Source organism: Xiphias gladius, chromosome 18, assembly GCF_016859285.1.
Source record: "Xiphias gladius isolate SHS-SW01 ecotype Sanya breed wild chromosome 18, ASM1685928v1, whole genome shotgun sequence".
Lineage (NCBI taxonomy): Eukaryota > Metazoa > Chordata > Actinopteri > Istiophoriformes > Xiphiidae > Xiphias > Xiphias gladius.
In genome coordinates this window covers 30074418-30218596 of record NC_053417.1, presented here as the reverse complement: position 1 = coordinate 30218596, position 144179 = coordinate 30074418, and the positions used below count along the sequence as shown (strand labels likewise).

Sequence of the window (144179 nt, the reverse complement as noted above, 5' to 3'; positions counted from 1 at the left end):
CCAGCCTCATTTCCTCGGCAGCGTGTCCACACATATTGAAGCTGAAGCAAATGCAACCACAGGGGCGATCTCCTCCTCTCTCCCTCAGTCCCTCTCTCTCTCTCTCTCTGTGTCTCATCAAAAGCTGGTGCCAGTGGTGGTGCACTCTCTCTTAAAGGACATGATCACCATTGTTCTACCTGGTTTAGACATTAAAACGTTATTACCATAAAACCTGTAAGTGGTCTCGCTGTCCACCCTTGTTTACCAGCACACCTCTAGTTTTTATATTTAAAATGTTGTGACTGAGCTTGTTCTGACTGGATCACAGTTTACCTTCACATCAACTTCTGAATCACCTCCATCCTGTTTAACTACTTAATCCTAAAGACAGACCTGATACTGTTAACACACACACACATACACACAGACTGACCTCCCTCTCGGTCCAGGATGTAGACCAGGTGGACGGTCCGAAGGATCTCCTCCAGATCCGAATCAGTGATCCCCCTCTGAACCATCTCCTCCACTGAGTCCGGATAAATCACCTGGTCCCTGAGGGTCCCCTCTGACATGTAGGGCCTATACAGTGGACAGTGCTATATCACTACTGGAACATGTGCTGTGATTCTGTTCAGTACACTAGCAGTGGTAGTAGTGGTAGCAGTAGTAATAGTAATAGTATTACCTCTGTGGGATGTAGAACATGTGCTGTGGTTCTGGGCGGTACAGGACTCCTCCATAAACTGGCCACAGTCCACTGAGGATCCTGAACAGAGAACTCTTCCCACAGCCGTTTGGACCTGTGATCAACACATGCATCCCCTCATCCATCTGAGACACAGGGAGAAAGGATAATACCCTTTTTTAAACATGAATTGATAAATATTGTATGTAGATAAACATGAAAGCAAATCTGTTTATTCTGTGGATTTTAATTCTCTGCGGCACAAAGGACAAGAAGGTGTGCGGTTGCCAACTGCTTAAATGTGTTGCTTGAACAGCTGGGCACAGGGTGGTTGCTATGGTGTTCTTCTGGGCAGTTGCTAGGTTGGAAACAGGTCATTTCTAGGGCGTTTCAGGTGGTCGCTATGGGGTGCCTTAGTGGTTTCTACTTAGTTGCTAAGGTTCTCTGGGTGGTTGCTAAGGCGGTACAAGGGCTGTCAATCACTGTCAGTGGTTAACATCGGGGCCTATGGGAGGTTTGACGGGAACTCATCTTGATCTGGCACTCTCAAGTCTGTTTGCTTTGATTTTACAAAGGCATACATTTTCTATGAAGTGTGGAAACTTTTGAAGTAAAAAGAGTGGGTGTAATGTCATGAACTGTAAAGGTAAAAACTTTGAAAGATGGACGTTCTTTTGAATGGAAAAAGAGCTGGAAAAACAGAATGCTTCACAAACTACAAACGATATTAAAAGCTAAATACATTTGATAGTGTCCTACTGTGTGTCGAACTAAGTGCTAATATTTGCGACCGAACAGTATCAAAGAGCAAGAAGAACCAAACATACTGAAAAGCAGTGCAATAGGAAAAGTATACAGTCTGACCGAGTTAATGTACGTAGACAGGTGGCATGCAGTCAAAGCTCAACTAAACAGAACTGACTTCTTCCCACAGTCCTGAGATGTTAGACAACCTGACTCTGTACTGACAAAAAACTGCAGTATTCTTCAACTCCGGGTCTGTTTTTGTGTGGTATTTAAATCCAGTTCTCACTGATTTAGTGCCATTTCTCTAGTGAAAGTATTTCATATAAAACCTTGTCTGTGTTTTGAGGCTGAAAGTTCATACTTTACCTCAGAACACATTATGTTTGAAAAAAAAATCTCAATTCAAATGCCCACCTACTAGCTTTGATCACATCTCACTGTCCCTATTCAATGAATGGAGCTGCCTGTTAATCCTCTAGCCATCCACCGACTCCTGTACGTACTTCCATCATGTGATGAGTTCTATTCGCTAAAGAAGGCTGTTAAGTATATTTGAAGACTCTGAGAAGAGGTAAATAAGTAGACCTTGAGTTTAGACCATTTTTTAGCGTTGTGTCCCTCAAAGTCAACGATGAATCTCCTGACTCAACTTTTTTATACCTGGACTGATCCATGACTGGTTGTCATTTCTCTGCAGCTCTTACAGTGAAGGCTTGTGTTTCTGCATGTTACCGAGACTCTGTACGTGGTGCTTCAGACTGTTTATATTTATCACAGCAGATTATTATCAGTTTAGAGGGTGTGCTGACAGGGATAAACACTATCGCAAACATTGTGAAGAAGGGATGTCCCGATAAAGCTTTTCTGGCACTGATCCAATCCAAGTCCTGTTGATACCCAGTCCAAACTGATTCTTATATTATTTAACATTAATTAAATAGAAAATTTTAAAGTTTTCTACACTCAGCTTTGGTAATAAGAGAGGGGAGAGAAGAGATTAGTTGCTGTCAGAGCTTAGTGAATCCGTGTGTTTTGGCAACTCTAGTCTCAAAACAGAGTTAACTACCAGTGTGCCCAAATAATTTTTCATATTCATTCTAGTTTTCAAACTCATATGCAGTGAAATACTGCAGTGGGGAGAAGCACTGCGACATCAGGAGCCTGAGATGGACAAAACAAAGTAGAGTACAGTAAAGAGAGGATTAGATTTTGATCAGCTTTATTTTATACCATTCCATTGGCCCTGATACTGATCATCGGGACATCTCTCCCATGAACTGTCCTCATAGATGTGACGACACTCTGAGAGAACCAACCAATCACAGAGCTGCTGTCAGAGCCAAGAGGTCAAAGATCGAGGAACGACGACAGAGAGGAGGTTATGTTTCCATCAATGTTCCTCTTCTTCTTCTGTAATGTTTCCATCTGTTTGCTCTTTTCTTCATCTCTGAGTCTTTATCATAAGAATTTCTCTCTATTTAATCCTTCTATTGTGTGTCTGTGTATGAACACACACACACACACACACACACACACACACACACACACACACACACACACACACACACACACACACACACACAGTGTTTGAGTAAATGCTAGAGAGCTGCAGGCTCTGCTGTGATCTCTGACCTCAGTCAGATGGAAACAGTGGTCAAAGAATGAGAGATTAGATTACCAATCAGACAGCCATTTGTTAACAGATTTCAGAGAGAAGTTTATCTGTGTTGCAACAGTGACACCATAGGGTCACCAACACACTGCACACTACAGACAGACAACACACACAGACAAAACACACTGCACACTACAGTCAGTCAATAAACACTGCACATTACAGACAAAACACACTACAGACAGACAACACACAATGCACACTACAGACAGATAACACACACTAGACATTACAGACAGACCAGGGAGATCAGGTAAGGAAGTGCACCGAAAGTGCACAGTAAGTGCTAGTTAGGCTTGTTGGGGTGTTAGTTGTTAGGAGAGGAGGTGTCCTTGGAGGAGATGTCATCAAGTGGTTCTGGAAGATAAAGAAGGATGCCCCAGCTCTGATAAATTTTCGTAGCTCGTTCCACCATCAGGGAACCACAAATGAGAACAGTCTTGACTGTGACTGCCTTGTGTGAAGGGATGGCAATGTCAGACGATGTTCCTTGGAGCAACACAGTGGCTGAGCATAAGCCTGTTTGATTAAGTTCAGGTAGATGGGTCCAGACCCAGAAGTCACTCTGTAGGTGAGCATTAGTGACTTGAATGTGATTCAGGCACCCTGGGTAGCCATCGGAGGTCGAGGAGCAGCGGAGTGACATGTGTCCTTTTAGGCTGATCAAAAACCTGACAGCTAGAGGGCAATGAAATAGTCAAGAAGAGAGCTAAACATGTCCGGTACCAAGAGTTGGGTGGCGTAATGAGTCAGGTAAGGCCTGGTTTTTCTTTTGTTGTATATGTATGTATGTAGATGAAAAGGCAATTTTGATGTTGATATTGTGATTGAAAGATTGATTGGCTCAGATGACAAAGAGTTCAGTCTTAGAGAGGTTTAGTTGAAGGTTGGGTTCCCTAATTCACCTGGATATTTCTGAGACAGGCTGAGATCCATGCTGAGACCATGGAGTCACCTGGCGGGAATGACAGGTATAGTTCGGTGTCGTCTGCGTAGCAGTGATATGAGAAGCCATGCGAGCGGATTATTGTACCCAAGGATGTGGTTCATATTGCAAAGAGAGGAAGGCACAGCTCTGAGCCTTGGGTCACCCCTGTGGGTTGAGGTAAGGATTTATGACCTTACCATGAGACATTGAAGGAAAACCCAGTGAGATAGCATTCAGACCAAGAAAGCGCTTTGCCTGAGATGCCCATATCGGAGAGTACAGATAGCAAGATACGGTGGTTCACCATGTCGAAGGCCGTCAGGATAAGGACCGAGAACTAAACTGCAGCTCTGGCTTCTGTCACAGACAACAGAGCTGTGTCAGTGGAGTGGCTGTTCTTAAAGCCTGACTGATTTGGGTCAAGGAGGGTGTTCTGTGAGAGGAATTCTGGGACCTGTTTGAAAACTGCCCATTCGATAGCCTTAGATAAGAATGGAAGTAACGAATCCGGTCAATAGCTCTCAACCTGAGCAGGATTGAGTGAAGGCTTTTTGAGCAGAGGTGTTACCTGAGCCTATCTGAATGCCGATGGAAATGTTCCCGAAGTCAGTGAAGCATTCACCATGTGTGATAGCGGGTACAATGGTGTGAGATATGGCTTGGAGGAGGTTGGTGGGACTGGGGTCCATCGCACATGTAGTAGGATGGCTACCAGTAAGGAGTTTTGATACCTCCCTCTAAGTGAGAGGGGTGAAGGAGGGAGTTATTGCGCCATTGACCTGGGGAGACAGAGAGGGACATGTAGTAGGACTGCTACATGTCAAGGTTTTTGGTCCCTTGCATTCAGCCAGAGGGCTGAGTGAGGGAGGTGGTGAGTCATTGACTGGAGGAGGCAGAGAAGCAGAGGGGGACTGCTACATGTTTGGCTTGCTGGTGCACAGTCCTCGGTGAAAGGGCTGACCATGGAGACTGGTTGTCTCTGAGTGGTTCAGAGAATTTACTACCGATGACCACCACCTTTTCAGTGAAGAAGGAGGCAAAGATATCTGCTGAGAGGTTTGTGTCTGGTAGAGGAACCGGAGGACTGAGTAATGTTTTGAAGGCGGAAAATAATTTCTGAGTGTCTACGGTACTGCTGATTTTATCTTTGTAAAAAGCATTTTGGGCAGCACTGATGCTGGATGGGAAGGAAGAGCAACTGATAACCCTTGAGATCAGACGGGTCACTGGATTTACGCATTTTTTTTCTCAGCAGCTTTGAGATCAGTACGCAGATTTCAGATGGTGTCAGTCAGCCACGGTTGAGACGGTTAGAGCGTGCAGGTTTGGTGGATAAAGGACACAGGCTATCCAGACACGAGGTCAGTGTGGAACAGAGCGAGACTCTGTGGCATCCTTGACCTCTACTGAGGAAAATGTGCAGCAGAGGAGACAGTATGGATGCAACCACTGAGGAAAAGTGGGTGGGAGAGAGGTCGCAAAGGTTGCAGAAGAACAAAACCAGAGCTGGAGAAACAGAGGGCAATTCCAGGAGGCGAAACAGTGAAGCTAATGAAATAGTGGTCAGAGAGGTGCAGAGGTGTGATGCAGATGCATTCTGTGGCATCTGTGATTTTGGATGAGGTCAAGTTCTTTGCCAACTTTGTGAATCGGAGGGCTGCAAACCCGTTTGAGGTCAAATGAGTATATAAGGGACAGGAAGTCCGCAGAGCTCGTATTATCTAAATGGATGCTCCAGTCACCTAGGATGAGTAGGGGACAGCCACTGTTGTCTTCCATTCAGGAATAGAAGACAACAGTGTGCCTCACTCATCCACAAAATCACCCATTTGTCCTGATGGATGGTAAATGACAATCACAGACCCTTTTTCTGGAGCAGTCAACACAACATGGTACTCAAAAATTGTGTATTTGCTAGTGGAGAGTGCGGTCAGGATAGCAGTGTTTTCTGGTTTGATCCAAGTCTCAATGAGAAGCTCATGGGATAGCTGGTTCGCAGATGCAGGAATGAAATCAGCTTTGTTAAATGCCGACTGGCAGTTCAACAACCCAACAAACCCAAGAATGAGGCACGTGTGGATGAGGATTGTTGCAATGATCGGATGTTAGCCAGAATTTTTTGCCTTTTGGCATTGTCACATTTTGCATTTACTGGAGACAACAGGAATAGAGTGGAAGCCATACAGATGATTTAATGACCACTCCTGCCAGAGACGTGTTACCAACAGTTTTGCAGAAATGTACATTCAAGTAAAGCATTTAAACTGTGTGTGTGTGTGTGTGTGTTTGTGTGTGTGTGTGTGTGTGTGTGTGTGTGTGTGTGTGTGTGTGTGTGCGCACACGGGCTACCTGGATGTTGAGGCTGGACACCACCACGTCTCCGGTCGGTGTGATGATTGGCAGGTTCTCACAGCGAATCCCGTGCTCTACACTGATCACCTGACCTGCACACGGACAACAAGACGTCAACAACATCAAAAATTGAATCCAAAGCTCTGAAAGGATTCAGAGCTGAATAATTCTCAGGAGTTTGAGCAAACTCTGATTTCAAACACACAATTAAACACTGTGACCGTTATTTTCTAATGAAGAGACCAGGTGTTTTCCCCTGTGCAGGTGTGAGTCGTTTCCGAGAACACTCCTGCTTTTCAGCCCGTTTCTCTGATAAGTATTCAACTAAAATGATACTTACCTCTACCATACCCATCCAATGGCACTCTTTGTCCTAACCAGCTAACTAATATCAATGAGAAAAGACTTTAACAGCTCGATGAAGCCAGCATGTTATGTATTCCATTCTATTTTCCATTCTGTTAATTCTGCTTCCTCAATTCTCTGTTATCCGACATATGATGTAGAAACTGTTGGTGTTCTGTCACCGCTGTTTTTCTGATCACTTTAATGTGTCAGAGGAGGCGAGGAACCACAGGTGTCCTAAGAGGAGGCTACACCCCTTCAATCTGAATCTTTTTATTGACTGGTCAGCTGATCAGATGTAAAAGTAACAGGCTGTCGTGAAAACAGCTTTTCTATAACATTAATAGCGTTACATGATTTGTGATACTGTAGTTCAGACAAACTACTGGAGGAAACAGGAACAGCAGCAGCAACTGATGCTCAACATTTTAAAAATATTACATGTGTGTAGAATCAATCATGCAAACACTCTGTAACTGTTTATTTTTACTACAAAGCTAAAAGGCTTTCCTCATTTTCCTCTTATTTTCCCTTCCAAAATATAAAGTGACAGTAACCATTATTACTCCATCAGCACCAATAATTATTATTTATTTGTTTAGTTTAATTAGTTAATTAGGAGCTGAGTGCGTCCTGAGAAGTTGCCGTCTCCTCAAAGTGACACTGCAGTTAGGGAGGATGTCCCGTTTGGTGAATAGATCACCTCCGTCCTTAGATCGCCTGTCATCCCAGCTGGGGGGAGATAAGATGTGAGCAAGAGACAGGAGTGAAGGGGTTGTGGAGCCACATTAGCCAAATAGAAAGCACCCCATGTCTGAAAAGGGCTGAAGGGAATTTAAGACAGACGAGTGGTGCTGCACACTTTTCCAAACATGCTGTGGACTTTATAAAGACAAGTCAACTGAATGCTTACACTCTCCCAAGTTTCGGATGCTACAGTGCTAACGCCACGCAGTGCACCCACCTCTGATCTCCAGTCGACCACAGACTCTCTGACCATGTTGAACCACAGCTGCACCTCCTGCTGCTCCTGTTGTTAACGCCTCCTCTCTGTCTGCAGAGCGACGGTAGATTCCCTGATTCACATCTTCAAACACATCCAACATCTCAGACACCCGAGCTGTGTAACCGGCTAACTCTGTCACCTGGAAACAAAAATACACAATGTAAAGCTTTATTTATTCACAGGCCCACTGAGGTCAATGACCCTGTTCACACCTGGCCTTAACATGCATCTTCAGTGATCAGAACGCGAGTGGGCAGGCGAGACACATCGCCGTTTACACCTGTGTCTATCATGCGTCTCTGGTGTGTCCAACTGACCACTTGCGTTCGGATTTCGCTGCTGCCTCACTTCCTTGTTAACGGTCCGGCTAGAATGGGAGTCGTCTAGTTTTCTTTGGACTGAATCTTCTGAGCAAATGGAGATTAGGGCATCTAGTCTCACTTGCAGTCCAACCACGTACATCAGGGCTCCTCTCCATTTTTTTGAGTGTTGGCACGCGTTCACCAAAATAACCACATCTTCCCTTGATTCTCCTGTTACATCCTTTTTCAAATCCTCTTACACATTAGCATTTACACTACAAAAGATATATGGTCAAATGCGTCCCAGACCACCTCGGTGATTGGTCTGAGTGATCAGACCACAATGCGTCTCGGTGGTCGTTTACACTTGTACGTAGCGCTGTCCACTTGTGATCCGATCACCCAAGACACATGTTAATGCCAGGTGTAAACGGGGCCACCACCTCTGCAGTAAAATATAGCATCTAACCAGATTTCTAAATATCTTTAACGTATACATGCCAACAGAGACAACGTTAAAGAGGAAAGAGAGAGGTGGTGGAGGTAAAGGAGTAGAGCAGGAGGAGTGGTGGAGCAGAAAGAGGAGACAGAGGGACACAGAAGTGGAGAGGGAAGGAAGAGGAGGAGGAGGAGGACATGTACCTCCTTGTATGAGCTCATGATCCTCTCCACAGCGTCGGCTCCAGCATTGAGGAGGTTTCTGGCCGTGGTGAAGGCCTGCGTCCTCTCACTCACCAATTCCTCTTCCTTCATCACCATGGCTGCCTGCTTCACCTCGTCAGAGTCTGAAGATCACCAGTCAAAAGTCACACATCAGTATATTTCATTATTTATTATTACATATATATCATATTTGGAATATTCCTGTTTTTGTATATTTTTATTTAATTTTATTTTCTCATATAAAATTGCAGCACAAAAACAGAGATCAGAATAAAATAGATTCGACAGGGGAGACGTCAAGAAGCCATAGACTTATACCACGGACCTCCCACCAGCTGGTGCGTATTTAGCATATGTAGCATGTTCTTGGTACATATTTAACATATTTGGGATACTCTGGGTATGTGGCTTCTGTATTTAGTTTATTATGTATATAATGACTGTGCATTTAGTGTATTTAATATATTATAGGTGTATTCCTGGTGTGCATTTCCATATTTGGCATATTCTGCGTGTGTCTTTACACTATTTGGTGTGTTCTCAGTGTGTGTTTACCGTATTTGGAGTAACCTGTAGCGGTGATGATGGGCACAGCGACCATCACCAGGCCGGAGGCGCTCCAAACGTACTTCATGAGGAACTGTTCCAACATGACGTACCAGAGTCGCTTCAGCAGGATCTGATGGATCTGAGACGACAGAGACATGTAGCTCCTTTGCAGCTGGGCCAACTCCACCTACGAATCAAATGCACCCAAACTCAACATTAACGTCACAGAAAGGGCCATCCCCTTTACGAATCAAACATACCCAGCCTCGACATCATTATCAAAGACTGGGCCATCCGCATCCGCACACACCCAAACTCACAACATGCGCAGTGATAGTGATGACTTTATATTGTCTATTGAAACTGTAATTATTATTCATAGCTGCATTAATCGATTTTGTGTCCACCAGAGGGCAGTTCTGTACCCAGTCAGTGTTGCTTACCTTGTGTCCTCCATAGAATGCGATCTCCTCAGAGTTAGCAATGATGCGTGAGTGCATGTGTCTCAGGTCTCCTTTCCTCTTCGCCTCCTCGGCCACCAGTTTCCCAAATCTAGGCGAGCAGGAGCGTAGGACTTTGGCGGTGAGTGCCACCACCAGACCGGCGATGACCGACGGCCATGTTGTGTTTGCACCTACAGGAGGAAGATCCCACCGATCTTATCTTTAATCATTAAACAGTAACACAGACACACTCTGCCCTTTGTTTTGTTATGTTTTGAATGTCAACACAGTAACACAAATCCACCTTTAGACTGGGCGGTGCGCAGCAGGGTGTAGCAGGTGACGACCACGTCCAGGATGGGTTTGGTCAGGTTGGAGTAGAGATGGGCGATGGAGGCTGAAAACATGACGATGTCCTCAGTGAGAGACTGATCAGGATTGGACAGACGACCGTCCATGTTACTGACACGGTAATAAGTCTGCAGAGACCGAGAGAAAGAGGACATAACTCAGTCAAACATAAAACTTTATTTCTACAAAACTTTTCCGAATATAAGTTACAAAGTGCTTTATGCCGAATCCAGACCCCAATGATATCAACCTGATCGTGTCCCCACCAAACAGTCCCAAGGGGCATTCAGGAACAAAAATTAACGCAGAGCGACAGTTGCTGGCTTATCCCATGTAGTGTGTACAACAAGACAACTGATGCAGCATCTCCGAGGGATTAATCAACTAATCCTTTCATGTTAGCAATGTACCACCAGAAGGTTTTAGCCAGACCCGGTTTAAAAAATTCAGCAGCTACTGGAAGTGTAGGACAGATGAAGATACATGCACAAAGTAACTGATTTACTGTTATACTGTTAACGTTCAAGTTGTACAGGGTGTTTTCTGTCCAACACGTTATATTTTAGAGGTCACTACAACCAGTGAAGGACTGGACTCCTACAGCAATGATCAGTAATGATTAATGATCAGACAGAAAGTTCTGAGCCTCTCCCTGCAGGAGCCTGGTGGGTGGAGTCTGGTGATCAGGGAAATTCAGCTCACCTATTCTGGCTGCACTATATAAACTGGTGGCAGTCAGCCAGTCCTGCTCTCTACCCTGGTTTCCAACCCACTTGGTTTTGTTGCATTTGGTTTGTCTATACATTAATTTCCTTTTCAGTTCTGTAAAATAAACTTATTTATAGTTACAACTCGTGTGGTGTCCCCTCCTTTGTCATGCCTTGAGCAGGGTTTTGATAGTATGTGTTTTCTCTGTTTTTATGTTTTTGATACACTTTGTGAACTTGTTTTTGAAAAGTGCTACGTAAAGGACATCATCATCATCATCATTATCATTATTATTATTATGTGGGTACGTTACCTGGTTGGTGAAGTACAGCTGGTAGGCGTGGTTGACCAATCGGCTCCGGAACCTGAGGGTCAGCTGACCCTCCAGGAATCTGATGGCGCTGTTGATGAAGGTGGCGGGAACTGCAACGAGGAGCCACTTAGAGAGCTGCAGCACAAAGGCCTGAGGATCCTTCTGAACAATACACTTCACTATCGCACCTGCAAACAATCAATAATATTGATTATTAATGCTGTTCTTCTGCACATTGGACACTGTAAAACATATAACATGCAAATATACAACAACTAAAACACTATGAACAAAAAAGGGACATTCATAGTGACACGGACAGAAAGAGACATACAGATAGATAAAGACAAACGGACAGATAAGTTACAGTCGGATACGGACAGTGACTGACCGTCCAGAGCAGCGACGTAAATGGACAGGAAGGTCCTGGACATCAGAGTGACAGAGTGCAGAGCCAATAGACCAAACTCTGGACACAGTAACCGTGGAAACAAGAGCTTCAACATACGAGACAGCCTAAGGACGAAATCCCTGTTCACTGATGGAGACCTGAAGACAACAATAGACACAGAGACATCTGTCTGACTGGGTTCATCCTATAGTGTGAAGCTGTTTAAAATTCATCTGGACCTGTTGTCATAGCAACAAGACCTTAAACCCAAACCTGTAAAGGTAAAGGCTTACATAAACCTGGATCAGGACCAAGAGGTTATAGACTGAACCCCAAACATGAACTCATGTTCAGGTACAGATGTTTCTTAGGTCTATATTGAAGAGTATCGATATAATTCTGATTTCAGATGAGAACATGCAGGTCATTGAGGAATCACTACAACCTCTCGATGTAATTTTCATGACGAATATTTACTTATACAAGATAATACATAAAATAATAAGTTTACAAACAAAACAAAAAATCAGGTGTAATGAATTAAAAAAAACATCAATCATCAAATTATGCTCAAAGAGCTAAATTGTCTGAGATCAACAGGGTTATTTTAGTCTGGATTAGTTAAACCACATCTGAAAAACAGGGTCCTGGGGCCTGTACTACGAAGCACGTTCAACAAACCCAGGATATCTTTTCGTTATCTGGCCTCACTGAGCCTGACAACCGTAACCACGCTACGAGGTCACATGATGGTGGATATCAACAAGGACTAGTCCTCTGGCAGCAGAGCGACATATTTTAGTGACCAAGAGCAAACTAGAATATTAGACATACATGAAGAAGTTAAAGACACGATCCAGGCCAAAATAGCAGCCCTGGCGGTGTCAAATGGACTTGGGAACAAATAAAAATAAATATAAAAACATAATTCAAAGCAGTAAGTAGGCCTAGTTATATATATATTCCCCCGCAATCTGTTATCTTGAACATAACCTGCTCAGGAACAGCTTAAGTGTGCATCATAAGTTACCATTGTGATGAAACCCAGTAAGAAGAGAACCACTGTCATAACCCTGAAAACCCAGGGTTAAACCTGAGGTTACCTCGATAACCACAAATCCCGCTTCATAGTACAGGTCTCTGGTCACTAGAGTAGTGATCATGAAGCCAGATCAATGTGTTATCAGCTTTCTTTGGGGTTAACTCGGGTTTTCAAGTACCACAAAGCTATCAACAAGGATCTAGATGTTCTTCATGGGTCCATGCTTTAGGATCTTGTTTTTGGAGACCAGGATCAAGGGCAAACAGCCCATTTGGAGTTTCTGGACTCTGGTGTTTGTGTCTATAGTGGTTTTGTTTCGGACACTGCATCAGAGAAACACTTTAATACTTATGTTTTATTATGCTCTGTTTAGACACAGACACAGACACAGACACACACACACACACACACACACACACACACACACACACACACACACACACACACACACACACACACACACACACACACACACACCTGCTGTCACTGTTCTTCTTCCCTCCGCTGTTTTCCACAGAGCTGGAGGACGAGGGGACCACACCCACAGGGAGGTTAACTCCACCCAGCTGTTTACCTGCTGTACTCCTCTGAAAATAAAACAAACAAACCCAGATTTATCCGCAGTGTGTGCGTGCGTTTGTGTTTGTGTGTGATTGTGCGTGATTGTGCGTGTTTCTCACCTGTATCCTCCTCCAGACATACGGGGACAGTTTTTTGACGGCGTAGGCTGCGAGCAGCACTGCCGTAAGCTTCCTGAGTCTGGAGCTCCGCCTCAGGTCAGCCGGCAGCTTCTGATAGGTCAGCTGCATGCTGACAGACTGGTAACAGGTGACCAGTCAGAGGACAGAAACAGCAGCGTGTCACAGGAGGAGTCCAAACTGAACCTGGTCCCAGAGCGGTCCACTGAGAACAACAGGCTCGTAATCATGGAAACAACATGCTGACCTCTGAGTCTGAGCCTCCACCTGCACAGGTATGAGAAGTTCAGTGAACTGTCGAAGTTTCTTCTTGTATATATATATGAGTATTTTATTAACAGACATGCTGATGTGTTTTACGTTTTTACTAACCCGTAACTGCATCTTCTAACATTTTATCAAGTTTAACATTACAACTGTTGTGGGGCCGCAACTACCCAATATTTTCATTATCAATCTGCCGATTGTTTCATTAATTAATCGATTTGTCGTTTAAAAAAAATAAGGGAGACAATAGATTATCAAAATAGTTGCTGATTAATTTTCTGTTGATTAATCAGCTGGAATTATGAGCATGTTTGATTTTTAAATGATTTACTATCAGTGTGATGAAATACTTTTATTTATTAGATATTTAATTCAGTGGATCAAGGAAGAAGAGTCATTACCATCTGATTATTTTATCCATAATCAGTTTCTCCATTGATTTCGAAGACAATGTTACCATATCGCCATATATAATGCATATACTGCAATTCAAAAACAATTGACTCCTTGCTCACTTTATGTGCTATACTGTAGCAACCCTTTTTTTATATTACTTGAATATTATTTCATCACCTTCCACTTCATCTTTCTTTCATTGTTTACTGTCACTGTCTAGTGAAAAACATGTATTTGTTGGGCGTGTTTACGTGGGTAGCAGTTATGTTGTGTTATGATCAGGTTTTTGGAGGATCCTGTTTTCAGAAACCTGACAGGAACCAGGACATTGTGGCCTATAAACACCTAATCCAGGTTTGTGATCTCTGACATGCTGGTTCATAACGTCCTCGATACATGTTACACAGTAGTTAGTTAGTTAGTAAAACAAGAGTATGATGAGAAATGATGAAACGATGATACAAAAACTTAAACAAAAGTGAAACCCCGGATTCTTGTAATGCAGAGGTTCCTTTTTACCGTCGCTCTCATCTTTCTTACGAGTGTGGATGTAAATATACTCACTGAGCAGAAAAAAAAAAACAGCCCTGCAGTGTACCTGAAATATACCAAATCACCAAATCTGAAGATCCATGGTTTTCAGTGGATACCAACAATATCAGTGGTATGTGTACAGTATATTAGAGCCAGGCTGCTAACGCTGTATCAGACAGTATCGGCTCACTGCAAAAACATCAGTATCTGTGTCTGTCAGCTGATAAATGACAGTAACAGAAATGTTTAGAGAACTGCTGGACAACAGAACTCTGTTCCCATTGTCCAGCAGAGAGTAGAAACGGCTTTATTTCTACACTGAAAAATGTCCTGTTCAGCACATGCATTGGTCACAGCTGTTCAAAAAACACATTTAAGGAAACTTATCTAATGTGTTTATTTGTGCTATAGGTTGTGTAAAGAAAATTGATATCAGCCAATATATTATCATCGCATTTTTTAAGCTCTCAAATATTAATATTGGTATCGGTCTCAGTATGGTAGCTCACCACAGTAAATTCTTAACAATTAATAAAATATAAAATGCCGATAAAGAATGTAGTTTACTCACCAAACTAATGTCACTACTTCTTGCTGTTGTATATTTCTCTGATGCTTTAAACATCTTTTGAGGGATCAATCAGACCTGATCATAACTCATTATCTTTTACAGATGTACAGTGAGTTTAGTCTAACACACGGTTAATATCATGTGGTCACAGGGGGAAAGTAACTGACTGCATTTACTCAAGTACTGATCTGAAGTACAATTTTGAGGTACTTGTACTTTACTTGGGTATTTCATTTTCATGATACATTTCTACAGTCCTGTTTGAATTTATGGGCATCCCTGAATTTTAAGTACAGTATTCAGAGTATCTTCAGAAATAAACACAAATTAACCAATTTTGTACAATCAAAATATTTAACAAAATGCCCAAAGTTACTGAACAACAGCAACAACGACAATGCTTTCATATAGTTAAAATAAAAAATACAGATATAAAATTTAAGCTTTATATAATTATTGGCACCCTTTTGATGAATTTAAATTAGTTCCTCAGACAAAATAAAAATCAACTGAAACTCAACTGTGCTTAATTTTCAGTGTTCATGGGACCTGAATTAACCAATGTATGATGGTTTTCCTGCATAAAAAGGGGCTGGATTGTTTCCAGTTTCTTTTTCACAGTGGTGAAGACAAGAGAGCATCAGAAATGCTATCATCAAAAAACAGTTTCAAGGGCTACAAAGGAATCGCCAAAGATCTTGAAAATCTGTTTCAGCTGTTTGTTTCACAGTCGCTTCCACGATGTGGTGCTAAGAAGAAACTCAATGAGAGAAGTCTGCGAAGGCTTATGCAGATTGTGGAAAAAACACCACGCAAGACATCTAAAGAGCTTCAGGCTGACCTGGAGCAATCTGGAGTGGTGGTTTCAGCCCGTACCAGACACCCCACACTAAACAAAGTAAGGCTCCATGGGTGAAGGCCAAGGAAGAAACCACTACTGAAAGAAAGCACAAAAAGGCAAAACTAATGTTTGCAAAAACTTTTATAGATTAGCCAGAGTCTTTCTGGGATAATGTTCTATGGACAGATGAAACAACAGTAGAGCTCTGTCGGAATGAAGTGCATCAGTTTGTTTATAGGTGACGAAATGAAGCCCATGGGGAAAAGAAGACCCTACCTACAGTAAATCATTGTGGAGGTTCTATCAGGCTGTGGGGCTGATTTGCTGCCTCTGGCACTGGAGGCATGAAATGTATCAAAGGAGTGATGAAATCAGAAGATTAACAGGACATTTTAGAGAGAAATGTGTTACCCAGTGTCAGAAAACTAGGTTTGAGATGAAGATCTTGGGTCTTTCAGCAGGACAATGACCCAAAGGACACGTCCAGCAGCACAAAACAAAGGTTGAAAAGGAAAAGATGGACTGTTTTAAACTGGCCAGCAATGAGTCCTGACCTAAATCCCATTGAAAACCTTTGGAGAGAGCTGAAATCTGCCATTGCAGAAAGGACTACTGCCAACTTAAAAGAGCTTGAACACATAGCAATGGGAGAGTGGTAGAAACTACCAGCAGACGGGTGCAAGAAGCTTCTAAACGGCTACAAGAAACGTTTAGAGGCTGTCACTGTTGCCAACGGTTCACAACCAAATACTATGCAAGTTTTTTTTATCATGTTCAGTAACTGTAGACATTTTATTAAAATACACTTATTATTAAAATTACTAAAACTGGTTGATTTGCATTTATTTTCTGAAGATTTTTTGAAGTCTGTACTTAAAAGTTCAGGGTTTCCAATAATTTCAACCAGGACTGTAATCCCCCACATTTCAGAGTAAATATCATACTTTTTACTGCACTACATTTATCTGACAGCTGCAGTTACTTGACAAATCAAAACTAATAAAATATGATTCTTTGGTATAAATTAAAATACCCAACAGTACATTCAAGTAAAGCCGAAACTATTGGCCGATTAATCAATCAGTCGATTGACAGAAAATGAACCGGCAGCTACTTTGGTAGTTGTCAAGCGATTCTTCATGTAAACTTACAGGTTCTGAAATGATGAGAAAATCTGCGGGTTTTTACTTTACATTATTTCATTTATGTTTAATAACTTTGAGGTTTGACTGTTGGTTGGAAACGAGCACTGATGGTTTCACTTTGGGCTCTGGGCGACTGGGGCAACATTTCTCACCTGAGTCTGTTTTTTTAAGAGTCAATCAATCGATTAATTGATAAAATAATCGTCGGATTAATCCATAGTAACAGTAATCATTATCTGAAGTCCTGCACTGAATGTTATGTAAGTAATTAGCTCCATTTATCCAGTTCCAGCAGTTAAAGGCTGTTAACACATGAATGCATCAGTAATAATGATCTGATGATGAATTTATTTTACTGCATTCACTACTTTTTTCCTGATAGTCACATACTTTTATTAATGTACCATGTTTACCTGTACTGTAGTATTACTCCAGTGCGGTATCAGTACTTTTACCTCTTTACGGTGAGTACTTGCTCCAACGCTGTGTTGACGGTAATAAACAGAGTGACGGTAATGTCCCGTATGTCACCGCTTCGTCCTTTAAGGACACTTTTATTGAATCAGACTGTTTTAGGATCAGGCAGTGACCTGCTGAATATCCACACTCCTTCTGTTCACACCGATAAAACCCGGTAAAACCTGCCTAAACCACGGGGCGGTGCCGTGAGTGCATCTCTGGTTAGGTAGCTCCGGTTACCCCTAGCTTCCAACTGTTCCGTAGACCCTGAGTGTAGCAGCCGGCTAACGGCACACATCTGCTGTTATTCACCGTGTCAGAGATTAAAACCCATCTTTTAAATATCTGACGACTGGAAACTCCGTTGCCGTGCCGCGGAGCTGACACCGAACCGAACTAAAAGTTTGACCCGGGTTTAACGACCGGCGGCTAACTGAGTGATGCTAACAAAGCTAACCGCTAACAGCAGGAACTTCGTTGTTTCTCTGATGTGAACATGAAAAGATTCAGAGTTTAACGCTTTAATCCGGTTCTTCTACTTCGGGTCTGACCAGGACACAGATATATTAACTCTTCCTGCTCCTCCTCTAACAAGCTGTCGTTTTATTCCATTGTTAACCCGTTTACAGGAGTTTATTTTCGCCGAGCGAGGGGATAAAGTTCAGCCTGTTTACCTGCGAGGACGGGCCGCGTCCGCATACTCACCCCTCCTGACCTTCGCTCCTCTTTTCCTACCTCCTACTCCCTACCTTCCTACAGAGAGACCTTTCCTTCTCCGGCTCAGGTTAAACCCAGCCTACATCATGATACATCAGTTAACAGAAACAAGTGAATGACATACAAACATTGTGAAATCTTAAAAATTATTCGGTACAGGTGAACTTCTACAGTTCCAGGAGGTAACAGCTGATTAAAAAAAAAAAACAAGCTTATTTGATTAAAAAATAAATCCACACATCTGTATTTGAGAGAAAAACTAAATAAACAGAATTAGAAACTGGTGATGCATCAGTAAGCGAGCAGCTGCAGCAGGACACACCTCCACCTACCTGAGTCAGCTGGTCCATTATCTACCTTTATAACAGTTTGGACTAAGATCCGGCTTCAAATCCGTTCAGAAGAAACCGGTCTGGGTTATGATAGTGGTGCTGATGAAGGCGTAGTCTGCGGGAGTTTGTGTGTGTTAGTTTTCTCATTTGCATATTCGGACATTTATTTATTTCCGTATAAATTATTATTATTGCTCAGAGTTTGATTTCAGTTACAGGTCAGCAGGTGTCGCTGTCCATGTTTCTCTTTATTTTCTTACAAGTGGACCTGTGTTTGTTTACCTGCTCCAGGTGTGACTGTGGACTAAAGAAACGATGAAAAAGACAAAACTCAGAAGTTTGAACTGAACCTGTCTACAGCGCCCTTTGTAAGTCCTGGTCTGTGATGATACCTGACAATGCTTCACGTTTTATGCATTTTATAACTAAATCACGTGACTGTGTGACTGGTAAAAGTATCCACCAAATCCAGAAGAATCACTATTAAAACACATATAACACTGTAAATGTGGATTAAATTACAGGCTCATAAGAGACCGTGAAGAGAAATCTTTATTTAAAAACAGCATCTTTACAGACTGTCAGTCATTTATTTACATGAAGCTTTTTCATTTCCCAACGTAAAACAGCTGAAAGAGTTCAGAGTGAAAAAGTACAAATGACAAAAGAGTCCAAAAAGATAGAAAATGATTTTTACAGAAAGTTTAGAAAGAAACACCAACCATACAGAGTGTCACCTGAATGCATCACAGCGGATACAACTGTGATGTCACACTGACAGACTGTCCAAACAGCTGGTCCTGGACCTGAAGGGGGACACAGAACACCATCACTAGGTCCTAGGATGTAATACTGGTACAGCAGAGTACTGTAACTAATACTAGTACTGCACGCTACTGGTACTACTACACGAGTACAGTACTGAACAGATACCTTCAGGGCTGAAGCACTGAGAACACAGAGGTCCAGTTTGCCTTCTGTCCTTAAATACATATTATACATGATACATGATGATTGACTTTGATATTTTTTAGACTAAATCTGTATATTTTAGACAAATAAATAACTATATTCAATCCTTATAGAATTAATTTATTATCCTTCAGTCGAATGAAACAAACAGCACCTGACAAAATTTACACAAAGTAAACTCAACAGTTACATGAATGAGCAGGTTCTTTAAATACTCAGATAATTGCACAGAGTTTGGTTGGTGGTGTTCTGCTGGAGAATCAGGACCTATGGCCTCTATAATCCTGGCTACAGCCCTGAATACTTGTTCTGTGCGGTACTGTGCTCAGAGTATCAGAGTATTACACACTGGTACTGCAGTATTCAGACTGTGTTTCTGTCCGTCAGAGATCTGATAGTTTTCTGTATATTTACATTTCTATTTGTGTGTGTTTCTGTTTTGTGCTGACGTCTGCTCTGCTTTGGTGTGAGACCGGAGTTAGAAGAGGTGCATGCTGGGACTGAAGCCATGGTCACATGACAGCCGTTGTCAGACTTCCAAACAAACCCTCAGCAAGCAGATGTTGATGAGACACGTTATTCAGTATAAACCGCTGTGGGGCAGACCGGTCAATCAATCCGAGAGTGACAGCTGCAGCATCCAATCCAGTGTTTGGGTTTTTGGAGGTGGGCGGGCTTTATATTTGGCTCACAGTTGAATCTGCAGCATGTTTTCTATCATCCTTTGTACAGTGGCCTGTGTGTTCTGTGTAGCATCTGTATGAATAATTCAGCCTCTCTTTGTCTCCAAGATGAAAAAAGTTGAGATGCAACTTAAAAAGTTGCATGAGAAACCACATCTGCCTGAATGTGACTTCATGTGACCTTACAATGTGAAATATCTGCAGATCACATGCTTTTGTTTAAAATGCGATACATGACCTGTGTGAAAATCTGTTCATGTCCACATCATATGATTTGAGTCGCGTTGTGCTCACTGTGACCATGAGACGATCTGATGGTGAAATAGATTCACGTTGTTTGGTTCAGGGCTGATTTTGGTCCATAGTGAGGATAAAGAGCTAGTGGCTACAGCCCCCAACTCAGCTTAATGAGTTCGTTAAGGGACAGCCAATCAGGTGAGGAGACCAGTTACCTGCAGGGACATCAGTTTTCTGCTCTACCTGTGCAGTGTAATGAGGCTTTTTCTTTGACAACTTGTGGGTGTTTGAGGGTTCAGTGGGAACCGATCTTGTTCCGAAGGTCCAGTTTTATTACAGTTTCAAGTGAGGTGTTGTTTTTAGTATTTACTGAGTTTCCTTGTTAACTGAGTGTGTGAGAGACGCAGATGTTGAACAATCAAGTACTCTGGCAACATTATACAATATCTTCATTTGGTTTAAGGCAGAGTGCTTTGTGTTTACCTGCTGGATACGCCTGTTTATCCTTATTTAAATTGGATTATTTATTCAGTGTAGAAATACGACAGGATTTATCGAATGGCTTTACTGTTGATGCTGCTGTAGTTTTTGGATTCATAAAGTGCAGAGGGGAGAACCGTCTGTGATAAAGACCGATCGGGTCCGTGTGCGTTCTTACTGATGCCACACAGCGATCAAAGCCATTAACCAGGTGTTTAAACGTTTTAAATAACAGTCAACTGAACTCAGACCTGTCATGTGACCGCGGCTTTGTTTGGAGGGAACTGGAGGTCAGACTGGTTTTTTGAAGCTGAACGACCTGATTTTTTTTTGGTCCAGAGAACAAACTGATCAGACACCGCAGGAACAAAAATACAAAACTCATAAAGCACTTTCTCATTTTCACCACTGGAACAACACAGAATCAGCAGGTGTCAGCAGAGAAAAATCTATAACAATCATAAATATTCTGAAATAAACATGAAATAGTTGCAGTGATGACATTTTTCTCCACCGACACCATCAGACCTCCATAAAACACTGACTTCTCATGGTTTAAAAAGTTGCATTTCATTCATGTCGAGTTCGCAGATATTTCTATAAAAGTTCACATCATTTCACTGGAGCTCAGTACAAAATAGGATCAATTCAGTCGATCAATAAACCAATCGATCACAAAAGAACCAATCAACACTGTGACATCATCGTCTGATTGTCGCTGCAAACCATTTTTATCCTGAAACAGCTGAAACACAGAGATCCCCTTATTGCTCTCAGACTGGATTTGTATCTGGAATCTGAGTCAAAGTCCTGCAGGGACTAAAGACCTGAACCTGACTGCCGTTCCTGTCTCAATGGAAATGTTGTCAGCCAGGAGGACGCAGGAAGATTTGTTTTAATGTCTGACCGAGAGATATTAAATACAATGGACAGGAGGCGTCTAGCGTGAGACAAACAAGAATCTGTGACCATCAAAAATAAAATATTCTGACTCATTTGATTACAACTGACCTGTGACCAGTAGAACTGTCTGTGGTTAGTAAAGCAGCTACTGATCAACAGCTCGCAGCTTGTCAGCATCAGGGGCCTCTGTAATGACAGGTATGACATGAGGCTCATAAACCCACATTACTATTGTTGTTATCCGCAGCAGTGGTAGTGGTGGTGGTGGCACTATTAGTCCTGAATCTTTACTTTCCTTCCCTTTTTCTGCCTGGCCTGTTTTAGCTGCTATTAGCTGTTATTGATTGTTTCGTCAATTTACACCAATTAAAAAAATAAAAACTGTTGTGAACACCAAAGACGTGTACGAGTTTGGATTTATAAAAAGATAAACCTGACGGGAGAATGTTCACCTGTACGGAGACACAGGTGTATGAAGTTGTACTGACACTTTGGAGACACAGAAGGTGAAACTTAATGATCTTCTATGTTGATCTAGAGCTGCACTGATTAGTTGATTAGTCAGCAGAAAGAAAATTAACTGTTTTGATAATCCATGAATTGTTTCAGTAATTTTTGAAGACCAACTGCCAGAAAACTCATGGTTCCACCTCTCAAACGTGAGAATTTGAGCTTTTTCTGACCACATTTAATAAATGAGATCTTTGGGATTTGGTTAGACAAACCACGACATCTGAAGACGTCTCTTTAGGCTCTGGGGAACTGTGACATGTAACATTTGATAGACTAAAGTCGGTTAATCAAGTAAGTGATGTGCAGATCAATCAGTATTGAAATAATCATTAATGCAGCCTTATAATGTCACACATTTCATTTCACTTCACATCAGAACATTAATTTATATGTACATTGTCATAAAACTTCAGGCCAGTGGTGTTACATGTTTGTGCTTGTTGTAAATTCAAATTATTCGCAGAGCATCTCTGTTCTGAAGATTGTAGCAGTTTACACCTGCGATGTATCAGTGAACGGGCAGGTGTAAGTCAGGTGTAATGACCCTGCAGCAGTCGTCACCATAGCTCCTGCTCTGACCTCTGCAACCCCCCCAATCCCACTCTCCCTTATGGGGGAACACATAGCTTATATTTTACCTGTTGTCCTGCAGCACTTTACATCTTAAAAGGTGTTTTCCTGCTCTCATACGTGTCCACAGTGAAACCAACCTGTAAATTCAGTATTTTCACAAACAGCTTTTTGGAAACAGATCTACAAACGTGGGCGCTCTGTTCTCTTGCTTGCCCCCTTTGGCCGTTTGAGAAATTACACTTTCCCCCAGATTCTTTTTGTTCAAAGTTTTGTCTTTAAGAGAGAAAATGGAGGATAATAAAGAGAAACTTTACGCAGTTTGTGAACGTAGAGTAAAGCTAATAGAACAGAGTGGCCATGTTTGTAGTTCTCTTTATAAAAAGACCAAGGTTTAAATGTTGGTTTCAGAGTAGACAAAAATTTTCAAATCCAGTGGAAACAGCAAACACTAATGAGAGCAGGAAAAGACCCTGCAAGACACAAACTGCAGCAAGACAACGGGAAAAAAAGATCTGTTTCCCAATAAGGTTTGAGCTGAGGAGTCTGTGAAACACAGGTCACATCTGGAGCTCAGAGGAGAATAACAGGCTGACAGGCTAGCAGGCTGGCAGGCTAACTGACTACTGGATCAATCACAACAACTCAGTTTCTGTTGCGTTTGTGTTTTTTTGTCCCCAGATTAGAAGCTGCTGTTCTACACAGGAACATATATGTTAATATGCGTGAACGGTTTTACATTGACCATCAAATGCAGGGGGTGGGATACGAGATTCATCCACCTGCACGCATGTTGGAGGTCACTTACAAAGCGAAAACTTTGCACAGTCGTACATAAACTTAATCATTACAGTGTACAATGCTGCTGTGTTTTGAATACACGTTACCTTAGGTTTGGATCCTTCACAGTTTCTAAGTGAGGCTCCTGATGCTGTTAGGGCTGCTGGGACTGGTTCTGTCTCAGCAGAGGTGGATGTGGACACTGTGACCGACCTGCTGCTGTTCAGTCTTTAATATACTCCAAAACACAACAGGAAGCTCAGCTGAGAATGAGCTGATCAACCTGCAGCAGCTGCTTTATGTCTATTGCAGAGACACTGAGTCCAAAACTGTCAAAACACCTGGAGAATTTCACCTGCTGGTTTCTGAAGGACTCACCTGAGGGATCAAACATGTCACCTGATCTGATCAGTTTAAACTTTAACAAAAGTTAATCTGTCAGACTTAATAAACTGCCGATTGGCTAGACTGAGCTGGTGATATCAGCGAACTAAACGCTTCTGTCCTCAGAGAGAGTGCATCATCATCATCTTCTTCCTCACTGTTATCAAAAGTTCTTATAAAAACTGTGATGTGTCCTGATTGTCTGAGCAGAGTCTGAAGACGAGGACGCCGTCATTGAAAAGTTAAAACAACCCGTCAGAAGTAAACCTGCACTTCAGTTCAAGTTTTAATTGTTTGACACAACATCCGTGTTTTTGAACCATTTGGGGGCAAAAAACAAGTTCAAACTTCAGGAGGTGGTCGTATGATTGAGTTCTTTTCCATCCCTGATAAAAACAACAGTTCATTAAAGCTGAGCAGCACCTGAACTTGGCTGAGAGGAGCTGATGTGAGTCTAGGTAGACCTCCGACACAGGTCCAATCCACCGGGGGGGGGGGGGGGTTATCCAGATGTTCCATTGAGTCTCCTCCTGTGCTGTGTTTTAACCACAGGCTCCACCTAGGCAGTGACATCATCATCCTCTGTGACATCATGGTGGGCGGGCAGAGTTTCAGGTGAAGTCAGAGAGAAGAAGGTTGTGATGAGCTGCTGGTGTGACCTGAAGAGAACCACCGGCTCAACATCAGCAGCATCTCACATTAACACTGATCTGCAGTAGTGAACAGGAGGAGATTCTCCAGCTGACTGAGAACGTCCACCAGGACCAGAACCTCCAACCACCCACAGGTGTGTTTGATTCTGTCCCCTAAACACACAGTCCTGGAGGTTGTTGATCCCAGGAAGCCAGCCTGGGATTGGTCTGTTTATCTGTCTGTCAGCGTCCTGATTGGCCGGTTAATCAGACGAGGGTGCCAGGAGATGGTTGGTCCACAGACGGGTCTCTGACAGGAACTTCCTGTTTCTGATGAGGGAAGGAGCCGTGGTAGAGAGAGCTGTCCACACACCTGGGGGAGAGAAGGAGAGAGAGGTGGTCAGGTACAGGACTCAGGTGTTCTTACAGCAGTTGATCTACACCTGGATAGGTGAGCTGACTCATACCTGCCGTGCAGCGGGTGTCCATGGAACGTGGCTGAATGCAACAGCGTCTGTTTGTGATGCGACAGGCCGTGATGATGACCCGTCTCTGTCTGATAGGTCGACTGCTGGATGACACCGTGAGTCGTCCGTCTGCGCTGCAGAGCTCCGCCCCCACCTGCCTGACCTTTGACCCCTCCGTTCACATTAGTGGAGACCCCTGTGGTGACCCCTGTGCTCACCTTCCCATTGGCCTGGTTTGGGTGGGTGGAGCCTATCGTGTTCCTCAGGTACCAGTCCCTCAGACCTGTCAATCACACATTGGACAGAAGTTACAGCAGATTCAGTTTGACCCTCAGCGCTGCCGTCAGTTCTGTCTGCTCCAAAGGTGAGTTTACCTGCTGAGTTACTGTCACACCTGAGGATGATCCAGATCTGATTTTAGATCATATATGTATGAATTTAAGAATGTAAACTGGACCTGGCCGGACTAAGGACCAAGGTGGGGTCACAAGGAATCAAGTGGACCCATGAAGGCCTGTACTGGCCAATCCTGGTTCTGAAGGACCCAACTTTTCATATGTTCCAGCCCTACCCACAGCAGATTACCATGATCAGGTGTTTTCAGCCAGTCAGGAGTAGTCAAAGGTGGAGTCAGGAGTAAATACAACTGAATGCTGTTTGACAAAGCCAGAGAAAATTTAGGACACTGTGAAATCTAAAGTCCTAAACAAACTAATGAACTGACTAAATATCTAATTAGTCCTGGAGAACCTTTAAATAGTGATTCAGATCCGACAAGGTGTCATCACACCTGTCTGTAGTTGACCAGTAGAAATCCTGCAGACAGACTGTAATCCAGTTTCATCTCCACATTTTTAAAGAGTCCACTGACAGAGCATCAGGGCCAATGAAGACTGAGGTCAAACCTGGGCCCAAAACCCAGGGAACTGGGGGCCCATGAACACTTTGATAACACCGTTTTACATATAAATTTGATGATACTGGATAAAATCACATAATCCACGAGGAGCTGACTACTGCTCCAAGACCTGACTTGATGCTTCTCCCTGTTGCTCTTGTGATTGAATCTTTATATTAAACATCATGTAATCTGACTTAATGACCTGCAGAACTCAGGTGTTTTATGGAGGACTTGGGTGTTTAAGGCAGACTCAGGTGTTTTATGGAGGACTCTGTGTTTCAGGTGTTTTTCTGCTTTGTTATCTAACCAGCGCGTACCTTCCAGAGCGAGGGCCTTGTGGAGACTCCTGGTGGCCTCCTCCAGCTGCGCATCCTGGTTGGGGGGCAACTGTGGGGGTCGAGGAGGCAGCAGGTGGGGGTGGGGGTCAGGCTGGATGGTGGACAGAGCAGGATTATGGGTATCGGACTGACTCTGTTGCAGCGGGAGGAAGGGGCCGCAGGATTTGGTGCGGGTCACTTTGACTCGCCGCTGGTCGCTGTGGTGACTATGGTAGGTGGGCGGGGCTCCAGGGGGCTGCTGGGAGGAGTAGCTGTTGTAGAGCAGCTGGTGCTGCCTATTATTGGTCTGGGACTGCTGTCGCTGCAGCTGCTGCTGTTTCCCCCAGACATAGTCCAGCAGGACCTCACTGTATCCCCCTCCTCTTCCTCCTCTTCCTCGCCCTGCCCCTACACCCCTTCCTCCCCCCTCGGTGGGTTTGTTATTCATCCTCATCCGTCCGTCAGTCAGCGTCTCGGAGCTCCTGAACGCTCCAGCAGCATGCGTTCCTCTGGACCCAGGGAGACCATTTACCCACAGTCCTCCCTGCTGCGGCCCACCCTCTTCCTCCAGGGGCGTGACGTGGTCCAGGAGACCGTCGGAGCTGTTACTGCGACGAGCTGCATTAACTCTGACCCCTCCCTCACACACTGCTCCTGGATCAGAGGGGCCGGAGGAGGAGGAGGAGTCCTGAGAGCGAGCGGGGTGATGAAGGGGGATGGGGGGGGGATGGGGGAGCGGTTTGTGGGTCTGAAGAGTCTCTGGATGGTCAGTCCTGAAAGGGAGGAGGGACAGACTGATCGTTGTTTCTAAGACACAGCTACAAGCAAATTTCAAAGAATTAAATCAAATAATCAGCTGATTAGATGCAAAATAATCGGTAACAATTTTGATCATTGTTTAAGTCATTAAAAAATTAAACAAAAACATTTCATAGATCCAGCTTCTGATATGTGATGAGTTGCTGCTTTTCCTTTTAATTATTTTATGTATTTTTAATAATTCTGAGGTTTGGTTTTACATGTGGCTTCATTTTTACTTTTAATACTTCAATTACATTTTCCTGATTATACTTGAATATTTTTACTTAACTGACATTTTGAATGTGGGACTGTTACTTACAACAGAGTACTTGTAAAGTGTGGTTTTAGTACTTTTACTTGAGTTAAGGAGCTGAGTACCTCGTGGAAGAGCAGATCAAGTATTTTTCCTGTGTCTAAGACATAGCCTCATACAAGTTACGGTGTTTCAGAGATGACGCTGGTCCAGAGAAAAGTTTAACAAATTGTTCTCAGATACTGATCCAGCCCTGTGAGTTGTCCTAATCTGTTGAATTATTGGAGGATCACGTTTCTGGTATCAGAGATCCTGACTGAGCCAGACCCCGATCAGAGTATAACTGGATCGTGTTTTCTTTTGTCGGTTGATTCTGTTTAACTGAAAAACCATTTCCACCATTTCCACGGATGAGAAAATATTCTATGGTATGATATGGTTACTTATCATACTGTAGATCATAAAGCATGAATAGAGATATCATCATTATACTTCTAGTATTATTGTTTATTTATCCGCCGACACTCTGCAGTCAAACCAATTGTCTTATCAGTGGCTATTTAGGTTTTGGATATTCACTTTTTCCTTCTCTTCAAATTGAGGATGTTTACTTATTTTTGTGTTTGTGTGGGTTAAAATCTTTTCCAAAGCCAGGTCCAGTCTAAACACTGGAGCTAAGCGAACACGCTAAATGTCTAGGATAACATGCTAAATTTCAAAGCTAACTTTCTAAATGTGGAGATAAATGTACCTGTTGAGCAGTGAGTTCCTTCTGGTTTTGTTCTGGTAGAAAACCTCCACTGGAGAACCAGCAGAGACCAGCGGGTGGTGACACTGAGACACGCCGTCATCTGACAGATAGATATGAAAACATACTGCAATTATGCTGAATTTCAGAATTCAGAATTTCAGAATTTTCAGTGTTTTCAGTATTTTCAATGTTTTCAGTGTTTTCGGCGGAGCTGCCAATTAAACATGCACATGCTGACTTGTTTTGAAGTAAAATAAACACAGAAATGTGTTCTCCACCGAACCATCCAAAGTGTACTCTCAGTGGCAAGGTAATAACACGAGAACAGATCCTCCCAGGGCTGAGACTGAACAATACAGGAAGAGCATCACATAACACCAATGCTCAGTGGCTAGTGGTTCTAAGAGCGGACCACAGCAATCTCCCAGAACAAGATCCAGTAACCATTACAATGGCAGACGTCCAAGAATGAGTGTCAGGTATGAGGAGCTGGACAGCACTGGGCCTGGACATGATCCAAACCTACTGGCTAAAGAAACTGACTGCACTCCATGAACACCTGGTAGCACAAATGAACCAGCTGCTGATGGATGGGACACACCAAGAGTGGTTAACCCAAGGGCGGACAGTCCTGATCAGGAAGGAACCCCAGAAGGGCACGATCCCATCCAACTACCGGCCAATAACCTGCCTCTGTAGAACATGGAAGCTCCTGTAAGGCATCATAGCGGCTAAGATGAATAGGCACATAGCCCAATACATGAGCATTGGCATGAGCAGGGCTGAGAAAGGAATTGGTAGTAATACCAGGGGTGCTAAGCACCAGCTACTGGTTGATAGACAGTAGCTGTAGCTTGTGCAGGCAGACCAACCTGTGCACCGCCTGGATTGACCACAAGAAGGCCTATGACTCAATGCCACACATGTACAACATCAACAGGACTAAGAGCCTTCATCAAGAACTCAATGGGGCTGTGGAAAACAACTTTGGAGGCCAACTCAAAGCCAATTGTACAAGTTACCATCAAGTGCGGAATACCAAGGGGATATACTATCCCCGCTGCCGTTCTTCATAGGCCTGAACCCCCTCAGCCAGGTCATCTCAAAGAGTGGCTACGGGTACCAGTCATCAGATACCCTGCTGGTATAATAAGCTGGCCAAAGAAGGAGATAGAGGCCACTGATATCAAGACAAAAAACCTCCTCACAATGGATGGAGGGTTTCACCCCAAATCCAGCACCCTGAGACTGTACACTAAGCGGAATGAGGGAGGCCGAGGACTGGTGAACATCAGAGCCACTGTCCAGGACGAAACAACCAACATCCAGGAATAAATCAGGAAATGGCCCCCAAAGATGAACTGCTAAGTGAATACCTCAGGCAGCAGAAACCCAATGATGCAGAGGAGGAGGAGGATCTATCATGGAGGGACAAGCCCCTACACGGCATGTACCACCGACAGATAGAAGAAGTGGCTGATATCAAGAAATCCTACCAGTGGCTGGAAAAGGCTGGACTGAAGGACAGCACAGAAGCACTAATCCTGGCAGCACAAGAAAAGGCACTCAGTACAAGATCAATAGAGGCGGGGATCTACCACACCAGACAGGACCCCAGGTGCAGGCTGTGCAAAGATGCTCCTGAGACAATTCAGCACATAGTAGCAGGGTGTAAGATGCAGACAGGAACAGCGTACATGGAACGTCATAACCAAGTGGCTGGCATAGTGTACAGGAACATCTGCACTGAGTATGGGTTGGAGGTCCCAAGGTCACAATGGAAGACACCTCCTAAGGTGGTTGAGAATGACCAAGCCGAGATCCTGTGGGACTTCCAGATCCAGACTGACAAACTGGTGATGGCTAACCAACCGGACATCGTGTTGATCGACAAACAACAGAAGAAGGCAGTAGTGATGGACGTAGCGATCCCAAGTGACAGCAACATCAAGAAGAAGGAACACGAGAAGATCGAAAAATACCAAGGGCTCAAAGAGGAGCTAGAAAAGATGTGGGGAGTAAAGGCAACAGTGGTGCCAGTGGTAATTGGAGCACTGGGGGCTGTGAACCACAAACTGGGACAATGGCTCCAGCAGATTCCGGGTACAATATCTGAGGTCTCTGTCCAGAAGAGCGCAGTCCTAGGAACAGCTAAGATACTGCGCAGAACCCTCAAACTCTTGATAAAAACTGAGTGGCTTGTAGAATAGTAACAGCAGCTTGTAATTTCCACTGTGAACGTCCAATCAACGTGAAAATCGGTACTTAGGTTTATTACGTCATGAATAAGGAGTGTACAAAACTTCTGAGCAAACAGCCTGAAGGTGGCGCTACAACAAAGACATTTATTTTTAAACCTGCATTTCAGAAATGACTTGAGTATCTTTTGTGTTTCCAACATGCTGTCGAACCTGCCTTCACAAACAGCTCAATGATAAGCTGTTTGTCCCTCAGTCCTTTGGTTGACGTCACAGTTTATGTGACATCATTATTTATAGCGTTCATCTGTTTTTATTTTTTCTTCATATCAAGTAACATGTAGAAAAGTGATGTTTGAAGCTTTCTCAAAAATCACTCATCCAAAAAACTTCATAGTCAAAACTGCATTCCCTCCTCTGCAACACACCTGCCAAGTCTGAAGTCAATTGGATGAGCGGTTGTTGAGAAAATTGAAATACAGATGTTTCACTGTTGGTTTGTTTCCAACTCACCTGTTCCTAGGCGTTATATTTTTTCCCACCAGAGGTAGGCAAAGACCCGCCCCCATCCTGCCTGTGGTTGGGTCTGACCCCGGCATTTCCTCATAACCCCAACCATCTCAACACTCCTCATGCCTAAACCTGGCCAACCAAGCCAACCAGAGGCAGAGTAGGCCGGGTCTTCACCCACCTCCAGTGGGGAAAAGAAAAATTTGCCGTTTCTCGACCTGTCAGACTTCTGTTAAACGATGTGACTGTGATGTCAGATCTTAGACATTAACTTGGTGAATGCAGTGTTATTATAACTGATAGAAATTATGGATGAAACTACAAAAATAAGGGCAGAATAGGAATAAACTGTATTTTTTCTTTAAGGAATAAATATTGAAATGTTATTTCTGCTCTCAGCCAGCAGGGGCTGCTGCAGCTACAGCACCACCTTTACTGAGCCTCGAATGTGTGTGTGTGTGTGTGTGTGTGTGTGTGTGTGTGTGTGTGTGTGTGTGTGTGTGTGTCTGTGTATGTGTTACCGTTGTCGTGTCCTGTTGAGTCTGATGTCGAGCTGCTCTCTGACCTCACTGTGTCATCTGGAAATACACAACACACACACACACACACACACAGAAATGCACACACACGTACAGAAACACGCAGAAACACACACACACAGTACCACAAACAGTTTCAGAATAAAGGCAGGAAGAGGCAGGTTTCCTCGTCTTCCTGAAACAATGGCTTCTCATCTACTGCCAACTGAGTGTGTGTGTGTGTGTGTGTGTAAGTGTGTGTTATTGAATGGAAAGTTTTCAGGCTTTTTCTGTTTCACACACTCTGAGACCATGTCCCCACTCAGTCAGATAAACTTAAAGAAGAACTTCTTTTATCAGTGTCTGTAAGAGCCAGTCAGATGTTCTCTAGAGGGTCTCCACAGGGGACCTCCACAGAGGGTCTCCACAGAGGACCTCCACAGAGGGTCTCCACAGGGGACCTCCACAGGGGACCTCCACAGAGGACCTCCCTGCCACATCAGCTCAGCTGTCAGTCAACCCCCAAGAGACTCGAGGTGTAGTCGCTGTTTCCAGCAGTATGTCCAAAAGCTGTTTCATCCTGTTCAACACGAGTGTCTCATGCCAGCAGCTCATTGTGAAGAAAACCAAAATGTTACATAAGCAAAATGAAAAATTAAAGTGTGGACCCAATGATGTCACTAGATGAAAGGCAGAGGATCAGTAAAGTTATTGTTACTCATCCTGCGGGCAGCAGTGGAGGAAGTAGTCAGATCCTAAAGTAGCAATACCACCATGTGAAAATACTCCGTTATAAACAGAAGTCTTGAATTCAACATCCTACTTCAGCATAAGTACAGAAGTATTGTCAGCAAAGTGTACTTCAAGCAGAATTGTGTTAAATTATGAGCTCCGACATCCTGAAAGATGTTTTCTTTAAATCTTATGCGCACACGATAATATTTTGTGCTCACAGTTTATTATGTTCTCACCACATAAACATCCATAACCACATTTTATCACAATCCATCCTACAGTTGATGAGATGTTTCAGTCTGGACCATAGGGGTGGACAGACTACTGGAGAGACGTTACCATCCACAGGAACAAACTGTAACCTGGTTCTTCTTCAGAACCTGAAATTCGAGAACCTCGTGAGTCTGAGGTTCTTCCTGTGTTTCACAAAGTGAGGCATCTCAGATACACAGTACGTCATTAAAAAGGCGACCGCAGGACAGATGTCCTCGTGATTGTAGGGGATGAAGTTCAGTTGTGGGACAGACAACAATGAAAAAGTTTTATCTTTCTCGTCTCCATGTGATGACATTCAAACATCAGCATGAGTAAATTAATCAGAGGATGGAGATGTGACGCCGAGTCTGCAGATGAACAGCTGTCATCTCTTCAAGAGAAAATGAAACGCAGCCACGTGGTGTTTGGTTGTTCGCCTGACCACTTAAGCCACATTCAGATCGAGATTAGTCCTGAATGAAGAACGCAACCTTCTCGACCCTCCGGGGATCAACACACACATCCGGCAAAAAATGCAGAGTCAGGCTCAACTTTTGCTGCAACACAACACGACCTCATCAAACCGGCAACGTGCCGAGATGGCCAATCACACGCGTGCGCACTGCTGCATGACTTTGTGACGTGAATGTTGTTTTTCTACTGTTTACTGTAAACTCCTGTCTGTCAGATTACACACCTGTGCAGTGTTTTGGTGTCTGATAGACCTTCAGACTCATCAATCTGGTGCTCCAGTTGAACAAACTGGATCAGGTTTCATGTCCCAGCTGAACCTCTGCACAGCTTTAACACAGTGCTCTTTTCAGTCTGAAAACATAAGTCACTCCTGGAAATGTTACATAATTTAGATTCATTTAGAAAATTGCTTTGTTCCTTCATTAAGGCAGTGATGCCTCCAGCAGCTCTTCACCTACTACATTTAAAAACCTAATTAAAGGTATAAATTGAGACATCTGCTCGGCCAATCGGGATCTAAGAGTACCTGAAAAAAAACTGTTATCACCTGACTGTCCGGTGTGTGTTTGTGTGTGTGTGTACTTGTACTTGTACCAGTTTGACCAGTTTGAGTTTTACACCTTACAGAGTGAGGACGTTTCGTCTGGTCCTCACTCCTTCAAAGGGCTGTTGGAGGGTTCTGACCTGGTTTTAGGGTCCAGGTCAGGTTCACGTTTATGGTAGCGATAGGCTGAGGGGCTAGGGAATGCATTATTTCAATGACTCCTCACAACTGATGTAAGACAAGTATATGTGTGTGTGTGTGTGTGTGTGTGTGTGTGTTACCTGTGTGGCAGCCTCTGTGTACAGTCCTCTTGCCGTGATGTGTGTGTGTTTGAGTGTGTGCGTTGTGGTCAGAGTCGCTGTGTTTCCTCAGAGCTCCGCTGAATAAAGTTTTCCTCGGCTTCGAACGCTGAGAATCTTCCTCCTACAAACGCACACACACACACACACACACACACACACACACACACACACACACACAGGCGAACAGTGGATTTGACTCGACATATTTGACTTTCCGGATTTTCTCTCTCTTTATTTGATTCCGTTTAGGTTTGACCAGAATCATCATCACTGGGCTGAAATTCATTCAAATGGACTTTTAATGGACCTGCGTTTCACTCTGCCACCCTATCGGGTTTTGGGTCTGGGCCGTTCCAGGACGGGTACAGGTTCGTTTATTTACTATCTCTGACACAGAGCCAGTCATCTGTGTCCATGAGTGTGACAAGAGGATCCAAAGTGCTCAGTGTCCAGAGGAGACAAGGAGTCAACAGCTGCATTAGTGTGATGAGCTGATTCAGTAATTCATGAAATGAAGAAAAATACAGTGTCAGGTCTTGGGTCTGAAAGTTGGCATTTCCATTACGGTACTGGTTTGGTCCTGAAGTCTGATCAGTAACAGAGACAGTAAGGTGAGAAACATGAAGAAGAAATAAAGCCTTTACTCCAACTGATTTAAACTTTAAACCTTTGGACACTCTCAGGTAATAATTTTTAACTTTATCTGTTTTAAAATCGACCAAACATCGGCAATTTAGACTCTTTTAATGGAATAAACGCGAGTTTGTTTGATCATTGTCAGTAGCTGTGTTTCTCTTTTGAATTATTTGATGTGTCTTTCCCCAAACCTTCACACAGGAATTGAATTATACTGAGTTACAATGGAGCAGAACCAGGTTTAAATGAAGCTTGATTTCATTTATAAGTGGTTTCATGCATCATTTATTATTTATCATCACTGCCAGAAATGTAATTTCAGACAGGAGCTTGCTTTATGGTGAATGTTGTCCGACTTAAATTCGCCGATAGTTTATTCAAAAACCAACCAGCAGAGACGTCGAGTCTTTTCCACCGTGTCCAGAACTTGTTTCAAACGACCACAACAACATAAGTTAGAGACGTTCTGAGTCCGATCTCTCCTTCAGACCCGAGCAGAAGTCAAGACTTGATTCGTTTGAATGTGAACTGGTTCGGTTCAGTCTGAAGTTGAATTAAATTTAACTTGACTCAACGGTTTGACCACAGACCACAACCCACAGACCGAAACCCACACAAGACAGACCACAACGCACAGCCCACAGACTACAGACCACACATGACAGACCATAGACCACAGACCAAACCCACACACCACAGACCAAAGATTACAGATCACAGACCACAGACTACACGTCACAGAGCACAAGCCACAGTCCATAGGCCACAACCCACAGATCACAGACCACAGATCCCAGATTACAGACCATAAACCACAGGCCACAGACAAGCACCAGCGACATGCAGATTTATTGGTATCAGGTAGACAAACACATGAGCTGCTCACCTCTGCTTTGCACTTCCTGTTTCCTTGGGATGCCCCCCCTCTCCGTCGGACACAGGGGGGTTTCTCTCCCGGCTCCAAGGGGAAGTCACTGGGCACTGCACCTGTCAGCTCCTGACCAATGAAAACACAGGAAAACTCACGGTCAAACACGACGCTTTGGTCTGAAGCAAGACCACAAGACCACGACAAGATGGGTCCAGGACTATGATTAGCTATGATTGGATAAGACCTCTTTGGGAAAGGGGTCTAACTATGACATCACTCACCGCCTCCTGCAGACAGATGCGTCGGAGCTCAGCCAATCGCGTGCTCAGCAGCGTCTGCAGGCTCCGCCTCCTCTCCTGTAGCTCCGCCATTCGCTCCCTCTGCTTCTTGTCCAAACAGGTGAGAGGGTCTGCACGAAGACACACAAACACACACACGCGCAGGTAACACACTTATATCATACTGTAACTGTTTACTACAGACCTCAGGTCAAGGTGATGTCTCTGATATAAAATCCTGCCGTTTGTTCTCACCAGGTGCTGAGATGAGTTGACCTTTGACCTCCATGGCAGTTGTTTCCCATGTGACCCCTCCTCCTCCCTCCTCGCTGCTGGACTCTTGTTCTCCGCCCCACACACACTCACTCACCTGTACAACAGGAAGTCACCATGACGTCTTGTAATGAGGCAGTAAACACAGAGACACACCTGGACAGACAGACTCAGAGATCTGCTTAAAGGAAAAATGTCAGCTGCTCTGCTGCAGACGGACTTGATGACACCTGGTCTGATCAGGCAGAGATCCATAATGGATCGTATATCACGCTGATCATGTTTCATATTGAACATGATCCGACAATGATCATTCTTCTCCAAGATCTGAGAGCATCATTTCAGTTTTAATAATTCAGTTCAGGAAAAAAACTTTTACAGAATAAAAACAGAAAAATATGAAGCATAACACAATCAAAACACAAACGGCAGCGCAAAGAATGAAGAAAATAAATTTTTTTAAAAATCTGAGCTGAGTGAGGAACCAAGAGCCAGTTGGTAATGTTGGAATTCAGAAACCTTAGTCTGCATGAAACCTTTGCCTGATGCTGATCATCTCAGAAACCTGCAACTGAGCAGAGGGGAGGTGGTCATGGTTTCATCTGATGGATTTAGATTTTTGTGACTGATTGTTCTGCTATAAATGTCAGACAGGTGATTCCTGTTTCCTACATTTAGATGATCTAACCAGCAAATGGGTGGGAAGGTGACGACTGACTCATGGATCTGTAAAATAAAACCATCACGTCCGTTGACTTTAAAACACTGAAGCTTTGTTGATTCTCTGTTTCTTCTCAGTAGAAGTAGCGAGGTTCCTGCAGCTCTCTGCAGATTCTCTGAGAAGGTGACCTGATGGTTCACTGACATCTATGAGAAGATCTCATCTTTGGTTCTGGGTCGGAAAGTGATCTTCACATCACTGAGTGAGATCCCTGACAACTGTGTCGTCTGTAAATGTAAGAACGTACCTGACCTGGTACAGTACATCCTTACTCATTTACTACCTCAGCCACTGCCCCCCCACAGCAACCTGAGCAGCAGCTCTGAGCCTGGTTAAGGTACCGGTCGGGTCTCAGATCTTAGAACTGATTTAGAACTGTGGCTAACAGTTTGGTTCTGGTTCTGAGATTCATGGGTGCGAAGTACAGGAAGTAGACCTTTGCATAAATAAATGTGAGTAAATGTGATTGATTCTCCACCTCGGGTACAAGCTGTGAATGGATCTTGTTCCAGTGTTTTCAGGAGAATGAGGTTCAGAGCTGAGATCTTTAAGGTTAATGTTGCCCCAGTTCTCCAGGGGGTTTTCACCCTCCACTCCCCACCCCCTATACACTGTTCTTATCTCTGCTGCATTTCCATTGAATAAAGTGTGCTGGTGTTGTGTGGTGCCTCCTTAGTTCTGTATCACACGTGACTCCAGGTCAATGGGTGTCTGGCAGCAGTCAGGAGGAAACTTCTCCGACTCTGTGCTTCACCCAGACTGTTGTCTCCACCGGTTCTCCGTCAGTGTTCCTTCTTCTCTGGTTTATACAAAGATCGTCAGCCATGAACTGACCGATCAGTGTCGCAGCAACTGATCCTCACCTTGTAAGTGGGTTCATAAGAGCTCCAGTAGTTCACTCCTGTGGCCATTCAACAGTCTCGACACCAACCATAGGACTGGTTACTGACTGGTTACTGACTGCTTCACTGGTTCACTGGTTAGCTACTGACCTGTGAGAACAAAAACAGAAGCAGAGGACAGAGAATGGACCAGTCAGATAATGATCATCTCAGTCTTTTATCAGTAAAACCTGCTCTCATCCTCTGCTGCCGGTTTCTCTAATGTCCCAGCTTTTCTGTTTTCCTCAGTCTCTTTGGACTTTTAGTCGGACAGAACAGGACATCTGAAGACATCACATATTATGAGAAAAACACCAGACTTACAACATACCAGAGAGAGATTTTAAATAATCTGTTTTTTTTATTGACTTGTGAATTAAAATGTTTTTCCTGCAGAGAGAGACGGGTTCAGATTTTCTGTTTTAGAGGAAAAATGTTGAAAGAACAGCGAGTACTGACATGCCTGAAAACATAAAACGCACACACACACACACACACACTAACTTGTACTTCTATCTTTGTGAGGACACACATTGACATAATGCATTCCCCAGCCTCCAACCCTGACCTAAACCGGATTCTAACCTGAACCCTAAAACCGAGTCTGAACCCCTCAGTCAGCCCTTTTATACACTCTGTAAGGTGTATAACTCCAACTGGTCCTCACGAAGATAGAAGTACAAGTACATACACACACATACAGCAGGTTTATCAGTCTGTAGACTAAACAGCTCTGAGATCTGATGGAGGAACATTTGTCTGCAAACACACAAAGACAGATGAACTTTATTCTCCTAATGCTATATATCAAGTGATCTCTGTCTGGATGGGAGAAAGATTCGCACTCAGGGGTCTGGCCCTGTGAAAATAACACGAAATAAAATGGAAGATAAATCTGTTACACCTCCTCCTGCAGGATAAAACAAGCACTACGTCTCAACAACCCTTAGTGTCTCATTTCTTAAAAATGTCTCGAATACTTGCCCTGTTGCACTGAACTTGCTTTAAATTATTTGTTTAAAAGGGAAACATGCCCAGTTTTGGATGAACGTCATGTAACAAACACAGAGACAACACACAGTTTATATTCTCATCCTGGGGGGTTCTGAGTGGGCATTCAGACTGGAATCAGCCCTGTGCTAAAACAAAGCCAGGGGCTGAGTTTTGTTTTCAGTGTTGTTTTTTTATGGCCTGCCATGTACTAAAACTAAAAGTCTTAAAATGGTTCAGAACACTGTGGTGAGACTTTAAAAATCCAGAAAATGTGACCACATTACACCAGTTTTAGCTTCCCTTCACTGGCTCCTTGTCCATGCCAGGTCATACTTGAAGGTGCTTCTAATGACAGACAAATCCTAAATGGGCAGCCCCCTTCATACCTGTCTGATCTCCTTAAACCTTATATTCCATCCTGTGCTCTACGTTCTCAGAATACTGGGATCCTGTCTGTCCCTAGGGTTAAAAAGAGGTCAGCAGGCTGCAGGGCCTTTTCCTATCGGGCCCCCTCCCTCTGGAACAACCTCGCTGCTGACATCAGTCTGCCTGCCTCTGTTGAGGCCTTTAAATCCAAACTTTATTCAATTCAGTTCAATTCAGCTTTATTTATACAGCACCAAATGGTAACAGAGGTTATGTCAGGGCACTTTTCATGTAGAGCAGGTCTAGACCAGACTCTTTATAGTTACATTTACAGGGACCCAACATTCCCCCATGAGCAAGCACTTGGCGACAGCGGTGAGGAAAAACTCCCTTTTTACTGACAGTCCAGTCTGAACGCCGATGAATGAACAGTAGCCTGAAGTTGTTTCATATTCACTGTGTAAACGTTTCAAACATTGCAGAATTAAAAATGTCTTTGCTTGATATAAGTAACATCAGTCAGCCAACACTGGATTTATATGTTAGGCATTAGCTAAATTGTGATTACTGCTCAAACATGTCATTTTATTAAATTACTTTATTACTGTTGGCAAAATCATTGCCCAGCAAATTATAATATCAAGTCCTTTTAAGAAGAACCACAGTATTAGTAACAGGTTTTCTGTGATCAGTCCAAACATTTACCATCTCTGACATTAGTACGATGTAGAACTAATTTCTATTAAACTAACCCCATCCCCACTCCTCCCTGAGTGGATATGGACATTTTATTATGGACATTATATACAGAGTAAATTAGTTGCAGCTTGTCCAACTGATTCCTGAAAAATCTTTTAGTAAACTGGTGGTTGGTTAGGACTCAGTGTTTTGTGGGAGACGTCAGATTAACGGGGCTCGTCAGTTCACTGCATCACTGCCTCATTTTTCACCATTTCCATTTACTCATTTAGCAGACGCTTTAGCGACTTACAAGCGAGGCAACGTTGGGATTCAGTGTCTTGCCAAAGGACACTTCGGTACGCAGACAGGATGAGCTGGGGGTCAAACTGCCAACCCTTAGATCAGTGGACAGCCCGCTCTACCACCAACAGTGGTATTTCACATTTCACGTTTTCAGTGAAGTGTCCACAAACATAAACTCACATGGTCTGTATTAAACTGTGTCCGTGTCTCTGACATAAACACTAACTTTGAAAAAAATGCCCTAACTTCTGATGTTTTCAGTCCAACAGCAGCACAAATACAACCTGCAGAGAAACTACATCGGTGAACAACATAAAGTGCACCACGTCAGCCTCCTCAGAAACCTCCTGACCTCTCTAAACTCTGAAACCTTTGGGCCCAGAGTCCAGCATAACGAGATGTCCTCTGACTGCAGGACAACAGACTGGACGTCCCTGAGAACAGGACGTGGAGCCCAACAGGAAACAGGAAGAAGGAAATGAGCGATGAAAAAAAAGGAAACGAGTGTGAGAGAGTAAAATCAGGAGGAGTCCAAGTCCAAAGTTTTGTTTCACACAGTGTGCCAGTTACAGTTACTCATTACCTATTACTCACCGAAAAACTAATCCCGTTACTTTACCGACTTCTAATCTGCAGAAGTGATGAGTTCCAGTCCTCTGGAGCTGAAGCGATGAGTCGATCGACAAAACGTTATTCTGCACTATTTTTAAAGTATTTTTCAAGCAAAGACATCAACCATTTCCTGGTTTCAGCTTTTCAAATGTACATGATCGTACATGATCATAAAGTGAATCTTTTTGGTTCTTTGACTGTTGGTCAGAAAAACAAGACGTCACCTCGGACATTTTTCACTGTTTTCTGACATTTATCATCTAGATCCAAGTTGTTTAAAAAAATACACATTTAAGGAAACTTATCTAAAGTGTTTATTCATGCTGCGGGTTGTGTAAAGAAAATTAATATCAGCTTATATATTGTTATCTGATTATTTAAGCTCAAACATCAGTATCAGGCTCAAAGATTCTGTCTCAGTCAAACTATAGCACAGACTAAAAGATTAAGGAAATAATCAAAAGATTACTCAGTAATGAAACTAAATGTTAGTTGCGAGTTTACATTAGTCATAGAGGTTTGTTACTCAGCAGCTCCATCAGCATCCGACAACTTGAAATCCTTAACATTCTCTCTTGAACTGAATAGCGGACAGTTAACTGACCAGGAGTCACATCTCTCCTCTTTAGGTGGAGGCTACCGGCCCCCTCACACCCCCATCACCTGAACGAGACTCAGACCACATCCACATGAAGCCATTTATATCTAAAAATCATCTTTTTCTCTCAGTTCAACCTCAGTCCGGACTGAAACTGATCTTTATTAAAACTGTGTCCGGGGGGTTTAAACGTTAAAGTGCAGCTCAGTGTTTCTGGTGTTCGGGGTAAACTGAGACTTTACTAAACGAACCTGTAGCTGCTCAGTGAGGGTCGGAGCTGTGTGACAGTGAAGTGAAGAAGACGAGCTTTGGTCTCCTCTAACTTTCTCTGTTTTTCCATCAGTTTAAACGTGGATAGATCTCATCACAGCAGAAAATACAGATGTTACCAGCCGCCTGTCTGTCTCGCTCCCCAGCTGTTTTGTTGTTTTAACTGAAAAGAGTTGGAAGCAGAAGAGATTTACCTGTTTTCATGTCGTTCAGGGGTTTGACTGGGGACAGAGCTCCCTGCTAAGACCACCTGGACACTCTCTCAGTGTGGACACAGATGGGTTTCACATGAAAGCAGAGTTTTAGCATTCAGACGCTTCATGTGGAAGAGGTCTAGCAGGTCCTGGACCAGGCTGTCCAATAGACACACAAACTGGAATCAAATCTCCATCGAACTCACAGAGTTGCAGGATCAGGAAGTGTTATATAATGACTCTGTGTGACACCGTGAACCCTAACAGCACTGTTTCTGAAAAAACTACGATGTAACTGAAACTTGTCACTACACACCGGCTCCCTGTTGTCTGGGATTTATCACAGACCCCGGCAGAACGACCTGCAGACTGTAAACAACACAACAAACAACACAACAACAGAAAACTGCGACTGTTGGTGAGGAAAGAGTTAAAGCTCGATGCCGAGGCTGCAAGACAACAACCCACACAATGGACTGCTAATTATACACAGAGAGAGGAGGCAGGACGTAACACACACACACACACACACACACACACACTGACACACACACACACACACACACAGACACACAGACACACACACACACACACACAGACAGACAGACACACACACACAGACACACAGACAGACAGACACACACACACACACACACACACACACAGACACACACACAGACACACACACACACACACGCACACACACACACAGTCACACACACACACAGACAGACACACACAAACACACACACACAGACAGACACACATATACACACACACACACACACACACACACAGACAGACACACACACACACACACACACACACACACACACACACACACACACACACAGACACACACACAGACACACACACGCACACACACAGACAGTCAGGTGGTAACAGTCCTTTTCATCATCACATCATCCTGCTATAACAGCTGCACACTGTTGTGATGATGTCACTACCTTGTCCACTAGCTGGGTGTGTGTGTATGTCTTTTGTCTTTCCGTCTTGTTTTTAATGTGTGTGCACGTGGCGCCTGGACACCTCCGTCAGTTCCCTGTGAACCAATACGTTTGAATTCCCGTTGCACCCTCTGCCAATAACAAATATACACCTGTCCCAGGTGGACTCTATATGTGGTTGCACAATTAAAGGCTAAAAAGCAGTCGGTGTGAGAGGCACCTGATCTACCTGCAGACACTCCTTTGGGTTGAGAAAACGTGTTAAGCGGCCTGGTGAAAACACAACAATAATAACTGTTCCCGGCGAACATTCTCCTAAACAGACACTAGAGCTGAACATCAGTCCAGGATGAAACAGCAGAGCACAGAGCCGCTTGAAGTAACAACATCGTCTGTCGGGAAGGTCTCAAGTCAGGCCGCAGTACAGACGTTTACATCACATTTGTATGTTTTCTTCTGCTTGAAGAATAATATCCAGCCATCTCATTACACTCTCCTTGCTAGACTGATTTAAATGTATATAGAAGCAGGAACCAGCATGTATATGCAGTGTGTGTGTATCTACTGCATATGAATGAGACAGACACTGTAAAGCGCTGTGGGTAAACACACCGGTGTTTAACAGGCAAACACAAAAATCAAACCAAACCGAACAACGACAGTGACCGTCTGTCAGACCATCACCAGCCCGATTTAAGTCTGGATCTGGTTCTGAACGGAGAGAAACAGGTTTATACTTCACATTTAACCTGTTCACCACTTCACCTGCTCTTTGTACGCCCATAACTGAGTTATCCAGATCAGACAGAGGTCCAGAAGAGTCTGGACCTTTTGGTTCTTTGAAGCTGTTTGAAATTCATCTGGACCTGTTGTCATAGCAACAAGTCCTTAAACCCAAACCCGTAAAGGTACGGGCTTACCGACCGCTGGATCAGGACCGAGAGGTTTTAGACTGAACCCCAAACATGAACTCATGTTCAGGTACAGATGTTTCTTAGGTCTATATTGAAGAGTATCGATATAATTCTGATTTCAGATGAGAACATGCAGGTCATTGAGGAATCACTACAACCTCTCGATGTAATTTTCACAGTTTAATTACTTTTACTATGTGTAATAAAAACTACTCTCTAGTCAACATGTTGACGTTCAGACCCATGAGTACTCGGTAGCCAGTACTACATTATTACAGGAGTACTCAGTAATTACTACATTATTACAGTAGTACTCAGTAGTCATTACTGCATTATCACATGAGTACTCAGTGATCGTTACTACATTATTACAGGAGTACTCAGTGGTCGTTACTACATTATCACACGAGTACTCGGTAGTCACTACTACATTATTACAGGAGTACTCAGTCCTTACTACATTATTACACAAGTACTCGCTAGTCGTTACTACATTATTAATGAGTACTCAGTCCTTACTACATTATTACACAAGTACTCGCTAGTCGTTACTACATTATTAATGAGTACTCAGTCCTTACTACATTATTACACAAGTACTCGGTAGTCATTACTACATTATTACACGAGTACTCGGTAGTTGATACTACATTATTACAGGAGTACTCGGTCGTTACTACATTATTACACAAGTACTCGGTAGTCGTTACTACATTATTACAGGAGTACTCAGTCCTTACTACATTATCACATGAGTACTTGGTAGTCGTTACTACATTATTACAGTAGTACTCAGTCCTTACTACATTATTACAGTAGTACTCAGTAGTCATTACTACATTATCACATGAGTACTCGGTAGTCGTTACTACATTATTACACAAGTACTCGGTAGTCGTTACTACATTATCACATGAGAACTCGGTAGTCCTTACTACATTATTTCAGTAGTCATTACTGCATTATCACATGAGTACTCGGTAGTCGTTACTACATTATTACAGTAGTACTCAGTCCTTACTACAATATTACAGTAGTACTCAGTCCTTACTACATTATTACAGTAGTACTCAGTAGTCATTACTACATTATCACATGAGTACTCGGTAGTCGTTACTACATTATTACAGTAGTACTCAGTCCTTACTACAATATTACAGTAGTACTCAGTCCTTACTACATTATTACAGTAGTACTCAGTAGTCATTACTGCATTATCACATGAGTACTCGGTAGTCGTTACTACATTTCGACAGGCATTGCGGCTGCTGTGATCCCATCACAAGATGGTCTGTAGTTTTACTGAATGTCAGAGTGGACGGAAATGATTGAAACTGGGCAACAGTGATCTCTGACTAAACAACAATGTGGACCCGGGTTGTAAAGTGGGGGGACCCACAACACCTTCCGTACTTCCAAACCCCCTACTTCTGGTGCCCTTTCTTGGACCACACCCATCTTATAGCTCGACCTTCATCTTGATCTCGACTACACACCCGTAAAGTTTCATGACTGTATCAGGAATGGTTGTGACGCTATCGTGGGGACAACATCTGTCCACAGACAGAGACAGACACAGACAGTGAGACACAAACCTGCCAGAGTCCTCGAAAACGCCTCTGTGGTAGTTCCTGCTACAGTAGGAGTCTCCAGGACCACATTTTGCAATGAGGACACACGCACAAACAGACTCACACAACGACACACACAAACATAAATGTTTGTGCACCAAAAACGTGCACAAACCTTTGTGTTAGACAGCGCTCTCCACCATCGTCATCGAAACACCAAATGAGGGAATATCTTTAGGAAGACTGGAGTTCATCCTTCCAGTAGAGTCCAGAGACTGTTCTGGAGGCTCGGTGTGGCCCAACACCTGACTGAGACACTTTACGCTGGTTTTTCCTTTCAATTACATGAGATTTTGTCATTTGATCATCAAAACTGATGAAGTACTTAACTGTAGAGCTCACTCTTCTGTAGTTACAGCTGCTAACAAGAGATTTTATTGAGGTTTCATTTTCAAAGCAGGTTTCTGACTCAGTGTAAAGTGTCTGTACGTCCATCAGAGGGAAGCTCATTAAAACCCCTGTGGTCTGAACACACTCACTGCTGGTACCTGATGTTTAGCACTGATCAAAGTGTCAAACACGGTGGAGCTCAGGGAGGAACTAACGACACCAGTAACAACATGTACCTGCAGTCACATGATCAGCACTCAGCCAATCATGTGACTGGCGATCATGGTTTCAACTCTCCACTCTCTACCTTTATTTCAAAATGAGAGCACATGACAACTTGATCCAGGATTAAGAAATGTATCTTCAGACTGAGTTAAAAGAACCAAAGGATCTGAGAATTAACAGGATTATTTGAGCTTGATAACAGTGGGCTAGTCTGGATTAGTTAAACCATATCTGAAGAACAGGACCTGTATGGAGACTGCGGTGTTCATGTTACCGTCTGTTCGTTCCTGTTAGTTCACACTACACTGACATCAGTGTGTGAAAGTGACGGACGGTTGTTTTCTGATGGTAATGACTGATGTGTTACCGCTTCCTGTTGTTACACACACACACACACACACGGACACACACACAGTAAGACCAAATGTTCTCCTCCTCCCCTCTGTTATTTCTGCTCCTCACCACTTTCATCCTGCTCCTCCCCCTCCCTCTCTAACATTCCTGTGTCCTGAGTCGAGTTCAGACCTGCAGCTTCTGTCCTGTTTCTGTCTTCAGACCTTCACTGAGCAGCTCAGATATCATTCACTGATCAATAGATTGACACTATCAGTATCAGATCTGCTGGTCTGTCTGCATGCACATCTTAGACTTACACAGCCCTGTTTCATCTCATCTTTCTCTGTCTGCTGTCATCTGACATATTTGACACAGGAAGTTTGTCCCATTCGTTCACAGTCTGATCACGATAAACATAAATGCACATGTTCTGATTTCAGAGCCTCTCTGTTGTTTTTACGGCGACATTTGTTCATTGTATTGTAATCACATGTAGTGTCATTAATTCTGATTTTGTAACATGTCCCGGTCGTATCTGTTTTTGTTGTTTTGGTCAGAACACCATTATCTTGGACTTCCTGGTTAAAAAGGCTTCAGAACAGTTTCTCCTCTTTATATTTTTTACTTTTTTTGCGTGTCAACCTTTATTTTACACTGTTGTCTTTTATTGTTTCCTGAGTCGTGTTATTCCTCTGGAAGAAATGTGTTGTGGTGTGTTTTTTTTCTTCTCACTGGGATTTCTTTCAGAGTCGGAAGTGTAATGTATGTTTTTACAAATGTCCTATATACTGCATCTAATTTCCGTCTTAATTCTTTCCTCAGGTTAATACTTCTTTCTATTTTGCCTCTGGTTTGGATTCGATGATGTTCAGAGGCACCGGTGAGGTGGTGTAGTCATATGCTGATCCTTTTCTTTGTTTTTATTTATTGATGTGACCTTTGGTACTGGGAACGTTCTGTCTCCTGTACTACACTTGGATTATTTGTTGTCGATGATTTGTTGTTCTAAATGCTTTTTTCCATGTCACCAGGTGTGAAAGTTAAAAAACAGCCAAAAAAGAGCTGCACAAATAAAACGATGAACAGCAGCGATCGATGACAGGATTTTAGAAATACTGAGGTCATGAGGTCATGTTTACTGCCCAGGTGCTGCAGATGGTCAATAGCTGGCAATTATCTGCTACAAATCATCTCTTCTCTTACTTGAGATCAATATTTACTTCACAGCCTCCTGGATAAAGAAATAGAATAAAATTGACATTTAATGAGGGTTTGTCCAAAATTTACCAGCTGCCAACTGAACCCTGAACAGTTTTCATAATATTCAGTTACGACTATATTAATTTATCCCCCTACAGGATTGTCTAAATGATAAAAACCCTGAACATGTGTAATAAATGAATGTAAAAATATAAACTCTGCTTTATGTCATTAAAGCAAATGTCCAGGTAAATCACGACTTCTCTGCCTCCCACTGATTCAAACTTTACCTGCTTCCACAAGATTCAATGCTTTTCTCGTAATCACTTCACTGTAAAAATGATGTAATAACACAGCTGCACAATATGTTTGTCATTTTCCATTCAGACCAGAAACTGAATATGTTACACACACACACACACACACACAGGTATTTGACCTTGTGGACTACAGCCTGGACAAGGCAGGAAAGTTGCGCCTTTATTCCGTCTCGCTGCCCTGTATAAGAGGTACGAACACGGAATGGGGGGACGCATTGTCGCTCTGCCTTTAAGCCGGCAGTGGAGTTGGGTCACACAGCCGGATCGATCTGGCATGATGGGACAGACGCCGACACGGTTGTGATACACGTCACGCGTCTGACTGCAGAACGCCAGCGTACTGTCTGAAATCACGCACGGCGGCGGCATTATTCCAACTTTGCTTGGTTCAGTGTCAACGAGCAAAGCCGCAACAGTGAGGGGTCTTCTTAACAGCAATGTAGTGGGATCTCTGTGTAAAAGGGGCTTGTGTGTTCGGGGACGGTGTTATTCTCACCTCTCCTACCCCTAACATGACATAAACGTGATGTAAACGTGATGTAAACATGATGTAAACATGACGTAAACATGACGTGAACATGACAGACACATGCACAGACGAGTGCACGAGCCTCGTCAGATATAAACTTATCATTAAAACATGAGAGAGATGTTTAACACATCAAACATACTGAAGATTTTCATCATTAGTGTGTCATTTATATTACAGAGCAGTAGCGCACACACACACACACACACACACACACGCGCGGTGAAAGGCTGCAGTTGCAGACAAAGAGATGCAAATGCAGGATTTAAATATTCAACACACCGAAAGTTACTGAGTGTGTGAGTCCTTCCTCTGGGCAGAGAGAGGACACACACTCAGGCCAACACATGGATGCAGGAGCTAATCAGAGTCTACATACAGTAACACAAAGTAACACACCGTAACATACAGTAACACAAAGTAACACACACAGTAACACAAAGTAACACACCGTAACATACAGTAACACAAAGTAACACACACAGTAACACAAAGTAACACACTGTAACATACAGTAACACAAAGTAACACACACAGTAACACAAAGTAACACACCGTAACATACAGTAACACAAAGTAACACACACAGTAACACAAAGTAACACACCGTAACATACAGTAACACAAAGTAACACACACAGTAACACAAAGTAACACACCGTAACATACAGTAACACACACAGTAACACAAAGTAACACACACAGTAACACAAAGTAACACACCGTAACATACAGTAACACACCGTAACACACAGTAACACAAAGTAACACAAAGTAACACACACAGTAACACAAAGTAACACACCGTAACATACAGTAACACAAAGTAACACACACAGTAACACAAAGTAACACATCGTAACATACAGTAACACAAAGTAACACACACAGTAACACAAAGTAACACACCATAACATACAGTAACACAAAGTAACACACACAGTAACACAAAGTAACACACCATAACATACAGTAACACAAAGTAACCCACACAGTAACACAAAGTAACACACCATAACATACAGTAACACAAAGTATCAAAGTAATTAAAAGTGTGAAACCTCCACCTCTGCTGTAAAGATTTAACAAAATGAGGACACACGCAAAACGACTTACGTCAGCGAGAAGCTGAAAAAAGACATGAGTCCTTGCTTGTGACAGAAAGATCGAACTTTGAGTGTCTCCGCCACAGTTTGTCCCCACAGAGCACTGACAAGTTGACTTCTACACTGTCACATGTCCCAAACACCACAGATCTGTCGCCGGTCGCTAAAAAACTAATCATGATGTTTACGTAAAATAATTACCACGGGTCAATATACAGTCATCAGACTCCACATCTGAGCACCAGCCCGATTCGTATCCGTTGGCCGGTGGTCTGAGGTTGTCTGATGACGTGAACACTCAGAAGAACATCCGTGACAAGAAAGACGAGAACCTGTCATCTCTATCGTCCATCATATGATGGGAACACAGCGTTAATGGTTCTCTCCACCTCTGGATCCTCACATCATGTGTAGGAACCAGAGGAAGAACAAAAGTGACTGTGTCTAAGACAACCAGTGACCCCCTGAACACCTCAACCATCCCCCTCGGGAGTGCAGCAAAGACGTCAACACACACACACACACACACACACACACACACACTGTAAGACACACTGTAACACACTAACACTGTAACAAACTAACACTGTAAAACACTAACACTAGCACACAGTAAAAACCTAAAAAACGCATTATAGCAATCACAGTAACACAGTTACACACTAACACTGTAACACACAGTAACACACTAACAAACACACTAACATTGTAACACATTAATACTAACACACACTGTAACACACTAACACAGTAACACACTAACACTGTAACACACTAACACTGTAACACACAGTAACACACTAACACTGTAACACACAGTAACACACTAACACTGTAACACACTAACACTGTAACACACAGTAACACACTAACACTGTAACACACAGTAACACACTAACACTGTAACACACAGTAACACACTAACAAACGCACTGTAGCAGACGCGCCAACACTGTAACACAGTAATACACGCACACACACTGGAACACACAAATGTTTGTGGGGAAACTAAACGACCACTGCGGAGACGTCTCAGAAACACTGCAGGATACTTCGCAGATATTATGGGAATATTAAGGAAATATTTTTGAAATATTACAGGAACAATGTGGACACATTACAGGAATATCTGAAACATATCCTGAGAACAGAGCAGCTACCTAAGGAAACAGTTCTTCAACCAGAACCAGATCCGTGACCCGTTCTCACTGAGGAAACTTCGATGCGTATCTCTGACCATTTGTTGCAGCTGCTCATTATCCATCAGTTTGTCACTGTGACCTGCGAGTTTCAGGTCTGAAAACCACATTTCACAAAATCGGCCACAGACGTAAAACGACAAAGAACCAGACTGATGAGAAAATACATGGAATAAAAGAGCTTTCTGGTCCCGGGATTGGAGTCTGTGCCTGTAGCAGTTCGCTCCGTTTAGATACCTGGAGAGTCCGAACCATCCTGTCTGCGGCAGATCAGCAGCTGGTCCGAGCTTCGGGCTCCATTCGAACATCAGCGGTCCTCAGCCGGCTTAAATCCGGAATAAAAGCGGGTTCGCTCAGTAAAGTCGAGTTACACCAGCTGAAGCTCCTTCTTCGGCTCAGCTGGACGCGGGTTTAATCTTCTCTGAGTCTCGGTCTGCAGACGCAGAGTCACTGCTGAAGCTGCAGAGTCACACCAACTACTTCCGCCCCGCTGTTTCGAAATAAAATTGCACTAACAAAATAAAAGTCCCGCAGGAAGTTCGTTGATCTCTGTTTTGCTTAATCGGATTTAAAAAATCTTATTTTATACAGGAATCCGACCTGACGGGTGTGGCGGCGTTTTCATGGTCAGGCGAAAAATGATGCAAAGTGAAATTTGAAGTCGAGTTACTAGAATAAGGCCTTTTGATAAAGTCTGACAGGAAAAGGGAAAAGTGTGGGTTTTTGTGGGTAGCGCTGGAGTTAAGAGTTTCAAGAAAGAAGTGAATTTGTCGGTGACTAAGAGCTGCTGGCTGCAGACCCTGTCCACTAACAGCTACATTATCCGGTTTGTAACTGATGACTTTTCTCAGGGTAAAATGGCTTTAAAGACGAACTGAACTGTCAGCAGGATTACGCAAGAAAGTACTGAACCGATTTGCACCAAACCTGGTGGAGGGACGGGCAGTGGGCCGGTGAAGAAGCCGTTAAACTGTAGGGCAGATCCGGTCGAAGGGGTGGATCCAGGAATTTTTGATCACTTTCATTAACATTTTCCTCCAGATTTGGGCCTGGCGGAGGTATATGCTCTACTGAGAGCCATTGTGGTCCATTCATTCAATCATCTTTTGATACTGTATCATATAATTCCCACATTTTACTACTGCATTTTATATATTTACTTTTTCCAAATACATACAACAAAAACTAAAAGATCTCAGGTGGAGTCAGACTTTCTGACACCATGGACTCTGATTTCACACCAGACAGGATGTGGGATTTTACTTTGAAAAACTTCAGATCCTGTTACACTGATGCAACTTGATGAAGAATATCTCTCTTTTTCTCTTTCTGTCGGTCTCTCTGTCTCTGTCTGTCTCTCTCTCTCTCTCTGTCTGATTCGGTCTCTCTCTCTCTCTGTCTGTATCTCTCTCTCTCTGTCTCTGTCTGTCTGTCTCTCTCTCTCTCTCTCTGTCTCTGTGTGTCTCTCTCTCTGTGCAGCTGATGTTTTTGATGTGAACTGATTCAGGATTCTACTGATTCTAATGTGGATCTATTTAGACCTATTTACTGCTTTTATTCTCTTGACACTGTACATGGTTAAGACCAACTTTTATTTTGGTAACATCAGTTTAGTTGAGCTGCTTTCTGGATTCTCTTCACACTGACTGATGACCGGCTGACACCGGCGGAACAATAGCCCCCCCCCCCATTCACATTCAGACTCCTCCTGTATTTGTCTGTTTTCACATTCAGCAGCTCTGAGCGCCACACATCAGCAGGACACCAGCGGCAGGGAAGTTTGGGAGATAATCCCGTAGGGATCCGTTAAAACACAGATCTCGGTCTGCGGCGGTCCGACGCGTCCCTCAGGTCCCTGACACGCGTGTTAAATCCGTGGAGGAGAGTCCGACTCAACTGTTATTATTATATGCGACTCCAGGTCCAGAGGACATATGTAGAGGACGATCACGCACGGACAGACAGCTGGACGAAGAAGCACTGCAGGTTATTTTGGAACCATCGCTGTGCAGGTAATAAGTGACTCTCTGCACAGACGAGGCCGTAGGTCTGGTTCCAGACGTGGAGGGAAATGACAGTATTTTGTGTCCACGTTGTGGTGTAATGTTTAGCTGCGTTACTGAAGCTGCAGGACTCTGGAGGACGGCTGACGAATGTATGAGTCATGTGACTGGTACAAGAGGTTCACGCTCAGAGTTAGTCTGCGTGGTTAAACGGCTCCATGGGAACATTAACGCAGCGGTGGTCAGCACCGACCAATCAGAGCAGCTGCTGAGAGCTGGCTTTTAATTCAGGACGTGAGGGTAGTCATTAAACAGAGAAAGAGAGAGAGGTAAAGACAAGTTCCACTGCTGAGACTCTGACGGTTTGAACATGCGGAGAGAAAACTGAGCCGTGACCACGGTGAACTCTGTAATCACTCCTTGTTCCTCAAGATAAAAATAACAAAAACCACGAAGTTCTGGTCTGTTGTCAGTCTGAGGTCTGGACTCGGAGGACAGTGCCTTGCTCAAAGGCAGTGGTGGATGGAACAAATGGATCAAAAGACATAGACAAGTTCTGCATTTCATTAAATCCTCCCAGGGTTCCTCTGTGGCCGGCCCCAGCGTCAACGACATGGCAGTGCGGGGGTCTTCAGTTTTGTATCCAGGTCCCGTTATCTTTAACTTCTAAAACAGTTTAGAGAGGTTCAGACCAGAGCTCGCTTAGTTCCTCAGTTTTCTGCTCCACGAAACTATTAAAATGTGACCGAGACATTCTGGCGTAAAAATCCAAAGGTTTATTATAAGACTGAGGCCTGTTGAGGACCTGAACTTGATGAGTCAGAACCAGAACCTGTGTAACCAGGACTCTGTCGGACCAGGACTCTATTGCCCTGTTCTTACCTGGCATTAGCATGTGTCTCAGGTGATCACGAGTGGAAGGCTCTAAATCCAGGTGTGAATACACCCAAGGCATTTTGAGATCCTGTCACTCAGACCACATTCGGAGGGCGTCTGGCTCACATATGGCCACATTCGTTTAGCGGTGTGTGCAGTTGGCAGCTGTTTGACTTCATGTGTATCTGTCCAATTACTTTTGAACCCCTAAAATTTGGGCACTGTGTGTTTACATGGCTCTGTCTCCCACACACTTCTCTCTATATTGATGTAAACCTGGTCATTGAAGCTGACACTTGTCACTTTAATGTCGTGTCCATTATTTTATTTCAGAGTGATCGAGACTCTGACCCGGAAGAACAGAACCTGTGTAACCGTCCAAATGCTTCCGGTCTTCGCTGAGTGAACGGGCCCTGTCTGAACCGGAAACTGTGCGACCAAGACTCTGTCTGACCAGGGCTCTGATCTTGATCTCTTTCCCATGATGCTCTGTGTTCTGTTGTGTCTGCTGCTGAAGGGAGAGAATGGGAGTGGGTGAGAGACCCAGACACAGACAGAGACAGAGACAGAGAGAGAGAAAGAGGATGAGTCTTTTGTTTGTTTGACTTTTTCAGGATATTATAAAACTGAGTGCCTATGATTCTGTTTTTGAAACAGGATGTGTTTGCATAACGCTGGAATAATTCATTGTTTAATTAACTGATTAACGGAGAATGAACTGAGAAATATTTTAATAACTGATTCCTTGTTTCAGTCATCTTAAGTAAAAGAGTCAAATGTTATTATAGTATTTGACAAACTGTAGATACGAGATGTGATCGATCAGCTTCCTCTTTTCTGTTTCTTCATCTTAAACAAACTACACACTTGTTTATTTATAACATTTTAATTAATCCTTGCTGCCACTGAAGCCTTTTCCATCATGTTTGCCAAACTCATTCAGTCATTCACTTGTCTGAACATCTTAATCCTCCTCATTGCTCCAGTGATTTGGTTACATTTTCATCTGGACACACATGTTCACATGTTTGCCATCATCTGTTTACGTCTAACAAACATCTGAAACCGACTCTGCTCAGTTACAGTTATATATATATATATATATATATATACACACATACATATACATATACATATACATATTTACATATACATAAATACCAAAAATTTCTTTTAACCCCCCTCCCCATGGGGGGGTGGTGGTGTATCTTCCTCAAGCTCGGGTCCTCTACCGGACGCCTGGGAGTTTGAGGCTTCTGCGCAGTATCTTAGCTGTTCCTAGGACTGTGCTCTTCTGGACAGAGACCTCAGATGTTGTACCCGGAATCTGCTGGAGCCATTCTCCCAGTTTATGGGTCACAGCCCCCAGTGCTCCAATTACCACTGGCACCACTGTTGCCTTTACTCCCCACATCTTTTCTAGCTCTACATATATATACACATATATATATGTATATATGTGTATGTATATGTGTACATGTATTTGTGAATACATATATATGTGTGTGTGTGTATATATATACACGCATATATATATATATATGCTGTTCTGCATTGGCCTGAACCCCCTTTGCCAGATCATCTCAAAGAGTGGCTACAGGTACCAGTTCCTAAGTGGAACAACCATCAGTCACCTCCTGTCCATGAATGACATCAAGCTGTATGCCAGGAATGAGTGAGACATCGACTCACTGATCCACCTCACCAGGATTTACAGCAAAGACATTGGAATGTCATACGGACTAGATAAATGTGGTCGGATGGTATCAAAGAGACGGAAGATGAGCAGAACGGACATGAACCAGAAATCAGCATTGTTGAGGACAGCTACAAATGGGATCCAGCAGGCAAATGGGAACCTTGAAGAGGCCGCAAGGACGTCAGCCACAGCCAAATACCTACACAGAGTAAGGCAGGTCCTGAAAGGTCGGCTGAATGGGAAGAACAAGATAAGGGTCATCGACACGTAAGCCCTGCCAGTCATCAGATACCCCGCTGGTATAATAAGCTGGCCAAAGAAGGAGATAGAGGCCACTGATATCAAGACAAAAAAGCTCCTCACAATGGATGGAGGGTTTCACCCCAAGTCCAGCACCCTGAGACTGTAGACTAAGCAGAACGAGGGAGGCCGAGGACTGGTGAACATCAGAGCCACTGTCCAGGACGAAACATCCTCCAACATCCAGGCTGTTGGAGGAGGAACAATCATGGAGGGACAAGCCCCTACACGGCATGTACCACCGACAGATAGAAGAATTGGCTGATATCAAGAAATCCTACCAGTGGCTGGAACAGGCTGGACTGAAGGACAGCACAGAAGCACTAATCCTGGCAGCACAAGAAAAGGCACTCAGTACAAGATCAATAGAGGCGGGGATCTACCACACCAGACAGGACCCCAGGTGCAGGCTGTGCAAAGATGCTCCTGAGACAGTTCAGCACATAGTAGCAGGGTGTAAGATGCAGACAGGAACAGCGTACATGGAACGCCATAACCAAGTGGCTGGAATAATGTACAGGAACATCTGCACTGAGTATGGGTTGGAGGTCCCAAGGTCACAATGGAAGACACCTCCTAAGGTGGTTGAGAATGACCAAGCCGAGATCCTGTGGGACTTCCAGATCCAGACTGACAAACTGGTGATGGCTAACCAACCGGACATCGTGTTGATCGACAAACAACAGAAGAAGGCAGTAGTGATGGACGTAGCGATCCCAAGCGACAGCAACATCAAGAAGGAGGAACACGAGAAGATCGAAGAATACCAAGGGCTGAAAGAGGAGCTAGGAAAGATGTGGGGAGTAAAGGCAACAGTGGTGCCAGTGGTAATTGGAGCACTGGGGGCTGTGACCCATAAACTGGGAGAATGGCTCCAGCAGATTCCGGGTACAACATCTGAGGTCTCTGTCCAGAAGAGCGCAGTCCTAGGAACAGCTAAGATACTGCGCAGAACCCTCAAACTCCCAGGCCTCTGGTAGACGACCTGAGCTTGAGGAAGACACACCGCCATGGGAGGGGGGTGAGAGGGGGATTTTTTTTTTAATGTATATACACACACATATATCTATATATATATATATATACACACATATACACACACACATATATACATACACACACACACACACACACACACACACACACACACACACACACATACATACATACAACAAAACCAATTAACAAACAAAAAAACTACAGAAAACAAGACAGCAACCAAAAAGAAACAACCACAAAAACAAAAGAAAAAAGAAAATTGACATATTGACATCCCTAGACATGTTGACCAACTCTTACAGACTGTTCAATGAGTAGTTCATATTGTCTGCCAGGCAGGATACAGAGATCAATACTTCCAGATTATCAGTTGCGTCCATGCCGATATTGTATTCAAATACCGATGTCCGGATACCACAGATGTTCAGTCAATTAGCTCCAAAGTCCAACTGTAGATACCATCAAATTAGACATAGTCGAGGATTTCCAACGGCGTAAATCATTCTATAGCCAGTAACCATGGCCAGACAAAACCACAAACTCCCGTTTTTTGATGATTTGATATAATGTGGTAATATTCTTAATAGACAGAAAGTGGGGGATTTGCTCAAATGTGTTCCTAAAACTTTATTCAAAAAAAGATAGTCTCTTCCCACATAGGTTCTGCTTTTTCACAAACCTATCTCCAGCACGTTGCATTGTCCCTTGGTTTTAGTTTCGCCAGTTTCCAATAGTCCAGTGGGTTCTATTGATTATTTTCTAAAGTATTAGCGCTTCATGTGAGCAAGTATGCCAAGAGGCTATAAGGTCATCTGGGATGCCTTGGCCAGTATCCTTTTCCCAACAGCTTTTTAACCTCTACATAGGAGGGGTATGGTAAGTCCTGCTCGATCTTAATCCAAGAAGCAACCTTATCTTGAGGAAGATTCGTTTTGGTACGTTGGGATAGTGAAAATGCTCAATGATACCAGTCAATGCAGAATAGGGAGAGACCACCTTTCTCGCTTGCTGCATATAATTAAAGGTCTTTTCCCTGACCACAGGACGTTTTCCACCGTTGCATTGAATCTTGTCAGTAATAATTGTGGAAGGACAAGGGAAAGCATGTATAAAATATAATTTAGTTTTGGGGCTATCACCATTTTTACTAGATTCAGTCTTCCTAACAGAGATATGTTCATCTTGCCCCAATTTTGGAGCAAGGTCTGAATAATTTGAAGGATGGGTAAGATATTAGTTTCCATAACTGTCTTTAGGCCACGTGTTAATCTAATCCACCTAAACTGCCAGCCTGAACCTTAGATAGTGGCATAGCCTCTGATTTTCCCAGTTGATTGTATAACCTGACACTTTGGAAGAAGAGTTGATGACAGAGTGGATTTCTGGTACTGCAATGTCAGGGTTTCTAGCCACCAGTAATAAATCATCAGTATATAGGAGGAGTTTGTGCTCTACCTGACCAGTATTAACTTCAGTTATATATACATTATTCCACAAGGTCATAACTAGAGGTTCCAGGAAAAGTGCAAAGAGGTGACAGAGATGAGCCCTGGCGGGTTCTGCCGCTTCATTTAAGGGAGAGGAAATTATCCCGTTTGTGAAAACAGTGGCTTGTAGTTCTGCGTATATTAATTTAACCCATTTTTAACCTTTATTTGTACAAGGTAGTTTCACAGAGAGGCAACCTCTGTTTTACAGAAACGTCCTGATCACATTCACCCAGTTCCACTCATTCACACCTGGAAGCTGCCCAGCACCAAACCCAGATCTCCCTAATGTAAAGAATAGAAATGATAGCTCTACTTTGTCAACCGCCTTCTCTGCATCTAAAGAGATGGTGACCACAGGACCAGGAGAAGACATGTGGGAGTCTAAGAATGTTAGCAGATGAGTTTCTTCACTTCATAAACCCAACCTGATGAAATCAGCTTTTTCATCAGCATAAATCAGAGATATTGGTTGGTAATTACCATACGGTTGGGGATCTTTTATCCTGTCTTATGGAGAAGGGTGACAACAGCTGATCTCATACTTTCAGGGAGTCTACTCCGCTGCGAGGCATCTTGGTAGAAAACTAGGAGTCTTGGAGAAAGCTCTTCTTGGAATTTCCTATAAAAATCGACCATAAACCCGTGATTCCCTGGCGTCGTACCTATTGTAAGACTACAATTTGCTTGTCTCACTTTATCAAGAGAAATATTCCCTTCCCACTAATCCCCTCTGGGCTTCTGGTAAAAATGGTCGTAATTCCTAAACGATTAATGTGATATTTTTGTTAATCCCCTTGAATTAAAGCTGGAAATCAACACTTCATTTACATCTTGATTCGTTCGTTTCAAATCCATTGCGGTGGTGAACAGAGGTAAAATTATGAAAAATGTGTCACTGTCCAAATCCTTATGTATCTAACTGTATGTGACCACACACACACGCGCGTCACAATCAGCTGTTTGCACCTCCACCTGCTCCACCTGCTCCACCTGTAGAGCAGCTGTTATCATACACACATCATCAGTCCATCACACGTTTGGTGAAATATCAGTGGTGACTTCTCAGTCACTGATCAGTGAATCTACTGATCATGTTTTAATTATAGTAACACAACTTTATTCGCATCTCACGTAGAGACAAACTGAGAAAACCAGTTCAATGTGGAGCTTTCACACGACATCTCATTTGTGTCTCCTGACCAGGAAAATATATGTATTTTTAAATGTTTCAAACTGAATTATTCAGATTTTCAGGGATTTACAGACAGACATAGACTTTCAGTTTAGTAAACAGACTGTATTACAGTTTTAATTCTTACATTTGTCTGCTGTATTTGTGTCTGTAAACATTGAACTATATTTCTACAACCGTGAACTGTTCTCTAATATTTTCCTGATGATCACTAAAGTAGATGTCTATTATGTGTCTGTGTCATTTTTTCTTGTATTTTAGGTTCCTGGATCCTTTTTACTTTGTTAAAATGACAAATGAGAATTCAGAGCTGCTGAACAAAGACAAACGTGAATGTAGAGAATCTGATTCTGAACCCGGACTCCAGGGGGCTTCAGAAAGATTTTTTTTTAAAAAGAAACACAAAACAAAACCAGTGGTTTACTTTCTGGCATCAATGCGGAAACTTTATCAGGGGCTTTACAACAGAGGATCCAACGAATAGATGAGACAGAGAAATTAAACGATGCCTCCTGTGAAAAAGGAAGAATCATAAAATAGATCAAACAAAAGTAATTAATCCAAATAAAGTGTGTAAATGCACCTTATTTATCAGAGAGATGAGCAGCCACTTAGAGAGGGAACAGAGCAGATCACGGTCTTCGCTGTTCGTTCCGTTCTAATGAGTGAGAACATCAACGATGATCGTGTCTGACTGTGGAGGCTGAATTCAAATCTTCTCGGGATAAATGTCATTTGCTTTATATGAAACGTGAAGTGAGCTCTGTCATCTGGTGGTTTCACAAACAAGCTAAGATGAGAACTGTTCTTTGTGGAACTTCTTCTGTCTGGAACATCAGACACAAAGTCGACTATTTATTTTACTGTATTTTATTTTTTATTTATTTTATTCACGGTGCTTTCATTGGCTGGATCCGTATTAATGATGGTATTAATCACTCTGTAACATTGTTTTGAAAGGTGCTACATAAGTTGATTATTATTTTTAAAATATTATCTTTAACAAACAAAAATGAAAATCGCATCAATGTAATTTTCAGTTTTTTGCTGTTCTGGAACTTTTATTGTTTTTTCTTTTTGTTTCTATTTATTTCCACTGTTTAGTTTTGTGTTTTCATTCTAAGTTTCTACTGCTCATCTTTCCATTTGCCAAGTTATTCAGTCTCTTCTTGCGTTACTGATCCTGTGTGTCGGTTTTGTTCCTGCGAGGAGCCCAGAGAGGCCGGTTGGGGTCCAAATTAAGAATAAAGGAGAACCTGAACAAAGATTTTATCGGTTTGATCTCATCTCTCAGGTTACGTTTCATCACGTCACCCTCTGCTGTGGAAAACATGAAGGCTGGTCTGGAGTGTGTGAGAGGACACACAGGAGCCAAAAGCCAAAAAGTCCGAAAATCTCCTTTCCCAAGCACTTTTCCTCGACCTGGATGGAAAACATCATGAGGTCAAGGAGAGATGTGAAGGAGAATCCATGAGGACTTAGGAAAAGACGACCGCGACCGCACTTACACTGGACTTCTTCTTTTAAACCAACTTTATTTCTAACAGATGGAAGATAAATAAAGTGACACACAATTCAAGTAAGGTTTCCCGTCCAAAACAGAACCACACCTCCCAAGAAAGATGTTTTCAATGTAGTGAAACAACATTCACTTTAACAGTGAATTTTCTTATGATGAGGATATTGTTAACTAGAAATTCAACAACACAAATATGTTTACACCACGGGTCAATAAAGCAAATTGAAATGAAAGAAATAAAAGGGAGAGAGGGAGCGGGATGAGAGGATGAAGGAATGAAACCAGATTCAAAGAGTGTGTGTGTTTGTGAGGGGGAATATTAGATCGGATACATTCAGATTTTCATCTTTTAAACTGTCTGCACACACGGTACTTGTGTACTCGTGAGGACCCTGTTGATACACTCTCTGTCCCCCGAACAAGTTCCTGACTAACTTTAAAACCAGGTCTGACCCTTCAAACAGAATTAGACAACACGATAAAACGCGTCCTGATAAACTTGAAGTCGCCCCGTCCTCACTGCAAACTTCTGTTATTTACACTTCCATTACAACCACAGGTTAAAGTGGGATTTGGTAGGTAGGGGAACCTTAAGAACCCTAGCGGAGCAGCTGGGGGAGGGGGGCCTTGATTTCATGGGCCTACGTCGGCCAGCGCAGAACATGCGTGCAACACGCTTTCATGCACACACACGCACACAATGACACGCACATACAAAACTACTGACCAGATTTATTAACTTATCAAACGACGGTGCCGTAATGCCACCTGGGATCGGTCCGGTCCGCTTTAAGCCCTGATTACATCCCTTCCTTCCTCTGAAGTCTTTACCGCACTTGATTCCTGTAGGGATGCATCATTTGGCAGAGTTGATCTTGCTGCTGCCGAGATGCGGAGGGGTTGGCCAGGATGAGTGTTACGTGTATGAAATTCACCTTGTTAAGCCAGAACAGCCCAAAATATGACGTGGGTAACATCGTTTCATCCATACAATGGCTTGTTGTGGTGTGATGAGGTTGATCCAACCTTGCAAAGTGAAGTGACGTGGTTCCTTAAAGAAAACCAACACTGTTTTGATGATTTTTTTTCTGGTGAATTTGTGACTTTAATCTCGACATTCTGAGTTTTTCTGTTGAATATTGCCGCCCTCCCCAGGCTCCATTTCAAACATTGTTTTACCTACACTGGCTCCAACCTGTCGTCCTCCATCCACCAAAATGATGCAGCATTGTTTGGAAAAACAACTCAACGTGTTGCATTGACCAGTCACATAAGTGGACGATGAGACCGAAGACGTCCACAGGAAGAAGAATCTTGTTCAGCGTGAACCTGCCGTTTACCTACAAACTGTGAACACGAAGGAGAAACTCATCGACGCCGTGATGACCTTTCCCCATCGTCGTGCAGTCACGCGGCGGAAGTTCTGGTTTGTATTTTCTGCTCGTGTTTGTGCTAGCACCACCGCTAACCAAAACCTCATGGAGACTGAAAACTGGCCCTGCACAGTCGCCCCGAACACACGGACCTCCGCTAGAGTAAACGTCCTTTGTGATTTACTGCACCGGGTTTCCGCGGTGTGAACGTGGCCTGAGGGTTCAGGTGCTGTTACGCAAACAGTCTGCACTTGTCTACTTCTCCTGCTGAAATGTGCGACTGAGCTGCTGTTTGATCTAGTGACAACAATGTCCTACAGCTGGAGCAGGTCCTCACAAGGACACTAGAACAACACACACACACACACACGCGCACGCACACACGCATCCAAGAGCAGTTGTGTGTATCAGTATGTGTTTGGCTCAAAGGCACAGAGGCAGAAGCTTCATCAATAGTTGATGTGTTTTGTCTCTGAAGAATCTCTGTGTGTGTGTGTGTGTGTGTGTGTGTGTGTGTGTGTGGAGGATGAATGTAGGTCAGGCAGCAGATTCTCCGCATGGCAACAATGTAGAAAATCCCAACTCGGAATACTGGCATCAGATTGGCTGAGAGCTCCAGCCAGACAGCCAATAACCTTTCAACCCCCAGGGCGCCCTGTGTCTGTGTGCGTGTGCGTTACAGTAGAGTCTCTCACACACTGAAACGCGGTGTGGCGTTCAGGTGACGTCGCAGTGACATCACAGTTTTAGCAGGTGAGCGGGCAGAGTCGCGGACGGATCCCGACTGGCTCTAGAAGTTCACTGCAACTCGTCCAATCAGAGAGCTTCAGGGCCTGTTGCCGTGCAGCTGACGGAAGAGTCAGAGGGGGATTTCTGTCAAAGAAACCGACACGTTTGGATCCAATCCGGATCAGATCGCCGGCTGTTCATCTGATCGTCACGTACCTGTGATGTCACGGCTCTGGACTGAGGCGTCTCCATAGCAACGGCTGCCGAGGCTCATGGGTGCCGTAGTGTTTAGAGCCACTCCGCGGAGCAGACAGAACTGAGACCGAAACATCTGCTTTATCGGGAGGGAGGGCGAAACACCTCTGACGGATAACAGAACGTGAACCTATGAAATAATCCAGCCTGGGATTTACTGTTTCATTTGATTTTACCAGTGAAACGCTAACTGGTTCCTGTTGGTTCTTACATGTAGGCTCAGTGGAAGAGAACAAGACTGTGGAACAACAGGGAGGAGAAATAAAGGACACTGAGTAGTTTTGTAAATACTGGGCACCTACAGTTAAAAGCACCGGTGTCCAACACCGTGGTTCATCCACTGACAGTTTACATGTCAGTGATGTTACATTAAGGCTCATTCATGAATATTTTATTTTTTCTCTCACGTTTTTTGTAAGAACTGATCTATGATTGAAACATAAGACATCTCTACACCTGATTCAGGAAGTGTTCACAAACCTATGACTTGTTCTTACCTTTTGTCATTGCTTGGTATTTCAGTTTGTCAGAAATGCTTGTTTTACTCCATGAAAACTAACCCGACATTGAGAAAATCACTGGGGTGTTTTTGTACCGGACGAGCAAGATGAAAAAAGCCGTTTTCCAACATCAGCTGTGTTTTATTTCTTGTTTCCCGACCCTGAACTCACCACAGAGCAGAAGTCTCAGCATCCAATGGGATCGCAGCAGCCGCGGCGCCCGTCAAGGTGTTGACGTTCCAACCCATGAGTACTCGGTAGTCGTTACTACATTATCACACGAGTACTCGGTAGTCGTTACTACATTATCACACGAGTCGTTACTACATTATCACACGAGTACTCGGTAGTCGTTACTACATTGTCACACGAGTCTTTACTACATTATCACACGAGTACTCGGTAGTCAGTACTACAGTATTACCTGAGTACTCAGTAGTTATTACTGAATTATTACCTTAGTACTCGGTAGTCGTTACTACATTATTACACAAGTACTCAGTCGTTACTACATTATCACACGAGTACTCAGTCCTTACTACATTATCACACGAGTACTCGGTAGTCAGTACTACATTATTACCTGAATACTCAGTCGTTACTACATTATCACACGAGTACTCAGTAGTACTCGGTAGTCCTTACTACATTATCACACGAGTACTTGGTAGTCCTTACTACATTATTACACGAGTACTTGGTAGTCCTTACTACATTATTACACGAGTACTCGGTAGTCCTTACTACATTATTACACGAGTACTCGGTAGGTGTTACTGCATTATTACACGAGTACTTGGTAGTCCTTACTACATTATTACAGGAGTACTCAGTCCTTACTACATTATTACACGAGTACTCGGTAGTCGTTACTACATTATCACACGAGTACTCGGTAGTCGTTACTACATTATTACAGAAGTACTCAGTCCTTACTACATTATCACACGAGTACTCGGTAGTCCTTACTACATTATCACATGAGTACTCGGTAGTCGTTACTACATTATCACACGAGTACTTGGTAGTCCTTACTACATTATTACAGGAGTACTCAGTAGTCATTACTACATTATCACAGGAGTACTCGGTAGTCATTACTACATTATTACAGTAGTACTCGGTAGTCCTTACTACATTATTACAGTAGTACTCAGTAGTCATTACTACATTATCACATGAGTACTCGGTAGTCGTTACTACATTATTACACGAGTACTCGGTAGTCGTTACTGCATTATCACACGAGTACTCGGTAGTCGTTACTACATTATTACAGAAGTACTCAGTCCTTACTACATTATCACATGAGTACTCGGTAGTCGTTACTACATTTCGACAGGCATTGCGGCTGCTGTGATCCCATCACAAGATGGTCTGTAGTTTTACTGAATGTCAGAGTGGACGGAAATGATTGAAACTGGGCAACAGTGATCTCTGACTAAACAACAATGTGGACCCGGGTTGTAAAGTGGGGGGACCCACAACACCTTCCGTACTTCCAAACCCCCTACTTCTGGTGCCCTTTCTTGGACCACACCCATCTTATAGCTCGACCTTCATCTTGATCTCGACTACACACCCGTAAAGTTTCATGACTGTATCAGGAATGGTTGTGACGCTATCGTGGGGACAACATCTGTCCACAGACAGAGACAGACACAGACAGTGAGACACAAACCTGCCAGAGTCCTCGAAAACGCCTCTGTGGTAGTTCCTGCTACAGTAGGAGTCTCCAGGACCACATTTTGCCACAATGATATATGGATTTCACAAGGTGAAAACGATACCAGCCTGGCTATTGCAGCTGATAACAAGAACCCGGGGTTTTTGTAGTTTCAGGTCTAGGATCATTCTGGCAACAAGAAAACATCCAACGACAGTTCTTATTTTGCTCATACATACAAGTTAAGATGAAATCTGATGAATGAGGCATGTTGTCTATGAAAACATGAACCAGACTGTCACTGCAGGAACCCTGACCCTGATTTTTATACTGACAATATTGTCACTGAGCAGTTGAGCAGGGGGTCGGGGGCTGGAACAACTGGAATAAAGCTTAGGGGTCTACTGTTTTATCTTCCCTCTTGCCTCTAACTGCATTTAGTTTTGTTCATTTCAGTAATTTGCTGCTTTTTTAATCACGTGCTTTCCTAACAGCCTGGTAGCAAACATCCATGTCCTGCTCCTGGTGCACGGCCCAGAGGCCGGATAGCACTGGATTACACCAACAATAGTAAACAAAATAATTAAAATCAACGTCACCTCAGCAGGCTGCTTACATGATAACACATGAGAAGAATAAACCAATTATATAATAATTTACTATCACTTCATATCTTATCTGGGGTTGTTCTGCATCACAAGGACTTTTACTTGGATACTCTCATTTTGCACATAAAACTGCACTTTTACTCCTGTAAAACGCAAGATGAAGCACTGGGGTATTACTACTTTTACTGAAGTAAATAGTCTGAGTATTACTCAAAGTACTTAGATCAACAGGTTTGGGAAGAAGCTTGGCATGAGGAGGGTGAGGAGGGGATCAGACTCAGACTGACCCTTATCAGCTCTTAAGACGACGACAGCTTCAGTTAATGTGAGAAAATCCTCACAGATTAAATTCATCTTCTTAAACGCGTTCAGTGAGTTTCGACACCCGGCGGACGAATGAAGACATCCACAGTCACAGAGAACCTGAACGCATCACACTGGGCCTCGGCCAGAAACTCATACAGTTACCCAAGTACTCGTACTTCACTAGAGTGTGTCGTTTTCATTGCTCTGCGTGTATCTAGCAGCTGCAGATATTTAGATATTAAGACTTAACAGTAGAGTCCAAAATCAGGAAAACACAGTGGCCCAAAAACGTCTGCCCCCCCCCCCGGTCAAAGTTTATGGTACCGTGAATAGAAGATGAACTGATTTCCAAAAAGGCACAAAGTTAAAGATGGAACATTTCTTTAATATGTGAAGCAAAATTGTTTTATTTCCACCTTTTAGTTTTTCAAAATAACAAAAAAACAAAAGTTTGGGCCCCCTGCACGGTCAGTTCTTAGTAACACCCCCTTTGACAAGTACCACAGCTTGTAAACGCTTCCTGTAGCAGCTGAGAGTCTTTCGGTTCTTCTTTGGGGGATTTTCACCCATTCTTCCTGCAAAAGGCTTCTAGTTCTGAGATTCTTGGGCTGTCTTGCCTGCACTGCTCTTTTGAGGTCTATCTTTAGGTGTTTGATGAGGTTTAGGTCGAGGGACTGCGAGGACCATGGAAAAACCTTCAGCTTGCACCTCTTGAGGTAGTCCATTGTGGAATTTGAGGTGTGTTTTGGATCATTATCCTGTTGTAGAAGCCATCCTCTTCATTTTCAGCTTTTTTACAGATGTTGTGATGTGTGCTCCCAGAATTTGCTGGTATTTAATTGAATTCATTCTTCCCTCAACCAGTGAAATGTGCCACTGGCTGCAACACAAGCCCAAAGCATGATAATTCCACATCCGTGATTAACAGTTGGAGAGTTATTCTTGTAATGAAATTCTGCCCCCTTTTTTTCTCCAAACATACCTTTGCTCATTGGGACCAAAAAGTTCTATTTTAACTTCATCAGCCCACAGACTTGTTTCCAAATGCATCAGGCTTGTTGAGATGTTCCTTTGAAAACTCTTGATGCTGAATTTTGTGCTGAGGATGCAGGAAAGGTTTTTTTTCTTCTGATGACTCTTCCATGAAGGTCATATTTGTGCAGGTGTCGCTGCATAATAGAACAGCGCACCACCGCTCCAGAGTCTCCTAAATCTTCCTGAAGCTCTTTTGCAGTCAAACGGGGGTTGTGATTTGCCTTTCTAGCAATCCTACAAGCAGTTCTCTCTCCACCATTCCTGTTCACTGCCATCTTTCAATTACATTACAAACTGAAGAACCAGCTATCTGAAAAAAGCTTTGCCATCTTCTTATGGCCTTTTCTTGCTTTGTGGGCATCATTTTTTTTAATTTTCAGAGTGCTAGGCAGCTGCTAAGAGAAGCCCCTGGCTGCTGATGGATGGGACAGGGTTTGAGGAGTGAGAGTATTTATACATTTTTATCATCTGGCCTTTCCTAACAATGACTGTGAATAAGCCACAGCCCTAACAAGCTAATTAAGGTCTGAGACCCTGATAAAAGTTATCTGAGAGCTCAAATCAATTGGGGTGCCCAAACTTTTGTACGGTGCTCATTTCCTTTTTTCACTCTAACCTTGTACGAAACAAAAATAATACATTAATCGTGCTTAAAATGTTGAAAAGAATGTTTCACCTTTAACATTATGCCTTTTGGAGATCAGTTAATCTTCTGCTTAACTATTCACAGTAACATAAACTTTGATTAGGGGGCCCAAAGTTTTTCATGCCGCTGTGTATTTATTTACAGTATTCTGATATTCTACATGTGTTTAAATATTTATACACAGAGGTCCTGTCTTTACTTGACATTTTACACTGAGCTCTTTGTGTTGAAACATCTGTGTCTCACACACTGTGAATGTCCGTCAGGTGGAGCTTACCTGGGTCACCTTAGATCCCAAACTAGCATCAGAGTCTGAGTGTTGTTTGGTTTTGTTTAACAGTTCGGGATCACTGACGTATTTCTTGTTCGTGTTCAGGAAACGGAAAGCGCGAGTGTTTTTGTTTTCCTTCTTCTGCAGGATGAAGTGAAGCAGAAATTCAGCGGAGACAAAAAACTGCTGCAGCCGAAATATTAATTATGAAGCAGCAGAGTCATCTGACGTCTGCCTGCTCTCCGATTGGTCGATTCCTCTCCTTCTCGACAGACAGACAGAAACCGATTCTGTTGTTTTTCACACTGCAAATCACGAATCGGGATACTGAATCTGTGCCCGCGCCGCCATCTGAGAGTTCGTCCTTCTCTTTGGGAACAGCAGCTGACAAAACGTCCATTTGATGAACAGTCAAATCACATGATCTTCCTCTGCTGAGGTCAAGAAATGCAACTGGAAACGACTTTGGTTGTTGATGAGAAAAAAAATCTGACAAAAGAAGCATCTTTTAAGGAAGAGCAGAGAAGAGAGCTGAGAGCGTTAGCCACGGTTTAGCAGATAGTTTGATTAATTGTTTATTTCTTAAGCAAAAATGACCAAATTTTGATGTTTCATCATTTCTAATGTCCCCGATTCTCCGTTCTGTTCAACCTGAGCATCCCTGGCATTTGGACAAATTAAGACACCTGAAGACGAAAGCTTGGAGAAAAGGTCACAGGCAATTTTAACTACTTTCTGATGTTTCATTGATCAAACAATCAGTTAATCCAGAAAAATAACTGAAGCTTTGATAATGAAAACAACATCCGCTGCATAGCTTTTTGTAATTGGAGAGTAAACTAATTTACAAACTTAGTATCAGAAGTCGCTCTGTGGATTCCCTCAATCTAAGAGCTGTAACTTGATCAAGCCTGGATTTATAAATGGAACAGAGAGAACTTTGCTTGAGTTCAACCATTTCTGAGGGATCTGCTCTGCCTTTTGTGTCCTTATTGTAAATCCGGCCTTTTCGGGACAAGTCACACCCTGAACACGGTCCCACAAAGTGCTGCAGCCGAACCAGACTCACACTGGTTCCCTGTGCTGAAACATGTCGATCACTTGAGCGATACCTGGGAAACTGTTGGAGCAGCGGTGGCACAGCTCAGCTCCACAGAAACATTCAAACAAGCCTGGAGCTGGTTTTGTCCGGTACGTGGAGTCTGACTGCGTCTACGGGGCAACGTCTTCTCTGCTCACTGGAAACACTCCGTGGCTCGACGTGCGCGTCCGGTCCTTCGCCTTCACCGCTGACCCCCGATCTGCTTGAGTCCCCAATGACCTGGTCTCATGTCTGAAATTTGTCCCCGAACGAGCCGTTGAGGCGCGCGCGCACGCACACGCACACACACACACACACCGCAGGCACGTGGCGCTGGGTGGAGACACAGCCACAATAACAACAAAGCTGATCAACAGAAACGGCCTCACGTCCTCATTAAACTTCCGTCACGTCGGGAAAGACATTTTCTGGAACTGTTGGATCCCGATCAACGGGGACCAAACCCGCCAAACTGCAGTCAAGCCTCACCTGCTGCCTGCCGCCCTACAACCCGCATTTCAGGGCAGAGGAACCGCCAGAGGAACAACACAGCAGCTTTATTCAAAATTGAATTCATCCGTGTGTTGGTTGTGAGCCGAATTGAACAGAAGCTTATTTCAGGTGAACGCAACTGCTCACTCGTCTTGTTTTCTCTGTGCCCCGCTGCCGACGAGCCAAGCAACCTTAAAACGACCAACTTTTAAATGGAGTCTGGTCCTGCGGTTCCCTCCACGCCGGAGGCACCAGTGTGACCTGTTAGCTGGTGATGGAGGGTGCACATGTCCTACCTGGATCACCTGCGGGCCCCTCTCCGCCGACTCTTCACCTGCGGCTCCCCCGTAACCTCGTGTAGAGTCCAGTCCAGAGGCCAGATCCCGCAGAGGCAGACCCGCAGACCCGCCGCAGCGTCAGCCGATTGTCTCTCGCTGCGGCTCGCGCTCCACACCAGGTGTGATCGATGAGCTGACTGAGTGATTGACTGATCGATCGACCGACCGAGGACGCCGATTGTCGCCTCTTGCAGCCGCCCCGGGATCAACCGCTGATCAGCGCGGCTGCACACGCCGATAGATCATCGCGGATCGATGATCTGATCCGATGATGGATCATTCATCATCTCCATCTTCCTCCTCCTCGTCGACACAGCTTCCTGCCCGTGTTCAGACGCTGAATGGAGCTCCATCGGCACCACGAGGCGCGCTCGCAACACCACACGGCGGGCACGCGCACGTTCACGCTGTCGCCTTTGCGGGCACAGACTCCGCATGGAGGCAGCTTCAGGTTGTCCCTTGATCTGAGGACCGATCGAACGGATCGATAATCACACTGACAGACGCTGAATGTGTCGGAGGGAGCGGGGGGTCCGGATCGGATTCTGGTCCCAGTCCTCTTCCGGTTCCCTCAGACCAGTGGGTCCCAGAGGGTCTTTGGTTTCTCAGCAGCTGAACGCGACGTTGATCCAGAGGTTTCGTGAAGAATCGAGTTTCCAATAATCAAAGAATAAAAGTCGAATCGGTTTGTTGGTGGAGATGATTCCGGTCGAATCAAAAGCCACGTGACTCAGAGGTGAGGCAGCGATTCATTAAAGCAAAGAACATCTGGATAAAGTCAGGAACAGCAGCATCGCACGGAGAACAAGTAGAAACCGAGCGTGGTCGCTCATGTCCTCATGAGGACCAGCCAAAGGCTGAAAGCAGAGGCAGAGACGACGGTGTGAACGGAGGGAGAAGATCCAACAGAGTCCAACTGGTCCACAGACCAACGACCTGGGCCCGGTCCACGCAGAGCTTTAAAAACAAACAGAAGAATCTGAAAATCTGTTCTAGAGACAGACCGGTCCCAGTGAGGAGCCGCATCATGTCTTCAACCTGCAGCTGCAGACGAGCCAGGTAAGACCCACCGATTCTGGTTCCGAAATCTTTCACAGACTGGAAGAAGCTGGTCCCGACAACCGAGCGGACTTGTTGATGTTCTAATATTTTATATTTCACCTTGAAGTTCAGGTCTGGCTTCAGTCTGAATTCAGAGATTCACTTTGGTCCAGGAGAAGAACTGAGACCAGATTTAAAGGGTTGAACTGGAAAATAAAAAAAATCCTGCTGCTGGTACCGATCCAGAATATATAGATTACACACACACACACACACAAAACTGATATTTCTCTACTCAGAAACTGTCAGTATAGGTCAGTGTCCTGAATTACATGTTAAGTAACTAAGTACATTTACTCAAGTACTGTAGTTTAGTACCAGTTTGAAATACTTGTACTTTACCTGAGTATTTCCATCGTCTGATACTTGATACTTCTGCTGCGGTTACTGGTTCCTTTGCTAATTAAGCTTTTAAATTAAATTAAAACCTAAAACACATGTTGAAGCCTGGGTCATAATAAATCAGTGCGTAGTTTCAGTCTCTGACTAGTTTCAGTTTCACCAAAGAGACTTTTCTCCTCTGAACGTCTCACATGGTTCATTTAAAGAACTGAGGGTCAAAGAGGGAAAACAGCAAAGATTAGAAACAAAATCCTAGAAAATACCGGAAAAATAAATAAATAAAAATCAGTGGACCAGAGCTGTGTTCCTTCTTCCTTCCTCTCCCGTGAATCATCTGACGACCCCTCAGGTTTACCTGTGACCCTCTGGAGGGGCCAGACCCCCAGGTTGGGAACCAGCGGAACTACGTGAAGTACTTTTAGTGAAGTAGGATGTTGAACCCAGGACGTCTACTGGTAGTTAGTATTTCTACACTGGTGTACTGGTACTTCTGCTCAAGTACAGGACCCAGGTGTTCTGGTTTTGGGCTGCACCCTCTCCTGGGAATTGAACCTGAGTCTGGACTCTGTCTCTGTCAGGAAGTGGACTCCACACAGCCGGTAAAAAAAAAAAAAAAAAATGCTCTAAAAATCTTTATTGTTCCAGAAAATATTCACAAACAGCTGGAAATCCATCCACTGACCAATGGGAGCCCTCCGTCACGGCGGCTGAGGAACGCTACAACAACAGCAGAAGAACGAACTTCTCTTACAGATGTTTATAAAAAAGAAAAACTACACAAAAGAAAATTTACAACAGAGCTGGTTTAAACTCTGCCCCTGGACAGAGGCCCCACCCCGACGCTGGCGTGACCTTTGACCTTTAACCGGGCAGAGCTACGACTCAAATAAACTCAACTGAAGGTGAAATGCTGTTGACTCCACTCCTTGCTGTCTCCATGACAACCAAAAAAACCAAAAACTGTGGAAGAAGAGTCCTGGTTGGTTGATAGTGTACAAATATCCCACAAGTCTTATTTTCTTTGTTTCCTGTGGGACGGGGAAATTGTCAGAGCCCCGCCTCCTCGTCACGGTAACCGGCTGCTGGGTGGGCCTCGAGACAGCGGTAACCAATCACAGTCCACAGCAGGCGGTCGGCTCCTCCTATTGGTCAGTTCTGAACTTCTTTGGTCCAACGAGAGGTTTACTGAAATAACAAAGAGTGTTAACGAGCTTTAAAGGGACATTTCACTGATTCTATACACAGTCGGAGGGAATCGCTGTCAGACAAAAAAGTTCAGATCTGTTAAAATCAGATCAGAACAGAAAACACGACTAAACGTTACAGGTCACTGATCTGCCTTCATTTGCTCCATAGCATCGACAGACACGTATGTACAGACAGGGACATGTCATTTCCTCTTTGTGTCAGTAAATATAAATCACTTCTTACAAGTCAGGAGAAGCTCCTGGTCTCTTCACTGCTGGTTTGGCATCTTTACTGGTTTCTACAGGAGAAAAAACAAAAACATCAACCTCTACGTCCTCTTTGTCTTTAAGTGCTAATTTTCTCTCCGCTACTCTAGGTTCTCAGCCAGCGGACCGGCGTGGCCGGCGGTTGGTCTTGTGGTCGTCGTCATTCTCACCTTGTAACCACCGGACCTGCGTGGCCGGCCCATAGCCCTTCTGGTTGCGAGCGGCGATGCGGAAGATGATGGCGGGCTTGGTGGTGTAGTCGATGTGGGCGTTGGCGAGGCTGGAGGCCTGGACCAGGCAGGACGGGTTGGGACCACAGTACACCCTCATGAAGGCCAGCTGGGTTGGACCAGAACCGGAACTGGAGGAGGTGGCCTGGCTGGACTGGATGGCCAGGTACACCGAGTACTCCGTGATCTTCCCCGATGTGACGGCAGGAGGCTCCCAGGTCAGCTGGGCCCCGTCCAGGTTCTGCAAACCCAGAATTAAAGATTAAAAACTTTGAGACCGATCCACAGAGACACCGGCAGCTGTTGCCTTAGAGCTTTTTTACGTCTGCCCAAAAGGCTCCAATGGAACTGCACATTTCTGAACTTCATTTCCCATAAAACCTCTCTTCAGGCTACAGCTGTCAGGGCATAACTCAGGTTTCAAAAAGCCGTGTGAGGGGATGGTACCGAGGACCAGTCCTGAAGTGGAACCTGAATACTGATGAGCAGTGCAGGTGTTGGTGCTGAACCCCATTCGCTCGTCCAGTCGTTCAGCTATTTTCGCTTTGCCCCCTGTTGAAGGATGATTCCAGACTTTCCTCAGAAGACAGTGTAACAGCAGTGAAAGTGGGCCTCACACATGTAGGCTTGTGCGGATGAATATGCAGGGTGATCAGGTCAGCTGCGACCTGCCCTGGAAGTAGATCCCGATAAGTTAGCACCAAGTCTGTTCCAGGCAGCTACTGTCTCTGTTTCCTTTGGGTCGGACTCGCTTCCCCGAATCGCTTCGACGTTACCGTGACCCATAGAGCCACAGCAGCCATTTTACGGGAAATAGACCAGGTCGAAATGAAGCGGAATGACCCTTTAAATGATCGGGCACTGATGGTGACGCCTTGTTTAGCTTTGCCTGAGAACGCTGCAGGTGTGTCTGTGTTTGAAGCCACTAACTACATGTGTCCACACGCTGAGTTGCTGCTCTCAACACTTGGGCCTCCCAAGTAAATGAATACTTAGCTGAATGAACAAAGAAAGGACACATGGAGCACTGGTGCATGTGGTTATAAATTTCAGTTCCACAAAAACTATGGAGGCTTATGGGTGATCGGTTCCAGTGTCAGAACCTGGACCATGAGACCCCACTTTCCTGTTCCGTCTCCTGCTGATGTGAGCAGGTATTTGGTGCCGCTGAGCCTCGTGTCTTTAAACGGTGTCCATCTTCGCACAATTGCAGGTTTTAGATGTTTGTGTCTGGGAGTGAACTGTTTCCATCTGAAGTGTTCAGGTGTCCTGCTGCGCGCACACACACACGCACGCACGCACGCACGCACGCACGCACACACACACACACACACACACAGAAGCAGAATAGAGCCGACGGCCAAAGAAAGGAAAGTCAACAGGAGGCTCCCCCTGCTGGTCTCAGAGCTCCATCACATCAGGAAGTGTCTCACCTTGCTGATCTTGATGGCGCAGGGCGCGCCCGGGAAACCTGGCAGACACGTTTTAAACGCCGACACCTCTGAGAACGCTCCACGGCCACAGATATTGATCCCTGCAACACGAAACTTATAGGCCGTCCCTGGCTGCAGCTCCACCTTCCTCATCTGACTGTAGTCAGGCATCACACCCGAGTCGTCCTGCAGGTATACACGCCAACATTAACACCATCAATAACCGGATCAATAACACTGTCGATAACCTGATCAACAACCATCATGTCTGAGTCATGCCGGCAATATCTAATCAATAAGCTGATCGAAGATTTCTGGAGCCATCATTTAACAAGGTAAAAGCCTGCAGAAACAATGATGGGGAATGTGAGGTGAATTTTTTAGGTCACAGGTGCTTTTATTTTGCTTTTAAACTGATCACCTGTGATATACAGTTTATTGATTAGCGGTTTGGTCCCCAAAGTATTAAAACACGCTAAAAAATGCACATCGTCCTTTCCCAACATCCCAGGTGTTGGGCTCAGACCGTTTTGTCCAATATTAAGTTTAAGTTCCAGCAGAAAATCTGGAACCACAGAACAATCGGCATTTTCATGATAAATCATTTACCAAAGTAGCTGCCTTTGACTTTTCTTTGTGGTTTGAAATCCAACCAGACCAACCACAGGACACCTGAGGACCACTTTAATTTATCCACGTCGGTATAAAAGTGAAGCTCTTACGTCGGCCATGTTGTTGTCACAGGGGACGTAGAAGTGAGAGACCACCATGTTCGTAACCTTGACGACGCCAACGTTGCACCACTGACTGTCCCTCACCGAAGACTTCACCTGGACGCCCCGCTTCAGTACACACAGAGACAAACACACGCAGAGTTAGCATGTAGTGAGCATGTTGTCAGCCTCCTCCTGGCAACCTCCGGCGCCGTGTCTCACCCCGGTAGTCGCTGCGAGGCCATTGGTTGCCTCGGTGACCGTGGCAGAAGCATGGATCCTAGTCGGACACGCCGTCAGAGGAGGGGCAGGGCTGAACGTGCTGGCCAATCGGGCGACGGCGCTCGTTACTGCTGATGATGTCAGCTCGTGCCCATTACTCTCTGCTGTTGGGTCATTGAGGCTGTCTGCTGGAGCAAGGCCCTCTGGGAAACAGAGTAGGGTTCAGAAAACTTTATTGAACAGGGCGGGAGGACGTTACATGGCAGCGCCGCAGCTGGTACTTAAAGCTGGCGTGAGTCCTGGTCCCGGTCTGAACACAGTCAGACGGACAGTCTGACAGGACCCCTCCCACCTGTTTTTAAAGTCATCATCGGGCCTCTTGCTGTTACACTGGTCTCATTTCATTTCATCACATCACATGCTTTCTACCTGTGGGCATGTTGCTGTGCTGTGGTTCTGGTTCTGCTGGTTTTGGTCCTGGTTGGTTGTGGACATCCTGCAGCTGCTGCTGGACCAGAGCTGCCAGTTCCTGCTGGGTCAGAACAATGGGGATGGACTGATCCACTGACCCCTCTGCTTCACCTGCAGACACACAGAGACAAACATGTAAAAAGACACAGTGATAATAGACTCTCTGCACCTGTAAGATGTTTGATCCTGCTTCTAATAGTTCTCAGACCAGATCAGGGATTTGAGTGTTCCCATTCCCACAAGCTTTGAGGACTCTGAGGGATACCATCCCTACGCCGAAGCTTGGTGGCGGCAGGATCGTGCTGCTGCTGCGGGGGGGTCTTCTCAGCAGCAGGGACAAGGACACTGGTCAGAACTGAGGGAAGGATGAATGCAGCCAATACAGAGAGGTCCTCGAAGAAAACCTGCTCCAGAGTGCACGAGACCTGAGACTGGGGCGATGGTTCGCCTTTCAGAACAACAATGACGTGAAGCAGGAGCTGGAAGCCGGACTGGCTTCAGGACAAGTCTCTGACTGTCCTTGAGTGGCCCAGTAAAAGTCCAGACGTAAACCACATAGAACATCTGTAGAGAGACCCGAAGATGGCAGTTCACAGACGCTTCCCGTCCAATCTGACCGAGCCTGAGAGGATCTGCCAGGACGAAGGGGATAATCCGCCCAGATCCAGGTGTGCTAAGCGTGAAGAGACTCACCCAAGAAGACTGGAAGCCGTAGCTGCTGCCGAAGGGGCTTCTACAAAGAGCTGAATGAAGGGTCTGAATACTAAATGAGTAAACGGAAGATTTCAGTTTTGATTTTTAATAAGTTAAAAATCTAAAAAAAAAAAAAAATGTTTCGACTTTGTGATTGTGAATTATTGAGTGAAGACTGAAACATGGTGATTTATCCATTTACAATTAAATCTACAACAAAGTGAAGGTGAAGACTTTCAGAAGCTGCTGTATCAGTGTGTGTGTGTGTGTGTGTATGTGTACATATCAGTGTGTGTGTATTACCCATGTGTCCTGCATGCAGTACCGCCTGTATTGTCGCCTGCTGAGCTGCATCCTCTGTTACCGTGGTAACAGCCAGCTGGTCAGGGGTCAGTCCTGTTGTCATCATTAGGGTCGTTGTCCCAGAGACCACCTCACCTCCGTCCCTTTCTGATAACATCAGCTCCTGAGGAAGACCCCCGTCCGAGCTCGCCATCTGGCGGGGACGGGGGGTGGGTTAGAGAGGTACGAGCTGGCGTGGGTCACCTGTGTTACATGTTTACCCGTGCGTCTCGGTTGCCCGTGTGTGTACCTGTGCTGTTGCCTCGGCGCCCTCCAGATGAACCTGCAACACCGATGCTGCTGATGACATCACAGCCTCTGATTGGCTGTCTGTCTGCATAGGCTCCTCCACCTCCTCTGCAGCTGCTGTCACCATGGCGACAGCCTCTGCCTCCGAGGACTCTGCCCTGTCCTCTCCGACCAATGAGGAGATCTCCTGCAGTCGCACACACAAACGTCATCGGCATCATCCCGTGTGTGTGTGTGTGTGTGTGTGTGTGTGTGTGTGTGTGTATGTATGCGTGTTTCAGTGTGCGTCGCTTACAGGTATCGATGGTCCAGGTGTGGGCGTTGCCTGTGTAACGGTGGTAACGGCTCTGCTCTGATTGGCTGTGGTGGAGGAGGCAGGGTCAGAGGAGGAGGCAGGGTCTGTGGAGTCTACCTTTAGACCGTCTTCACCCTGCTGAGCTGGAGACACAAAGGACGGGAAGTGAGGTCATTTCCTGCCGAGTGTACCTGTTGCACCTGTATCTGAAGTCTGCCTACGCAGCTGATCCTCAGAGTGGACACCAACTGATCATCTGTGATTGGTTAGTTAGTTTCCTGCAGCTGTTTCTGGACCTTACACAATTAACGTAGTCTTTGGTCACATTTCATACACTCTTTCATAACCTTCACGATCTTTCCAGGACATTTTTCCCTCTCCGAGGCTGATGGAAACATACTGTAGCTGTGATGAGAACTACGATGACGTCTGTGGTCCGGTTGCTGTGATTCGGGCTGTGACACATTAGTTTATAGCGGGTGTCACACTAACTACTGTACATGCAGGTCGTGTCTGTGCAATGTGAACCTAGTGCTAGTTCTGGGCTGGTGCTAGCGCCGGTTCAGCGTTGTTCAACTCGCAAACCTTCTAAGAAGCGGTTTGCTTTTCCACGGGCTGGAGAGCCACAATAGTGCCACATCATTATGTCAGTGTATATGTCTGTATACGTCTCCTCTTTCCCAGCAACGCTGGCGCCAACCTGGCTGCTCTGGCCGGGACTAGCGGGACCAGCTTCCCTGCCATGAGCAGCAGAGCTGCTAGCATCCTCACCACTGGCGCCAGATTGTGTGTATTTTAAAAAACGCTGATGTTTTGGCTTTGGTTTTAGAGGGATTTCTGACACGGTGGAAAGCTTTTATTGCACTTAAGGTAACGAGAGGTCATCATGTCTCTCCTCTACTCATGTGTGTGGGGAGGGGCTGAGACACACGCACGGTGAAACAGGAAGCAGACAGCAGTTCTAGACCAGCCAGCAAAGTGTTGGTACCACTGTCAAATCAGTTTCCCCGCCGAGAGCTGGTTCTTTGGCTGTCGAAACGCAAAGAACTGGTTCGGGATTAGGCACCGGCTCCGAACCAGGGCTCAAACGGCTGGAGAAGGGGTAAAATTGAGCCACAGACTGAACCAGAGCAGCAGCCGTGGTCCGAGCAGCAACCACATCCGCAGCTTCAGGCAGCGCAGCAGCTGATCAGAGCCGGTGTCTGTTTCCTGTGGCAGCTCGGCCGTTTCAGAGGAGGAAGGAGAAATAAATGCATCACCCTCTCTTCTTTCTGTGGTATCTGCAGTGTTTAAACTGGCAGTGTGTTAGAACTGGACTGGACCAGTACACTAACTGGTCCGGAGGATCAGAGAGAACACAAAAGTATTTCAGGAGAAGAATTCTCACCGTAACCAGTCAGAGGCTCTGTATATTTCCAGGACGTTTTCTTCCATTTACCATTTTAGAGTTTATTCATTTTCCAGGACTTTTCCCAGACTAGCTGAAATAAAGAATGCCAGGTTTCCCAGAACCTGGTCTGAGTAAAGCAGGTATAGTCCAGGTGTGTGAGCAAGTTACCTGTAGCTGTGGTAGCTGTGTTTGTAGTGCCGGTCTCATGTGTCTCACATGGTGGATTTGAACACACCTGAAACCAGAAGTATACATTAGATCTGGTTCACCTATAACCAGTGCTCCCCTGTTGATTCACCTGTTGTCTCACCTGCCTGAGTCCTCCAGCTCCTGCTGTGGTAGCGGTGTTGGTGGTTCCTGTCTCGTGAGTCTCACATGGTGGATTTGAGCAGGTGTTTCCTCCGTTCAGACTGACAGCAAGTGGAGGAGCAGACTGCTGAGCTGAGGGCTGGTTAGGACTCACCTGAGGAGGAGAGAGGAGCACGTGGAGGTCAGGATCCAGGTGTCTGTCTGTTCTTCCTCATGTGTAGTGTGTTACTTTAAAGGTCGATTTCTACAGTTTATTTCATTATCTATAAGGATCTGATTTATGAGAGTTTTACTTTCTACCTTGACTCCAGGACTCAGCCGTGACCCGACATTTCCTTAAATCTCAGACTGGTTGTGCCAAACTCATTTAGGATCAGGCTGAATTTTGGCTGTTTGTTCAGTTTGAGGTCATAAGACCTCATTACTCACCTGAGTCCTAAATGACCGGCCTGCCGCTGACCAGATGGATCTCTGCTGCCTGCAGTTTGAGCCATTCCATTAGAAACTGTAGTGAGCTGGTTTTAGTAGTTCTGTAGTGGTGGTAGTATTGGAGCACCTCAGGGTGTGAGTGATTAGTCGACCAAACGATTAAATGCTGCCGCCATCACTAGTCGGCAAAACTAATTAATATTTTATTGACGTACAACGCCAGTCAACTGTTGCATCTAAGATTTTACTTAGCCGCCAAAGACTGGCTGGGGCTGCAGGCCACGCTAGTGCCAGGATGTTGTAAAGCAGCAAAGTGGACAGTGGGAAAGAAGACATCTTGTAAAACCAGCGCGGTTGAGCAGTGTTTTGATCTAGAAAATGAAAACAAGGTTGTATGTAGGCTGTATTTAACCACTCGACCGTAGCACTTAGTAGCCACATTCCTAAGCTGTAAGGAAAGAAGGCTGCTGGTGCTAGCACTGCTTACGTCAGCCACACTAGGCAAACCGGTACAATCTGCAGTGTTTACCGTTAGTGTACCGGCGGCCCAGCGTTACTGCTCCATTTGTACCCAACCTGGGACCAGTTTTCTTTATCTTTCAACGACAGAGGCTGACGTGAGTGTAGGGACTTCATCTGTTCGCTGGTGTTCTCTGCTGTGACTCGTTGAGCAGTGTCACACGGTGCGACGGATCAGTTCGTTATCATCGGAGCAGAAGGCTCCAGGAGCAGCTCCCTCCTCATCTAATGGTTTTAAAGTTGCTGCTTTCTTCAGGTAACTAATGTCAGTACCTTCTGCGACTGAACTTACTTCTCAAATATTATTATTATTATTATAAAACAGATCAGTCAGTTCACCAGCAGCGCAGGTCTGACTATTATTTTTGTTATCATTTTTATTATGAATATATCAGCTCACCTGCATCTCTCGACTCATGCTGGCAGAGGCGACGGTGGCGGTGTTGGTGGTACTGGTGTCGTGAGTCTGACCGGGTGAGTTGGAGCGCACACTGGTTTCACCGCCGATGGTTGCCGTGGCGACGGTGGCGGTGTTCGTCGTCCCCGTCTCGTGGGTCTCACAGGGCGGGTTGGAGCACACTCTGTTGTCACTGCCGATGTTTGCCATGGCGACGGTGGCGGTGTTGGTGGTGCCGGTGTCCTGAGTCTGACCGGGCGGGTTGGAGCACACTCTGTTGTCACGGCCGATGGTTGCCGTGGCGACGGTGGCGCTGTTCGTCGTCCCCATTTCGTGAGTCTGACCAGGCGGGTTGGAGCACACTCTGTTGTCACTGCCGATGTTTGCCGTGGCGACGGTGGCGGTGTTGGTGGTGCCGGTGTCTTGAGTCTGACCAGGTGGGTTGGAGCACACTCTGTTGTCACCACCGATGGTTGCCGTGGCTACGGTGGCGGTGTTGGTGGTGCCGGTGTCGTGAGTCTGACCCGGCGGGTTGGAACACACACTGTTGTCACCGCCGATGGTTGCCCTGGCGACGGTGGCGCTGTTCGTCGTCCCCGTTTCGTGAGTCTGACCAGGCGGGTTGGAGCACACTCTGTTGTCACTGCCGATGTTTGCCATGGCGACGGTGGCGGTGTTGGTGGTGCCGGTGTCCTGAGTCTGACCGGGCGGGTTGGAGCACACTCTGTTGTCACGGCCGATGGTTGCCCTGGCGACGGTGGCGCTGTTCGTCGTCCCCGTTTCGTGAGTCTGACCAGGCGGGTTGGAGCACACTCTGTTGTCACTGCCGATGTTTGCCATGGCGACGGTGGCGGTGTTGGTGGTGCCGGTGTCCTGAGTCTGACCGGGCGGGTTGGAGCACACTCTGTTGTCACGGCCGATGGTTGCCGTGGCGACGGTGGCGCTGTTCGTCGTCCCCATTTCGTGAGTCTGACCAGGCGGGTTGGAGCACACTCTGTTGTCACTGCCGATGTTTGCCGTGGCGACGGTGGCAGTGTTGGTGGTGCCGGTGTCTTGAGTCTGACCAGGTGGGTTGGAGCACACTCTGTTGTCACCGCCGATGGTTGCCGTGGCGACGGTGGCGGTGTTCGTCGTCCCCGTCTCGTGGGTCTCACAGGGGGGGTTGGAGCACACACTGTTGTCACCACCGATGGTTGCCGTGGCTACGGTGGCGGTGTTGGTGGTGCCGGTGTCGTGAGTCTGACCCGGCGGGTTGGAACACACTCTGTTGTCACAGTCGATGGTTGACGTGGCGACGGTGGCGGTGTTGGTGGTGCCGGTGTCCTGAGTCTGACCGGGCGGGTTGGAGCACACTCTGTTGTCACGGCCGATGGTTGCCGTGGCGACGGTGGCGCTGTTCGTCGTCCCCATTTCGTGAGTCTGACCAGGCGGGTTGGAGCACACTCTGTTGTCACTGCCGATGTTTGCCGTGGCGACGGTGGCAGTGTTGGTGGTGCCGGTGTCTTGAGTCTGACCAGGTGGGTTGGAGCACACTCTGTTGTCACCGCCGATGGTTGCCGTGGCGACGGTGGCGGTGTTCGTCGTTCCCGTCTCGTGGGTCTCACAGGGGGGGTTGGAGCACACACTGTTGTCACCGCCGATGTTTGCCCTGGCGACGGTGGCACTGTTCGTCGCCCCCGTTTCGTGAGTCGGACCAGGTGGGTTGGAGCGCACACTGTTGTCACCGCCGATGGTTGCTGTGGCGACGGTGGCGGTGTTCGTCGTCCCCGTCTCGTGGGTCTCACAGGGCGGGTTGGAGCACACTCTGTTGTCACGCCCGATGGTTGCCGTGGCGACGGTGGCGGTGTTGGTGGTGCCGGTGTCCTGAGTCTGACCGGGTGGGTTGGAGCACACTCTGTTGTTACCGCCGATGGTTGCCGTGGCGACGGTGGCGGTGTTCATCGTCCCCGTCTCGTTGGTCTCACAGGGGGGGTTGGAGCACACTCTGTTGTCACCGCCGATGGTTGCTGTGGCGACGGTGGCAGTGTTGGTGGTGCCGGTGTCGTGGGTCTCACAGGGGGGATTGGAGCACACACTGTTGTCACCGCCGATGGTTGCCGTGGCGACAGTGGCGGTGTTCGTCGTCCCCGTCTCGTGGGTCTCACAGGGGGGGTTGGAGCACACTCTGTTGTCACCGCCGATGGTTGCCGTGGCGACGGTGGCGGTGTTCGTCGTCCCCGTCTCGTGGGTCTCACAGGGGGGGTTGGAGCACACTCTGTTGTCACCGCCGATGGTTGCCGTGGCGACGGTGGCGGTGTTCGTCGTCCCCGTCTCGTGGGTCTCACAGGGGGGGTTGGAGCACACTCTGTTGTCACCGCCGATGGTTGCCGTGGCGACGGTGGCGGTGTTCGTCGTCCCCGTCTCGTGGGTCTCACAGGGGGGGTTGGAGCACACTCTGTTGTCACCGCCGATGGTTGCCGTGGCGACTGTGGCGGTGTTCGTCGTCCCCGTCTCGTGGGTCTCACAGGGGGGGTTGGAGCACACTCTGTTGTCACCGCCGATGGTTGCCGTGGCGACGGTGGCGGTGTTCGTCGTCCCCGTCTCGTGGGTCTCACAGGGGGGGTTGGAGCACACTCTGTTGTCACCGCCGATGGTTGCCGTGGCGACGGTGGCGGTGTTCGTCGTCCCCGTCTCGTGAGTCTCACAGGGGGGGTTGGAACAGACCAACGTCACTGCAGCATCACCACAGTGACATCATCAATACACCTGATTATTCCTCCAAACAAACTCTCTCTCTGCAGATGTTCATACTTCATCTACAGCAGGTTACTGCAAAGTGACGGTAGTACTGCAGTATTAGTGGTAGCATTTGTATCCTGAGTATCCTGCTGTATCCCGTGCAGTAATGGGAACTAATACTAGTATCTGCAGTGGTAGTCTTAGTAATAGCGGTAGTCGTAGCACTGGTTCCTGTACCTGTAGCAGATGAATTATCTCCAGCCTCTCCTTCTACAGTAGTAGTAGTACTTGTAGTACTTCCAGGCTCCTCTGCAGTAGGAGAAGCCATGATGGAGACAGGCAGATCCTGGACCAGCGGCTGAGCTTCAGCACCACTCGGAGTTGTGATCAGAGTCACCTGCAGAGGGGAGAACACACTATTGCTACTGTACTACTACAGTAATGCAGTATTACTACTGCCTGTCACTGCTGGCAGATAACCCGCAGACTGACAGGTCGTATTTTACCTGTTTGGGTCCTGCTGCAGCAGCGGTTGGCGTGGTAACCTGGCTGGCCAGTGTAGCAATGGTTGCCAGGGTGGAGTTGGGCGTTGCAAGAGAGGCTTTGGCGGCAGTGACGGCTCCACCTGCAAAGGTGGTAACACTTCCTGTTACTGTCCCCAGACTGGACACCCCTGCCAAGACAAAAACACAGACACACACAGACCTGAGACACAAACACACCTGTGAGACCGATGCCGTGTTTCTAAAGGTTTGAACACAGTGACAAGACTTTAAAAAACGCAGCACGGTTCCTTTAAGGTGCATTAGCGCAGGACCTCATTCAGTGTGTTCGATTGGACGCAGACTGTCTTACCTGAAATAAAGAGCACCAAACACCTGACCAGTGTTTACCTGTGGTTGCCTTGACGACCAGTGTGGTGACGGTGGGTTTGGAACCGGCAGCTCCCGGTGACACCAGTCTGACTCCGCCCATCGGGACGGTCCTGAGGATGGTACCAGGTGTACCTGGAGTTCCTTTCAACACCACCTAACACACAAACACACACACACTTTTGTGAAGCTATCTTTGTTAGGACACCGCATTGACTTCCATTCACTGTGGACAGTCTAACCCAAACCCTAAACTTAACCAGGCCCCCCAGACAGGTCAGACAGGTAACACACACATGCACACGGGGTGTGTGTGTGTGTTACCTGTGCGTGTGTGTTACCTGTGTGACCCCCTGCTGACTGCCCGCAGTGATTTTGGGGACAGTGGTGATGATTTTTCCCACAGTTCCTGGAGACACCACCTTGGTGGTCAGGATGGTGATTGGATTGTTACCACCTGCGGGGGGAGGAGCTTCACTCAGTCAAAAAAGGTACAAAAATAAAAATCTGCTCAAGTATTCAGGTGTGTGTTTTACCTGCACCTGCGCCCCCCTGCAGCGCAGACACTGGGATGGTCTTGATGATGGTGGTTCCAGGCTTGGATGTTGTCGGGGCGACGCCCAGGATGGTGGGTTTGGTCGGTGTGGACCCGGCCTGCGTGGTGCTGAGGATGGTGGCCTGTTTACCGTCTGCTGATGTCACCAGCTTCAGGATGGTTCCTGCTGGGAGCGCGCCCTTCGTCTGAAACACAGAGACAGGGAAGGCTTAATATCTCTGCCGGGTGTCAACACGAACCGCTCTTCAGTAAAAACCAGTAGACCTCTGGGTAGAAGTCAGTAGAAACCTCGAAGAATGGTGGAATAGCTCCCAGTGAATACTGAATGGTATTTCTGCCTGACACGCCCATCCCTAAGTAGAAGTCAGTAAGCTGTACCTGGATGATCTGGGTGATGGGGCTGCTCCCAGCCTGACCAGTAACCGCTCCACTCTGAACTGGTTTGTTCTGGACCACTGACACCACCTTCCCCAGGTTACTGATCTGAAACAGAGGCAGGACTGATGTCGTCAGGTCTGTAAAGACGAACACACAGGTGTGGAGTCGCACCCAGCAGGTGACATCACTCACCAGTGCCCCGCCTCCTCCCACACTGAGTGGACTGTTAACGAGAGTGATGGTCTTTGTGACTCCGCCCACCACCGTGGTGACCACCTGAGCCTGTTGGGAGACCGTCACCGTGCCCGACTTATGGACCGTGATGATTGGTCGGTTGGGGGTCCCGGGAGCGGAGACTACCGAGGCCCCGCCCGCCTGAGCAGCGGCCGTCTTTAACATCCGAGTGGCCGGGTTGCTCACCTGAGACAGAAAAAAAAACCGGTGAGTCCTCCTCATGCTGCTTGTGAGGCAGGAGACAGAACCTCTGATGGCCTCAAACATCCCGGGCAGTTTCTGTCATTTCCCTGCTGAGCTGCAGGTATCGTCCGTATCTGACGTTCAGTCGTGAATGTTCTGACCGGCTTCATGAGTCAATCTTCATTTCGGTTCTATTTTTAAACTGACAGCTTGGAGATCCGCATTAAGAAAACAAACAAACCACGGCTTTCCCCTCGTGACTTCCTGTAGGATTTAAATGGTGTCCTGCAGTATTTTGGATCATATCTGGCTGTCAGTGTGGGTCCGTTGTTCCAAGAATATCTGGGCAGGATTTAGACAAAGTGTTTAGCCGCATCATCACCAAAAACCGAAGAATTTAGCCAACAGCAACTTTACAGGTTCACTCCACCGAAAAAATGTCATTGAAACATGAGCAGCTTTCATACTAATAGCAGCACTGTTCACATCCAGTCCAGTCTGCACTTTCCACATCTGCATGGCCGATTTATCTTCAACACAGGAACCTTTGACGTAGCTTGTAAAACCCGATATACAGTGGGGTCCAAAAGTCTGAGACCACTTCTGGATTTGTATATTCAGTTTTCCTCCCATCGACCTTCACCAACTAACTTCAACGAGGAAAGAACATAGCACAATACAGGTTCCACATAAAGATGTGTAACAATAATGAGACTAATAATAAAACAATTTTAATAATAGGGTGAATAATTATACTAATAAAACTAAATATAATTGTAGCAGCAGTGGGTGTTGAGCAGGATCATGGGGGCAGTAAGTGGTTTAAAGTCACAGGTCCAGACTCTGCAGCTCCAGATTGAGAAAATACCCTCAGGAAGCGAAAGGGAGCGACAGGAGAGAGACGAGGGAGCAGAAAACTACGGGAGCGAGAAGAAGCCAAGGTAGCAACGAGCATTAGAATTCCTCGTCCATCTTCCTTTTTGATAAAGCTTATGGTCAGGTCTGGCTCAGGCTTGTCTTCAACCACCCCCTGGTTATGCTGCTGTAGGCCCAGACTGCAGGGGGACTTCCCATGATGCACCGAGCTCCTCTCTCCTCCTGCCGCTTTCTGCAGGTATTTCTGCCCCTGCTGCTGCAGAGTGTGGATCTGTGACTGCAAACCACCTACTGCCCCCATGATCCTGCTCAACACCCACTGCTACAAATATTACGATTATTCTTATCATCATTAATTATTGTCATTATCGTTATTATTATTCATCTCTATGTGGAACCTGAATTGCGCTATGAGAGAACTTCTGTTATGCCTTGCCGCTACATCAATAAAACTGACTTTGGCTGCGAGGATCCATGTGGACAGGTCTTTAAGGTGATTGTGATTGTTGTGCGGCAGCAGTATAGTCTTGCATACTCCTCATTTTTCTGTCTGTCTGTCTGTCTCTTTTACTCTCATACATCTCAAAATCCATTCATGCTGCATTGAAACCATTTATATAATCAAAACGTGCATGGCTTTGCCCAATTTCCCGCATTTTCATTAAATCTGATTATTTAATAAGATATTCCTGAAAAACATGATTTAAAAGCACCTTCAGTTTGAATCCCCTGCAGTTTTATGCTACTTAGACGATTATGACAAACTGCGTTATTCTCGGCGGACAGCTGTAGACTGTATGTACCATGGCAACAGGAGCTGCCACTTTGACTGGCAGACTGCTGGATCCTGGACTGACGGCCACCGTCTTTACAATCGTAGCTCCTGCAGGGACGTTCAGCACCGTCGCCGAGGACGGCGGGATCTTCTGCGTCGCAGCAGCCGCCGCCGCTAACGCCGCCATACCGCTCATCTGAGTACTGCTGCCTATTGGCTGAGAGCAGGCACACAGGAGGACGGAGGTTGAGAGTTAAAGGTCATTCCTGATGTCGAAAATTTGGACAAAAACATTCCAGCACAAAGTTTTCCTGGAGATGGTTCTGATATTATCATGAGAGATATATACAACCACCTGTTATCATGAGACTGAAATCTGACACCCGGGAAACACAATTACAGCTGAACCATCTCTATGGCAACTCTGCAAACTCCATCCACTGATGAAGGCCCGGAGATGTGGCTGAAAACTCTTGAACATTCCCAGAAAGTTCATCTTGAGACTATATGAGGAAACTACTGTTAGAATCCAGACTTTTCAACCACATCTCATGTTCTTTAGCAACGGATGGAGTCGCTCAGTTGTCATGGACATGGCTCAGGTTTCATCGCATGATGGTCACGTGATCGTACAGTATATTGAGGTAGGCAGGGGGTTGCCACGGAGTAAACTGATTCATCTTCATGACAACACCACAAATTGTTTGTGGTTAAAAGCCGCATCAAAAGTAAGCAGTCCTTGAGTTAAACGATCAGAAACAGAGAGATTTACGTACCATCCCCTGTCCGGCCTGAGCAGGTACCACCATACGAACACCAGCTGGATGTGTTGTCACGGCAACCGGGGATTTGGGCACGGCCTGTCTCACTGTGATGAGGGAGGCTCCGCCCGCTGCACCTGCAGCGGCTGCCACCTTCATGACAGCTTCAGAAACACAGTAGAAAGGTGAAAAATAGTCAGATCTTCCTGTTCTATCAACTGTAGATGTACCTGTGCAGGTGTATGAACCCACCTGGTGCTTTAGCAGCAGCAGCCAATGGGCTTCCAGGTACAGAGGCAGTTGGGGATGGGACCAGCGTGATGCCGGACAGCGGAACGGGCTGGTTGGCAGGTGCCACGGCGATGGGGGTAGGGCTCTTGGAGGCGCCGGCTCCAGGTGTGGCAGTGGGGATGGGGTTGGGGGAGGGGCTGTAGGCAGGTGAGGTGGTTGCAGGTGTAGCAGGAATGTCGTACTTCTGCAGCTGCAGCAGGTAAGTGTCTGCGGTCTGCGATGGCCCCCAGCTCACCTCCAGAGACGACGTGTTAGCCCGGACCAGCTGCACCCGAGAGGGAGCACAGGGACGCTCTGAGGACAGACAGGTGAGACGGATGAGACAGACAGGGTGAAACAGGTAGCATTACACAGCACTTGTGAAAACAGAGGTTACAAAGAGACAGAAGGAGGTAACACCTGTAGCAGTCAGAGGACCTCACCTGTAATCGTCAGTAATATATGTAGCATAAATTCTACCCCGTAAGTGTTGTTGCATCCCATCTTAGAGCCTCAACCTCAACTCTAGTGACTTGTTCAGGGAGTTTCTAACACAACAAGCAAATCGACCAGGAGACTACGGCCCCAGACCGTCCAGAAAGAAACATGACATTATATTAACCATGTTGTCATATTGCTTATTAATAATGCAATACAAGTTGGATTTAGCGCCGTGATGGCATCGGCACAGGCTCCTGATGGAGGCTACTCTTTAACTTGTCAGGACCTGTCATTACGACAACTGTCGGTTCAGCCGGTTCGCATTAAAAACCAAACCAGTTTAAGGTCCTACACTGGACCGGACTAGCAAAACTGGAAATCGCTCCAACTCTACTCCTCACCTGTTTCAAGGTACCAGAGGTCCTTGCAGCACACCTGGTTGTTCCAGGCCTTCCTGTATCCGTCCCTGCCGCTCCAGATGTAGAGTCTGGAGTTGATGCCCACACTGCAGTGACCTGCTCGAGCCCTGGGGATGGTCTCCTCTAGACTGTCCATTAGGACCATCTCCCAACACATCGTGTCTGAGCAGAGAGACAGGGAAACAGACAGGTAAACTATGTTTCCTGCTGCGATTTCATGGTCCTGATGCTGCTTCTCTGTGAACAGTCTGTGTGAATGTACATTTCTCATGTTGTGTTGACACAGTCATATTGTCGGGACTCACCTCAGGACCCCACACTGTAAATCATGAAGGTGTAGGACTTGGATAAGGTCAGGGTCGGGGTCAGGCACCAGCCTCAAATAAGTTACAGTTAATGTTAGTGATAGTGAATGTACGCGTGTCTGTGCGTGTGTTGGTGTACACGTGTGTACGTACCCAGGTTGAGGCAGGCCAGCGTGTTGGTACACTTCCACTCCTTCTCATGCGTCGCCACTTTAACGTCATCCATCACCAGAGGAACCCAACCTCCAAACACATACATCCTGACAGAGAGAGGGAGACAGGTGGAGAGACAGGTGAGGCTCCGGTATAGATGTCAGATTAACAGCCGCATCAGTGCGTAGTTCGTATTTGTAGTGTTAGTATTTACTGTTTAACTTACTTATTGTTGATGGTGGTGGCAGAGTGCAGGCTGCGGGGGAGGGGGGCGGTTCCACTGAGGGCTGGTTTCCTCCAGGTCAGAGAGTCTGTGACATCATCGGAACAGGAACCAATCAGAAGTCAGTACCGGTTAGTTTAGGTTTGGACTTTTCTCATTACGTCACTGATTACACCACAGGACCGCTCCTCACAGTCCGACAGCTGTTGCTGTCTCACCTGTGCTGAGCGTGTCTCACCTATGTCAAGGACCCACAGGTCTCCCAGTCTGCAGCCGCTCATCCCTCCATATATGATCAGTTTGTTGGCTCCGCGGCCGCTCGTCACCACGGCCGTGTGACTCTCTCTGGGCGGCGGCGGCTGACCCAACGTCAGCGGGATCTCCCAGCCGACGACGCTGGAGCCCGGACGCAGCTCAAGACAGTACAGGTCGTTCAGGTACCTGAGAGGGGTCAAAGGTCAGCCATGTCCAAAGCTGGACCAAGACGTTTCCGTTCTCGAATGTTTTGAGGCTTCACACGGTGTCAAAGTCTAGTCAGTCAGATTACTTCAGATATCTGAGTACACCTGTGATGTTTCCCACCTGGGGATGTTGTTCTTGGGGTCTTCGCTGTCATTGGCCAGTCCTCCAAACAAGTAGCAGCGGCTGCCAATCAGAGAGAAGCTGTGTCCAAGGCGGGGGCAGGGGGGGGGGCCGTTCTTTGGAGCTTTGGCCTTCAGACGTTTCCACTCCCAACGACTCGCCTTAAAGAAAAGGGTTTAAGCAACACATTTCTGGGCCTGACGTCAAAGTTCTTCAGGAAAGAACAAATAGACACAGCCAGGTCTAAAAGGCAGCAGGGCCTAACGTGGATCACACTGCTTTTTAAAAAGTCGAAGGAAAAACCAAGAAACGCCATCAAACCTCAGAGACCTGCTGCTGGCATGACGTAGACAGTTGTCTGGATCTGCAGAGCTCCGAAAGGGACTGAAAAAATCTGGAACTGGGTTCTGAATCTGATGGGGAACCAGTGTGAAATTCACCCCATAAAACCCTCCGAGCCAGGTGAAGAGGGGGCTGCGGTAGACAACTGGTAAGATGAAATAACGGCTCGAATGAGCCTCTCCGTGTCAGCTTGAGACATGACGGGCCTTAACTTAACAAAGTTAACAACTGAAATGATCAATTCTAAATTCAATTCTTGCTTCGTGCAGTGCTCCCGTAACTGAGGTTTGTTTTTAAACTGGACTGGCAGTGGCACTGTACAAAGGACTGAAGTGGATCCAGTTTTACACCACCCGTCCTGGGGACTTTCTGGAACTAAACTACAGTGCAGGAGGGTAATGTTAACTAACGCAGAGTGAGACTGTGAGCACGACCAGGCGGAGAACAATTCAGACCAGAGAAGACAGAAAACGTCCGTGCGAGTTCACGGCGTCAGAGCTAAATTAAGATCTGAGGACTGCTGACGACATGTCAGCTAATGCATCCCGCAGAGCGCTTCCAGAATTGTCATCAACGCTGTCGAATCATAATCAGTTCATCATTACAATCAACTCACTGTTAGTTTAATTAATAATTACAGACCCTAGCTGTTGTGTTGGAGGCAGTTTGACTAATCAGAGCTCCTGCTGCTGGCTGCTCTGAGGGATTTACACTTTCATTTACACTATTCATTTTTATGTGTCACATCATTAAATTGAAAAATGTGTAAAAATTAAAATGATCACAAAATGCGGTAAACAACAGCTGTGAGATGGAATAGAAAATATGAAATAACAAAAGCTTTCAATTATCAGTTTGACATTTAAAGACAGAACTAGGAAAAAGAAAATGATTAGCTGGAAAATGTAATGACTAGATGAAAATGTATCCGTTGTTGGAAACCAAACACTGCAGGCTCCACAGCCGGCTCTCTACCTGCTGCTCAGGACCAGTAAAGTGTGTAACCTAGGATCTCGAATTAGTCGGGATCTGACACCACGTTGCCCATGATGGGTGTCCCCGGGCCCCGCCCCCTGCAGTCGCATCACTCACCTGTAGCTCGTACAGGTCGTTGCTGTATTTGCCGTACTCCACCATCCCACCGAACACCAGCAGCCTGGTCCCGTCACACACGAAGCCGTAGGCGGCACAGCCTGGGGGGACGTCACCGCGGACCGCAGGGATAAACCACTGGTTGGTGGCTGGGGGGGGGCATGTTACAGGTATACTTCATTAAACTTCAGACTGAAACACAGACAGCTCCGGTGAATCTTTAGTCTGCAGGCTGATGTGGTCAGTTTGTTCCAGCTGTTTCGACTTCACTGTCACAACAATCGATATCAATCAATAATCAGTATTTCAGACCTTTCGCTGTTCAGCTCATGTTCAGGTTGGTGCCGCAGATTGTCAACATTAATTAGGCTTCATTCATGTTAATGGTGATTCATGCAGTAGTTGCCACTAACTCGTGACTTTTTCCGTGTTATTCCTAAATTACTCTCACTTTAAAAATTCGTATTTTTCCGCTAAGTTATTTTTTTATATTATTTTCCTATTATTTAAGTTATTTCTGTTCATCTTTCACGGTATTTCCACCGGTCTCCGTGTTTTCTGCTGCAGCAGCAGGGGGCGTGTCTGTGATGTCACCAGTGTTTTCAGTAAAAACGCGCCATTTCTCTCCGTGTTGCTGCCAGAGCCGCTATTAGCTTCCTGCTAATCCTGTTAGCATGCGGAGCAGCGGCAGACCTAGCCTAGCCTAGCCTAGCCTAGCATAGCAGGCTAAACAACAGTCTGCATCAGTTTCAGCCACATCCGCAGAATAAAATAATACACGCAATTCTAGCATTAAAGCAACGTTAGCCTCCAGACAGCATTAAAAGAAGCGAACCGTAGCAGGGTTAGCAGTAGCGTCGGTTCATGTAGTTGCTGTATTTCCTCACAGACCCACATTTCACAGAACTGTACTGAGACTCAGCCCGCGGCTACCCCGGTACCTGTGTTGTAGACGTGCAGCTCGTCCACAATCCCCTCGTTCCCTCCGCCAAAAACCACCATCAGTTCCTTGATGGCCACGGCTCGATGTCCATGCCGGGGCCGCGGCACCGGCCCGGTCCAGCCGACGACGCGCTTCCAGCGGGGCTGCAGTACCGCAGGGATCGCGGGTTCGGATGCCATGACGCCACTGTCAGATTCCGTTCCTCCCCGTCCCCAGTGAGGGAGAATAATCCAAGTTCAGTCGAGAGTTGTGTCAAAAGTTTAAATCCTCTCCCGTTCGCTAACAGCGCGGGATTAGCATTAGCCCGCTAACTAGCTCCGTGGCTAATTAGCCTTGGCTAACTCTGCGGGCAGTGGTCAGCGTCTGTCCAAGTGTTGGTAATGTTTATCAGACACTGGAGAACCGGCCTACGGCACAGACCCAGACTGAAGAACCGGCCTAGAGCACAGACCAAGCCGGTGGCACAGAGAGGAACATCGGTGCTGTTCGCTAGCCCGCAGACTGCAGCGGCCAGTCCGCCATTTTATCCGGTGAACGCTGTGCGGAGTCAGTGGAAAGCCGCCGGTAGCTGCTCAGGCGGACACAGACCAACACAAACACAGATCCAGCGGCGGCTAGTGCACTGCACGGCTGCCACATGCATCGATATGGCGGAGTACTGTGGAGACTGCGAGCCGGTGTTATATATGCAAAGCAGAGGGGTTCTGCTCTGGGACGGAAGCCGCCATCTTGCTGCTAACAGCAACCAAAGAAAACACAGAGCGGCTGGCGGCTACCGGCTAACGGACCAGTCAACACAGCGGACTGTGTCACCCCGGTTATGCCGAATAAACTGAAAACACCGTCGCGTTGACTATAGGTCCATCTGCTGGGTCACACTTGGCCTCTGCAGTGGTCACCTAATTGTGTTAACAGCTTTTTTTAACACCACGTGGAATGCGATTTAACAACTTTATCACGGTCACACCGGTCAAAGAATGTAGCAGGACGGCGGTCTTTTCCTTGTCTATGTGCCTGGGCCCGTCGTCTCTTAATAGCTGGATTGATTTTTATACTGTTTAAGTTCTGAAGACACGCAGTGTTAGTCCGGATACAGACCTGGATATATTGACATTGTTTATTAAAGGTCACCTCTAATAAACCTCTGTTCTCTGAAATCTTTAACGTACATCAGCCTTTCTGACAGGCCGAGCTATTTCCATGTATAAGTGCCAAAAAGTATGAATCATTAACCAATTAAAATGTAGTAATATTAATACTATTGATAAGTACAAAAATCTACAACTATAATCAAAATGCATTGAATTTAGTGTTTTGAAAAATGTTCAAATTCAGTATATACATTTCTATGAACAAAAAAAACATGATATTTACAGTTTGAAAGCGCATTACCTGGAGAACACAGTACAAGGTTTTTATTTCAGGATTTTAGAATTGTCTGCTTTTAAACAGAATATGTTTGGATTGTTTTCTGACTCTTTTAGACTAAAAATCTATCAAAAAATTGTAAAAAGAAGCAACAACTTAATAAATACAGTTTACTGACTATAATTAGTTATAGCCCAATTAAACTGTATAACAAACTTAAACGTACTTTGTAAAATAATAATAGTGATAGTAATAATAATAGATTGTATGTAAAAAAAAATCTCGCTCGTCCACAGGATGAAAAAACAAAGAATTCAGTTTGAAATAATTTGAGTTTAGAACCAGATCTTGATCTCAGTATCGTTTTTAACAGTTTATTATGACCAAAACTCGGAGACAACAACTTTTTATTTTCTCCACAGGCACTTTGTTTACAAGTTTCATGAGTAAAGACATTAATTCATTGACAAAAAGTCTCTGGTGTTGCTGCATCTCTCCTAATGCTAATCATGTTAGCTAATTAGCTCCATCAGCAGCTAACCAATGCTAACCCCACAGTATTACCCTCCGACCATTAGCAGGCAGTGTAGCAGCATAGCAAGGTTAATGCTTGTTCACTTTAACCTGTGTGGGTATAGTAAACAGTTCATGATCCCGCTGAATGAATAAATGTAATCGTGTTTGTGTCTGTGTTAGCAGGGATTTGCAGCGAATGTAATTTCTTTCGTTTAAAGCTAGTTAGCTAACTTTAGCGCTAGCACTTTGAATTAGCAAAGGCTAATAACTCGTTAGCATTAGCTTCCATTTGCAGCTAGCAGGGTACAAAGCTTCAAAACTCACGGCAAATAATTATAACCGATAATCAAGTTGTTGTTTTTGTTTTTTACCGGGACGGGCGGGTCAATAAAAAACGTTTGCTTTAGAGGTAAGAAACAACTCATGTTAATGTTTAGTTAGCAACGATTGGCTAAGTGTCCCTTCCCTCAACAAAGATGGCGGCTAGGTCGCGGTCGTTGCTACAGTAAGTGGGGAAATAGCGACGAACGCTGGCTTTGTCCTTCACACAATGGACACAACACTTCCTCCTCAATGTCGGTAAACGTGGGTAAAACTCTACGGAGCGGAGAGAGAAATGTCCGCACGGTTTGAGTTATAAACCCCTCAGCATCTCCATCTTCTGGCCAAACTTTACTGCAGCAGAGTAGGAAGGGGGAGGCGGAGGTGTAGGGGGACCGGCCGGAGGCCGAGCAGCGGAGGCACCGCCTGGCGGGTCTGAGTCAATACCGATTCGGAGGGTTGATCCGGACACTGCAGCTGGACCACAGTGGCGCAACCGCCTCTGAACATGGACTCTAACACGCCCTTTTGTTCCAGATCATGCAGTGGTTTTTATGACGCCAGAGGTCGAACACAGGAAGTAGGTCTGCTGCCAGAGGAGGATAGACAGCTGCCACAACCCGCCATACTAAAAGACGTTCTTATTAATTACAAAAATCACACGTTAAAATGGGCATTTTAAAAGTTTTCTATATTATAAAAATAAACAAATGCCAATAAATACAACACTGAACCAAATGATTCTGTCTTTTCAGCCTCGTTTAAGTTACAAGGCTGAAAGCTGAAGCCAATTCAGCGAACGGCATATTGAAATCTTAGAGGAAGGATAGACTAAATATGTGTAACACAGTGGACAGAGAGTCCCGCTGAAGAACCTTTAAACTCCGGCACCGGGAGAAAAACCCTTTGCTCTTCGGCAGCCCAAAGCTAAAGTCTTTCTGGGACAAATTAAATATAACATAAAAGATATCACAGGATGGTAATATTTTGCCGGACACTGGGAAAAGTGGAGCATTTACATGAAATGAACAATGTTGCTTGAACAAGTGACCTAAATACGTATATATGGAATAACTGGAAAGAAGAAATTAATGCATATATGTCAGAGTACCCCATGACAATAGTTGTACGTGTTGTCATGGTCCCTTTTTTAAAGAGTTAAAAATGACATCTAATTACAGTAAATCGTTTGGACTTCATTCTGAGATTCACAGTCTCAAAGAAAACAGGACAAACTTGTAAATATTGTATATTCTGCATTTCAATATTTCATAAAAAATAGATTCAGCTAATAAAATGTTTCTGTCTGTGAGGTTATCATCAGTAAACAGATGTGAATAAATAGTCGGAAGTGACGTGATGGTTTTCAATCCGGCAGGCAGGGACAGCGGTGCTGGTACAAATAAAGGTCACTGCAGGCCTAATCAGCATGGACAGATTATGAGGCAACGTAAAAGGCCCCCACCCTCCTGTATAGGAGGAGGCGTGGTCGCATGGTTTCTAGGCACTTTGTGTCTCTTGGTAGATGTTTGATTAACTCTCCAATGATATGTTAACAGTCACTGCCTTAAACCCTGGGGCTCCCAGGCCTGTGCCCAGTAGGCCCGTCCAGTAATCCATCCATGTTGATGAGGGTGTCAAACCTTCACGTAAACCTCTGCTGCTGTCGATCTTCGGTTCACTCTGGTTGCTGTGTGAGCGATGTGCACAAACCACTGCTGATTTGCGGTGCAGCGGAGAGAAATGTTTGCGTGCCGCTTCAGCTGTTTCTCTTTTTAAGGCACAGGTGGAACGTCCGCAGAGAACCTCAAAGTAGACAACAGTTAACGGATTCAACAAATGTCTGAAATCTGTGACACAGCGCCACCTGCACGTCGACAACCGGTAGGTTATTCTACAAACATTAGCGTGAACGGCCCGTGTGAGTGCACGAGACTCTTTGGTCCTTGGGAGCGAGATGCCATCAGGTGACCTCTCTGCTCTGTGCAGGTTTATGTTGAGCTGGTGAAAGAAACCATCAGTTGTGTTCGGCAGGAAGATAATCCAACTCGTCGCTCTCCTCCGGTCCTCTGGACTGCGCAGAACGCCTCCCTCCATCTAACGAAACATGAGATGTTTGATGGGATGATAGGATACACTGAGCCAGAGCTAAATACTACCATGAGACATGTGGACACAAGACAAAATGAGATTTGACATGGAATAAAGATGTACGTGAATCGGGACAGGATATAATGAAATGAGAGATTTGACTTGAGATAAGAGATTAGGTAAGATTAAATAAACGTGAGATGGCGTGATATTAAACAATATTTTAGATTACAAAAGATGCAATACGATGTGAGATGGAATAAGATTGACTGAGGCATGAGAGGAGACAAGAAATAAGGAAATGTCTGATGTGAGCTATTATAAAATGAGACGAAATGGATGAGACTGAATGAGAGATGAGATGACACGGGATAAAATGAGACAGGAGAAGAGTTTAGATTAAATTAAATACTGTATACTGTATGTATAACTCTATACTTGTCCTTTTAGATCTTAGTGCTGCGTTTGACCCCATCTATCACAAGGTGCTATTACAGAGGCTGGACCATGGCATTGGGATTAAAGGAACCAGACTAGGCTGGGTTAAGTCATATTTATGTTTACACAACAGTTAGTCATGGAGTTCCACAGGGTTCTGTGCTGGGACGGATATTTTTTCACCCTATATATGTTTCTTTTAGCCAATAATATCAGGAAGCACCACATCAATTTCCATTACTACGCGGATGAAGCCAGAAGAAACTAATCAGGGAGACACACTTCGGACATGTCTTAAAGACATAAAAGCCTGCATGACCTGTAATTCTTTACTTCTAAATTCTGATAAAACTGAGGTTATTGTACTTGGGCCTAAACACCTCAGAAAAACACTGTCTAATCATATCGTTACTTTGGATGGCATTACCTTGACCTCCAGATCTACTGTAAGGAACCTTGGAGTAATTTTTCACCAGGACATGTCCTTTGTCTCACACACAAAACAAGTCTCTAGGACAGCCTTCTTCCACCTGCACAATATTGTGAAAATTACAAACATCCTCTCTCAAAAAGACGCTGAAAAAAATAGTCCACGCATTCGTTACCTCTAGACTGGACTACTGTAATTCCTTGTAATCACAATGTCCCAGTAACTCTGTGAAAAGCCTCCAGCTGATCCAGGATGCTGCAGCACGAGTACTGACAGGAACAAGGAAAACAGATCATATTTCTCCCATTTTAGCTTCTCTGGATTGGCTCCCTGTAAAATCCAGAATAAGATTTAAAATCCTCCTCCTCAGCTACAAAGCCCTTAATGGTCAGACACCATCATTTTTAAAGAGCTCATAGAACCCTATTACCCCAGCAGAACACTGAGCTCCCAGAGCAAAAGCTCACTTGTGGTTCCTAGAGTCTCCAAAAGTAGAATGGGAGGCAGAGCCTTCAGTTATCGGGCTCCTCTACTGTGGAACCATCTTCCAGTTTAGGTCTGGGAGGCAGACACCCTCTCCACGTTTAAGAGTCTTAAGGAGGCTTAAAACTTTCCTATTTGATAAAGCTTACAGTTATGGGCTGGCTCAGGCTTGTCTTGAACCATCCCCTAGTCGTGCTGCTATAGCCTAGACTGCAGGGGGACTTCCCAGGATATACCCCCCGATATTATGGTATGGTCATGAATTTACTCTGTATAGTACCTTGAAATAATGTAGGTTATGATTTGGTGCTATATAAATAAAACTGAATTGAACTGAGTTGAATGAGATAATAGATGAGTGAGATAAACAAAGATGTAGGATAGGATGAGAGATGAGAAGAAATGAGATGAGAAGATAAAATAAAATGAGACAGAAACTAGTGCCATTAGATATGAAGAGATGAGAAAATGAGATGAGACAGGATGAGATACAATGAGATTTAAAATGAGACAAATAAGATGTGAGATGGGACAAACATAAAATGAGATGTCAAAGTTAATGAAAAAACATCAGGTAAGTAGATAAACTAACATGATTAAATGAGATTTGAAACGAAATCTAAGAAATGAGATGTGTGATGGAAGGGGAAAAAAGATGAGAAAATGAAATGGGTTAGCAGAGCAAGACAATGCGACAATTAGAAAAATTAAGATGAGATACAAAGACACATGACATGAAACATGAGATGTGAGGTGGGACGACAAAATGACGTGAAACAACAAGATAACAACATTCGATGTCTGAACAAAACAAGATGAATATCTCATGGTGACATAGGACAAGATACCATGAGATGGGAGAGGAGAATGCGAGACACAATATAAAATGTGATGATAACAAAATATGACCTGATACAATGAAGAAGTGAATTTGAAACAAGATAAAATATAGGATTTAAGTTAAAATGATACGAGACGATACAGGATAAATATCGGAGTGTGTTTTACGTACAGGGGTCATCAGACGACAGCAGCTCAGGAGTTTGAATTCTCCCCTCCTCGTACAGAGTTTTCTTCTCCAGGAAACGCTGCTTACTGGGATTTATGTGAACTGAACACACACAGACATGAAATGAAAATGGATTCATTTTTAGATTTAATCCACTTAATTTTTATGAAAAATCTACTTACACTGCAAATTTCTGTCTATTTCTGAGTCCGATGTCTCACCAAATAAATCTCACAAGAGAAAAAATTGTTCAGCGCAGTGGGGTGAGTTCGAACTGTTCCCAAAACAGTGAATTAGTCTGTAGCCTCTAATTTTGAAATAAAGACGATTATTTTTAGAGTTGAAATAATCTTGATGCACTGGATGATTTGCCAGATGGTTTCAGACTTAATAACTGACAAAGGTTATTTGCTAAGTTGAGGACATTTTTGCAGAGACGCTTTGTGCCGATAATGTTAATTCTCAATAATCCTTTATTTACCTCAGTGGCAGGCAGAGCCAGGACTGAGCTGCAGCAGCTCCTCAGGAATCCTTCACTCAGTCTGTGTTTAACTAGTACCAGCACTAACTAGATCCAAACCAGTGATTCACTGAACCAGAGTAAAACTTGAGAAACGTGTCAGTGAAGACTTTGGTAACGTGTGGATCAGTGTCAGTTACAGTTCTTCGAGGATCTTTAGTAAATGTAGGTGTTAGCTTTACTTCTGTCTGCAGACGCAAAGAAATCTGTGTTTCAGAGTGAGTAGTATTCATACGGTTTATAAGGAGAGGAAGACACCTGGTTATGCTAAGCTAACTGATGTCATTTACTCAGTCAGAGGTTCTCGGTATAATTTGAAGTGTGTCGTGTTATTTTTGTGAAGACGGACATTTATCGAGCCTCAGGTGGGATCTGTCAGACATTAGCGAGCTAACGTTAGCCGTGGCTCGGTTAGCTACACGACGGTCCCACCTGCAGCTAGCGGCTGTAAATATTCAGAAACGGATCTCTACACAAGAACTAGTTTGTGGCGTAGCCTGTTAAAATGTAGTGACGATAGAACTTAGTTTCAACTTACGAACGGCTGCTGCTGTTTATTTCCTGTGTTAATATTAACTAAAATCCTCCTCCACGTTTACCTGTCAGTACACTTACGGGGTCATGTCAGGCGTTCACTTTAACTTTTTCCCTGAAGGAGGTTAAGCCGCCATGAATGAAGAGCTGAGTTGTGTTGACAGGAGCTCAAAATGGGTCACAAGTATGGCAAAGAAGAAACAATGACAAGGAACGAATTATGAACGTATGAAAACCTTATTTCTGTTAAAGTTGAGAGTGTTCCTCAGCAGAGTGGTGAGTCTGACCTGACCGATGTCGTACTCATGAGTTACTGCTGTGGAAATTAACAGCACAGGTCATTATCGAGTTAAAACCTGAGTAAACCAGGGTCTGGTGTACGGAGCGCTGCCTTGTTTGATTTTCATCTTAAACTGTAATGTCTTTTGTTGTATTTGTGCGACACAAAAAAAATTCCCAAAGCTTAATAAACTAACTAACTAACTAAGTAAGTAAGTAAGTAAGTAATGATGGTCTGCTCCTTTTATGAGCTGTGGACATACTTGAGGGCCCCGGAGATGACAGCTGCAGCGACCCTGCAGGAGAGAAGCTTTCTGGGATGCCGTAGAGCCCTGCTGTGGCCCCTGCTGTGGTCTGCCCTCTAGTGTCTGGTGCTGTGAGGGCCCCAGCCCTTGATATGTCACTGGAGCTGCCGGGCTGAGGAGGAAAGTTGTACTGGTCCTCAGTGGGGACAGAAGGCTCGCTGAACCGGGACCCCGTGGTCCCAGTTGAACAGCGATGCTGGTCCCCGGTGGACAGGGACAGAGACCTGGAGCTGGTCCCATTTGATCTGAACTGGGAGCCAAGGTTGTACTGGGAGAAACCTCGACTCTCATCAGTTTCACACGGGCCAACGAACGATGAGAAGGAATGGAGTGGGTGAGGAGCGGTGAGGGCGCACGACGAGGAGCACTGGGAGGGCTCGTAGGTGTCCTTGAGCGGTCCCAGTTTGGACAGCTGGTTGGACAGAGCCCCCACACTGGAGTCCAGGGAACGGGGTGGTCGGGGGAAGGAGTGGGAGGGGGGAGGAGGGTGAGGGCGGGAAGGGCGATGGAGGATGTAGGAGGAGGAGGAGCTTGTCCTCTTCACCATGCTGTGGATGTCGTTAAGTTTGTCGAACACCTGGGAGGAAAACAAAGGCGAGGAACGGAAGAGGATCAACTATTAAAATAAAATCATTTCAAACTGAGATTTAACTTTCCACCTTTAGTGTGCGTGGTGAACGACAACATTTCTTAAGTCTAATGTTCAAGTTCGAAAACACACACAGTTGTTAGAGCCAAAATTAAAGTTAAAATTCCTCTAATGATTGTGAAAGCCCATTTGACCATAGCCACAGAGAAACAAAATGTGAGAGCGACTTTTCATTTTCACAACAACCTAAACTTGAAACTATACAAATGAAGTCATTTCTTTATTCCATTATTTTCCCCTCCCAGAGGTTGAGCTATGGCTATATAAGTGTATGCATGATATATATACTTTTTTTTTTACTTTTTTGTTTCTTATTTACCTCTTTATGTTTCTTTGAATGGGTCTTTTTTATAAAAGGCAAAATCTATACAAATATAAGTCATTTAATAAAGAAATGAATGAAACCGCTGACTGGATTTAAGTATCGCAGACAAATGGAAAATACATTATTTATGATTCTTTGTTATGCTTTTTGCGTACAGCCGTCAGTGGAGAGATGACGGTAACCTGGGGGACAGAGAGGGGTTGCTGACGGGACAACAAACGGGGGACGTTTTCGGTTCGTGGTTGGAGCCTTAATGCCCAGGCCACAGGACAGCCTGCGTTCATACTGACGGACGCAGAATTTCGTATGGTGGAGGTACAAATGTAAAGTTTGTCCTCAGGGTGGCTTTAGAGAAAAGGTCCCAGGGTTTCCAAGGCCCTTGAAATTCATGGAGATCAGGAAGATCTGACCTGCAGGTGCAGCAGGTAGCGGAGTCTGAAAAGACACGTCAGATGAAGGACTGATGTCTGCAAACAGAAACAATTTAAACCAACCAACACCGTCTCTGACCTCGGTCATGGCTGGTCTCTTCTTCCTCTTCTTGTCCAAACACCTGCAGGCCAGAGCCACCATCTCCATACAGCCAGCAGGGTCTGCAGCGCCCCCTGAAGACAGAACAGTAATACGGCAGCTACAGATAACAGACAGGAAATGGGTCAGTCATGATGAAGATATAATCAGATACACACAAACACTGACCTGTGATCAGCCGGTGGTCCAGCTGTTTCCTCCAAGCTGCTGCAGGCGAACCGGTCGGATCGTCCGCAACCTCCTCCACCAGGTCCTTCTACATAACAAGACCCAGAACCGCAACCGCGAGCGCAACCACAACAACACTTAGTCAAACATTTGAATAGGGACATTTAAAGAATATTTTAGTATTGTGCTTGGAGCCTGGTAGACCTGTTTATACCAGTCTGATTCATATCTAGATCTGCAAACAGGTATACCACAAACTTTGTGAGTGTGTGTGTGTGTGTTCTGACCAGATATCTCTCTCCTGACTTCCTGTCTTTCTCCAGAGCTCGACGACCAGTCAGCACCTCCAACAACACCTGAAACACACACACACACACACACACACACACACATTCAGACTTCTATCTTTGTGGGGAGACTCATTGACATAATGCATTCCCTTATCCTGACCCTTACCTAAACCTGATTCAAACCTGAACCCTAAAGCCAGGTCTGACCCCTCAAACAGCCCTTTGAAGGTGTGAGGACCAAACAAACTGTGGATATAATGTCTACATGTGTAAAATTAGTGATGCCTCATTGTCACAAAGAGAGAAGGCATTTTATTAAGTATAGTCCAAACTAAAGACTCAGAACAAATTCTCATTAAAAGCTAAAACAGTTCATCAGTGTTGTAGCACAAGTCACACGTGTGCGAGTAACCGAATCAACACGTGAACACGTGTCTGTAGAGGTTATCGGGGTCATCAGTGATGAGATGTCTGTGACTATCGTGCAACACCATTATTTCTGCCATGTTATTTAGGTCTTCGTTCAGCCCTGAGAATAAGACAAAGGTGTACCACAGTCCTACTCGGGCCCTTCACTGAGCGAGGAACACTGTATTTCTGAATCGCATAATATGTTTTATTTCCAAAATGAATGTGCATCGGTTTCCAACAAGTGCTAACCCAGTCTATTGCAACATAGACGTAAAAGTATAATAATGAAACTTCAGAAATATAATGGCACAATCCATGTATCTACAAATATGGTAGGTCCGAAAAGGTCCTCCAACTGAAGGCAATGCTGCTTCATTTATCAGTAAGTTAACCAGTACAATATTAGCTAGCCATGTGACATCCCAGTTGTTAACCATTCTGAAACCCAACACGTTTGTCAGCAGCTGCCTTCCCTCCGATTGTTCTCGTTCTCACTCCCGTCTTTACTTGCATTACTTTCTTTTGTAAAATTCCATTGTTTCAATGTTCACTTGAAGTCCTCACCCTCAGGAGTGGGGGTGAGGATATTAGAGGATATCAGAGAGGCTCTAATATCGTTTTAAATGCAAGAAACACACCATCAAACGGGTTATTACACCAGCGGTATTAGTTTACATGTAACATAAAACAAAACACACAAAATATCGAAATGGCAGATAAAAAACAAACTTAAAATCAGGCTTTTGAGCGCCCTCTTCATGTTGGGGCACTTAGTTAGTTACGCTATTAATTCATTAATTATTGAGGGTTTTGTTGCACACATTAACTTACCTTTCTTATGAATATGTTATTTAAGAATCGTTAATATTGTTGTTATACTGATATCAGCCGTATGCCGGGGAAAGAAGAAGGACTGAAAACCTGACTTTCTGTCCGAATGCTGAGTAAATGCTGATAAATGAACCTGACAGTTATTTCTGTACCTTTAACTTTGTTTTGATTTCAGACCCATCCATCAGCTGCGTCCCGTCTACAGTTCACAGGTTTTGCTAAACTAACACACTACATTTCCCATCAGCCGCTGCAGTGTCTCACCACTCCGAAGCTGTAGACGTCCACGCCGGTCCCCAGCTCTCTGTTCCTCACGTACTCATCAGGCAGATACGCCAGCGTTCCTCTGACCGTCTCCGTTTTACCGACTGACGCCGTCTGAGCCGCCGAGCGTCCTGATGAGCTGCGAGACGCAAACCGGGCCAGACCGAAGTCCGCCAGCTTCGCCACCAGCTGGTGGTCCAATAGGATGTTTGAGCTAAGCACACAGAGATGCAGAATATTCAGGTCCTGCTGCAACCGCGTCTTATCGAGAGAGTTTTCCAGAGAGTGAAGCAAAACAAGTCTGTTAATAACAGCAGTAGCAGCAGTTTAGTCAGATAAAAGTGTCAGTGAGAGCGGAGGAAAGAAACCCAGAGCCACAGTGAGTGATTTCTCACACTGGTCTCTCTGAGTCACAGGAAGAAACACCTGAAGACACAACTGGGTTTATGACGTGTGATAACAGGCAGGAGAAACTACAGGATCATAACCACGTGGCCTGTGACACGTCTCTTCATGCTTTGTGATAAAATGTGTTGATCGGTAGTTTAGTAAATAGAGAGAATAATATTTGTCAACTATGTTTCTAATAAATTAATTGTAATTTATTCATTTTCCGACCGAGAATGCCAGATTTTCAGTGATTCTCCTTTTTTCCGTCACAGCAAGCTGAAGTATGGTCAAGATGTCTCCTCAGGAAATGACAATGAGCATTTTCTTTACTGTTTTCAGACTTTTTAAAGATGAATCTAGAAATGTTGTTAACTGCAGCCCTAATGTCGTGGCAGGAATTATGATTGGATGAGATATTTGTGGTCATGTGGTTCGATGTCATGTGATGTATTGCTGATGTCATGTCGACCTCTTGACGTCTCCGTGGATGAGTGGGGGGTGTCCATCGGGGGGGGAGTGGATGAACTGCAGAGCTGTTGATACTCCTTCAACAATACTGACTCTCTGAGACCAGGGGAGGACCACACCCTCCTGAAAACACACACACAGAAACATATATAAACACACATAACATCATGGATCAGGGTCAAATCTTTTTTAACATCTGACAACACATATAGACGGACTCTGTGTGTGTTTCATGTTGTGTATCTCTGTGTATCTTACGTGGTGTGTCTCTCTGTATGTGTGTTACATTGAGTGTTTGTGTTAAGCCGTGTATATATATATCTGTATGTGTGTTGGATTTTTTTTTTGTTGATACAGTTTACATTTGGACTTCGTGTTGGCAAGTTCCTCTTTTTCTTGAAAATGAACAAACAAACAAACAAAACTGGAAGAACAATAATGTACCCCCCCGACTGAACAGCTCGAGTTGCTGGAATATTGTCAAGTAGCTGGTAAAGCGGTGTGTTCACGTAAAACTTGCAACGAGAGCATTCATCACAATTACATTTTAATTATCCGGTAGGGATTTTATACAAAATGGGACTATATACACAGATCTATGAGGGGGAAGAAAGAAAAACCATTCGCTTCAGGCTGGGGAGGCATCAGTACAGTGGAGCAGCCTGCAGCACGCAGTAACCGTTTGAAATACAAACAGACGTCTTAGGTCGAGGAAACACATAAGGTCAGGAGGAGTTTCCAGTTTGAGAAGAACTCAGTAACCTATATGCGAAAACCGGGCTCCGACTGACTGAGGAACGTGGGGCCACCGGCTTAACAACTCTCCAGTGGGCAAACAGTGATGTACAGGCAACAGTGTCGGACTGTATCACGCTGCTCGTCATTTGGATGTCACGCTACCAACTGTACGTGTGTTACTTTGTGCGTATGTTTTACGTTGCGCGTGTGTGTCTGCCTCTGCGTTACGTTGTGTAGCTGGTCCTCCAGTGATCTGTTGTTCATGTAGCTGTAGATCAGACACACCGATCCTCCTCCTTCACTGAAGCCCAGCAGATCCACGATGTTGGGATGTCTGAACCTGATGAAGAAACACAGAGGAGCTGAGACGAAGCCGTGTGTTGTTACAGGAAGAGAAAGAGAGCCAACAGTCCAGGGCTTTTATTTTTCTATTTTCTCTCTGAGCCAAGATCTTTATCTTATTTAATTGTAAGTCCCATTTTCACAGAAAGGAATAAAAAGTTAAATGTGTCACATAAAGTTAGCCCATAATATTGTTCATGTTCAATTGACAGTGGAAAATATTGTCCCATTAAGATACTGAAATTAGTATGCATCATATTCACTATTAAATGTTTTGCCTCTTTAGTTACTGATGGGAAAATGAACTGTACCAACTCAATCCTGTGACATCAGGGGTGAGGGTACATAATAAGACTGGGGAGTGTCTTACTTTTTCAAAAGTGAAATCTAACCAGGCAATGCAGTAGAACAGTTCATTAAACGGAGCATACAGTTTGCGCAGGATCAACTGACTCAAGCCTGCTGTTTTTTGCCTGACAGAGAAGCGTCAGTAAAACTAGGTGGTGACACAGATAACAAGCTTTGACAGCTTCCTCTGTGGACTGTTGGTTATTGGTCAGTGTAACAAATTCATGGGTCAAACATCAGTCATGTTACTTACTTTGACAGTTTCTCCACTTCAGTCTGGAAACTCTCCTTCAGCAGAGGCCAGTCCAACAGACAGTCCTGCAACAGCGACGACATCAACGACAGCTCAACAACATCATCATCATCATCATCATCAACAACAACGACATCATCATCATCATCAACAACAACAGTAACAACAATCACATCATCATTAACTCATTTCTGTTGTCAGACGACGGAACGAGTATGAAACGGTGACTGAAACGTGGCCCATTGAGACGACATGTTAACCATCAGTCACTTCCAGGCTGCTGCTCTGCTGCTAAAATCCTGATTTCATAACCACGACGTCGTCTGACAGAATCACCAGACACGAGTTAAAGACGACGGCTGAGCTGAGATTTCAGGTGTATTTACCTGTAAAATGATCAGTCAGAGAGAAGGTTAGAAGCTCATTCACGTCTGTGTGTGTAACCGATTCATTTTAAAAGAGCAACGACCAATGGGGAAACTCCAACACTCAGCTGGCCGACCAGTGGTGTAACTTGATCACTCAGTCACACGGCATTCAGCTGACCAATGGTCGGTCGGCCAGTCAGCGACAGACATTTCCATTTGAAGGACTGTTGTCGTCCAGCCAGAAATATAACAAGTCCACAGTCAACAGCAACAGCTTTGTGCTTAAAGCATAATAATAAATTATTAAATCAATGGAGATGCTATCAGTACCACAAACCAGCTAGCATGTATGCAGTGCCTTACAGACAGGAATAAGAGCAGCACATCACCCTTCAGGGTTCTGAAAGCTGGCTGATACCGGAGCTGATTAACGAGTATCAGCACGGATTCTGGTCTTGTGTGTCCGATTGGTGTGTCCCTAACCGCAATACATTCATTCATCATCTTGTGACCCCGTGGGGGGCCCCGACCCTCGGACCGGACCCTGTTAAAGCGAGTCATGTGCGATCTGTGTTATGATTGGCTGACCTGTTTGAGTCTCTTGACAGCACAGTCGGTGTTCCTCAGAGTCGCTCTGTACACAACGCCAAACCCGCCCTCCCCCACCTGCAGGGAGGGGGAGAACCCATCCGTCCCAGAATATACCTCTTCATATGACCAGCGCATCACCCCGCTTCTGTCGCCACATGCCACCACCTTGGGGGGCTGAGGGATGACATCATCATCATCATTACTATCATCACCATCATCATCATCATCACCATGCTGTATGTGCATGTGTGCACATGTCTTTGTATGGTTGTGAGGACATTTGGTCCGGTCCTCACACCTTCAAAGGGCTGTTTGAGGGTTCAGACCCGGTTTTAGGGTTCAGGTTAGGATCAGGTTTCGGTAAGGGTTAAGGCTAGGGGGTAGGGAATGCATTATGTCAATGAATGCTCACACAGCTATGGTGACTAAAATGTGCGCGCGCGTGTGTGTGTGTGTGTGTGTGTGTGTGAGAGACCTGGGGGGGTTGGTGGAGGTCAGACTGCAGACTGGAGGGGGGCGGAGCAGGTCTGGGTAGTGGTCTTCCTCCTACTTTATTTAGGGAATAAAGAACAGAAGACAAAGAGCAGAGCAGTCACCATCTGACGTCAGTGCAGTGAACGTCATTTGTTTCTGTTTCCGAGACATTTAGCAGGTGAACATCAGCTGTAAACTGCTGCTCTCGGTTTAAAGTATTCTCTTAATGTTAATGAGTGTCTGTTTAAATCCTGTCCAAAGGTTCCTGCCAGATTCACAGATTCACAAAGACGTCCTCTCTCTATGGAGACTGGAGGAAAGACTGTAGGACACTGTAGAAAATACTAAAGGAAACAATACTTTCTTAATGCAGAGCTGTTCAGCCTTACAATCTGCTTCACTAGTCCTACTGCAGGCCTTAGGTGTGCCTTCGAAGTTGTATAAGGAAGGAAAAAACAGTCAAAAAGACAATAAATAAATACTGGATGATAAAATGTGGTCAGGACATCAATGAGTTAAGTGTAAAGGTGTTCATGTAAAGGTAATCATCTGCAGATGACGTTGATGCCATGACACAGAACAGAAGCTGAGTGAATATAATAATTAATAATTATTTAACATTTTACCGTAATTGTCATAAAATGTCATAATATAGAGATGAAAAGATCAGCAGTGCGCTCCAGTAGATGTCGCACCAGGGACTCTGTGAGTCTGAGTCCACTGATTCAAAAAACAATAGAAAACACACAAAACCTGGACTGAAAGTCTTTGAGATGTAATGTTTGTCTCACTGTAAATATGATGAATGACTGGGCCTCCGCAGCGGTCACCGAGCTGTATTAACACCTTTATGTCACCACATCGAATGGTATTTAACACCTTTATAATGACGGTCACACTGGTCAAAGAATGACGGAAAACCAACAATAAGACCTGCACTTATTTATTAATTAATTATGTCACATTTCCGTCTGAACTTCCCGGCTGGATATAACGATAATTCATAGGAATATAGTTAATCAGTTAACGTCACCTGGACCCATGGATGGATTACTGAACAGACCTACGGGGCTCAGGACCAGGGGCCTGTGACTTTCAAACTTTCTTGTTTTCTAAGTCACAGGTTCAGTTTCCACGACCACAAAGAGACCGTCTCTTTCAGTCTGCGGTCCTATGTAGCAGGACGGGGGTCTTTTCCTCGTCTATGTCCAGGGGCCCGTTGTCTCATAACTGATGGCTGGATTAACCAATTAAAAAATATTTTTTGTCCATTGTAAATGGATGCGCTTCCTCACAACTGTCTCCTGATGGTGAAAGTCAGAACTGAAACTGTTTCAGAGGTGTTGGTTCACCTGTGTGATCATGTTGAAGGATGTAGTTTGTGCCGCTGTTGAACTGTCTTACGTTTCACAGAGAGGTGTTCTGTTATTTAGCCTGTCGTCACTGATATAAACGGGGTGGACAAAATAATAGCATCACTTGTCAGTATAACGCAATACGGTTCAACAGCAGCACCAACTGCAGCCTCCACAATTATCATAATGTTGAATCAACACCTATGACCTTCGTGTTGTAGTTACATCTTTACTTCAAACAGCTCTGTGCTTTGTTATCTTATGGTGTGATGATGTTAAATTGTTGTGTCTTTTAAGGCCAATATTTACTGTAAATTAAAACAGATTAAATGCTTATTTCACCCAAAAAACCCTGCTGGCAATACCTTTAGTCAGCCCCGATTACTGTCTGCAGGTATTCATTTCTGGCACAATACAGTCCCAACAATCTCCAGCAATAAGGTAGGGCAGCCTGTATTTAGCCTGGGAGGCATGACCCAGGGCACCCTCTCTGCTGCTCATTAGTTTTACTGCTGTGACCTGACAGTAAGAACTAAAGGCGAGTCAGATAAATCGCTATGTTGATCAGCTCAGATCGTCTCTCCTCCGGTTAATGAAGCCTGAATAGTCACAGAACAGCATAGATACTTCAGATACTTTAGGGAGGAATTCCACCCGAAACCGTAAAAATGAGGAGGACGTGTCCACACATCTGATAGGATGTTTAATATAATAGGAATATTGGGTAACTGAGTAAGAAAACAAAACAAAACACACAGCCATGTGAACATCTGTGTTTCATCTCTCCAAGACACCCTTTCAGTTTAGTTTCAAGTTGTTTTCCAGTTAAATACCTGCAGCCATCGGCAGCAGTTATATGTGCATTGTACCTGTAGTCTCGGACTAGACTTTACATTTAAATTTTAAAACTCTGCTTTCATGTGGAACCCATCTGTGTCCACACTGAGAGAGTGTCCAGGTGGTCTTAGCAGGGAGCTCTGTCCCCAGTCAAACCCCTGAACGACATGAAAACAGGTAAATCTCTTCTGCTTCCAACTCTTTTCAGTTAAAACAACAAAACAGCTGGTGAGCGAGACAGACAGGCGGCTGGTAACATCTGTATTTTCTGCTGTGATGAGATCTATCCACGTTTAAACTGATGGAAAAACAGAGAAAGTTAGAGGAGACCAAAGCTCGTCTTCTTCACTTCACTGTCACACAGCTCCGACCCTCACTGAGCAGCTACAGGTTCGTTTAGTAAAGTCTCAGTTTACCCCAAACACCAGAAACACTGAGCTGCACTTTAACGTTTAAACCCCCCGGACACAGTTTTAATAAAGATCAGTTTCAGTCTGGACTGAGGTTGAACTGAGAGAAAAAGATGATTTTTAAATGTGGACGTAGTCTTAGTGATGCACTAACTGGTTCGACTTCAGGTAGAGCCAGCACTGGACATCACCTGTTTCACCTTCAATCACAGCTTCGTGGGAAACACACCTTACAGCTGGGTAACTGTCAACACGTCAGGATTATACCTGACTGCTGCAGGAATCCACCAAAAACAAACGCCTGTCTGGGTGTTACCTGTAGTGGTCAGTTTGCATGTGCTCAGTGTGGGCGGGGCCTCAGAGGATTTTGGAGGGGGGTCGAACAGAGGGAGAGAGACATGAGGACGATGAGGAGCAGGAGCAGGAGGGGGGGGAGGAGGGGGGAGAGAGGAGAAAGGCTTCATACTGGACGCCCCTGCAGACAGAGAAAGAGAAGTTCAGTATTACAAAGTCCTTGACTCAGAGGTCATCAGAGGTCATCAGAGGTCAGAGGTCATCAGAGCTGAACTTACAGCCCAGGATGACATCACAGGGGCGGAACAGCTGCAGACGCTCCAACAGGTCAATCAGCTCCCCGACTCGACCATTCCTGTTCTCCCATTGGTTCATCACCCAGTCGGTCCGCCTGTCCCTCCTCTCGGCCAATCGCACGGCGGTTTGATCGTCAAGGACTTCAGAAGCTTGGGCCAGAGACACAGAGTTATTGATCTAATGAACACTGTCCAGCTGACCAATGTCTTTACCCTGACTCTCCCTCAGGTCAGACTGGATCAGTAAAACGAGTCGAGTCACACATCTCCTCTGGAGCTGTAATGCTGCCTTCAAGTCACATCAGAGTTACTGTAATTATGAGTTTCTGACATATCTTACGTCAACATCCAAGTATTCATTTTGACTGAGAAACTTTCTGAAGCTTCAATATATCTGACTTGGAGCTTAATAACCCAAAGGTGCCTGAAAACCAACAAACAACTCTTCACACTGGTCAGACCGTTGTTCAATTTAATTAAAATCATACTTTACACATATAATATCGTATTATCTGTGCACAGTATTCTAACTCTCACACAACCAAGTCTGAAATCCTATCAGTAACGCAACTAACTGATTTTCTTTACGGATTCATCTGCTGCTTATTTTCTCAATTAATGAATGAATCATTCCGTCTGTCGGAAACCTGTGAAAAACAGCCATTACAACTTCCCAGATCCAAAACCTACGTCTTAATTTGTTCGACAAATTAAGGTATTTCATTTATCCAACAAATTAAGTCCAAAACACAAAAACTTTTCAGTTTACTATCACATATGATAAAGAAAAGCATCAAATTCTCACATCGATTATTGGCATTTTCTTCTTGATAAATGACTGAAATCGATTATGAAAATAGTTGCTAATTAATTCTTCATTCTTAATTTTTCTTTTGGTGACCTAACTGATTGATTGACTGATAGTTGCAGCTCTAAATCATACAAAATTCCTGAGCTGTGTGATGAAGTCTAACAAGCCTTAACTAGAGACGCCCGTCACCATGTTGACGTTCAGACCCATGAGTACTCGGTAGTCAGTACTACATTATTACATGAGTCCTCATCAGTCATGGGTCGGACCACGTCCGTCTTTGAACTCTTCACTTTGATCTCAACTACACACCTGTAAAGTTTCGTGATTATATCATGAAAAGTTGTGACGCTATCACGGTGACGACATCTGTCGACAGACAGACAGGCGGACAGACAGACACTACCAAAGTACTCAAAACCTCCTCTCTGGTAGTTCCCGCTACAGTAGGTGTCCCCAGGACCACATTTTGCCATGATGACACACACACACACACACACACACACACACACACACACACACACACACACACACACACACACACACACACACACACACACACACACACAGAGACTCACAAGGTCAAAACAAACCAGCCCCGCTGTTGCGGCTGGCAAACATGAGAATCTTCCATCGCCACCGTCATCGCACAGCCTGTGAATGCAGCTTTAGTCTGGACTTTTCCCAACTCATAAAATGTGATCAACCCATCAGATCCTGATCAGTGTCAATACAACGTGACAGAGTCAATCTCACTCGTTACATCAGTGGACCAGTGTTTTACAGGTCAGTCCAGACAAAGGGAATTGTGAAGCGTTACTTTGATGTCCATCTCTTGTCTGTCTCATAGAACAGAAACACCAGTGTTTTATCAAATGTACCTGGCACTGAGACCTGTGTCCCCCCAGGAAAATTCAACTTTATTTCAGTCTGGTGTATTTCCCATAAATGTGGCTGTTGTGGCTCCATGGGTTGTACTAACTTTGCACTCGCCACCTCTGCTCTAGACATTTGGGGAAACCAAAAAACGAATATCAGGGCGAGTTGTTTGTGCCTGCCACAGCTTTCTAAATAAACCTGATTTTTACAGGAATCATTCCAAACTCTTGTCTCTGAGTCTGACCCAAAGGAAAGACAGAAAGGAGGACATTATGCAAACTTATAGATGTCTACATCAAGTCCTTGTCTTCCTGAATCTCTACAGAAGAGTGGGATCTATGGTTTATGGGAAATACACCAGGTTGAAATAAACCAGAATTATCCTTTGATTTTTTCTTAGCCACAGAGTCTGACTCAGTTTCTCTTCTCCTGCTGTTTATATGTTATTAACAGAATCACTGATCAGGGCCCAGAGTCTCAATGTCCATCAGTCTGGTGGAGACAGTTTGTCCTCCTGCTGCTCGTGAGGACAGAGCCAGTATAGACGACACAGGTGGACATCCTCAGTTCACTTATAGCTGAGGGCACACCATGAACCTTCAGGGGCCCCTGCTGATAAACTGACTCTGAGGGTTGAGCCCCTGCTGTAACACACTACAAGAAACAGTAACAGGGAAGTCCCCTGAACACATGTGACCTTAGACGTGAAAACATGAACAAGCTCCGCGACGAATGAATGAAAAACGTGTCAACGTGAGACTACAACAGCTGCAAAAATTCCGGCTGGTTCTGTTCTATGTGTGGCTGCAGCTAACGACCCCTGTCCGAACAGATTATTCTGCCCATTATTTTCCCGATTAGTTAATTAATCATTAAGGTCAACCACAGAGACACGGAAAACCAACAAAAAGAGACACATCCGTGTTGTTTATGGCTGCTCTTTAGTCTCTTTATGTCAGGGAAGTCTTGCTCCTATGTCTATAGTGTGTGTGTGTGTGTGTGTGGGGGGGGGGGGGGTCACACGTCTGTCTCCAGGGGTCTGTTGTCTCATAATGTGTCCGTGGCTGTAGGTCATGTTCAGTTACAAACAGCAGCTGTTTATTGATGTTATTTCGTATCAGAATGATTAATGCAGAGAACCGGGACTTTCAATCTGAGTCATAACACATTTTTCTCTATTGTGCCAGTCTGCCCCCCCCTCGTTCGATTGATCAGACAGACAGGTAAATAGGCAGGTAAGCAGACAGATAGACAGCTAAACAGACAGGTAAACAGGCTGACAGACAGGTAAACAAACAAATAGACAGCTGAACAGACAGACAGACAGCTAAACAGAGAGACAGGTAAAAGACAGGTAGACAGACAGACAGACAGGTAAACAGACAGGTACACAGACAGACAGCTAGAAGACAGACAGACAGGTAAATAGACAGCTGAACAACCAGCTAAACAGACAGACAGACAGGGAGAAAGGGAACGAGAAAGGTAAAGAGATAGACAGACAGGTAAAAACACAGAGAGACAGACAGTCGGATAAACAGACAGACAGAGAAACAGGTAAACAAACAGACAGCTAGCAGACAGACCGACAAGTAAACAGGCAGACAGGGAAAAAGGTAAACAAACAGGTAACGAGATTGATAGACAGGTAAATAGACAGCTGAACAGACAGACAGACAGCTAAACAGAGAGACAGGTAAAAGACAGGTAGACAGACAGACAGACAGGTAAAGAGACAGGTAAACAGACAGGTACACAGACAGATAGCTAGAAGACAGACAGACAGGTAAATAGACAGCTGAACAAACAGCTAAACAGACAGACAGACAGGGAGAAAGGGAAAGAGAAAGGTAAAGAGATAGACAGACAGGTAAACACACAGAGAGACAGACAGGTAAACAGAAAGATAGACAGGTAAACAGACAGGTACACAGACAGACAGCTAGCAGACAGACAGACAGACAAAGAGAAGGACCGCTAGCAGACGGACAGACAGACAGATAAAGAGAAAGACCGCTAGCAGACGGACAGACAGACAGATAAAGAGAAAGACCGCTAGCAGACTGACAGACCAGTAAACAGACAGGCATACAGACAGGTAAACAGATAAACAGACAGACCGGCCAAGAGACAGACAGCCAGCAGATAGACGGGTAAACAGATAGACAGACAGGTAAAATCACAGACAGGTTAACAGACAGACGGGTACACATTCCCTCTAGTTCCATGTTAGCCATTAGCAGACAGTCTCAGTCCTGGTTCCGACTCACCGAAGCGGGTCCAGTCCAAGTCTGAAAGTCCGTCCATGACTCGGCAGAAGTCCCAGAGGACGGAGGACGGCAGGGTGTAGAGAAAGCGTCCCCTCAGGTCTCCACCCGACATCTTTTACCTTCAAACTAAACTCTGACTGAAGTCACTCTGAAGCTAACAGGCTAACAGCTAAGAGCGGACTGCCGCGGGGGGGCGTTCACACCGGGATCAGGAGCAGTCTGTCACATCAGAACAGTCCGGAACAAGCCTGATAAAAACGTCAATAAATGCCTGTTCAGTCCATGGATGGCCCACCGGTACTCCGGTTACACGACCAGGCTCACGGGTTCACCTGCTTCCGCCCACTGACAAGCTCACTGCAATAAGAGCTGCTTCCGGTGTGTGGTCCTCAAAAATAAAAGCTTGAGTCTACATCGTGAGATCAGCACATACAGAGACGCAGAGAAAGGCGTTTGAGGCTCCTTGTCCAACTGAGTATCAGATATATAGGCTGTAAAACATCTGTTTTATGCTTTTTATGCTGACATGTAATAACAGTCACTGCCCTTACAGGATACTGAGGTTAGGCTCTGTTCAGACAATCTAAAGGGGAAACATTGTTTCCGCAAATAAAATTGTTTTTATCCAGCTATCTTAAGTTAGTTTAGTGAATTCATCTAGAACTAGAAAACACGGAGCACAGACCTCCGCCAAGCCTGATGTCAAACAACATATACCAGACTTCAGAGGAAAAAAAATCTGGTTGTGAAAACCTGGGTGTCATGTTTGATGACCAGCTGTCCTTCTCTGACCAAGTTGCCTCTGTCTCCCAGTCGTGTTCTATACAACATAAGAAAAATCAAGCCTTACCTGACTCAGTACACCACCCAACTCTTGGTACAGGCCACGGTCACCTCGCCTGCTGCATTGGCCTCTTAGCAGGTCTCTCAGGATGCACAGTGAAACCCTTACAGTTGGGACATGTCACCCCACTGATACTGACCTCCCCTGGCTACCCATGGCTGCTCAAATCCAATTCAAGTCACTAATGCTCGCCTACAGAGTGGCTCGTGGGTCTGTACCTGTCTACCTGAACTTAATCAAACAGGCTTATGCTCAGCCACTGTGTTCCTCCAAGGAACATCGTCTGACATTGCCATCCTTTCACACAAGGCAATCACAGTCCAGACTGTTCTTGTTTGTGGTTCCCTGATGGTGGAACGAGCTACCAAATGTTATAAGAGCAGGAGCGTCCTTCTCCGTCATCAAGAACCTCTTGTAGACTCAATTCTTCTGAGAGCACCTCCTCTCCTGACACCTCTAACACCCCAACACGCCAAACTAGCACTTACTGTGCACTTCTTTACCTGATCTCCTCGCACTTTGTCTAATTGGACAGATCTAGCATTTAGTTCTTACTCCAAGGACTCCTACTGTACCGGAGCTTCAATGTTGTCCCTCACTTGCAAGTCACTTTGGATTTTCAGGGTGCTTCCCAGCCTGCACCCCAGTCGATTATGCTCTGGTTTGTGGGCCTGCAGTCTTCCTGTCCTGAGCTGGCTAGCCTGTTACCTGCCTGTCCTGATCTTGCCTGTCGTAAGTTGGCTACTCTTCCACCCGTCAGCCTCAAATTCTTCAAGCCTTCAATGAACTGTTTGAGTAGCCACCCTGACATCCAGCAATCCCCTTTTGACAGTTCATGCCTGGCCGTTTTCATGGGATTCTGTGGAGGCCACAGAGGAAGACAGGGTTCCTGACACCACTGAGAGACTCAGATGCCCAGAGCCTCTGCTGCAAAACACCAGGATCGCTGTGACCCTGAAGCACTTGACCACGCCGACGTACTGTCTATTCCCTAGTCGGGGGTACCTGCCGATGTCAAGTCTGCTCCCGAGGCCGTCGGTGCAGCCAACAACGACCAGACAGATTATCAAGCTGCCTTCCCAATGCTCCAGTTGCTAGCCTCCATTGCGTCTGGTTCTCAGCTTTGTCTTTTGGCTAGTCCAGCCCCCCTGTCGCTGGCCACCTACTGTGGACCCCAATACCCTGCTCTCCCTCTAGAGGGGACCCGCCTTCGCCAGCGGCCTCCTGCTGTTCCTCCAGAGGGGACCCACTTTCACCATCAGCCCCCTGCCTGACCCCCATTTCGTCTGTCTGTCTGTCCTGTTTCCAGGCTGTCTACACGAGGACCTCAGCTTTCCAGCTCTCCAATCCCCAGGCCACCCACTTGAGGTGTCCTGCTCTTCGTCTCTTCTGCCTCTGGGCTGTCTGCCCGAAGTTTCCTGCTCCAGCAGGTGAATGGTAACAAGTAACAGGCCAAAAGTAATGAAAGAATAATGCAGTAACTGCAAATTAAAGCATATAGATGGGTTTTAAGTTTGGAATTAAAGCCTTACCAGAGTCAGGCAGTCTGATGTCAACAGGGGGTTGTTCCGGAGAGAGGGGGCACAGTTTAATCCACACCTCTCTAAAAATGTTTCAATGAAGGAGAAATTATTACGAGACTATGCGATCAGACTGACTTCATTCAATTCATTTCTATTCTATTTTATTTATATAGCAGCCAGATCATAACAGAGGTTCTCTCAGGGCACTTTTCATGTAGAGCAGGTCCAGACTGGTCTCTTTATAGTTAAGTTTACAGAGACCCAACATTCCCCCATGAGTAAGCCCTTGGTGACGGTGGCAAGAAAAACTCCCTTTAACAGGTAGAAACCTTGAACAGAACCCGACTCATGGTGGGGGGGGTCTGCCTCGACCGGCTGGGTTGGGGGGGGGGGGTATAGCACAACGCAGGTTCCACATAAGATGTTTAATAATAATAATACTACTACTAATAATAATAATAATCTTAGCAGTGGGTGTTGAGCAGGATCATGGGGGCAGTAGGTGGTTTACAGTCACAGATCCAGACTCTGCAGCACCAGAGGCAGAAATACCCTCAGAAAGCGACAGGAAGAGAGAGGAGAGAGACGAGGAAGCAGAAAACTACGGGAGAAAGCAGAAGCCAAGTAACAAGCACTGATGGGATATGATGTGATACTTAGTTTGAGCTCCACAGAATATTGAGGAAGAAACGTGTTGGTAATGATTAACAATTCAGCAAAGCAAAGTACTGCAGCAGCAGATTAAATATCTTTTCTAAAAACATTACCACAACGTTTCATTGGACACAGCAATAAAACTTAACAGAATGTCATTCTGTTTTTGACCATTTTACCATCTGTGACTTGAGAGCATCTGACAAGTTATTAAAATAAGCACCACAGGTAGCTTTTTTTGGTGCGTTCCATTTGAACTGGAACGTTGGAATTTCCGAATTCCCAATCAGAAATTGAAACTGGAATGCCCCCTAAAGTCTGATTATCAGCTTTTCAAGCCGGAAGAACTTCACCAACCCCGACCCCAAAATCCAATGTCACAGGTTACGCTGATTGTTTGTGTTACTGTTCCCTGATCAGCTCTCATCTATCTGACATCTTCTAAATTCTACATATTTATATAATCCATCATAAATGTTGGCAGCAATTATTCACATGGAATAATTCTTAATGTTCAAACAGTCCTGGTTGTTCTGACAAAGGAAAGTGTGCGATACATCCATATAACACGGTGTTTGTCTGGGGACTGAAAGTGTTAACCGATATAAACCTGTCATTTTTGTTTCTCTCCCTTGTGTATTTCTTTACGTATTTATTTCCCCTCAGTCCTCTCTTCTTTCTGATAAGTTTTAATGTTTTAATATATATTTATATCATTATAAGAACTGAGTAAAGATCAGAATATGAATTTTAGACACATCTCTCCTCACTATAGAAATGATTAGACGATCAAATGTATGATTTTGGAAAATTCATAAGAAGTAGAAACAGGGAAAAGCACTCCAGCTAGTTTCGGCAGGGCAGTGAAATCTGTCCTGATACTTCACGACCGTCGTAATTCAGTTTTTTTATACTGAAGCCTTTTTTAAAAACTGAATGATTATTTTGACATTCATGTTTACTTTTGTGAAATCATTAAAACAACTTACATCTTTTTTTCTCTAATTTTGTTTTATGTAATTTTGGTCCAATTCACGGTGGAAACTGACCAACCCATTTTAAGTATTTGTAAATCTATCCTAATACATAATTGTTGAGCTGCTGTTGTGTTAGAACTTTTCATTAACTTTATTTCTAATAATTCTAACAGGTTTCGCACTTCTCTTTGGAACTTGTAGTTTTTTAGGCCTCGTGATGTGAACATGCATATCTTGTTTTTGAGTAAAATAACTATTATTTATGGATTCTTTTGAGCATAGTAAATGCCAGAGGAATTATCATGTGCTGTTTATCATAGACCACTCAGTGTCAAAGTGTGGACAGGACATTTATTTTCAAACATCTGTGGTTTAAACAGGACTAAACAGTTTACTAATGGAAACTTCACTCACTTACAAAATTAAATTCTGAATATTACACAGCGACAGAAACAACAACAGTATCAGTAAAAAGTAAAACAAGCATCAGGGTTCACATCAGCTGATAATCAATCAACCGTTACATGGTGGTTTGGTTATGTGTGTGGGTGTGCTCATGCATCTGTCCGGTCTGGGATCTTTGGAAAACCCCTCAAACTTTGCCATATTTAGGACTATGTTTCCGCGTGGCTCCGTCAGGAATGGTTCTACGCGAGATTTGATGTCATCAGTCTTGGATATGGCGTACCTCGTCAGCCCTGGGGTCATCCTGATAACAGTGTCAGTTGACGCGCTGCCTCTCCTCCAGACGGGGATGAAGACCAAGACAAATCCCCATTCTTTGACTGGAAGGTTACAGGCTCATCAGGGTCCTCCTCCTCATCACTTGTCCCTCATCAGTCGTCTCATGGTCAGGATCATATTCTGTGTTGTCTTCCACTTCTGACACGTCCTCTTCCGATGCAATATTTACCTGTTGGTCTGGAAAGTGTGGTTCACCTGGGGGATGGGGGATTGTGGGGGTGGACATCCCAAACTCTCAGTTGTATATGCTTTGCTCTTGATTGTAGTCTGTCATTTTTGACTGTGGACACCACTGGGTGTCAAATGAAAATGGTCAGACGACATATTTAGTGTTTATATGATGTGTGTGGAGGATGTCACGAAGCCTTGAGCTAATCAAATGAAATAAACAACATTTTTCAGACAGAATTTTTGTAGAGTGATCAAACTGAACAGGGACACGACAGGACGGTCAGAAACAATTCAGCTGAATACTGTATATACTACTGCATTATATACAGGAAGAGGAAGAGGACGGTTGAAGAGGACATAAATGTCATATATATATATATATATATATATATATATATATATATATATATATATATATATATATATATATACACACACACACACACACACATATGTATATAGATATACATATATATATGTGTATATATATATATATATATATATATATATATATATATATATGTATTTATATATATATGTATATATACATACATATATATAAACACATACATATACATATATACATATGTATATACACGCATATATATATACACACACACATACATATACATATATATATATACACATATACATATACACATATATATCCATATAAACACATATATATTCATATATACGTGTTTATATGTATGTATACTGCATGTACAGTATATATTGTATTTTTACCTTTTACATACCAATGCACAGCTGCAGGTTAACCATTAAAGTTCAGGTGACTGCCTCTGTGGGACTTTTACCATAATCTGACATCACCCATAAACACACACACACACACACACACACACACACACACACACACACACACACACACACACACACACATCCTTGTAGCTTTGTTTTTCTCAAATTAGATATTAATCAGTTTGTGGTTTGTTGGGGAGTTCCTGAACCCACAGTTAGTTCTATCTTTCTGAGGTTATGGGTTTTGGTCGGTCCTCACTTTTGGACAAATCTTCGATATCTGTTTGAATTTTCCGACTTGGTCTTAAGGTTCAGGTCGGATCAGATTAAGTTCTGGGTAAGACGGGGGCTTTCTCTAACCCTGCATTTACCCTGGTTTTCCTCTCAGGCTGCACGCCAACAATTCCCCCAACCTAAACAATCATACAGTTCGTTTGTCCCGGCCCCAGGACCCGACCCATAGGAGCGTACCAGCGGCAGGTGTACCAGACCGTGGTCATTATGGTAACAGTAATACGACCTGTAAGAACAAAAATAAACACGTGGTTGTGGAACGGTCACGGTTTGGTCATGTTTAAGCACAGAAACTACTTGGTTGGGTTTAGGAGAAGATCATGGTTTGGGTTCAAATAAGTGCTTCCTTAAGGTCAGAGGAACTTTGTCTTCTTGGTTACATTAATAAACAAGCAGTTAAAGTCTGGATAAAACAAACAACTCTGCCTCTCAGTTTCACACAGGAAACAAACTGCAGTCTACTGTGTGACGGTCCTGTGTTTTGTCGACCATCCATCCACCCCGACTTCCTCTTGACGTGGACTTGGTCGCTTTGCGTCACCTGACTTCCTTCCCATCATATTTACTACTAAGTATAAATGTAACTATGGCTCGTAATGAGCTGCTGTACAGACGACCTGTGGGCTCGTCTCTTACAGGACAGACTCCTGCATACAGATCCTACAACCTTCAGAAAGAAGATAAAGATTTTTAGTGTTATAGCTATTATAATAATATGTATCTATAAAGCACTTTTCACAGCCCACATTACAATGAGCTTCACACGGGGCAGCAGACAAAACATGACAAATCATGAAACCATTAGTTTTTGAAAACAGATAAAACCAGTTCAGTGTAAACAAGAGAAAATTAAAAGAAAAGAGAAAAAAAGGAAGAAGCTAAAAAAAACCCTTTACTGTAAATTACGTCTGCACGGACACATAACTGAAACATCGCAAACTCTGTTTTATCAGAGCTGAGAGGAGAGAACAGTTATGCAAGTTAAGTTTGGCCTCACCCTCTGAAACTGAAACCGAAGTGGTTATTGAACTTTCTGACAAAGTCAAAAGAAATTTAAAATTATATATATAATGTTTTGTTTCCATCCATTTTTTTAGGAAGGAAAATATCAATATTTTTGTATTCGTTAATAAATTGTACATATATTTTCCATCTATTATGTCTTATAATATAGTCTTTAAATGTATCAATATAATATTTGTATACTATTTTTGTTGTATTACATTTATATTAAACATATGTACAGTAAGACACTTTTGTACACTATTGTATTTTATGAATGTAATGATTTATCTGTTTTTTGAATTGTTATCTTATTATGGTGTATTTCACTGCATTTTATTAATTTATGCTCAGGAATGTGGGGAAATTGAGCCGTTGGTAAAAATCTGTCTTGTGTCACAAATATTACACTGATACACATAAAACCACATTTATTGTACCATGTTTTCTAATTTCAGTTTATTATTTGTTCCGTTTTTCTTCTTGTTCTTCACTCTCCTCCACTGGCTTTGAAAATGTGATCAATTGTGTGTACATTCCTGCTCTAAACCGGTAAAAAAGCATCAAATTCTACTTTTCTACCTTTAACTCTGCACTTTTTACTTTGCCAAAATCTGATGTTCTGACGAGGCTATAAAACTATGGACAAACACCAGACTTCCACATTCCACTCCAAAAGTCCTGTAAAGATGAAATTGGAATCTTTACTCTGTGTAATTAGATCGGTACAATACAAATAACATTCTGTGGGGGGCTCGACTTCCTTACACTACGGTTACCTAAAGTTACCAGATAAACGCAGCGAACGAAAAAGTACAATAGTGTGGAGTAGAAGCTGAAAGTGACATGAAAATTAAATACTCAAGTAAAGTACAAGTACCTCAAATGTAAGTATTGTACTTGAGTAAATGTACTTAGTTACCCACCACCACTGGGTTCCAGATGAATCAGACACACAGAAATAATTATGTAATGAGACGAAGCTCGAATGATGTTCTTCCTTTTCTGTTTGGGAGTTCAATGGGCAGAAATTCATTCTCAAGGAGTCGTTTTTGGGGTTAAACGAAGCTACACGTTAAAAACTAACGGCAGCTTAACCTTTCTGTCCTGCCCTGAAGCTCCGCGAACTCTCTCATCCTCTAACAAGAGTCGGCATGAAAATGAGCCTTCAGCTTCACTGTTTTCTGACTTTGTGACAGGACTGGGTCTTTCCAGTCTTCTAATTATCTTTATCTTTGTCAAATTAATCTGTCAGTTTCTCATAAATGCATATACTGTATGTAGAAAAAACAGCAAAACAAAAATTGATGGCTGGATTTAAAAAAAACCTTTGTCCATTGTGACTGGATGAGCTTCCTCGCAATTGACGGTAAAAGACAGAACTAATGTGACAGGAGAGGAAACATGTTCAGGAGCTTTGTAACAGAAATTTCAGACTTTTTAAAACCTTCTCGGGAGTTTGTCAATTTTTTTTTTTTTTTTTTTTTGACGGACTTTGACTCTTAAGACTGTCTCAGATCTGCAGACGCCCTGGTTTTCTAAGCCGGTCCTGAACGCCTCAGCCTGATCGTCTCAGCCCGTCACATCTCGCGGGATTACACCGCCCCTGCGCTGCGTTGATCTCATGTGGGCGCAGATCTCGCGGTGTTTGGTGACTGACGGCGGTTGGAAATGGAGTCGGAGGGGGCGGGGTGCAGCAGGAGGGAGCAGAGATGTTTGGAGGCTTTTTTTTAATATAAAATTATTTATTTAAATAAAAATGGCCGCCGTGGAGAGCGGAGAGGAGAGACTGTAAGTGGATTTTTTACATTTTATCCTCCGTTAAAGCGCCGCCACCGCCGCCTCCCGCCGCCGCCGAGATTTTTCTGTCGTGTGTTTTATTGAAGTAAAAGTGCGTTGGTTTTCTCCGCGGCCTGTCGCGGCGGAGCGGGGTTAGCGGGAATACGTCACCAACTTACTGCTAAGTCTGTACTTTAGCTGCTGTAGCCGGAGCGGAGGTTAGCTCTAGCTTAGCCCGCTCTCCGTGCGCCACCGGGCCGCTCTGACTTCCAAACAACTCCCCGGGAAGTCAGGCCGGGGGTCGGCGGTGGCGTGTCCGTCACAAACATCACAGCCCCGGTCACCGGTGGTGTGTCCGCCCGCCGCCGTCAGACAGGCAGGAAGCTAACGGCTGTTAGCTGGTTAGCAAACACAGAGTGTTTTCATGTGAGGGGAACGAATAGAGTCAGGCTGCTCACTAACCCGGGTTAACCCCCCCCCCCCCCCCACACACACACACACACACACACAAACACACACACACACGCCCCGGCACACGGCCCGCACACCCAGCCCCCTGTCCGCGGGCTAAAACACATTATTAGGCCCAACTCTGACTAGCATCCAGCTGCCTCAGAGCCGCTGAGCCAGGCAGCTGTGTGTGTATGTGTTTGAGTTTGTGTGTATCAGGGCTTCAGGCGGGAGTCGAACCCGTGACCGTGTGTGTTCTGGACGCTGTGTGTGTGTGTGTGTGTGTGTGTGTGTGTGTGTGTGTGGCCCAATTTCCTCTGCAGCTCACTTCCTGTTCCTGTGGTTGCTGCTTCACCTCCACCTGCAGCTTCATCTCACACACACACACACACACACACAGTGGTTTCCAGCCTGGGGGTGTAGACCCCATGGAGGGCTCACAGGAGGAATCTGGGGGTGGCGGCGAATAATGGCAGTTCAGTGTCGTCAGGCCTGTGGAAGTGACATAAAGTAGAAACTGACTCTTGTTGAAGCCGCAGCTCAACTGTTTCCATTGACTGATCTGTTGGTTATTTTAAAACACAAAAGTGGAAAGGAAATAAGTACATTAACTCAAGTACTGATCTGAAGTACACTTTTGAGGTACTTGTACTCTACTGGAGTATTTCTTTTTCATGATACTTTAAAGTAGTCTAAATATCATACTTTTTACTGCACTACATTTATCTGACAGCTGCAGTTACTTGACAAATCAAAACTAATAAAATATGATTCTTTGGTATAAATTAAAATACCCAACAGTACATTCAAGTAAAGCCGAAACTATTGGCCGATTAATCAATCAGTCGATTGACAGAAAATGAACCGGCAGCTACTTTGGTAGTTGTCAAGCGATTCTTCATGTAAACTTACAGGTTCTGAAATGATGAGAAAATCTGCGGGTTTTTACTTTACATTATTTCATTTATGTTTAATAACTTTGAGGTTTGACTGTTGGTTGGAAACGAGCACTGATGGTTTCACTTTGGGCTCTGGGCGACTGGGGCAACATTTCTCACCTGAGTCTGTTTTTTTAAGAGTCAATCAATCGATTAATTGATAAAATAATCGTCAGATTAATCCATAGTAACAGTAATCATTATCTGAAGTCCTGTACTGAATGTTATGTAAGTAATTAGCTCCATATATCCAGTTCCAGCAGTTAAAGGCTGTTACACAGTAATAATGATCTGTTGATATAAAACAATAAACCAGTCACAGGAACATTTTACTGCCTTGAGTACTTTTCTACTAAATACTCTTACTCCTTTTTCCTGATTATACTCACATACCTTTACCTAAGTAGGATTTTGCACTTGGTAAACAATTCGAGGTCATACCCCCCCCACAGGTTTTCGTTGATATCTTTCATACTTTGACTGGTATGACTGTAAAACACGTATTAGATTTTATTCTGTGTGACATTAAAAGGTGTTCAAAAGTTTAATTTGCTGGAAAAAAAACTGGACTGGAAAAAAAAAGGGGGATCAGTGTGTGTCTGCCATGTCTGACCTGGGCCTGCATTTATCAAACTGCTAATGTGGATTTATGTGGCAGATAAAAGTAAAAATCCTTCACTTTTACTGACAAACTTACGAATAAAAACTATTTGTCTTCTCTTCTGTTGTAAAAAAGTCTGGAATCACTGAATGTGGATTATGAAACGTGTTGGAGAAGTTAAAACCAGCAGAGTTCATGCTCCGCTGTTGATGATGCAGAAATAAGAGGCTGGGATGTTCAGGAAACAGGACACACCTGCAAAAAGAAGCCCGGACACTGGTCTGATCGTGTGAACAAGGAGATTAATAATCCGGTACTTCAGGTCCACGTAAACCTCAGATCCTGAATACGATCAAAACCAGGACACTAATGTGCATGTAAACACGCTCAGTCACGGACCGACAGCTGGTTTGAATCTTCTACCTGAGACGCGTCAGCTCCGCCCACCTAATTTACATAACGAGATCCGATCACAGTACAGCCGAGTGGAGATAATAAGAAACGTCTCTTAATACCGTGTAATTAATACCGTCTTCTGCCAAGTTAGTCAGGAATGACAAAGGCTGCAGCTGAGGCTGATTAATCAGTTTGCAGTGAATCGGTCAGAAAATAGTGAAAACAGCGGTTTTAACCATGTGTCACTTAAACTGAAGCGGCGGCTCCTTTATGTGCTCAGCGCAGAAAGAAGCTGTGGTCGCCTCAACAACACAATTTACTCCTCACGTTGTTTATTCTGGAGGATTTTTGATGACTGAAGTCATCAAATATCCAATATAAAAGTGCAACAGAAATATGTTTTTATATCTTATCACTTAAATCGGAGCTGTCAACAAATATTCTAAATCAGATTATGTAATCAGCTTGTAAAAAAAACATTGATCCAGGCCAGACTGAGTATTAACACCGGTTGCACTGGTACACCTAACTTTTTCATTTGGGTGCACCAGCACATATTTTAGGCTCTCCCAAAATGTGTTCGCCGTGCCTTATGGCACCGCAATAATACATTTTAAGCGTGATCATTTTTGGGTGTGTTATCATATCTCAGCCATGGATATTGGACAATCCATTCTTTGAAAAAGGCAGATACAGTATTTTGGCCTTTTTGGATGTTGCAGGCTCTGACTCGGAGTCAGATGAGACCATGTCTACCGAAGATGTTGGGTCAGGATTAGGCATTTTACCCAGTAACTAAGTACATTTACTCAAGTACTGTACTTTAGGACAATTTTTAGGTACTTTTTTTTTTTTAGGAGTTTTTCCATTTCCGGCTCCTTTATTACTTCTACTCCACTACATTTATTTGACAGCTTTAGTTACTAGTTACTCGTAAGCTGAAGATTTTACACAATGGACGATAAAACACAACACATTGTGGTTTCCAAGCTTTTCGGCTTCTGACGTCTCACAAACAGCAGTGTGTCGTCAGGTCACGTTTCGGATGTCGATGAGATGTTAACAGCTTCACCAAACGGGGATTTTTCCCTCCAAACGTCTCACATGGGTTCATTTCAACAAATGTTCAGATCTAATCTGTCGAATCTAATCATGTCAGATATAATAATGTCTCAGTCAGAGGAACCAAACCAGTACTTTTCCTTTAATACTTTAACTACATTTTTCTGCAAATACTTATGTTCTTTTACTTCAGAGGGATTTTTCAGTGCAGGACCCTTACTTGTAATGGAGTATTTTTACGTTGCTGTTTTGGTACTTTTACTGAAGTAGAGGGTCTGAATACTTCTACCACTGATCTTACCTCTGCCGATGATGTCCGGTCTGAGCTGGGTCTTTCAGGGCCGATGACAGGTCTAACGGGAACTTCGCCGTTTTTCTTGATTTTCTCGTCATTTTGAATTGACAGTATGTTTTAAGGTTTGAGGCTTGAGGAGGTCTACGGGGCACGGTCTCACACAAACACTTTTTTTTCCCCACCCGCATTCAGCGAAGAAGAATACCAGGGTCAGAGCCAATCAGAGGCAGAGTAGGGGCGGGTCTTCGCAGAATGTGGATTGGGAAAAAAAAAAAAATGCTACACACATACACACACAGAGACAACTCTGCTGTGATGTCAGGCGCCACGGTGAGACCAATGAAAATCTTTAGTCGCAACTGACAGATTTGTGGTCGCACTCTGGAGCCCTGCAATGGTGAAAATTAATATTCGATTGTGGAAAAAAACGCTGTCTGCCTCACGAGTTCTCACTTGGGCCCCTGCACTGAATGCACTACATGACAGAAGGCAGCCGCACGATGTCACTTTCGTCGACTGAAAATTAAATGTAGGTCAAGCTGATATGAGCAAATAGCTCAACAAGTACCGTGCGGTAATGAAGGCAGAGAGTTTGCAACCCAACTCGGCCGCAGAGAGAGTGATCTGCACTCTGATCGATCTAAAAAAAACCCGTTTGGGAAAAATTAGGATTTTAGTCAGTAGAAGTCAAAAATGTGGAACCTGGAGATAAAGTTGTATGCAGGCTATGTGAGCTACAGTTAGCCTAGCATTCCAGCACCAGCGACCTGAGGACACATCTCGAAAATATGAGCCCAAGTAGTTCTGTCTCTCATATTGGTTTTTCCTCTTACGGACATAATGTGCAAAAGTAGATGTTTGAATGGTGTGAACCTTTGTGTTTTTTTTTAAAGGAATAACCCAATGTCAGTTTTGGCCAATTTTTACGGCGGTAACGTGAAGGGTCGTAGTGAGCGTTGAGGTCACAGAGGTCTTTTTTATTTTTTTCCAACCTGAGGAGTCGTTCACCTTACTGTTATAGATCTATTGCAAACAGTTTTCAGGTTGGACTCTATCTTTTCATGTGACTGTTCTTTGGCAAAAAAAAAAAAAATTATTATAAAATAACATTAAGTGAATTAGTATTTCCCCATCAGAATGATATTCCTGGCAGTATAACGGTATTTAGACCAACATGTAGGGAAACTGTCACACACATAAATATAATGGGAAAAATAAAATCTGTATTCACTGAGGTCATGTGAGGACACCTGAGCCAGCTATATTCACTGAGTAAAAATCGTGAGATGCGGTTGCAATTTCTGAAAGCTAGTAAGTGGACCTTTGAGCCAAGATCTTGTGGCGTATTCACATGTTCTCAAATGTGCATATCAAATTTCTGGCCTCAGGTTTTTGTTGTCGAGTCAAACATTGGGAGGTGACTTGTGCTAGACTCATGAACTCTGCAGCGCTACGAACCTCATCATGTTCAGGGTGGAAACCGCCGGGAATGCGACGGATTTGTGATACGCTAAAATCAGCAGATTCTTCAGTGTAGTTCAATGTGTAGACAGTTAAAAAGTTAATTGGCAACAATTTTGATAATTGATGAATCATTTTTCAAGCAAAACTCTTATATCACCGTAAACTGAATATTTCGGGTTTTAAACAACACGCTTGAAGACGTCATCTTGGACTCTGAGAAACCAAGATAAACATTTTTCACTGCTCTCTGACATTTTATAGATGTAATGATAAATCAATTAAAAAAAAAAAATCAGAATAATTGATAGTGAAAATAATTGTTAGTTGCAGTACCATTTAGGTTAGAAAATTTTGAATAGGTGGTTGTTTTGTCCGACCAATAGTCCAAAAGCCAAAGATATTCAGTCTAAAATTATAGACGACAAAGAAGACCAGCAAAGATTCACCTCTGTGGAGCTACAACCAGCAAAGTTTATTAATGAGCACTGTCCCTGTTATATAGACCATTAAATAAATAAACAGGACACTGAATCTCTTTGAGTTTTGGACAGTTGGTCACACAGTACAAGACATGACAATGTCACACTGGACTATGAGATGGAAATAATTTTTTGTTTTATGATTTTTCATAAACTAAACAATCAGTCAAATAATAGAGAGAATTATTAATTGATGGATTAATCTACAATGAAAATAACAGTTAGTTGCAGCCCAATCAAGAGTCTCCTCAAAAAAATTAGATAAATGAAAAAGATATATTCTACAACGCAAAGGACCGACAAAGTGGACGCATGTCAATTAAAAATAATAATGGTAAAACACTGTCTAAAACTTTAGACTGTCACTCTAAATGCAGTGATGGATTTTTGTTGATGAACGAAATGTAAAAGCAAAAAGAACAACAGAGATGAGGATTAGTGTTTCTGCTGACATCAGCTGTTAGAGTCTCTTTCTGGTGTTGTAAACATCACTTCCTGTTTACAGCCACCTGGATGAGCCCTCCTGCTGAAACGCTCAGACACATGACTGAAGTGTGACGCTACAATGGAATCACACAGCACAGCTTAGATCTTTGTTTACTTCCAGCTGCCTTTAGTTTCATTTTATCTCTGACCACGGACCTGAAACCTGCTGCAGAGAGAAAATCCACCACAGGGGATGATTAAACTTCAAAGTCTTTTTAAACAATCAAAGCAGAGACCGACTTGAAAACTTCCTGTTGGTGCGTTTAGGGACATTGAAAATGGCTGTAACTTTAACACTTCCTATAGTTGCTTCACAATAAAAGCCTCATTTTGCCTCAAATGAGCTACCGCACTGGCCCAAATATAAGACTGTATCTTTTTCTGGAAACAACTGGGGTCATATTATATTGGAAGACGAGACGATAACATGTAGACAACATCAAATATTGTCTTTGAATGGAGAGAGTACCAGAGTCACACGGTTTCCTACAGAGAGTTATGCGTTAAGGGTGGTTTCTAGCTTAATGTCGCTAGGCTGCCGAGTTTTTTACAGTCTGTTTATAGTGAGTCTGTCAGAATCAGTCTGCACTAAAAGGGTTTGGTTAGTCCAGTTTAACCTGCAGGAGTTTCTGTTTTAAAAAACTCCATGACGAGTGAAATCGAGTTCACAGCATCTCCCAACGTCTTTACTGCAGAAACGAACCAGGAAGAAAACCTGTCAAATAGTAAAGAGCTACAGCGTCAGAGATGATGCTCAGAAAGACTGAAGCCTGAAAAATACTGACTCTCAGAGAAAATGATTCTGGCCTTCAACAGTCTGACAGGAGAGCGTGAGTCTGTGACTGAGAGACAAGATACACTGATGTGGGTTTTACGTATCACTGTATTTCATTTTTCAGGCTTCATGACTCTCTTCTTCCTGGATTAATGAGATCTCAGGGAAACTTTCCAACAGGACGAGAGTAAAACCCTTTTAATTAGGGTCGTCCTCTATCCAGAGTTCAACTAAACTCAACTTTGACCCCAAATGCGCTGACATCCACAGTTCATTTCCAATGGGATACAGACACTGATGGGAGGAAATAATGACAGTGATAATTTAGCAGTGGACAAATACAGAGGAAATGTTTGGGGTTTTTTTTCTTTCTTTCCATGTCTGAGTCCCTTGAGTTCTGTTACCGTACCCTCCAATCTTGTCGGGACTTAAGTAAAAAATCTGGGGGTGTCCTAGAATTTCCTGCCTGTATTTTTACTACTATGAACAAATTAGGGCAAAAGTGCCCCAGAAAAAACACAACAATTCAATTCTGCACTCCACCTTACACTTACATAGTCTTGTACATCTGATGTGAAAGCGATATCCTCCTCCTGCTGCACCCATGATTTCTTCAGTAACTGTGTCTTTGCGTCTTTGAATTGTTTAAATTAGAAGAGAACTTCTCCCACTTTCAGACGGTCTCTCTTAGGAGACATTCATAGTGTTGACCTCAGTTGTTCACATCAAAAGTGAGAGAAGTTAAAACCCCCACCACTTTCTCACCTCCACACAGCTGACCAATCACTCAGTGAGGCGGGCGTGGTTGTGAGGTTGTTGGATTTGTAAAGTTACAGAAAATTATTGTTGGGTGCTAACCCTCCCATTGGAAAGGAGACAAATAAACAAAACAGTGTGGAGCTTTAACCATGTGATGTCATGAGTGATGTAATGTTAACAGGTATGATTTCATCTGTCCTTCACAGAGAGGAGGGTCAAGAGGGTGAGGAAGGACCTGTCGACCCCCAGCCGCCCACCAGAGAGAGAGACAGGTCCCACAGTAAGACCAAGAAGGCCCGCAGGGAGCGTCGCCATGCCGACCGGGGGGGCGAGACCACATCGGCGGCGAAGCCCCCAACAGCCGGGCTGCAGCCACAGATGGGGGCGGAGGCACAGACCCAGGTAAAGACAGGTGTTGCCAGCAACAGAATCAGAGGTTAGCCAGAACAAGTGGAGTCCCGGAGGGACTGAGTTTTAAACATCTACCACACAATGTGACGTTATCCTGTGTGATGCAAACACGTTTCGGATGAAAAGCTGGTTTTATATTACTTCTCCCTGCAGGTGTTGGAGCCAGTGGCAGGCCCTTCAGAGCCAGGGTCAGCACCAGGTTCAGAATCTGCAGCAGGAAGTGAGTCCGCAGGTTCTCCCAGGCAGCGGCGCTCCATCATCCGGGACCGTGGGCCGCTGTACGACGACCCATCACTGCCTGAAGGCTGGACCCGCAAACTCAAACAAAGGAAGTCTGGACGCTCTGCGGGGAAGTTTGATGTCTACCTGATCAAGTAAGCCGAGTCCAACCTTGATGCTATGTTAGTCCTCCATGATGACATGGAGTAATAGCACAGTTTTAGGGATGATATGTTTGTTTTTGTTTCACTGTTTAGCTCAGAGGGTAAGGCATTTCGTTCCAAGGTGGAACTTATTGCCTACTTCCAAAAGGTTGGTGACACAACCACCGACCCCAATGATTTTGATTTCACTGTCACCGGACGTGGAAGCCCCTCCCGCCGTGAGAAACGTCCTCCCAAGAAACCGAAGGTGGTGAAACCATCGGGGCGAGGCCGTGGGCGACCCAAAGGTACTAAGGCAATGACTCTAAAAGTTAAACTGTCATTATACTGATCTCATAAGTTAGTAGAGTATGTAAGCGTTTCTTGATTCTACAGGTTTATGTGTATGTGTTTGTGTAGGCAGTGGGAAGATGCGGCAAGCCACAGAGGGCGTGGCCATGAAGCGCGTGGTTGAGAAAACACCGGGCAAACTGCTGGTCAAGATGCCCTTCAGCAAGGCAGAGTCCTCCACTGGCACCACCTCCACTGCCACAAAGGTATGACTTGTCTGTCATTCAGTCTAAGGATCACAACAACAGGCTAACCAGCCCAAATATACTTCTGCACCAGAGCACCTCTCCACAATTCTTGCACCCAGGGATGCTAGTACTTTCCAATGTCAAAAGATATTCTAATATAATTTAAATGATCACATCTTTAGCCGATCATCTCATCCATGAATCACCACCTTGTTGTGGTGGAGAGGCTTGTGTTTCCCATTACCATTGAAGCACTCCTTCAGCAGCACTGGGTAGGGCCCCCAAAAAGCAAATTGGAGCCAGGTGAGCAGCCCTTTTAAAGACCCTTATGAATCAGTCAAGACAGGAATGAGCAACCTTGCCCTGCTGAGGTAGATCATAGCAGAGTCGCTAACTGATACCACCTGGTGGTCGGTTAAATCAGATGGCAGGCGAGGCTGCCAGGCAGACCTGGTAAATCCAAACTTGAGGTAAGGGTGAACTGGGAACATCTGGCTGAGGAGCCTGTGTGCAAGGTCTTAAAATTCCACCTTTATAAGGACTGTCTGTGTATCCCATGGAAGGGTGTGGATGTAGAATTCGTGGGAGTCTTGTTCGAAGTCCTTAGGTGCCTGCTTAGAGTTGTGGCCTGAAGGTCACTGGGGCCTATTGTGGTGGCAACCCAAGAACAAGCTAGTGGGAGGAAGCTTCCCAGAGGAAGCTTAAGGAAAAGACTTTTAGTGGTTGATTAGCCCAAGGAACTCATTAATAAGCGGAAAGGTACCAGGGGGACTGCACTTTCTGTGGTCAGAGATATAAAAACCTAGGTGTTGAGACAGTGAAAAGGGACTTTCAGTAGGCCTCAGAAAGGTTCAAGCAGTGATTCCAGGAGGAGAGAGAGAGACTTTGCCCAAGCTTGAGATGAACTGCTCATATTGACTGGGGATACAGTCAGGTGATGGAAGAAGATTTTTAGAAACTCCTGAGTCTACCAGCAATTTATTCCTGCAGGACGATCTACATGTGCTTTGTTATAATGTAATTATGTTTGTGATTTTCATGAGGAGGATCTCAAAGCACTGCGTAGAGCAGACCTGCACAAACTCAGGTGGAATTGTGCATTGACATAGCCTTGAAGCTATGTGGAATCAAAGGGTCCAGTTAGTGCTGTACGACCTTTCATAATGCAATGTATGTTTATTATTTAAAAAAAAAAAAAAAAGCAGTCACAATGTTGATGCTAATGCTGCTTGTTAATGTGGTAATTCACCTGCAGGTGGTTTCTCCTGCCCTGGTGCCCAAGTCCCGTCCCGGGAGAAAGAGGAAATCAGAACAGGAACTTCCGCCCCCACCACAGACTGCCCCCAAGAAACGGGGCAGGAAACCAGCCTCGGCTTCAACAGCATCATCAGTTGCCACAGCATCCACCTCCTCCGCATCAACCTCTGGTAGTTCAACAGCTGGGAGCTACGCTGCAGCTGCCATATTAGCTGCTGAGGCCAAACGGAGAGCAGCCAAGGAGTCTTCCACCAAACCTGTTGTCCAGGAAACAGCTCTGCCAATCAAAAAACGCAAAACGAGAGAGACTGTGGAGGAGAGGGAGAGTGTTCAGACTCCAGTGGCTACGACAACAGAGACTGGAAGGAGGTCTACTGCAGAGGGGGAGGGAGGAATAGGGGAGGGGGCTCCAACATCAGATCCTCCGCCCGCCCCATCTGAGCACAGTCAGTCACATTCACAGAAGCAGCCCATGGCTTCAGATGAAAGCCAATCCCATGGACACAAGACACATAAAGGGAGGAAGCACAAAGAAAAAACAGGAATAGCAGCAGGAGATGGAGAAAGCAGAGGAGAGGAAGTGGGTGAAGATGTAGGTGATAAGGGAGGAGAGGGAGGAGGAAGGAGTAGCAGCAGCAGCAGTAGCATTAGCCCATCAAAAAGCCACAAAAGGAAGGACCGGCCACCTCACAAACACCACCATCATCACCACCACCACCACCATCATCATCGCCACCAACAGTCCTCTGCCTCCACATTGGATCAGCCTCCTCCTGTTCCTCCTCCTCCAGCCTCTGGACACCCAGCACCCTCCAGCCAGTCCAGGCCTGAAGTCGAGTCCCAGACTGTGCCTCTGATCACCACCCAACAATCGCAGCATACCCAGCAAACTCCTCCCAGACCACAGTCCAAGTCTGTGCCTCAGTCCCTGCCTGAACCTTGGCATCCTCCCCCTCAACCACGCCACCAGGCCCAACCCCGTCCCCAACAACATCCCCAGACCCAGTCTCCCAGTCAGCCGCAAGCTCAGCCTCGATACCCAGCGCCCCAGTCCTCTTCTACCAGGCATGTCCTGCCCCAGCCACGGCCCCAACAACCTCAAACCCACAGTCAGCCGCAGACATCCCCCCAAAAAGCCCAGTCACAACCTGTCCACTCCCCAGCCCAGCACCGAACCCAGCTTCAGGCTCAGCATGCTCCACCTCAGTCACACCCTCCTCAGTCCCCATCCATTCTGCACGTTCATCCGCCCCAAACAAGGCATCCACATCCACAAACCCAGTCCCCCACAGCACTCCAACCTCAAACCCTGCCCAGGCACCCGTCTCAACCCCAGAGCCAGCTCAAACAGCAATCTCAATCCCAGCCCCGGCACTCACTGCAGCCTCAACTCCAACCCCAGGCCAGGACCCCAACCCAACTTCAGACTCAATCTCAGTCCAGAACCCCTGCCCAAATGCAGCCTCAAATCCAGCCCAGAACTCCAGCCCAAACGCAGCCTCAACCCCAGGCCAGGACTCCAGCCCAAACTCAGCCTCAACCCCAGGCCAGGACCCCAGCCCAAACTCAGCCTCAACACCAGTCCAGGACCCCAGCCCAACCTCAACCTCACCTGCAACCCAGGCATCAAGCGCAGCCCCAACTGCAGACAAGGCACCCTTTGCAACACCAACTCCAGACTCAATACAGACCACAACCCAGACAGTCTCTCGCCCAGCCTAGGCCACCCCTGTCCCAATCCCAGTCCCAAGCACAGCCACACTTTCAGCGGATTCAAACACAGCTGCGCCCCCAGCCCCACCCTCAGCTCACCAGACCACATGTGCAGCACCTCTCATCCCACTGGCCATCTCCAAGCTTAACAAGGACCAACCTGGTCCCTGCTCAGCAGAACCAGAGTGAACAGCCCCAAGATCTGAGCACCACACGGCCTGGCCGAGGAAGCCTGCCGCCGAGCCGAGAGGTCAGTGTGGAAGACATCAGGGCGGAGGGGAGAGGGGAGCCGGCCATGACGTCAGAAAGCAGAGAGGTTTTAGGAGGAGAAAGAGGGTCAAACAGCAACTCGAGACCTCCCAGCTCCATGCCTACTGGACCTCCTGGAGTAGCCGGGGCCGGGGTCGGTCTTGTCCCTGGGGCAGATGGTAGGGCCAGGCTCCGGGCAGAGCCAGAGGCAGTAGGTGAGGGCAGGGAGCTCAGAGACATCGTCCCCCAGTCCGCCGTCCCATGCCCCAGCCGAGAGGAAACCGTAGAGTCACGGACTGCCGTCAGCGAAAGAGTCAGCTGATTGGTCGGGTCGGATGAACAGGCTGACTTGATCAGTAGACTGACGGACTGAGTCAGCACCAGGTGGAAGAGGAGTCTGACTGGGCTGTTCACGGAGGTTAATGTTTTTACACTGTTTTCAGATAGAAGGATAGCGTCACACAGAGCTGGTAGGACTGTCGCAGCTTCTGCTCCGTCTGATTCTGTCTGGAGACTCTGTAAAGTTCTGGATTAGAGAACCGACCTGGACAGCTGGAGAGGAGAACGCATAGCGTCTTTTTCTAGGAAAAACAAATGAAAAGGAAAACCCGATAAAAAAGTGTGTGTGTATATATAATCAAAAGGCAGCTGTTGTGTCCCGCTAGTCTCCGTGGGGAGGGGGGGGAGTAGTTTGGAACTAAAAACCAACGCTTAACAACACATTACTCTGAACGAAACGTTGCTTCCGGAATATAACCTGTTTTTGTTTTTTTTTTTTTTGTTTTTTTATTTCGTATTTTGATAGTTTATTGTTTTGTCTCTGTTATACAGCTTTAAACTCTGATATTATTGACTGACGGTCCCTTACTCATTGCCTAGCTGCTAACTGACAGTCCCTTATTTAAAATCCTGCTCTTAACTGATGGTCTCTCACTAAAAGTCCTACTATTGACAGACAGTCCCTTACTGAAACTAGTCCTTGACTGAAAGCCTCAGAGGTGATGTGGGGTGGTGGTTTGCACCTTAAGCTGGTTTCTTAAAAGTCTCACATTTGTTTTCCTCCCCATTTTCCGTTAAACCCACAATAAACAAAGAGGAGGGTCAGTAATGTTTTCCATCCACTTCCAGACTGCCCCCTACAGGTAGCCAATCTGATGTATGAGTATTTATATAGAATTTGTGACTCTACACAGACCTTATTCTGAACTGAGTCTTTGATACCCATTTTGATCATCGTTTGAAATATTTGAGCAACTTGAGGAGGTCTTGATTCCTCTTATCAGAAACTGAAACCGCCTCAAACACAGATGAGTCAGTTGTTTGATGAGAAAACCTCAAGCACTTCTCATTCGTTTTTCAAGTATTCCAAGCAAACTGTTCTTCCAGTTTAGAGATACTTCCGTACTGGTCTTCATTGAATCTGTTTGTTTTGATAGTCTTTCTGTTTAAAAGGAAGCACTTTTAATGTCAAACCAAACCCACTTTTATAGTAGCTTTATTTTAGTTTTTAGTCTTAATGAAAGAGTGGGAAATGGACTCATTGTTTATTGTTTCTTCTTGTTGAATGTCTGGAACAGTTTGCACTCCTCCAGTTTGTACAATCAACTGCCTGCATGTCGCTCGGAGACCCTGCAGGCCTTCAACCGGAGACGCACGTATGCAGAGGTCGACCTTGCCATGTTGGTGATGTTGGTGTTCTGCAGAAGTAAAACCCTTAACGAGGTCTGGTTCAGCTTCATGTGGAGTCAGATACGCTTGAGATGGCAACACAAAAACTATCCATTGAGCAGAAAACTAACTTTGAGTCTGTAAGTCCAGATATGAGAGCCTGAAAGAGAGATTCATGAGTGCAGAGCAAGTTAGGACAACAACGAGGACAGAACGGAGAGTGTAAGTGATATTGGAAGCTGGGGAAACTGAAAACGCAGAGCAGGCGCCATCGGAAAAAAAAACTAGAAAAGCGACATGGTACAATAAAATGGCCACAGAGGTACTGACAGACTGACGACATCCTCATGAAACCTCGCCTCTTTTCATTTAACTAATTTTCTAGCGGACCAGAAAAATAAGGGTCTTGTGCTGTGTTCCTCACTGGTCGATGCAGTATTTACCTCTCCAGGGTCTGTAATGTTACTAAACGATGCCACCTTAGCTACATTGGTAGCAGTAGATTTAGTAACAACCCTGAATCTTTAATAGCTGCATTTGCAGCTGTTATTTCACCATGTGAATATCTTTCTGTCTGGTCTGATATGAGGTCAGTTTGTTATTGTACAGTTCTGCAAATTTACAAAAACACGTCATTAGTGTTTCCTCCATCTTTTAGTCCAAGTAGTGGGCAACAGTGATTGGCGGCACCAAACGGCGGCAGCAAACGTCCGAGCAGCAAAAACCAAAAAACTATTTTTGAGTTGCAGTACCGCGAGTGACCACTGACTGACAGCCCCACATCAGATCTATTAATACATCCATGAGTTGAAGCCAGATTGTATCATCTAAGAGTGTTTTCAAACTTATAGGTGGTTTGTTCCTGCAGCGGATGAGTTTGTAAACATGGTTGTTCAGTTTCTTTTCAAACAGAAAAAAAGCGAACCAAAGTGCATCAGAAAATCCAGGTGAGAGTGTTCCGGTTAGTCACTGGTCAAATGTGTCTGAGTGACAAAGTAAACACAGGAAGAAGGTCCTGAAGATGCTCCCATCTGCCTGAGGTCACTAGTATACTTACTCCTGACCAGCGTGTACACAGCTGCAATGTCAGCGTCATTGTTCACATGCTGGTGCACTCTGTGCGTATCGGGAGGATTACAAAGTACCGCCGCTAGGGGGCAGATTAGGGCCTCATCATCGCTGGCTGAAAACTGAATATCTTCCTTCTGTTGTTTCCGTGTCTGCAAACAGAAACAAACAGAAACCATGGCGACACTCGAGGTGGTTACAGTATTGTTAATGTTGGGATCACGTCAGCGAAGACGGCAGCGGTGACATCGTACTTGGTTTGTCAGGCAGACGAGCTCTAAATTTTTCTCTTTCCTACTTTCTTCCTTTGTTGCGGTGATTTAAATCCGCTGCTGACCGTACTCTTTGATACTGCCCCCATTGGTCATGTGCGGAACTGCATTTCGTGGTCGTATATTGTTAAGTTCTGAGGATGTGTGAAACCAATGCTCCCAAGGAACTCAGGACATCCAGGTAGCCATGATACACATGCAAAGGTGTAGTTCAAAGCAAGAATATCAGCGGCTTTAGTATCAAGAAGCTAGTCCAGGTACGACCTCTATTCATTCTCTGTTAACTGCTAGCAACTTGTGAGCATGCAGAGCTCAGCTGACTGCAGGATCATTTGCCTCAAACCTGCAGAGTGTAACCTTGCAGTCGGGACAGATCGAGGTCCGATCACGTTCCCATTGCAAACTCAGAATTAATTTGGGAACCAGACTGAGACCACTTCCTCTAAGGGGTTTTGGTGTGGTTGTCTTGGTCCGAGTACGATTGCTCTGTTCAGATCAGCCCAAACAAATTGTACCAAGAGGGAAAAGCAACCAGAGTCTGATTCAACCGGACTGAACAACAGAGGTTTGAAAAACTCCCTTCAAAATGACTTCAGGCTGAGCGCTAGTTTAGCAGAGACTCAGCTGGACGCTGGAGCAAAATATGACTTGAGATGATTGTGTTTCCACACCTAACAACAACAACAAAAACAGGCAGTCTGTTCTACTCAGAAATTTAGTTTAGTTCTTCTTCATCAGCTTCTAGTTCAAAATCCGCCTGGTTGACGCAAAGACTCCACCTGGTGGCAAAAACCATGCACACCCAAATCCACCCACAAATATCAGGACTGAGGTAAAGAAACTGAACCTTACAGCTCAAAACAAGCAGCCACAGCAGAAAAATTACAATTTAAACACCGCAGATATTCAGATAATGAAACTGCCGAAGAATTACAGTAAATTACACTAAAAAAAGAATTGTGTTGTCAACAGCACCAAACAGTTTAAAAGAGCAAATACAGCAACTAAACACGTCACCACATAACTGATCCAGACTCAGTTTTCTCAGCACTGTAATCTTCACCGTTACTGCAAAGCTCTGTGATTGGCCGTTTGTCAGTGAAATGCACCCTGGGAGTCCTACTTGAATTTTCTCCTTCAGTTTTCATGTCCACAGCTTCTTGTAGCTTTGACTTTTTCCTCAAAGAAGCGGATATTTTCTGAAACCGCTGTTGCTGCCTGAAATAACTCATCACCTTTCACCACTGTTAGCTCCTCACTCCGGAAATGACCAATCAGTATTTTGCACTCGAACCTGTTCTGCGCATCTGAATCTCTCTCAGATCTGAACTTGCAGCTTCTGTTTGAATGTTAACGCTCCTTCTGTACTTCTGATATGAGTTAACTTTACTTTTTGCACCTTAGTGTTGGCATTACTCTTTGGGGAAGGCTCCAGCACTTTAGCAACGAAGTTGGAAATTTGAGCTTTTCAACCTCAACCACAAAAAAAACAAATAAGCGAATGTCTTCATCCTAAATCAATTAAATGTGCCTCGTTCTTTAAAGTCCTCATCCTGGCACCTCGTTGCATCGTTGTGACCTCATACAGGTGATGTCGTTTGTATCCACCTGAGGCTCTTCCCCTCTGCGTACGTGACGCTCCGCCTGCCGCCCAGTCTGCTCAGAGCAGCGAACCTGTTAGCATGCTGTCTCTCACGCAGCTGCAGAAATCAAACGTCCCTCTGTGAACGGACTCACTCCACAGGACTCGACCCGGCACAAACTACAGTAACCAGCCACCATATTGCATGTTCCAGAGTTTAGTGCCTATAATATTGTGCGTCTTGCCAGAAGCCACCATGTCAGCCAAGCCATGTTGTGTTTCTAGACTTAGTAGTGATGTGTGTGGTGACTTCATAGTTGCTAATATTGAGGATGAATATTCTGCTTTTACTCTGGTTGGAATTCAGTGGAAACTCCAATACACTGTCGCTGTAGACAAAACTAGTTTTTACCTGTTTTCTTATTTTTCTTTCTAACTAAAAGCGTTTGTTGTCCCCTGATCTGTGGTCGTCTGACTGTTTGACTGTAGCTCAGCTCTCTCACATACAAACACTTCCAGCATCAGAGGGTGAACAGCAGAAGCCCTGTTTCCATCACAGGCTGAACTGAACCGCTTCTCCGGGACTCGTGGCCGGGTTCGCCTCCTGAGGGGCCCCAGGTCAAAAACCCCCACTAGACACGTCGGTTTCATTATTTCCCCAGAAACCCACCGGTACTCTAGAACTGAAATGATTAGCCGATTAATTGATTAGTCGACTGACAGAAAATTAATTGGCTACAATTTTGATAATTGATTAAACGTTTGTATTTTTTTTAAGCAGCTTCTCACACGTGAATATTTTCCCAGTTTTCTTTGACAGTAAACTCAACATTTTGGGGTTTTGACTATTGCTCAGATAAAAAATCATTTAGAAGGTCTTCACCTGAGCTTCAGGGAATAATGATGCATTTCCTGCCATTTTCTGACATTTTATTCACTAAACAATCAATCGATTATTAAAGACAAGAACTGTCCGATGTCTTGCTAACGAAAGTAACCGTTGGTTCTCCTGTGATGGAATAATGCAACTTTACAACAAATGAGCAACAAATAAACTAAAACTGTCTTAAAACCAGGTTTTGACTCAGAGTCCCTCTACAAGACCAGGACCACGACATGGGGGATGGAGGACCTGTTCCAGCTCATATTCTACTTCAGTGGAGAAATTTCTATCAAATGAGCGATTAATCGAGTTATCTAGACCCAAATGATGTGGCGTAAACTGGTACTTTGGGGCCTGTGGGGGTCTGGGGCCCCTGGGCAGTTGCCCACTGCCCGGTTGATGATCCTTCCTTCCTGGGATGAACATCTCCCTCTTCAGTGACATCTGCTGGAGAATAATCTGCTGGTTGACATTTACATTCGGAAAAATAACCTGTTTTATCATCAGCTGTTTCAGGAATTCAAGATAAAAACCGATGCTGGATCACAAACCGGGCAAGGTGGCTAACTGCCCCCGGGCCCCAGAACCCGAGGGGTCCCAAAAGCTCCGGGTTCACTGCGAGTCGCTTGGCTTCAGTGATTGAAAATGAATCTTCACCAAGAAGAGCCAAGATGGGTCCGGTAGCGAGACCTTACAGACATTCTGTGGCCCCGTTTTCTTCAACAGCGATCAGGGTCCGTACTGATCCGACCTGCAGTCACGACTCTGCAGACGCGTCCGAAGAACCAACGTGTCCGGTCAATAAGACACATTCATCAGGGACCTCCTCCTACTGACCGCCAACTCTCCACTGATGACACGATTGATCAGAGATCAGTATCAGAGATATTGATCGAGCCTCCATCTGCCATATTGTACTGAAGGAATAACTACCAACAGTCTGATTTCTTCACGAGGTGTAAATATAGGAACAGGGATGAAACCACAGGAAACCAAACTCTGCTGAGAGACGCTCTGCTGCCGGCGGACGAGGCTCCTCGGAGAAACCAGATCACGAGGAGAATTTGGCTCCACGCTGACGAGAGCAGACAGAGGAGGCGCTCGGAGACCGTGGGTCACATCAGCGTCAGATTTATTCTGCTCCTTTGGTTGCAGCTGATAAATGACAAAAAAAGAAAAAGAGAAGTGGTGTAACATCCTGTCTAATGTTCAAATGCAAATGATCAACGGAAAAGACGCGGAGGATCTTAATCTGATCTGTCGCTTTATCTTTCCAAACACAGACCGTGGTGATGCGGCCAGGATTGTACAAGTCCTGATTTCTGAGCTCTGGTTGCCTCTCTTTTGGAAATGGTGTTCTCTGGTTGGTTCAGTCGGGAGGTGGCCTCAGTGACCAGAGTAGGAAATACAGGCCTTCATTTCAGAATAAGAACCGATGTGGTCACTGACCATCGTCATGCGGATTCAAATGAAAAGTTACAAACAGCAGTCTGTAACCTGTCCACTTGTCCACCCCTCAGATACAGAGGTGGAGACCTCAGCGTCCTCAGAGGGACCTGCCGCTCTGAGTGGCACAGAGAAGACTTCAGATCCCATGATGCACTGCTGCCACCTGCCGGTTGTTACTGTGGGTTCAAACAATCCGCAGCAAAGAGGATGAAAGCGTGAAGGTGACGTTGTGTTGACACGTCAGTTTGACACATTACGCTCCTGATTCTTAGGAACGTGGTTAGAAAATAAACAACCGCGACCGGTTGCTTTTGCTTTGAAGCCATGCGCGCGCGCGCGCACACACACACACACACACACGTACTTTCTTCTGATCATTTCGGTAAAATATAAAAGAAACTAACGCGGATTTTACAAAAATGAAAATACAGTGAAAGTTCGGTCCGGTCCGAAATCCGCAGGGACTCTGGTTTATTGACAGAAAACAGAGAAACGCGACCTGTGACCTATCGGGGACCTCTGACCGGGTGAAAATCCGGCTCTGTGATTGGCTGGGCAGACTGACCTGCAGACAGGTGAAGATGGCAGCACGTGCGGCCACGGCGCTGCCGCTGCTGAGCGTTTCGGTGCTGCTGGGACTCTCCGTCGGTCCCGGACGCTCCTCCTCCTCCGACTTCAGTCCGGACTCAGAGCGCGGCAGGATGCGGCTGCGGCGCGTGCAGAGCCTCGCCTCTCAGCCCAGGTATGGAGAGTGCTGGGCGCGAGCTCTGGAGCACCTGCACACGAGCTGCAAGGACATGACGTCAGAGAGCCAAGGCCGGATTGCGCTGGGGTTCACCCACTGTCACCTGAGCAGGTGAGTCACGCAGCCAGATGTTTGAGCTGTGTGAGACCCGCTCGTCGCTGGGGAACAAACAGCAGCTCAGGTGTGAACGCAACAGGTTCTTGAGCCCCAATGAGCTGCAGAGGTGGCATCACGACCCACCTGTTTGACACGAGCTGCGACGTTATCACAGCATAATATTATCAGGTCAACACGGCGGAAAGTAACTGGGTACATTTACCCACATACTCTACTCCAGCACAAATTTGAGATACTTGTACTTCACTTGAGTATTTCCATTTTCGGCTGCTTTATACTTGTACTCCACTACAGCTCAAGTTACTAGTTACTTTTCAGATTAGAATGTTACACCGAAGTTACTAACTAACATTTTTACGGCACGTTATCAAAGAT

General features: G+C 44.9%; 6 protein-coding genes and 2 long non-coding RNA genes across 22 annotated transcripts in view; 4 read left to right on the top strand and 4 right to left on the bottom strand.

The window, feature by feature from the left end:
* LOC120804072 overlaps positions 1-2792 on the top strand; it is a 12004-nt gene extending 9212 nt beyond the window's left edge. The window contains exon 4 of one of the 2 annotated variants that reach the window (XR_005709405.1): positions 2704-2792. This is a non-coding gene — a long non-coding RNA (uncharacterized LOC120804072). Of the gene's footprint in view, positions 204-2703 lie in introns of those variants that run through there. The other variant, XR_005709404.1, reaches the window with a different exon arrangement.
* The window catches only part of abcd1 (ATP-binding cassette, sub-family D (ALD), member 1), a 25450-nt gene extending 7296 nt beyond the window's left edge, over positions 1-18154 (bottom strand). The window contains exons 1-13 of one of the 5 annotated variants that reach the window (XM_040153250.1): positions 18068-18154; positions 13163-13447; positions 12960-13069; positions 11441-11598; positions 11050-11237; positions 9982-10156; positions 9678-9868; positions 9241-9421; positions 8665-8807; positions 7679-7859; positions 6367-6461; positions 668-813; positions 416-561 (exon numbers count right to left, since the gene is read on the bottom strand). In XM_040153250.1, coding sequence (XP_040009184.1) covers positions 416-561; positions 668-813; positions 6367-6461; positions 7679-7859; positions 8665-8807; positions 9241-9421; positions 9678-9868; positions 9982-10156; positions 11050-11237; positions 11441-11598; positions 12960-13069; positions 13163-13291 — 1843 coding nt within the window. In that variant the 5' untranslated portion in view covers positions 13292-13447; positions 18068-18154. The other 4 variants (XM_040153251.1, XM_040153252.1, XM_040153249.1 and 1 more) reach the window with 4 other exon arrangements.
* Positions 8734-9327, top strand: LOC120804073. Its single transcript, XR_005709406.1, has 3 exons — positions 8734-8838; positions 8937-9023; positions 9230-9327. It is a non-coding gene; the product is annotated as an uncharacterized LOC120804073 (long non-coding RNA).
* Positions 18155-24458: 6304 nt separating the features above from the next.
* On the bottom strand, positions 24459-69857 carry ccdc120a (coiled-coil domain containing 120a). 5 transcript variants are annotated; one of them, XM_040153255.1, is made up of 11 exons: positions 69394-69857; positions 37265-37393; positions 35663-35777; positions 35411-35538; positions 35145-35255; positions 33602-33743; positions 31316-31372; positions 28087-28186; positions 26282-27054; positions 25064-25346; positions 24459-24969 (listed from the first exon to the last, which is right to left on the bottom strand). In XM_040153255.1, exons 2-11 carry the CDS (start codon positions 37310-37312, stop codon positions 24864-24866), a joined length of 1863 nt encoding a protein of 620 aa, XP_040009189.1. In that variant the 5' UTR covers positions 37313-37393; positions 69394-69857; the 3' UTR covers positions 24459-24863. The 5 variants fall into 5 exon arrangements, with proteins under 5 accessions (XP_040009189.1, XP_040009188.1, XP_040009191.1 ...); XM_040153254.1 differs by lacking the exon at positions 69394-69857 and adding an exon at positions 50295-50469; XM_040153257.1 differs by lacking the exon at positions 37265-37393.
* A 1650-nt stretch (positions 69858-71507) lies between these two features.
* On the bottom strand, positions 71508-93260 carry hcfc1b (host cell factor C1b). Of its 5 annotated transcripts, XM_040153244.1 has the most exons (30): positions 92146-93259; positions 91205-91353; positions 89771-89931; positions 89427-89629; positions 89192-89276; positions 88966-89072; positions 88490-88669; positions 87630-87962; positions 87393-87541; positions 86645-86833; positions 84741-84968; positions 84549-84653; positions 84151-84355; positions 83956-84071; positions 83636-83771; positions 83249-83415; positions 82980-83139; positions 80028-82735; positions 78681-78833; positions 78539-78605; positions 76981-77123; positions 76687-76872; positions 76398-76590; positions 75360-75512; positions 74931-75133; positions 74718-74837; positions 73996-74181; positions 72503-72803; positions 72310-72364; positions 71508-72063 (listed from the first exon to the last, which is right to left on the bottom strand). In XM_040153244.1, the coding sequence occupies exons 1-30, from the start codon at positions 92324-92326 to the stop codon at positions 72021-72023; spliced, it is 7365 nt and encodes a 2454-aa protein (XP_040009178.1). In that variant the 5' UTR covers positions 92327-93259; the 3' UTR covers positions 71508-72020. The 5 variants fall into 5 exon arrangements, with proteins under 5 accessions (XP_040009178.1, XP_040009177.1, XP_040009179.1 ...); XM_040153243.1 differs by having other exon boundaries at positions 84549-84968; XM_040153245.1 differs by lacking the exon at positions 86645-86833 and having other exon boundaries at positions 92146-93258.
* Positions 93261-93721: 461 nt separating this feature from the next.
* Positions 93722-115146, bottom strand: irak1 (interleukin-1 receptor-associated kinase 1). Its single transcript, XM_040152769.1, has 15 exons — positions 115035-115146; positions 111057-111224; positions 110801-110959; positions 107884-107957; positions 107406-107582; positions 106450-106514; positions 105735-105846; positions 104770-104891; positions 103911-104124; positions 102402-102470; positions 102115-102202; positions 101926-102020; positions 100400-101018; positions 98807-98905; positions 93722-96449 (listed from the first exon to the last, which is right to left on the bottom strand). Exons 1-15 carry the CDS (start codon positions 115144-115146, stop codon positions 96370-96372), a joined length of 2253 nt encoding a protein of 750 aa, XP_040008703.1. The 3' UTR covers positions 93722-96369.
* An 8613-nt stretch (positions 115147-123759) lies between these two features.
* On the top strand, positions 123760-141294 carry mecp2 (methyl CpG binding protein 2). The gene is made up of 6 exons (XM_040153081.1): positions 123760-123796; positions 131696-131891; positions 132054-132274; positions 132377-132570; positions 132683-132819; positions 134057-141294. Exons 1-6 carry the CDS (start codon positions 123765-123767, stop codon positions 136340-136342), a joined length of 3066 nt encoding a protein of 1021 aa, XP_040009015.1. The 5' UTR covers positions 123760-123764; the 3' UTR covers positions 136343-141294.
* Positions 141295-143175: 1881 nt separating this feature from the next.
* Positions 143176-144179, top strand: part of LOC120803325 — an 8374-nt gene continuing 7370 nt past the window's right edge. The window contains exon 1 of one of the 2 annotated variants that reach the window (XR_005709320.1): positions 143176-143798. Coding sequence is in view for 1 of the 2 variants with exons in the window: in XM_040151685.1 (XP_040007619.1) it covers positions 143524-143798 (275 nt within the window). In the remaining variant the exon portion in view is untranslated. The remainder of the gene's footprint in view (positions 143799-144179) is intronic. The other variant, XM_040151685.1, reaches the window with a different exon arrangement.

What these genes read in the sequence shown, in the direction of transcription:
- ccdc120a (XM_040153255.1), bottom strand. Translation starts at nt 37,312, where the DNA reads ATGGCCACAGGAGTGAACTACTGGAGCTCTTATGAACCCACTTACAAG. An exon ending in ACAGGAAGTGCAAAGCAGAG is followed by an intron (nt 33,744 to 35,144) that starts GTGAGCAGCTCA and finishes GTGCGTTTGTAG; the next exon opens with GAGGAAGATTCTCAGCGTTC. An exon ending in CAAGGCCCTCGCTCTGGAAG is followed by an intron (nt 25,347 to 26,281) that starts GTACGCGCTGGT and finishes TGTGATTGACAG; the next exon opens with GTCTGAGGGACTGGTACCTG.
- irak1 (XM_040152769.1), bottom strand. Translation starts at nt 115,146, where the DNA reads ATGTCGGGTGGAGACCTGAGGGGACGCTTTCTCTACACCCTGCCGTCC. An exon ending in CTGTGATGTCATCCTGGGCT is followed by an intron (nt 110,960 to 111,056) that starts GTAAGTTCAGCT and finishes CTCTGTCTGCAG; the next exon opens with GGGCGTCCAGTATGAAGCCT. An exon ending in ACCTCCACCAACCCCCCCAG is followed by an intron (nt 107,583 to 107,883) that starts GTCTCTCACACA and finishes GTCATCCCTCAG; the next exon opens with CCCCCCAAGGTGGTGGCATG.
- hcfc1b (XM_040153243.1), bottom strand. Translation starts at nt 92,326, where the DNA reads ATGGCATCCGAACCCGCGATCCCTGCGGTACTGCAGCCCCGCTGGAAG. An exon ending in CCTCTGGTACCTTGAAACAG is followed by an intron (nt 87,963 to 88,489) that starts GTGAGGAGTAGA and finishes GTCTGTCCTCAG; the next exon opens with AGCGTCCCTGTGCTCCCTCT. An exon ending in GCGCCATCAAGATCAGCAAG is followed by an intron (nt 72,804 to 73,995) that starts GTGAGACACTTC and finishes CTGGGTTTGCAG; the next exon opens with AACCTGGACGGGGCCCAGCT.
- mecp2 (XM_040153081.1), top strand. Translation starts at nt 123,765, where the DNA reads ATGGCCGCCGTGGAGAGCGGAGAGGAGAGACT. An exon ending in GGGCGGAGGCACAGACCCAG is followed by an intron (nt 131,892 to 132,053) that starts GTAAAGACAGGT and finishes TTCTCCCTGCAG; the next exon opens with GTGTTGGAGCCAGTGGCAGG. An exon ending in TTTGATGTCTACCTGATCAA is followed by an intron (nt 132,275 to 132,376) that starts GTAAGCCGAGTC and finishes TTCACTGTTTAG; the next exon opens with CTCAGAGGGTAAGGCATTTC.